This window comes from Xenopus laevis, chromosome 9_10L (genome assembly GCF_017654675.1).
Source record: "Xenopus laevis strain J_2021 chromosome 9_10L, Xenopus_laevis_v10.1, whole genome shotgun sequence".
NCBI lineage: Eukaryota > Metazoa > Chordata > Amphibia > Anura > Pipidae > Xenopus > Xenopus laevis.
This window is the reverse complement of record NC_054387.1, coordinates 92,061,951-92,200,361: the sequence shown is the minus strand read 5'-3', so window position 1 is coordinate 92,200,361 and position 138,411 is coordinate 92,061,951. Positions and strand designations below refer to the sequence as shown.

The window sequence follows — 138,411 nt, the reverse complement described above, 5'->3', positions numbered from 1 at the left end:
GTTTTTTCTTATTGCTTATTTCTTATTTCATATTCCAAAACTGCAGTTGCTAGGGCAGGTTACCCCAAGCAGCCCTATTTTGCATTTATTCTCTCCTTTCATGTTGGCTCAGGTTTTGGTAAATGAGACTGGAGTGTTTTTGTTGCTGTTACTCACACCAGGAATGCATGTAAGTGATGCAGACATAAGGCTGTTTTAGCTCGTTCCATTGTTGTCAATATGACAGTGTGAGTTGATCAGAATGTAACGATGGAGACCTGCTCTGAGGATTTGTTTTGAAATTTCTCCTAACTTGAAGCGAAACCACATTTCCCCCTGATAATTTAAAGCAGATCGAGCAAAAATGTGAAATTTAAAACTGACTCAACTATACGATTACAACAACAAGAAACTCTCCATTGTTGTCTAATGGAGTTTGATCATGGACGAATAAACATGGTCTCATCCAATAATTTGCTCTCATTGAAAGAGGTGGTTCACTCTTGAGTTATTTTTTAATGTGTTATAGAATGGCCAATTCTAAGCAACTTCCAAATTGGTCTTCATTATTTGTTTTTCATAGTTTTTTAATGATGTGCCTTTTTCTTCTGACTCCTTGCAGCTTTCAATAGGGGGTCACTGACCCCATTAAAAAAAAAACAAATGCTCTTTAAGGCTACACATTTATTGGTATTGCTGCTTTTTATAACTCATCTTTCTGTTAAGGCCTCTCCTATTCATATGCCAGTCTGTTATTCATATCAAAGCAGTGCATGGTTGCTAGGGTAATTTTGACCATAGCAACCCGATTGCAAACTGTAGAGCTGTTGAATAAAAAGCTAGTGGCAGGTGAGTTTTTTCTTACTACTTTAAGTTTAACTAGGAAAACGTTATCATGAACAACCAAAAGTTTTTTTTTAATCTGACTATTGTAACAAGACAGAGCAGAGCTGTACAACTTTATATGTGGTGGGATGAATATTTCTCATACTGAATGTTCAAGGCCAATGACCAGAGTGGGGCCATAAAAATTCCTTGAAGGGTCATGTCTGGCCTGCGGGCTTCCAATTAGACAGCCTTTATATAGAGAAATATACATTATGGGGCAGATTTATTATCATGCAAAAAATGGTGGAATAATTTGCCATACATCACCAGGCATTACTGGGAAAAACTGGCATAATTTTTAAACAAGCTTTTTCTGTAAGCAACTGCCGCCAGAAGATGTGAAGCAATGTAAAATAACGGGGGCACATCTGGCGTTCACATGAAGTAAAATAAAACAAACCTTGATAAATAATAATATAGCATAATAAATAGGCCCCTAAATGTGCAAGAATACCATCAACTTGGGACGCCCCATGTTGCTCAAGCATGCTAACACCAAATATGCAAAATTCCCTAACAGTAAGCTTTCCCAAGAAAACCTTTTTTCTTTTCTAAAGACAAATTCTGATGAATTCAAAATGGGCAAATATGTCTTTCTACTCCAAAATACGTTTGAGTACAAAAAAGTACAAAAAATCTTCTGAAAATTGACTTAAAACTACAAATTGATTGCATTATATCTCTTATATGACCTTACAAGCAAATATAAAACATCATAAATATGAGTTCCAGTGGTCTTTTGAACAGTTAAATGCCCCATGTGCATAGGCTTACCAAATAAATGTTGCATACAGAGATGCCAAAATGAAATGAGTATACTGTATACCAATGTTTAGCTACTGCAAAATCAACACGCTGCCTTCTTGTTATGGTTGGTAAAAGTAGTTGATCAAAACCATACATAAAACCATATATACAGTATATATACAGTATATATATATATATATATATATATATATATATATATATATATATATATATATATATATATATATATATATATATAAACCATATATACAGTGTGTATGTATATATATATATATATATATATATATATATATATATATATATATATATATATATATATATATATATAGAGATCATGCTAAATAAAAAGAAAAGTAGGTATGGTCTTTCTCCCCCCCCAAAGATAATATTCTCTTTTTTCGCTTAGTTAGGACTGACGTATGGACACTGCCTTGACGGGGCGCGTCAGCTTATACATACTTTGTACTAAAAGTGTCGTTGTTTACTAAATGTTACCTTTAAGTTGTGCAAAAATAAGTTTCCCCTGGGGGCTATATATTGGAGTGCTGGGGTTAAGTTGTGTAGTATGTATATCAAGCCACACCTACGTGCACCCAATAAAAAGGGATGAGCTGCATTCTCTCTCTCTCTCTCTCTCTCTCTCTCTCTCTCTCTCTCTCTCTCTCTCTCTCTCTCTCTCTCTCTCTCTCTCTCTCTCTCTCTCTCTCTATATATTGTTTTTTTTTTTATATATATATATATATATATATTATAACTGCAAATTCTGCTGAATTCAAAATGAGTAAATATGTCTTTCTACTCAACTTTCCACATACTTTCCTAAATTTAGCAGTTTTAATGTTGGCAGTGAGCTGAGTTGGTGGGGGGTTGTTGGTAAGTGATAATGGGGGAGCAGCAGAGGTTGGTGTCAGGCATCTTTGGGAACCAGCTCGTCTCCTAGATCCCTGAACTCTTGCTTTCAACTCCTCAATCAACTGCTGACATTGCCATGTGTACCAACATGTACAGCTGCGTCATACACATGCCACCCATGTCCTGCCCAGCTCCACCCAATCATTTGTCCACATGATCCACTATATGCTGAACCCTGGTATTTGGGAGAAAATATACACAATGTAGACACATCTGCTCATGCCTTACTTAGCCCTTGGGGCTGTAACTGGACTGGACAGATTACATTTAGAAATATATTAGTACATTGCCAGCAAATCTGCCATAATGGTGCCAGCTTCAACTAGCAAGTAAGAAGCCCGGTAGCAAACGTAAGCATAATTACAGAAAACTGCCTGATGTCTTTAGTTCTTTCTGTTTCAAGCTAAAGGCCAGTTCAGAAAATCTGGTCCCCTGAAAATGTGTGTGCTGCCAGGCACAGGATCAGTTGCCCAGTGCATATATAATGAGGCATATTTATTAAGACTGGAGACAAATGTCACCAGTGACATTGCTCGTAGCAACCAAACAGATCTTTGCTTTTGTTCTCTAACTTGTAGGTGACTGTTGAAACCTAATTGCTGATTGGTCGCTATGAGCAACATCACTGGTGACTTGTCTCCTATGTCAATATACTGGATACGCCCCAGAGTATAGTTTGGCACATGAATGCATATTTAGCGTTTCTATACCAAAATCCACTGATGAGCAGATTGGCTTTTCTGCAGTGGAATTTCTCTGCCAGAGGAGAGAACAACCCATCTGCCATTAGCCTTAATACCCTGCAATGCTTGACAAAGCATCCACCTAGTAGCCAGTTAGTTAGCCTTCCAAAAGAGTCCTAGGGTTATATTTAGCATGTACTGCTCAATGTTGCCCAAAACAGCAGATCTTTCAAAATTGTAGCTTCTTTGACTTTCCTGGCCACTTTTGCAGAGAGGACAGTCATAAAGAGATTGTGCAATTTTGGAGGTTCCATGATTACTGACACCCTAAAAACCAGCTGTTCATGCTGTCATGGGGGGCCCAAGTGTTGTGCTGGGCCCTAGAAGAAAAAACTGTATTGGTGTGATGGTGGCCCTTAATGGAAGCGCTTCCTCACCCAATGAAAGCAATGGCAAGTATAAGTGGTGAGAGGGTGGAGGGAGAGTGTAGATGAACGGTTTCCCACAGTTTAGTTGGCTTTAGGGAGTGGAGGGAAAGTGTAAATGGACAGTTTCCCACAGTCAAGGTGGCTTCTTTCAGAATATGCCATTTAGTGTTACAATAAATTCTATTTTTCCCTGTTAATTGCCTTCATAATATAAATGCTGAAAAATATTCACATTTAAACTAAATGTGTTAAACCTGGAGGGGCTTCACTGCTAAAAATAATATCTGAAGTGCAAAAAGTACAGTTAGTGAGTTTTAGTACGTCTCCATGCTTTTGGCCTATATCAGAGCTGAATACTGTGAGATCAAAGCAAATGTCATCATTTACAGAAAGGGTGTAATCATGTGCAGTGCCTAAAGTAAACAATGTAGACTGGAATGCCCTAAAAGCTTACAGCTAAGTGTTAAGTTGGAATATTTAAACTTTTTTCCCTCTGGTATCCGTGCCTTTAAGTACCTAAAAGCCCAGCAGTGCCGATATACTAAGTAGAAAAAGCCAAGTGCATTTGGATCTTCAAGCACAAAGAAGAAATTTGGTACCAGCTACCTCCGGGGTTTTTTTTGTTTGTGTTCCTTTCCCATGAGCAGTGAAGTGGTACCCTCAGTCACACACAAGCTCTTCAAATACCGAATTCTTGCAAAAGACTGGCACATCTAGAAAGACCTTTTGCTTTGTACGTTCAGCCATAATGCCCTGGAAAGTCGCCCCTAGATCCCCGCAACATCCTCAATCAGATTTTATGTTAATTGATGGAATATTTCTGGGGCAAAATCTTTTTGTAGCGCCGTGTGTGTGTGTCATTCCCTTTTCTAAAATTCAGTTGGAGAGTTTGCTTATTTGAAAAGGTACGTTTCCACTGCCCCCTTCCCTCTTGCAAGTTTCCCTCACAAACAGGCAATTGTCAGTGCCAATTAGTGCATTGTTAGCACACACAATGGCGTTACTGTAGCCAGTAGATGGTCTGCTTTTGTGATTCTCCAGTCGGCCGTGGGGGCAGTCAAGTTTCATTTAGGGCTGCATGTAACATGGACAGAAAATGCCATCAGAAAAGCCAGAAAGAGAAGAAGGAGAGAGGAGGAGGTAGTTGGGTGTTTGAGGAGGGCTAGGGGCAAGTGCATGAATGCTATTCAAGTGTTAGCCCAACTCAGTGAAAGGGCCAATGTGCAAGCCTTACATTGAAATCCCATCTTGTAAATACAAAGACAAGCTCAGCCTTAGGAGTAATTAGTGCTCTAACTGTGCTATGTCCACTGTGCCTGTAAAACCAATTGTCCCTGTGTTTACACTCCCTCCCACCAATGAAATAATGGGAAAAGGGACACTTCATCCCCAGCAGCCTCCAGCCTTCCATTCAGCATCTCTGGGAGGAGAGTGTAACCCTTTCAGTGCAAGCATTTGGGCACCAAGGACTTTCTGTTCTGTGCTACCCAAGTACCTGAATAGTTCCATCCATAACTGATTTATTTGAGGTTCCCTCACCTCCAAGATCACTTTCTAATTCCATTTCTTTTTTTCTAATAATTGTTATAATAAAGTTATATACCATTCCTATGCATTTTATTTTTCTACACTCCCAGTGCAAGAGAGAAATGGACCTGGATGTCCAGCCCTCTGAGTTTTTATTTTTAATTGTTGCTTTGAAGGCAATGCCATCTGATCAGGGAGTGGTGCTATGGCTGAGTACAGAAGGCATTTTAAACCATGTTTTAATTCTTTTTCAGTACTCTGTGTTATAAATCATATATATTCTTAGTATTTACATCAGTGCCAGGTCTTGGTTTCCTGGTACAAAGACTCCAAAGTTGGGAGCCCCCCTATCTCCTCCAACCCCCCCCCCCCCCCCCGTGCTCTGTCCCTGCCTTGCAACTTTTTATTTTTAATTTAAACAGCCAGGTCTCTTTGCCTCACAGGAGGCGCCTGATTCTCCTAGTAGATTAAGGGTCTCTGCTCCAACTTTGTAACTGGCAGGTGGAAGTTCAAAATGAAAAATGCTTTGCAGGCACGCACAGACAGTGTGCTCCCAGTTATCATGGAAGGAGCTGTTTATGTGTGCCAGCAAGGCATTTTTCATTTTGAACTCTCACCCAACACTCACGATGGGAGCGGGATGGGAGCACAGACGCTTATTAAATAGAAGAAACAAGTGCTCCTGCTCCATATGAGGCTTTGAGCTCACCCCCAATTAAAACAGCCAAGGCAGAAGCCTTGTCCGTCTATTTCTGATTTATTTAGGGATGTCTAGCCTACTGCACTCTTGTTAAAGACATGAGCTCATCCAGTTGCTCTTATGTAAAAAAGGTGCATCATTTAAACTTCCAAAAATACATATAAACGTGTTTATCTTATTACACAGGTATACCGCATTGGAACATGAACAAGAGAGGGCCTGAATAGAAGGATCAGTAATAACAAGTTGCAATAACAATGCATTTGTAGCCTTACAGAACATTTGTTTTTAGATAGGGGGTCAGAGACCACACACACATACACACACATTTGAAAACTGGAAAGAGAAAAGAAGAAGGCAAACAATTCAAAAACGATAAAAAAAGAAAAAATGGAGGTCAGTTGAAAAGTTGCTTAGAATTAGCAAAACATACTAAAAGTTAACTTAAAGGGGAACTATCGCGAAAATGAAAATTTAATATAAGATCCATAATACTGAAATAAGAAACTTTCTATATACAATCAATTAAACATTCTGCATCGTTTTTGAAATAATCAAGTTTATCTTCACTATTTCTATCTCAGCATCTGTTTCTCTTCATTCTGTCTTCTTGAAGCAGTTGGGTGTCAGACAGTCAGATCCAATATATCTTATAGGGGGGGCTCCCTTTCCTAGCAGATGTATTAGAGCTCACTCAAATAACTGATTCCAGTACAAACAAAATCTAACAAAATAATTGCCTTTTTGCACAAATCCTGCATGTAGAGAGACATGATGTCTGGAATAGTGAATATGATCTTGATTATTTCAGAAACAGTACAGAATTTTTAATTGATTGTATTTAGAAAGTTTCTTATTTCAGTATGAGGAAGCTTATATTAAATTTTCATTTTCACAATAGTTCCCTTTTGAAGTTGAACCACCCCTTTAAAATAACTGCTTCCAGTATCCTACACGTCTGATCTGAGCCAATTCAGTTCTGTTTGGACTCGTACAGACAACGGTTTCTCAGTATTTGATTCACTGCACAAGCAATGCAGGACATATACAATAAACAACAAGCACCAGTAATAACTTCAGGTATGTAGGAAGGTGCATAAGATGCAGGTAGGCTCAGCCTATTCTGCTTTTTGTGTCTGATGCATGCACTAGGACACACAATGCAGTTGGCTAAACTTAGTGCAAGGTGCATAGGAGATTATAGAGCAGGCCAGGCAAAAAAGGACATTTGCCCTAATCCCTTATGATCAGTGTTGCCACATGGGAGTCAAATATTGCTAAAAGTACAAAGGATATTGTGTATGTATATATGTGTATAAGTACCAGTGATATATACACTACCGCTTCCTTAAATTACAGTTGCTAGTGTCCCAGTAACAGCCTAATATTTCCTTGGAGATTTTGGGAGTTGTAGTTAAACAGCAGCTTGAGGGCTGTGAGTTAAACATCACTGGAATATGTCATTACCCCTCTCAGCCCTGGTAAGGTGTATGTATAGGCTGTGCAGCTGCTGGGACTTGAGGGAAACGCTTAATTGCACATGCCAATTTTTTTTCCGCTCAGTTTGACATACATGGACACGTAGGATTAATAACATGCAGTATCCACACCTCAAACACTCCGTCAGGAAGAGACTCCTACGTGTTTTCCAACAGGTACAAAGAGCACATTTTGCCACAAGTATAGACCTGCTTGTAATAAAATAATGCACTAATCTGCTTTAAGGTTTCCCTTACCTATAGACGAATTACTCAATTCCCTGATAAGTCTACATACGTGATGTTAGATTTACTGTAAGTAAAATAGATTTAATAATACATTTACATATCAGCATTGCTTAAATAGCTGACTAGAATGCAGTTGGGGGGCTAAGGTAAGCTTAAGTTTAAAGGAGAACTAAATTCTAATAATAAATATGGCTAAAATACTATATTTTATATACTTAACTTATTACACCAGCCTAAAGTTTCAGAATCTCAATAGCAGCAATGATCCAGGAGTTCAAACTTGTCACAGGGGGTCACCATCCTGGAAAGTGTCTGCTCAGTGGGGTCAGAGCAGCTGTTGAGAAGCAAAGCTTAGGGGTCATACAGAAAATGAGGTTGGCCTGTAATATAAACTGATGCTATAGGGCTGATTATTAAATTATGATTCTAGTTGCACTGGTTTCTGTGCTGCCATGTAATAATTATCTGTATTAACTACTAATCAGCCTTATATTGTGACATTTATATTCTATGTGTACTGTATATTGTGAGTCGGTCTCAAAGCTGAGTAAGTGACAGCAGCACAGAGCATGTGCAGTGAGTGAATCAGCAGAAAATAAGATGGGGAGCTACAGGGGCATCTTTGGAGGCACAGATATTTTGCCTTGGGCTGGTACAGAAGCACAAAACATAATGTACAAAATTTCTAGCTACTTCTTATATATATAAGCTGCTCAACTACATAAACTGCTCCATCAGACTGCAAGATGGTTGCATTCTATGCAACAGAGCATTTCCACTGCTCCAGAGTGTAACAGTGCAACCTTTCCACCACCCTAGTAGAAGCTTGGCATTGAATATGAAAATGCCCAGTGACAGTTGAGTACCTCTTTAAGAGACAGTGTAGCATTTTTTCCAATAAGGGGCAAAATGATCCTTTGTTTTTCCTTATGAGATAGAATGTCTGTGCCCTGCACCTCTATAAAAAATCTGGGTAAGGTGCAAAATGCAGCATCGGGGCACAAGCCAGCCCTGTCCTTGCCATCTGCCATAGGGCTGCCAGTAAAATTGGGGCCTAGTTGCAGCTTGCATCATCGGTTGCTCCATAATTACTTAAAGGTTAGTGGGAGGGGACTTCTACATGTCTCTGGTCCCTTATGAATACAGCCCTGTGCAGTGTCAGACTGGCCCAATGGGACACCATGAAACATCCCAGAGGGCCCTGAATAAGCCATCCCCAGCCACCACTGCTCCCTGCTCTACTACCATGTGTTCCACTGTGGAATGCACAGACATTTTTAGCTTTTTAAGAGCGATGTAAGTAGAGCGTAAGTGACGAGTGCCAGTTGCAGGGTGGTGGGTCCCTGGGTGGTGGGTCAGGTACCTGAGTACCCCATTGTGACTGTGGCCCAGAGTACAAAGACCTAATGAAGGTTAATGTTTGCACACGATCTTCCCATAAGTAAATGAGCCCTAGCAAGAAGCAGGAAATACATAACTCTGAACAAATACAAAAAGTGGGTATTATTCAAAGCTACACTGTAGCCATAGGGCATCATTTCAGTAGAATATATGGATGAACTATAACTGCCTCGTGTGATTACAAACTGAATCTCTGCTCCCACTAAAAAAAAAATCTACTTCGATAAAATAATAAACTGTCAGTAGTTTTTTTTTCTAAAGTGAACCTATGTATGCCCTTATGGGGCATTTTCCCTTTTTAACCTCACAAAATGTTAATTTTTTTTAAATGAAAGGGCAGAAATAATTTTTGAAAACAAGCACTGTCTGCTGGGCTTATGTTAAATATACCCTTTAAATCTGACTCAGGGGCCCTGATTGGCTCAACACAGAAGAATTAACTACATCTATAGCTCTAGGAATATTCATCATGAATTGATTGTACCTTTAAACATGCTTTGTTTGATTGAGTTTGCAATAGATCAAGTTTCCTCGTCATTGTTGAAGCCTGGTCCTGCTATACTTAGTCAGAACAGTTTGTCAGACAGGAGGGACCTCTGGGGTCAACAAGCCATTTACTGAGGTTCTGAGTGCATTCTTGTCTCTAGTGCAGAGAGACGCCACACCCAGAAAAAAATGCACGAAAACAGCATTACAGAGCCACTCCACTGCAATATCCTGCATTATTCTGTGTTTATTTAAAATGCCGATGCCAATTCACCCCTGATCTGTAAACAGCACAAAGCGAAGGCTTAATGCTACATTAATCTACTTCTTCCAAACAATGAGTGCATTAGGGAAGTAGGCCAGCCTGAAAAGAAAGGGGCCTTACACAAAGTCAGTGGAGTAGAAAGGTCATAGTAAAATGTAACCTATTAACCTTCTGAAGGAAAAAAAAGCTTCTTTTTCTTAACCGTTCCAGCAATTTGTAGTTCCCTTCCATTGTCACTGGATTCTTACCTGCAAATCTCCATTAATAATGATGGATTTTTAGAGCAGCCAGCAAAGCTGCTCAGACTCTGGCAGGAACTCCAGTGGAGTCCTTCTGCTCGCTCCTCTCAATAGTTCAATAGGCCTGACATCTGCCATATGCTTCTTCACAGCACACTTTGTGCACAGGCCTAACGGATTCCTTTCTGCAGAGCAATCATTTCTCTTTCACAAAATCCACTGCGAACAAAAAAAAAGTGTCATTTTTATATGATTTTTTTAAATTCATTCATTGAATGTAAATCTTTGCAGCCACTACCACTACCTAAATAATTCAGCATTTTCACAAATGAAATACATGTTCCCTGTGAGATTCTGAAAATCCCAATACAGTTATGATTTAAATATCTCCATGGAAAAATAACTTGAAACGTGTGTGTGAATTCATCTAATTTAATCCATCAAGCAAAAACTAGTGGCAATTGAATTTTTTTCTGTACGTGCATGTTTTAAATTAGTATAATCACTGCCTCTTACAGCCATTTATTTAGGCAAGTGTGTCCATATGTACACAACCAAAAGAGCCGCATGTTGCTTGCCATGGTCCATAATGTAATCTTACAAGAACATGGTCCTCGCCCAAAACTTGAACAGAGAAATCACTGCGACTGCTGAAAATGCTGAAATTTGACACATTTATACATAAACATGACAGAGCTCATGGGACTTTATACACAAAGCAGTCAGGACTCCTGAAGAAGTTTCCATTGCTGTACAAAAACATTTGTTTTTTTTTGATGCCTTCATTTAAGTTTATGGGGTTGATTTAACATGGTTCGAATTCCACTTTTTATGGCGATTTGCAAGTTTTTTCACACTAAAACTAAGAACTTCAAATTCGAGTTTCCAAAAACTCAAGTTTTCTCAGATTTATTAAGTGCAAAAAAAAAGTTGAAAAAAACATTTGGCATCTAAAATCTGCCGAGTTCATGTAGAAGTCAATGGGAGTTGTACTAGGCATAATGTCTGCAATTTTTTTAATCCAAGGTTTTTGAGTTTTTCGAATTTCAAAAAACTCTAAAATTCAGTTTTCAATCTCCTGCATACAAGTAGGGGCAGAGCCGATCAGTTATGTAGCTTTATGTTGGCAAGTGACTGACCTGTATGCAGTGATCATTAAAATGATTGTGTTCGGCAAAGGGCAAAAAAAAAAACAACACAAGGTGCCATGTTTTCTGGCTACAGTCTACTTACCCCTATTGTTCTGCACCTACTGCTGTAAATGTAAAAAGGCATCTGAAACGGAACATACTCAAAGTTGGATCAGTAGAGGCTCCTCTATACTTGTGTGTCACATGCAGAATCTGTATAGGTGGATTTTGCTGAATAAGGTGCTGAGTACAGGGTGCACCAACACAAAGGCGCAATGTCCTGCCAAGGAGTTGTTACTTTCAGGGCTTTCTTTATGCACCTGACTTGCAGCTATTTAAATGATCTTTATTGAGTTTTCCAATAAGCATAATAGATTTTAAATGATCTTTAACTAATGAATCGCTGTTTCCAGTGCTGTGAGCATCTCCATGTGCAAGGAATGATGCAATATGCACACACACACTGATGCAAGAGAAATGCAAACACAATTTGCTGCAATTTCTCAGTGCAGTTGCTTATATATTTCTGTGTTGGTAACCAATATGCAGGTTGCAATACATGCTGTTTTCTGGCCACCCTGGAATTCTGGGAAGAAATGCTGCATTCTGGGTAAAACTGTGTTTTGCATGTGTTTTTGTGCCTGGTATATTACGGTAAACATACAGTGGCAGATCCACTGGCAACAAACAAGCGGACCAGGGCCTAATTTTGTGGACCATGTGCAGACCGGGGTGTTCCTAATGTAATACTTTTACTTTATTAAGACATTCCGTTAGAATACATTGGAAACATTTAAACAAGAGGTTTTCAAACTGTGCTGCTGTCTCCACGAGGAGGGCTTTAAAAAGTGGGTAGGGGAGCCAGCCTGAGTCTCAATTAGGGTAAAATACTAATAAAATCGTTGTTTTCTGTTCTGGGTAATGGATACAGCGGCAACAATATGTTTGTATGTGTCCATATATATGTCGTTAGCTAATAGGGGACCCAAACCTGGGGAGCTTGAACCCAAACAGTCTAAAAACCTCTAATTTAGAATTTCATGATGCTCTACACCAGAACCTGCACATGAACAAAGTAGCAGTTGAAACAGTACGATGCTATATGTATTGAAATTTATTTCAGAACATCATGAGAATTGAGATCTAAATTGTTACTGGATACCTATATAAGTGAAATAATTTAATGGAATTCACCATTAGAGCTGTACATATCAGTTATAAAGCTCCCCTAGCTCTGGCAGGCAGGGGGACACAAGGTGCTGGAAAGAATTGTACTTAACACCTGCTTATGGGGTAGAGGACTTCCTTGTACCTTTGTGAGGTGAAGAACATGGCGTCTATAAAAATGCAGTTTCTGGGGCTGATTATTGTTTATTTTACTATTTTACAGACAAATCAGTTGTTAAATGAAAAGGTTTTCACATTGTGAAAATGTGTGGTCTTATGAATCAAGTAGTAAACAAACTGCGAGGGTCTCTTTCTTATTGATCAGTTAATCCCTTAAACATACAGAGAGCTGTTGCTACACGTTACAAGGCCTCTAAATAAGGTATTAAGCTGACAAAGCTTTCTATACAAGTGTTAGAGTAGTTGCAGCCAGACAGCCTTGGCAGGAAATTCCAAAAGAAGGAGAGAACAATGGAAATGTCTTGTGTCCCAATTGATGTCCAATATGTAGACAGTTTTCTATTACTGATATTTGTTTAAACTCCTTCAGAACTGATTTATGTGAGCAAACAGACACATCAACATCACTAAGAGTGACTATGTAGAGTGATGGCATATGCCAGCAGCTGGGCAGGGAAAAACCAAGAGCAATTGGCAGACTTAATACAAGTAACAGAAAGCAATTGGTCACTTGAGCTCACATCATATGGTGGTACATGTTAGACATCTGCAGACACAGGCCAACATACTGTATATGGGATGGGATGGGGCTGTAATTGATAGTTATTAGATTTGTACAAAAACAGCAATAGATACAATAGTTTCTAAAATTGCCCCCACTCTTATTTTTCCAAAAATGGTCAGGTGCTTCTCCTGCCTAACCCCAGTTGCAGCTGTGGAATACGGTGGTGCTTTATATTTTGCTTTGCAGAAGAATGCCTGTGCTAGTATTGTTTATGGTACATTGGACCACATTCAAATTGATGAAAAAATCACATATACTAACTCAATTCCAGATTTTCCCTTAGACCCTGAGGCAATTCAAACTTGTTTCACGGTTTTATCACTTGAAAACTGAAACTGAAAATGCAACTGAAAAAGTAGAAATGTATTTTCATTAATTAAATTTTCATTAATGTAGTTACATTTTTAGTCTTCTTGGATCTGAGAAAAATAGAGATTAAAAAGCATTATGCCCCTTACTGAGCTGGAAATCTGGGATCTATTATACAGAATGCTGGGGACCTGTGGTTTTCCAGGGATCTTTCAGTAATTTGAATCTTGATACCTTAAATCTACTAAAATATAATTTAAGCATTAAATAACCCCAATAGGATTGTTTTGCCCCCAATAAGGATTAATAATATGTTAGTTGTGATCAAGCATGTGACAGTGTTAATAGGTCCAGGGCCGCCATCAGAGGGGCACTGGGGGTACTCCTGTACCGAGCCCGGACCTAAAGGGGTGCCCAGCTGTGCTGCACTTTTCGAAAATAGCCGCCCTTGTAAACTTGTGAAGGGTGCCTGGCGCAACATTTTTTTTAACTTATAGGAGGGCCCTGGTAACCAATTATTTTTTTTAACTTGTATGGGGCCCTGACCACCAATTTTTTTTTTTAAAAAAAAACTTTTATGGGGGGGCCCTGGCACCACAGTTTTTTTTTAACTTTGACCATCAATTGCTTTTTATAACTTGTGTGGGGGGGGGGGTTTACTGTTTTTAGCGCTGATGTCTGTGTGGTCTTTTAACTGTGGTGTGGGTGGGATCCGGGGCTGGGGTGAGCTGGCCCCGAAAATGTTGTTGTTCGTGGCCTCATGATTTCTAATGGCGGCCTGGAATAGCCCACCCCGATCCAACATCACTGATCTGACAGTGACGCAATGTTGTAACTGGGGTTGCCACCTAGCCAGTAAAAATGATGGGTGATCCCAATGGTATTAACAGGGAAAAAAGATAAATATATAAGAAGGCCGGTATTTTTTCCCCAGAAAAGGTAGCAACCCTAGTTGTAACAAGGCACTGATTTGCTATGTACCTTGTGCAACATCCCACACATGCCAGTTTATCAGGACAGGACACAACATGAAGGTTAGGAGTGTGGGGAGTCTGCTGAAACTGTCCTATTAATCTCCTCAGATCTGGGATCTTGCCCCTTCCCTCCAAAATTCAGCCCAATGACATCAGCAGAGGGACAAGGGCTGCTGCTTCCTGAATACATACAATCATTACTCAGCTTTATAACTGTGCTGCATTTTACACTGTGTCCTGTGACGATGCCGGGTGTATTTCAGCAATGGTTTTACACACATCTTTGTAAATACGTCTAAGGGCAAGTTTAAAAAACGAAGACAACCAGTCAGGGGCCTGACTGACTTTTCGCACATAACTAATGTAATTCCTAGTTATAGGTGTTAGTAGGAAAGCCTGTGTCTGTGTGGGGATTTGTAAGAAGGTCCGAGACACACATTCTCCCCTCACACACAGATAGTCAATAAGAAAGCGAGTTCAGGGCTGGGACATGATTACAGAAGCCAAGAAAACAACATTATGGGCGTGGTTAGCAATCAGTGGGCAGGTACAGAGCTTCTGATTGGAGCATTAGGCCCAGGGGCAGGACATGACTGACCAATGGGCAAGGCGGAGGGGGAGTTGATTTGAGCACAGGTAGAGAGATTAGGAAAGTTCTTTGGGAAGTGCCCGGGGCGGCGGTGCGGTTTGGCTCGGTCTCCCAGTGACATTGGGCGCTAATACATTTCAGTCCGAGAAAGTTGTGCCGAGAGGAATAGCAGTGGGATTTCTAAGAACCACTAAGCAGTGGGAGCAGCCGGGTTACGCGCAGCAACTGAAGGACTAGGGGACTGACTGGGAAAGAACTTTTGACGCACTTGTCAGCGCTAAAGACGCGTATGCTGTTGCTGGGAGACTAAACGTGTTTCCTGCTCCCCGGGGCTCCTGATCTCGGAGTCCCGACATATGCCGCTTCCACTGGCCGCGCCGGAGCCAACACTCTCCCCTCACTGTGCAACGCGACCAAAGTGCGAGCGACATGTGCCCAGCGCTACTTCCCGCCCACTGACTGCACCGCGACAGCTTCTGACCGGACTACTCACATGGCGTGACCGGGACTACTTGTGCCACTGTCTGAGGTACTACATCATGGGCCATTCCTCACACTCCTCTCTGCTGCCTCCACTCACATCCCTCATACACTCCCACACTTGCTCCTTCCCTATCTACTTTACTTCAGCATCATCCTCATCATCATCATTATTATTATTATTCCTTATTGCAGCTAAGGTGGAGTTGCTCTTATAAATGAATAATGTGACAGAGGCAGCAATTAGACAGCAGTTGCTGAATGTTGCACATATTAATAGCCTATCCTTTATATTCGCCCCATTCTCATCAATAGACACTGTGTTTATTACTATTAACTCTGTTTTCGTTCCAGAAGGAGCCGAGTATGAAGTGGGCTGCGGTCACAATGCTGATGGTGGTGTTTGGCTGCAGGATGAGAAGAATAGTTGTACGGAACATGAGCTGTGCCCGTGTCTCTGGCCTGGATCTGCCGTATTGATGAGGGAACCTGCTGCCGGACTTCACATCATGGGCAGGCTCAAATCTGCCATCTTTGCACTGGTGTTTGTGATTCTACTTCTGGACTATTTTGCACCCTCACAAGCAGCGTCCAAAGCCATTGTGTGCCAAGAGATAACGGTGCCCATGTGCAAGGGCATTGGCTACAATCACACCTATATGCCCAACCAGTTTAATCACGACACTCAAGATGAAGCGGGAATGGAAGTGCACCAGTTTTGGCCCTTGGTTGTGATCCAGTGTTCTCTTGATTTGAAGTTTTTCCTGTGTAGCATGTATACACCTATCTGCCTGCCTGACTATGGGAAGCCTCTCCCTCCCTGCAGATCGGTGTGCGAGAGAGCTAAAGCGGGTTGTTCTCCTCTCATGAGAAAGTATGGGTTTGCTTGGCCAGAGAGAATGAACTGTGATCGATTGCCAGAGCACGGGGACCCTGATACACTCTGCATGGACTATAACTGGACTGAGACCACCACAACTCCACCACCCACGTATCCGCCTAAAGTAAAAACACCTACTAGCGACTGTGATGGTGTCTGCAAATGCAGGGAACCCTTTGTCTCCATAACCAGAGAATCCCACCCGCTCTACAACAGAATCAAAACTGGGCAGGTACCTAATTGTGCTATGCCATGTTTCCAGCCCTACTTCACGCAGGATGAAAAGACATTTGCAACTTTCTGGATTGGCCTGTGGTCCATTCTGTGTTTCATCTCAACCTTTACTACAGTGGCCACATTTCTGATTGACATGGAGCGCTTTAGATATCCAGAGCGTCCTATTATTTTTTTATCGGCTTGCTATATGTTTGTGTCCATTGGCTACATTGTCAGACTTATAGTGGGCCATGAACATGTGGCTTGCAACAAAGATCATATTCACTATGAGACCACAGGACCTGCTCTGTGCACAGTTGTCTTTTTACTTATCTACTTTTTCGGAATGGCCAGCTCCATCTGGTGGGTAATCTTAACGTTCACATGGTTTTTGGCTGCGGGCATGAAGTGGGGAAACGAGGCCATCGCTAGCTATTCTCAGTATTTTCATATGGCTGCTTGGTTGATACCCAGTGTCAAATCCATAGCTGTCCTCGCTTTAAGCTCAGTTGATGGAGACCCAGTGGCTGGTATCTGCTACGTTGGAAACCAAAACCTTGACAACCTACGAGGCTTTGTGCTGGCTCCTTTAGTGGTGTATCTTTTCACCGGCACCATGTTTCTCCTAGCTGGCTTTGTCTCTCTCTTCAGAATCAGGAGTGTTATAAAACAAGGTGGCACCAAAACAGACAAACTGGAAAAACTGATGATCAGGATTGGCATCTTTTCTGTACTTTATACTGTGCCAGCTACCATTGTCGTGGCTTGTTATATATATGAACAGCACTATAGAGAACATTGGGAAAAGGCCCACAACTGCTCCTGTCCTGGGGATAAACAGAGGTACAGGCCTGATTATGCAGTTTTTATGCTCAAATACTTTATGTGCCTAGTGGTTGGAATAACCTCCGGTGTATGGATATGGTCAGGAAAAACTCTGGAATCCTGGAAAAGGTTAACAAGTAGATGTTGTAGGAACAGCAAACCAATTAATGCCTCGGCATACAGTGAGGCCAGCAGAGCTCTAACAGCGAGGACGGGCTTGTCAAACTCCACTTTGCACCACAAGCAAGTGCCACCGTCCCACGTGTAAATTCACTCTAATCACTTTACAACTCAGATGCCATGAAAAAAAAATCCCTTGTGCTCTCAGAATCTTATTGTTTAGTTCTGCAAACACTGCTGTTCTCTGTGTGGTTTGACACATTCACATGTAGAACTGGGTAATGTATTAACATGTTTCTAGTAATGAAATCAATTATTTCTGTTAATCTCTGTCGGACAAGAGGCCTGCAGTCGATGCAGCTTTTCATAGTGGGGTCTAATGCATGGGAGGGAATATGGACAGCTCAACAATCCTGATAATATCTTGTTTATCAAGAGAACAGGTTAAACCCAACCCTAAATTGACCATTTACATTCAAAATGTAAATATTTAACATTTTAAATTCTGTTTCAGAATATATATATATGTTAGTGCCAGTTTGCTATGGCAATTTAATGTAGCAGGGTTTGTGGCTACTGTATGATTATTTATGGGGTGGGAAAACATTTTTTATGACATTAAATGTTTCAAAAATGTACACACCTTACCTTAATTCTATGCATTGCCACCATTGAGGAATAATCCCATATATCTTAATTTTTAATAGAGAAAATGTAAGGCATTCGCACTTCAATTTTTAATTATTTAGGAGGAGTTGGGAAAGAGGTTTCTCAATATTCTGCTGATTTCTAAAACAGTGGCCTGCATTTTCATCCTGGGATTAAATGGAGTTTGATTTCACAGAGATATATTAGTGCTTTTGGTAAGAATACTAAGTTATAGCGCTGGGAACGTCTGCAGAAGATTCAAGGGATGATGGGAGTTGTAGTTAACAAGCAAAATTGCAGGTTGCATAAGGCATCAGTATAAGTCAGAATCCTCCTTGTTTTCCCCTACAGCGTTATCCATAATAACAAACCGCACAAGCATCATTCAGCAGTTGTGAATGTAGTGCACTTGCAGATTGTGTGGCTGGTGTTTTAAGTAGCGTTACTGAATAAGGGCAAATGTTATTGTGAGAAAAATGGCAAATGTACAGGCAGTATGGTTTGGTTTATTTTGCTTTGTTTTATCAGCCCAGACTGATACGTTCTAGTTAGTTGTTGTGCTTAGACCCCTAGAGAAAAGGACTTTAATCTTCCCACTGCTGCACAAATGCAAAAAGCTGAGAATACACATGTTGTGTGTTCCTCTGTGGAAAAATCAGTGTAAAAAAGAAATGAAATGGAAAAATCCGTGTTGGATGGTTAGTGACATTCAATAGGATTTGTAAACTATAACTGTATCTGGTAATGCAAATACTCATCTCGGGTCCTGTTCCTGTATTTATTTTCCACTGCTCATGTATACTGAAGGGGAAGGCTCTTTTCTTTCACAAAGGAAACTTTTAATTTTGGTATTTTTCACACACACTGTTGTGTTTGGTTGGCCAGACTTGTAGTGAAAGAGTTAAGAGGTGGAACAATGAAGTCCATACCACCGTGCTGCACGGGGAAAACTTTCTTAAAATGGCACCTCGTATGCGTTCCCTAATTGCTCCTCATTTGGTCTCCTTACCGGGAACAATGACGACATTCTGCTTGAAAGAGAATTCACTGGAAGGGTCACTTAGTGTAACGTTAGAGAGAGCACAGATAATGTTCATATAAGAATAAGCCAACAAACATGTACTCTGTCGGGAGTATAATATAAGCTGGTAAATGTGGGGTTTTACTATCGTTCAGATGCATTGCTCACCTATAGAAGTGTAAATTCCACTTGTGTTATGAAATGGCACATGCTAATCCTTCCCAAATGAATGTAACTGGAAAGATCTTAGCTGCATATACAAACACCTCACACATTTATCTATTCATAAAAAGCAACATATTTGACGATTGGGTTAATGTCTATAGCAGCTTGTTCCGGCCAATGAATTCCGAGTACATGGATATATTAAATATACTAACTACTGATAGCCTTCAGCTGGCAGGCCACAAGTCCCAGCATCCCCAGCCATGCTTTATAACAAACTGATCTCCTTTCCATTTTTTTCTTTTAAATTAGGGGGAAAAAAATCTAATTTTATTTGATTTTGTTTTTCATTGCTGCTCTTGATTGCTTTGGGAGCCAGATAAGATTTCGTAAGCCCTTTACTCTGCTTCTGTTTGAGAATGGCAAACAAGCTTGCACTCATTGTGCAAGATTTATGACATTTTTATTTGACTGGCCGTTGAGTCATGCGCACGATGCAGTCACATCACACACCGCTTATTGCTTGGGACAAGAGGCCGGCATACGTGTAACATTGGAGGCTGCTGCGTGTTTGTGTGTACATATGTACATACATATGATCACGTGGATTTGCTATTTGTCCTATGCGAGAGTGAGTGGGGTCTCCCCTGTGCACCTGCTGTACTGGACGAGGCAACTGGAGTAGAAATCCTACTGTCTCTCTACTATATGAACCCAGAGCTAGTGCCATGATACTAAACTTGTACCAACACCAAGAAGCAGATTTATCAAAGGTCAAGGTGCATTTTCGAATGAGAAAAATTTGAATTTCAAAATATTTTTTGTGTACTTCGGGGATAGTCCAAATTCAATTAGAATTTTAAAAACTTGACTTCGACCATTTGCCATCTAAAACCTGCCAAATTGCTGTTTTAGCCAATCGGGGACCTCCTAGAACCTATTTGGAGTCAATTGGTGGACTTTGAAAAATCAAAGTTTTTTTTGGGAAAATCTTTGAATCGAATTTGATCGAATGCACTACTCCTTCGATTTGTACGATTCAAATTCAGCTGAATACAGACGTATTCGATCGAAAACAGACCTATTCGACCAAAGAAAAAACTTTGACTTGATTTTGGTTGGTCTTTTTGAATTCAAATTTCGACGTTCGACCCTTGATAAATATGCCCCCAAGTAACCTTTCCTCTTAAATGCAATCTGCTTGATAGTGAAATAGTCAGTATATATTCACAGAAAATATAGAAACTGAATAGCTTCTGTCAGAACCATGAACATCAAAATAGGGGGGGGGGTACATTTACCAGTTTTAAATGTTCTAAATATTAAATAAACCAAACTGTTGATTGTAAAATACTTTCAATACAGGTATGGGATCCGTTATCTGGCAACCCGTTATCCAGAATGCTCCAAATTATGGAAAGGCTGTCTCAAAATGGACTCCATTTTATCCAAATATTTAAAAATTATTTTATGTTTCTCTGTAATAATAAAACAGTAGCTTGTACGTGATCCAAACTAAGATATAATTAATCCTTATTGGAAGCAAAACCAGCCTATTGGGTTTATTTAATGTTTACATGATTTTCTAATAGACTTAAGGTATAAAGATCCCAATTATGGAAAGCCCTTCTGGATAACAGGTCCCATACCTGTACTCCTATATAAGGTAAATAGTTATTGCCTAGTTGCATTTCTAAATCTTTTAACCACATTGACAAAATGTTAAGCATATCCCTGATTTTAGGGCAGGAGGGTTACTGGGTCCTAAATCTGACCATCACTTGAAACAGAAATCTGTTTTTTTTTTTAACTTTTCTAGATGCCATAGCATGAAGCAATACCCCCATCTTCTTATTATATATATGTGTGTGTGTAGCCCCAGTTGTAGGTCTGCGCCCCAGGTCTCTTGAGAAGCCAAGCAAAACCTCGGTGAAATCTTAACTGAATTGTGAGTCAGCTTTGTCAACATTTCCTTTTTATGTCACTAAAGAATCCCAGCAATTCATTGCCATTATTTGAATATGATCAGAGAATATTTAGCGAATGTATTTTCCGTTGTAGATTGCTGATAAATGTTCCCAATGTCAGCAGACCTTGCAGTTCAGCAGGCAAGAAAACGTGTACCTAGAAGCCTGTAAACGTATCAGCCGCTCTAATAAAGAGCAACATGCTAGAGAACAGGGGAGAGGTGTCGTAACAAGCTTATACTGGTTATGTGAATTTAATTTTACTGCCTTGTTCTCATGTGAATGATTGAACAGGTGAGAGTTCAGTGTTGTGCATTGTATGCCAGTATAATAGAGTCTACGTTGTGTGTGTTTTACTCCCATCGCTGTGGAACCGGAGCTTTCTTAGGTTACTCCATTGCCTGGAAGATACAGTGCAGCTATAAATAAACAAAAATCTGCCTTCCCGATTTTCCTGTTTGCATTAAATCAAATCCGTAGAGTTGAGGCACCTTGAAACTGAAATGAAAAGAAAAGCTTGCTCCTGTGAGCAACACCTCAACCTCATGGATAAACACACACACTGGAGCACAGTTTAGGGGCAGATTTATTAAGGGTCAAAGTGAAAATTCTAATTTTTTTATTTGGTCAAAACTCTCCAATTCACATTGTGAATTATCCAAACTCGATTCGAGTTTTAATTAAAATTTCGAGATTTATCATACTCTGGCCCTTTAAGAACTCAAACTCTGCTATTCGCCACCTAAAACCTGCCAAATGACTGTATAAGTCAATGAGAGAAGTCCAGGGATCAATTTGGTGATGTTTGTAGCCTTCCTGGCATTCGAGTTTTTCTCTGAGAAATAAACTCGGATTGAGTTTTTTCATTTGAATCAAGTTTTTCTAATTCGAATTGAATTTGATTCGAGTTTTCAGGTCGATTTAATTCGTCCGAGCAGAGAAAATTAGATTTTAATGATAAATTTTGATTGGTCGAATTTGCGTGATTTATTTAAGGTCGTAGTGAAAATTCCAATTCAAATTCAAATTTTGAGCAACTTTTTGTGTACTTGGACTAGAGAATAGTCCAAATTCAATTTGAATTTGAAAACAATTAGAATTTTGAAATTTATCATGTGCTATCTCTTTAAAAATTTGACTTCGACTATTCGCCATCTAAAACCTGCCGAATTTTAGCCTATGGGGGGACCTCCTAGAACCTATTCGGAGTCAATTAGTGGACTTTGAAAAATCTAGTTTTATTTTGGGAAAAACATTTAATCGTACGATTTGAATGCGTTAATACTTAGATTCGATCGAAAACGCCAAAAAAAACTTTGATTTAATTTCGGTTGGTCTTTTTGAATTCAAATTTTGAAGTTTTTCAAAATCGAAATTCGACCCTTGATAAATCTGCCTCTAAGTGTAATTATTCTGGGGATGTCAAACTCATGCCCTCAGGCGTCCTGAACTATAACTACTTCTAATCCAAGCTGGATATTGCTGGGAGCTGCATTTAACTGCTGGAAAGCTGCTACTTTCATCCCTGCTCCAGTTTAACATATCTACATTTATAACAGATTAACACTTTTATTTCCATTCAAAGTGCTAATAATGGTCATTACTAAGCTTTGATGCATTCTGGACCCGGATACTCCGAAAATCCCTCATTGAGCACTATAGCAAGGATATGTCTGATTATTGCATCATAAAGCAATGATGACATCACCAGCTAGGGTGACCAATAATCCTGCTGCATTTGGAGAGGGGCTTCTTACAAGGAGCATCTTGTCATCCCTTTAATAATGTTGAAGAAGTATATTATTTATTACACCGACGAGCACTTAAAACAATTTTCCTCAGGCTGATGATATTCTGACCCGAAAACTATAACCACTTCACCGTCCGTCACTGCAAAGAGGCACTAAAGGGAAATACTACCTGAAAATATCTTGTATATATTTATCCTCCATTCTTTTCCTTGCAAATCTAACTCTTTGTATTATATTTTGTGTAAAGAAAAAAGTTGGAAATTTTATTAAAAAAAAAAAAATGTATGAAAGATTAGTTATTTATAAAGAAAGACAGGCGTTTATTTTTGTTTTATTGTTCCTAATGACTGTAGAAAAAGACAATAAACATTAAAACAAAACATTAATTCAGAAAGTTTCTGCTTCTTTTTTTTTTTTGTGTGTGTGTCAGGGCAGCTTTGTGTTATTGTCATTGTTCTCCAAACAGACAAATTAGCAGTGGTCCCCAGGGCAAATGAGTGAGACACACTGGCTTGTGACTTACTGGAATATTTCCTTAGAGATATTGCTGAGACACTGCTGAGGTGCCCAATGACTTTGCCACAATTCAGATATTGAGTCACAAATTCTCCACTGGAACTAAACAAGAATATGGCTACAAATGCCATTGTATATACTGAACTGGCCTAAAGCTTCAGCATCTCTATAGTAGTAATGATCCAGCCCTTTACATATGTCACAGGAGTTTCCCATCTTGGATTTTGTTAGGAGTGTCAGTGACACGCACATGCTCAGTGGGCTCTAAACGGCTGTTGAGAAGCTAAACTTAGGGGTCGTTGCAAATCAAAACAGGAAATGAGGTTTGTGTGTCATATAAGCTGCTGATTATTACATTCTCATGCTATTTGTGCAGGTTTCTGAGCTGCCATGTACCAATAAATATTTACTAATCAGCCTTATATTGTGACATTTATATTCAGGATCATTTATAAACACTGGGCAAAATTGCTTCTGGGCAGTAACCCATGGCAACCAATCAGATGATAGCTTTCAGTGTTCAACATTCAGCTGGCTGAAAAATGCTAATCACTGATTGGTTGCTATGGGTTACTGCCCAGGTACAAATATTGCCAGTGTTTATGACTCAGTATACTAGTATGTTGTAAGTTGGTCCCTTAGGGTAGGAATACATGGACGTTTTTGGCGCAATCTGACGCGCTGCTACAAAACGGGGCACAACTGTTGGATGCAGACGCAACGTCTACGTCCGACAGTCGCTTCGGATCAATGCTGCGACTTCATCCGACAATGCATTCACTTACCCTATTTCCGTCGCATGCGATTTGACGATGGAGTTTTGACAGATCGCGTTGGATTGTGCTGAAAACATTCGTGTAGTCCTACCCTAAGATCACTTAAGTGAGAGCAGCACAGAGCATGTGTAGTGGATCATCAGAAAGAAAGATGGAGAGTCATCTCTGGACACAGATCTTTACTGCTAAAGGCAGAGACACACATGGAGATTCAGGGAGATTTGTCGCCTGGGTCATATTGCCTATTCTCCGGGCGACAAATCTCTCTGAACTGCCTTTCTCGTCGGCTAGAATCTAAATCACTGGCGGGATGGCACTCGGAGGGATTCGTTTTCTGATGTCGCCCGAAGTTTCCTCGTGAGGCGACTTTGGAAAACAAAGCGATCCGAGTGCCCTCCCACTGGGGGAGATTAGTCGCCTGAAGAAGAGGTGATTTGTGGCCGGCGACTAAATCTTCCTGAATCTTCTCGTCTGTCTCTGCCCTAAAGGGCTGTGTGGTTACCCTGGGCTGGTATAAAAGCCTAAAACAACATGTACAACATTTCTGCACTACTTCTTTAGTTAGGCTTTGTTTTGCTTAACATACATTTTAGGCCAGGCCTAGACAATTGGGACCAATTCTGTTCCATTGTGGCTTCTCATTTGGGACTAGACAATCATTTGACAATTGGCCATTATTTCATTTACTTGTGATTGGCTTACTTTACTTATTCATTGTATTTCATTCAAACTTACAGTTTTACTCCACTACATGTAATAATCCTTCGACTCCACACATACAAAGTCCAGCTTTGGTGCCAGTCAGATGTGTGATTTGTCACTAATAGAAATCCTCAATACGGGGTCAGAAAAAAATGAAGCTGAATCAGCTGGTTGGTGCGTCATTTTCATTTCGTCCTGAACATTGTGTTCTTCACATTTGCTATTGATTCCTGCAGGTCCTGACCATTACCAGCTTGTGTGTAGCCTGTGCTGTGTAACTATTGTGTATGTCTTGTCACCATGACTTGTCTCTATTAGTCTTACACTAAACATGTAGGAGCAGTGGTAGCCAATGAGAGGCCAGTGGGATGGATCCAGCCATGAAAGTGTTTCTGTTGCACAAAGCCCCCAATCTGTGTCACATTATTTCAATATTTATGTAAAATGAAAATGCCCTTTTGTGTTTTTGAAATGTTTTAAATATATTCCACATAAATTAGGCTTTAAAGAGAAAACGGACAGTCCTGTATAGCTTAGAATCGATACCGTATTCTATTCATGAGACTAAAGAGTTGCTTTATTGTTTACGTAATATCAGCAGTAGGACAAGCATACAGCAGCCTCCCCATTCCCTGGTGTTTGCTTTGTCACAACACATTTGTATTTCAAGCAAGAGAACAATGTGACTGACACACAGATACAGAGGGACATGTGTACAAGTTAAATAAAGTGGCCCCACGGCAGGTGCAAATATAGTGGAACATTGAGGCATATACTGTAGGGTTTGGGCTACCACATGGTTTAAGCAGGGCATTTATTGGCCATCTAATACTACTTTTATATTACTGAACCCTGGAAAACAAAACAAGTAGCTGAGTAACAGATCAGACATTTTTGTGCCTTTATTTCTCCCCAGCATCATTGCATTATTGTTATGGTATAAACCCACTCCAGTACAGTGCAACAAACTGTCTGTATCTGGCTAGTGAGGGAAACCTATAACAAAGTCTATCTAGTCTCACTGCTGTTCTCATGAGAATAAGCTCCTTACAACACACAAGGACATTTGTCTTCTTTTCAGAAGTGACCACGTTGCAAGACTAAAGTGCAAGAACAGAGCTGCTACAGTAAATACCTCCGGTTCTCATAGGAAACGTACTATAAAAAGGTAAGAAGGTGCCCACTCAGCATCTATTCAAGGTGCTGATCCAGCAGGAGGCTGCCCAACAAAGTCTCCGATGTGCGTATAATCAGAAAATGCCCTACGCGTTTCGACCAGGAACCGATCTTCATCGGGGAACAGAAATCAAACAAATAAGTAAGTAAAGTCCTGCCTTAACATACTTATTTTTTAATTTCTGTGCCCCTGATGAAGACCAGTTCACAGTTGTAACGCGTAGGGCAAATGATTATGGTTTTGTAACTTTTTCTTTTTGTAAATGAACTTTTTCCTATGAAGAGTGTGTGAGCCAACTTTGCATTATTTCGATATTTGTAGACTTTGATGCTTGTGAGTGGAAAAAGACTACAAAAAGAATGGGCAGGTGTGTGACTCATGAGATGGAGCAAGGCGCCTACTGGAAGTTCTATTACTGCAACTGCCACAATCACAAACTCCTAACAGTCCACTCTACATTCACTCACCTGCACACCCTATGGCCTTCACTACAAGCCCCCTGGTACCTTCTCAAATATTCCAAATGAAATAAGCTCTGGGACACACAGTAAATGTGAGTGAAAGCATACAATGTTTTGTTGCATGTACTGCAATGGGTCGGGACACACCACTTTGTCAAGCAAACTCCTTGTACAGTCCTAATATACCAAAGACTGTAATTTAGGTTATACAGTGGCTAATACAATGTAATATGTAACAAAAAGAAAGAAAAAGAGATGGCCCATATATCTGCATCCATGGGATGGGAAGCTGCAGATATATGGGCCATCTCTTTTTCTTTCTTTTTGTTACATGTTAATCATTTGACCCTGCACACCATTCCCTGTGTTTGATGGGTGGTGCTCCCCAACCACCAACTCTCTAATAATACAATGTTATATATGTATTTATCACAGAATTCCATGCAATAGGTTCAATAAGAACTCCCTGGTGTAGTCTGTTATTCTTGTAACTTCTGACATCTCCAAAATTGGCATTTTCCTAAGCACCATCTTGTACAGTATAGGGCTCAGTGGAGATATTTGTTCCCATACATACCCCTTGCAGCAAGTGCTAATGTACCGCCCAGCCTGTTCTGATGAATTACACATAAGGCAACTCTCTGATTCCTGCCAGTTTAGATGTGGCGGCAGTTGCAGCAATATTCACTACTGATTTGGGCTAAGCAAATTGTGCTACTAATACTGCTACTTATGCCGCTACTAATACCGCTACTAATGCTGCTGCTTATGCTACTACTAATGCCGCTACTAATGCTGCTGCTTATGCTACTACTAATGCCGCTACTAATGCCGCTACTAATGCTGCTGCTTATGCTACTACTAATGCTACTACTAATGCTGCTGCTTATGCTACTACTAATGCTACTACTAATGCTGCTGCTTATGCGACTACTAATGCTACTACTAATGCTGCTGCTTATGCTACTACTAATGCTACTACTAATGCTGCTGCTTATGCTACTACTAATGCCGCTACTAATGCTGCTGCTTATGCTATTACTAATGCTACTACTAATGCTGCTGCTTATGCTACTACTAATGCTGCTACTAATGCCGCTACTAATGCTGCTGCTTATGCTACTACTATTGCTAGTACTAATGCTGCTGCTTATGCTACTACTAATGCCGCTACTAATGCTGCTGCTTATGCTACTACTAATGCTACTACTAATGCTGCTGCTTATGCTACTACTAATGCCGCTACTAATGCTGCTGCTTATGCTACTACTTATGCCGCTACCAATGCCGCTACTAATGCCGCAGGCCAGAAGAGACTCCAGTTTAACAGACCCTGCATGATGAAATAAAATGTCATTCTAAGCAAATTCCCAAAATGCATGAAGCCAACTGTACAGGTATGAGATCCGTTATCCACAAAGCTCCAAATTACTGAAAGGCCATCTCTCATGGACTCCATTATATCCAAATAATTTAAAAAAATTATTTCCTTTTTCTCTGTAATAATAATACAATAATAATAATAAGTCCTATAACTGTATAAGGAAGGGGGGTTTACCTTTCATTGCCATCTTGTAGTTCCCCAGTCTCTCATTTTGCTCTGTGCACAGACTGTAGTGTAAATACACATCATGCTCTCTGCATATAAGATACACTCACATGTCCAGCAGAAAGCAGTTTGGGTGTATAAACTTTCATTAGGCTGTGCTGTTAATCTGGGGCAATAAGGTCAGACAAGCTGTGTTTTATGGCTTCATAAACACAAAGAAATTAAATAAATTCGTCATCCAACGATGATATAATAGTTCTGGATTAGTGCAACATGCCTTTGTAAATCAGTATATCCAAACATATACATATACACTTGAAACCTTTGGAATCATCCAGAAATGTTCATACTAAAGTAGCAATAAATTGTTGATATACAACAGGGCTATCGGGCACTCAAAGGAATCCTCAGGAACAAAAAAACCCAAAAAACAATGTAAAAAAATATATTCATTAGTTGAAGTTAGTTAACTTCAACTAATAAATATCATCTTTTACTTTCTTTTTTTGTCCCTGTAGATTCCTTTGAGTGCCCGATAGCCCTTTTTTTCTTTTTGTGTATACTGGTTTGCCTCTCCCTGAAGCTGAGGGTCTTGATTTACTTGGTGAGCATTTTATATTTATATTTACACTGACATTCTGGAGCACCAAGAAATTGATCAGAATTTATAGTGAATACATTGGCAATGCCATAACATTCTTTCCTTTCATCAAACTTTACATTTGTCATAGAAACCTTCCTTTGAATGAAGTGAGGGTATGAGTGTGTCTGTTGGAGGAAGCCAAAACATCACTCCTATTCTGTACAATGGCTGCACTTGGAGACTTGGTTTTCTGCTGATCGTGGCAAGATTACTGGATAAATACTAATAATAAATGAATTGCCTGTATGGGTCACTTGGTGAAGGAGCAGAAGAAGTGAAATCAGAAAAGGAGAGAATATGGATATTAAAAGAGAACATGGAGGAATGTGAAGTGAAAAGATTGTTACTTTCTCAAGTAAAGAGGGAGAGCAATTAGGTAAAAGAGTGGGGGATACAGGAGTAATAGAACAGTGATCACTGATGTTGGCCCCGGCCAATGACTGGACCAGCCTTAATTTGCCCGGCATGTGGGTGGACGACTCATGTAAATAATCCACTTGCACAGTTTCATTATTTTGATATAAATTCGACATAATTCTAAAAAAATTTCGTGCACACTCGGTGCACGTGCTTGATCACAACAAAGGTGCTGGGAGCATGCGCACAAATGAGGCGCAAGTACACAGACGCAACGCACACACCGGCGGGGGCCCTAGGGCAGCAGCACCAGTGGTCCCGGCCCCCCAGTCCGATCCTGGCTGAATGGAAAAAAACGCAACGCAGTGGAGTGCAGGAAAAAATGTCCGTGTGTAAGAAACCTTAAGTTGATTAATTGCTCCCCTGACAACCTCCAAAGCGTCTTGAAACGATGTTGAATTGACTGTACCTGTATAATATCCAGCTGTGCTGAGCCTGAGCCATCAAAGCAGCTCCAAAACCTGATAAACCTTCCACTGTGCTTCATGCTTGGGATGAGATTTTGGCAAGCTTTCCCTAAAGTAGCATTTCAACAGAATTCAACATCTCATCCAGTCTGTGAATGTGTTTCAGGCATTTGAATTGGGCCGTTTAACACTTAAATAATAATAAATAAATCAACTGCAAACACAGGTGTCAATGTCTAAACATGTGTGACATCAGCACATATACCAATATCTACATGCTACGGCCCTGACTATTCATTGAGATGATTTCATTGAAACAACTGGATTTACCCTCTTGCAGATGGGCTTAATGCATATGTCCTGCATGTTGTGTCTCAGCTGCATTTACTAGCCCAGTGTCCTGCCTATTGTGTCTCCGCTGCATTTACTAGCCCAGTGTCCTGTACATTGTGTCTCTGCTGCATTTACTAGCTGCTGTGGGTAATGGCCCAATAGAACAGAATGGGCTTGGTTAACTCACATTCCCGGAAGTGAACTGCATAAAATAACACCTGTGTGAACAAGATAAGGGGAAAATATAAAGAGCACCTTTACACAAATATAGTTGATTTCTACAGGCTATCACTGTACAGGAATGGGATTTGTTATCCAGAAACCTGTTAATCAGAAAGCTCCAAATTACAGGAAGGCTGTCTCCCATAGACTCCATTTTATCCAGACAATCCAAATTTTTTAAATGATTTCCTTTTTCTCTGTAATAATAAAACCATAACTTGTACTTAAGACAAACTGATATATAATTAATGCTTTTTGCAGGTTAAACCAGCCTATTGGGTTTATGTAAGAATTAAATGATTTTCTAGTAGACTTAAGGCATGCTGATCCAAATTACAGAAAGCCCTAATCAGGGAAACGCTGGATCCTAAGCATTCTGGATAACAGGTTCCATACCTGTACTTTTTTTTTATCCAATAGGATGATCAGCCAATAGCCAAACCTATTTTAGAGGAATGCGCTGTGCTTTATAGTTGCATGTTACAGTGTTACTTCTCTATCAGAGAATTCCAAGAGAAATGATTGTGGGCGTGTTCTCACTTTTGACTTGTCAGGTAGGTCTAATTGGCTTGTTACTTTCAGGTAGAAACATGCCAGACTTATTGATGTACACGGAAGAGGCTGCTGTAAACCAACTACTTTTATATATTGACATTAGAATTTACATTAAGGGAACTTTTCCATGTTAGCCTAAAGCAAAGGCATCATAAGCCAATGTATTCAATGGGGCCTTAGGGTTATAATGTAATACAACACAGGTAATTGTGCTTCTATATTTGGCTTAATAAGTATGTGTAGTAGTAGTTCAAATATTTTATTCACATTTGTAGATGAACCAAACACGTTTCAACCCCCTAAAAAAAATAGTGTCTTCGTCAGGGGCACAGAAATATAAGAGAAAGTCCCTGGAGTGGACCCTCTGATCTCTAGGGAGTCTAAATGTGTTTGGTTCATCTACAAATCTAAATAAAATATTTGAGTTAGTTTTAGAGCTGATATTATTGACAAGATGGATACCAGCATTTCATTTGGGCAGTTTGATGCACATTTGAGCTGCAACCTGAGCAACAATTTGCAATAGACGTGCATTGCGTGTGCAGTTGGTTTTCATTTTTTGTTATTTGTGGTTTTTGAGTTATTTAGTGTTTTAATTCAGCAGCTCTCCAGTTTGCAATCTGGTTGCTAGGGTCCAAATGACCCTAGTAACCATGCATTGATTTGAATAAGAAACTGGAATATGCATAGGAGAGGTCTGAATAGAAAGAGGAGTAATAAAAAGCAGCAATAATATATGTGTAGCCTTACAGAACATTTGTTTTTAGATGGGGGTCAGTGACCACCATTGGAAAGCTGGAAATAGAAGGCAAATAATTCAAAAACTATAAAAAAGAAAAAATGAAGGCCAATTAAAAAGTTGCTTAGAATTAGCTATTCTATAACATATTAAAAGTTAACTTAAATGTGACTCATCCCTTTAACCGTTTTATGTGGCCCTGGAAGCCTTTTAGAAGAGTAATACATGCGGCTATGTGTGTTTAAACCCAAATTCTCTACTCCACTTTCCCCAGTCTCTGTCACCTCACTGTTCCCTTGTTCCGTACAAAGAGACGTGATCGTGACCATTAACTGTGCCATTGCTGGTTTTATAGCAAATGATCTTTTTTATGTGACATTTTTATGTTGCATGTTTTTAACCATACGGAAAAATCACACGAAGTACAAGATAACAGCTTTCACTGTGCAGTTTTCTTTTACAACAGTACAGGCAGGACCGCCATCAGAAATCACAGGGCCCCAAACAACAAAATTTCCTGGGCCCCCTGGGCTGCACCCACCACAAGCCCCACCTACAGGTCCGCCCCCGCCACACAGTAAAAAAAACAAAAAAAATATTGGTGGCTAGGGTTCCCACATGTTAATAAAAAATAAAGATATTGGTGGTCAGGGCCCCCCATAAAAAAACATTTGTGGCCAGGCCCCCCCATTAAAAAATATTGGTGGCTAGGACCCCGCATGAGAAAAAAAAAATTGGTGGCCAAAATTGGTGGTCAGGCCCCCCCCCCCACATTATCAGAAAATTGGTGGCCAGGGCCCCTTAATCATCCATGCCTTCCCGAAGTCAGCAGCTCTCAGAAAGATTGGGGGCCTGGCTAATCAAGTAAGTGTGGCATGGCCGGGCGCCCTTACGCTCGGGCCTCCTACACCTCTCCCCCTGATGGCTGCCCTGAGTACAGGTATTGCATCCATTATGCGGAAACCCATTTTCCAGAAAGCTCTGAATTATAGGAAGGCCATCTCCCATAAGAGTCCATTTTAATCAAATAATTCAAAATGTAAAAAAAATGATTTCCTTCTTCTCTGTAATAATAAACCTGTAACTTGTACTTGAACCAAACTAAGATATGATTAATCCTTATTGGAGGCAAAACAATCTTATTGGATTTATTTAGTATCTAAATGATTTTTAAGTAGACATGGTATTGAGATCCAGATAATGAAATGATCCCATATCCTGAATACCCCAAGTCCCAAGCATTCTGGATAACAGGCCCCATTCCTGTAACAGAGAAAACAATCATATTGGTCTATTTAATCTACTAAAAAATAAATTTAAACATTAAAGTATGGTGACCCAAATTAAGGAAAAAAACGTATGCAGAAAACCCCCAGGTCTTGAGCATTCTGGATAACAAATATGGGACTACTACTACTACTATTTTGCACTACTTTCAGGAACAGCCCATTATTATTTAATTATAAGAAACATGGAATTGCTAACCAATTGCTGGGTAAATATTTAATATTCTCCCTCCACCAGCCTGTGGACACATTGTGCATGTTTGCTGGGCTCCTATCCCTGCTTGGGAACAGAATAACAACCAGTGTGATGCTACAAATAAACACACACTCGTGTAATTAAAATAGAGTTTATTATCTTTTTCGTTTTAATAGAAACATGACAAAGCAAAAACCAAATGAATATTTTCGCATTAGTCTGTAAAACAGAACTGTGGTTTCATTTGCAGCTGAGAAACCTCGGAACCCAAAGTATCTTTGTCTCCTTGTTACAAACAAGGTAGAATGTAAAGCTACGCCGGCTACGAAACGTAAACCATACGTTATCCTTGTGTCATGTCTGTTCTGTTGCTTGGTTTTGGCCTTGGCAGGTTCGATTTTTTCCCCTTCTCTCTCTCACTAGAAAAAACCTTGAGGAAGAATATATGGGCACCTTTTCTACTGTATAACAAAATGGCTGCTTTTGGAAGGTCCAAGTGTCCCTGGTGAATCACTTTTGTAACTAAATAACCACATCAATCGGGCCAGTTCTTTCATGACTTGTCTGCGCCATTTTTGATGTGAATAAGAAATCTAAGAGAGTGTACCTTGCATTCGCCTGTGCATTGCTTCTTTCCTTAGCTCCACAGTATCTATTTCTCTCAATGGGAAAATCGTATTCACTAATATGGCTCCATTTGGTTAACATTCAGCTGTTCATGGGGTAAAAGATGTTTGGTTTTTTGTCTCCTCTTACATAATAAATCTCTAGGCATCTGAAGATAGAACAGTCATAGTTAGTACTAAAAGCTAGATTTGCTTGTGTGTGAAAGCAGATAATATTTGTAGTGTAACACGCTGCTGCTGCTGTTACTAAATAAAAAAGTCACACTGCTGTAAAAGACTACAGTGAGTTTCAGCATTAGGCTACAGCATCAAATCTATTATTTTCTAACCGATGCTAAAACCTTTTAAATGAAGGATTTCGTGGGGCATAAATGTATCTTTAACGTTTTTTTCTGTTACTTCTCCACAAACTATTAGGTTGGATTTCAATGATATTCAAACTTGAGTAGCGGCAATTATAAAACAGTCACCGTCAGGTGTCGCATGATATGGAAAGGATAAATTCATCTTTCAAATATGAGGCCTGTCTCCACCATGTCATTTAAAATGCGATCTGGTTTCCGATGCCACTGAATTTAGTAGTCGGAAAATGCTCTTCCGTTCTGTTACTATTTTGTATCTATTATTTCGGTACTTGGGCCCTCAGCACAACTATTCCCATGAACGGAGCATGTTGCATAAAACAGTCCATATTTAAATGTATGAATCAATAAAAAAAATCTTATTTCTTATAATACATGCAACTGGATTATTCCAGAATGAAATGCCGCCAACAGACTTGTAGAACCCCCACTGTTCTGAATAGGTTACATGGCTCTTGTACTCCCACAATCCTTTGCACACAAGATGAAACACTGCAATGTTGCCATTGGTGGTTGGAGTTTCAGTACATCCCTTGGCTACAGCTGCCACAAAGAATAATGGGCTCAGTCCACTCCGATGCAGGGGGAACAAACAAAAAAGCCACCCTGCGGTAAAGTTCACATTTAAGAGCCCTCAATCAGAACGTTCTTTTTGCAAATGTTGGTGCAATATAAAAGATGGGGAAACAATGAATTGAAATATCGGCAAGCTATTTCGATTATGTCATGGAATAATAACAGCACTGCCTGCATTAGAGTAAGAGTTCATTTTTAACATAATGCATTCAGTTCAGTCGAATTCTAAATGATTTGGCTCAATGGAAAACTTGAACAAAGGGCATCCCCAACATTCATAATGAATTGCTACACAATTGCAAGTTACAGTGTTCCGTTACAATATAAATAATAAAAGAATTTACTTTTGGTAATTACTAGACAATTGTGCCATCAGCAGCAATGGAGGCTTTAGCTGTTCCGTGGATAGAAGCCTCAGGCACTGTATGTGGAGCGAGGACAGTTAAAGTACAACATGAGGAGCAGCAGTGTCCCATACAGAGCTGATGGCTGTAGAGGCTACAAGTTGACCATCGTTGATGTGAACCATATTGAGCCACTAGAGAAAGAGAGAGAGAGAGAGAGAGAGAGAATACACTATACACAGAGAACAGTACAATCCTTTTTTTTACAATATCAGCAACACTTGCAAGGGTTTCAAATGGTTATGAGGTAGGGTCATTGTTCAACAAGGTATTTTCCACAACATTTTCATAGGAGGACGTGGAGATGGTGCTTCTCAAACAACTAATGGAAGGTAAACAGAAACGGTATGAGAAATTCTCCAGCAGCTTTTCCATCGTTACTGTTGTTAAGAGAGAGGCCAGCGTTTGGACGTTATCGCTCATGCACCCACAATAGCCGACAGACACTTTATAACAGGTGGACGGTATTTGATGAACACAGTATCAGTTTGGATAAAACTAGCTGGATTCTCAGGCCTGCCCTATAATAATGAAGAGAAGGCTTGTGTCTGCATGACGTGTTTGAGGTTACTCTTTATACACTGCTCCAGTGGCAGCGAACACGGAAGGTAAACATCACAGAATTCTAGAGCCACCTTTCTCCGAATAAAGATCTTGGGAGATGTTATGACACACACACATGTAGGCTACCGCCATACACTGGGAGGGGCTATTCCGTATATTTTGTTCCCCACACATAAAGCTACTAATTGCTGTATGGTCAAAATCCTCTAAATTATCGTTACTGTTGTTACTCTTGAAGCAGAACTAGTACCCAGGTGGTGACGGCTGCTGCTAAAGGTTATATTTCTGGCACCTGTAGATTTATTGGGGTTTCATTTTTCAAATTATTAGGACTCCTCTTGGCAACATAACACTTTTATTGATAGGGAAACTGCAGTGTTTCAATGTCGGGTCAATGTTTCAGGGTCTTTCAAGAATTTCAGTTTGCTCTTTTACAGTAATTTAAAGTGGTTCTGAAAAATCAATCTCCCGGCTGTAGCTAAAACGTTAAGTTAGGCAGATAGCTAGAAATGATATCTGCTTATACAGAGAATTAGGAGATAAAAAAAGGTATTCTATAATGCCGACACCTCTAGTAACACAGAGATGACAACTAGAGACTTTCAGAGCAGCAACTTTGCAAACAATACTAGAATCCATCTCAGCTTCCCATGCTATGTAGTGTGCAGAACACACAGGGCAGCAAAAATCATAATTCATCATATAGTGCCTTAACAGCCTTAAAATGCATATATTAATTGGGAGCACCAATAATGACAGAGATACAGGCTGTTCCCGGCCATATTTAAAATAGAAAATAAAAACACACATTCCATTACAAACAGACACCTTGTTCCATGAAGACTGAGGACAAGTGAATATTCCATGACTCCAGAACTTCTATAAAAACAAACTCAGCTGGTTTGGACTCAGAGGACTTGTTTCAACTTCATTTGCTCCAACATGGCTATGCCCTGCTAGGTAAGGTCAATGTTAACACTTTGGAGCATTTGCCGGAATAAAAAAAAAAAAAAAAATCAAATAGTAAAACAAGGGGAAAGATAAGAGAAGGCAATAAATTGTAACTATACTCACATGATTAGTGTTTTAAAGATTCTAAAATCGTATACTACATAATGTTAAAAAGTCTCAGTTCACAGCTATAGGCCTACACAGTAAGCAAACAAATGGTAGAGGGTGGTGGAAAGAAATCATTTCCCCACGCTGCTGATGCACCAGTGGTTACACATTTAATAAGAAGACTGTGCTGCTTAAAACAGACCCTCCTCAATGTTCTCATAGTGTGTGCTCCTTAATCCTGAGGAAGGCCTTACTACATTCGTGCTTCCATATATTGGGTGCCTGTTTCCTCCCACAGCCCTCGTTGCTGGAAGACAAAGTCACAGCCGGCTTGCAGTAGTGTGTAGAAGAGTGTGTGGGGAAATTGGTGGTTTGTGAATATCCACACGGCACACCATTTGGATCTTAGCTGCGCCTGGCTCCTGTTCATAGTGCCTCAGGAGATAATGGCATTAGAGCGCCGAATGCCCACTAGGTTATCGGCACTGATTGACCTCCTCATGGCAGCCTTGGATAGATCTTTGTATTTATCCTCACACAGTCTGGAGATAGCCTAGGAAAAATCGTGCAAACACACGTTAACCATGAAAGTACAAAAAAAAACATTTGTATGGACATTAAAGGGAGAAAGGTTTCCATTGTGACAAAATATACTCGTGCCAATAAAAAAAAGTAACGGACATAATTAATGTGGAAGGTAAATGAACCATAGATATTGATTGGCATGTTTGAAAATATAATTTGTTAATGCATAATAATAGTATATAGATAGGTATGCACACTCAAAAGAAGGCAAGTATGGTATATTTAAAATAAAGTTTTACTTGTTTATGCAAATAATACACACAAAGCCACAATAGTAGGCCTGTATAATACAATACATAAGCTTACATGGTATATACCTAACGTTTAAACATAGCCACAATTACATAACAGTAAACAGTAAGTATTACAATTATACAGCAAGGAGCAGATACACCTACCACCAGTATGAGAATGGCCCCAACGTTTCGGCGTAAGCCTTTGTCAAGGGGATTCCCTTGACAAAGGCTTACGCCGAAACGTTGGGGCCATTCTCATACTGGTGGTAGGTGTATCTGCTCCTTGCTGTATAATTGTAATACTTACTGTTTACTGTTATGTAATTGTGGCTATGTTTAAACGTTAGGTATATACCATGTAAGCTTATGTATTGTATTATACAGGCCTACTATTGTGGCTTTGTGTGTATTATTTGCATAAACAAGTAAAACTTTATTTTAAATATACCATACTTGCCTTCTTTTGAGTGTGCATACCTATCTATATATTGTTACGTTGTGGGGTACCCATTGTAGGGGTACCCTTTTGATGTTTGCACCTCTTGCACTGTTTACCTACAGCATTTGCTGAATTGGTGTGCCCTCCACCCATTACTAAATTCTGAATGCATAATAATAGGGCAGATATTGTAAACTGACAAAAGAGTAATTGCAGGAGCCGCATGTTCACTTCCTGCTGCTCTGATTGTTTGGGATGAAAACTAGAATGGAAGAAGAGAGGGGGCCGTACCTTGTATGGCCCCACAAACTAGTATCTGTTCATTTGATCCGTGGGCTGATCAGCTGGATACTGAACAGGTTTGCTCCATGTAAAGCCACCACCATACTGTCAAAGTTCCTGCCTGATCCTTGCACTAAAAATCATTGAGGATGTTGAGAAAGTACTTCTTGACCCCAAAACAGCAATCTGACCAGTCCATTAATTAGTCTTACTACCATGATGATTAAATGGAGAGATGACTTTATCATTAACTGGGGTTGTCCTGGGCCCACCTCCATGTGGCACAGGCACAGAATAACCACAATGGCAGCCATAGGGCAATGGCATAATTCAGTCTCCCAAAATTACCTGAAGTCGCCTCAAGAGGAAACTTCAAGAGATTTTAGAAGACTAAAGTGACAAATGGGCATTATTGCTGGGGGGGGGTTTAAAGGAAATTGGTTACCTGCAGAAGCAGAGATTTATCTCTGGCAATAATTCTCATCATGGAAACATGTAGCATGCTTTTGGAGAGTTGTGCTCCTTTCATTTTATCCTTTGACTTTTTTTGATAGCAAGTTTTTCTTTTCCTTTTGTTGTTTAAATATCTTTTTTATTTTTTGAGCACTGTAAAGTTGATGGCACACAGGTTGATTCCAAGCATTGTGCAGCTGGACAAAACACTTGGAACCACACCTTCAGTCACTACAATAGCAACTGTGCCCACCAGAATTTTTCTAGTGACCTGTGAGTTTAAGAGATGGCCTGGACCCACGTATGCACTCACAGGTCAGGTGTGGCAACTACCAGGGTTTTTTTTCAGCCACAAAACTAATGACATGTCCCTGTGTGACACTGCTCTAGAAAGTGATAACAGATCTGGTTCAATTGCTGCACATGAACGCATTTGAATTCCATAACACAAAGAAGGGGTCTGGAAATACACTTTGGTATTTAAAGCAACATTACATCACCAGTTATATACAGGTGTGCATATATTGTATAAATCACAGAACACCTGCACCAACTTTGCCTGCCATAACAAAAAACATTTATTAGAAACTAGCAGGACTGTGCACTTTTGCAAATATAGCAGGTTATGAATTCATGCAGTTTCTGGAAAAAAAGTGTTCTGATAAGGTGAGAGCGTTTGGTGGAGGCTTTTAAATGATCGCAGAGGTGGGAGAAACACTGGGCACATTACAAAACTGTTGGGTGGGGCGCCCAGCTATAACACTGCCCTGTACTGAAGGCATACATTTAGTATGTTGAGTTCACTAATTAGAGTATGTGAGACTATGGAGCATTCATATATGCACAATCAAAGCAACACACATAAATGGGGAAGCAACAGGCGGACAAACATAATCACTTATGTTCTTTGCTTTAAGATGCTGTCAGTTTACCTCTAGTTTCTGTGCCCTTTCCTTGCTGAGGGGTTCCAGCAGAAAACTAAGGTTGTTATCATCTGCTAGAGAACGAAGGTCAAAATAATATTTGGCATACACACTGGCGGGAACGTTAATGTTGAACTGCAGGAGCTCCAGGAAATGCCTCTCCATCTCATTCCTGAAATTATAAAAATATTTCAAAGTTAAGCAGATTGTTTTTTACAACAGTGCTGCGAAGGGGAAAATATGTCACTCACCAGTCCACAAACACAACCCATTTATTTTACAAACCAAGGAAATGACTCTGGAACAGTTCTGATAACTGTAGGCTTTTACAGTTTTTTTTTTTTTTCTATACCATCACACACACACATCGGACTTCTTACATTCAAGAGCCCCGTTTATATCCAGCACATAAGAAGGTAGGACTTGAGTTCTAAAGGTGGCCATACACGCACAGATATTTATTGTACAGAAGATCTTTCTTACGATAATCTGTGCATTTGAGGTGGGAGACAAGGCAACAGATATCAGTAAAAAGTCTTGGATATCGGTCTTCCCATCGATCAGTCAGTACTGAAAAATTTGAGTGCCCAAACATTGTAACATTAATGCTGAATCGTCAGATAGAGCTAAAGAATTCTTTTTGTTTTTACCTGCATATCTGATGATTCAGCTCTTACTGTTAAGCTGGCCATAGAAGCAAAGATCCGATCATACGAATCAGCGTACGATTGGACTTCCCCATCTCCCGACCTGCCACTAACCATTCCGATCAAATAAATTAGAAAAGAACAGATCAGCTGATGTTCTGCCCCTGACAGCAATCGTACGAAAGTTATGTCCGACCAAAGCTAGTGACAGTCTCCCACTGAAAATCGTACGATCGACAATACATGCAGAGATATTATCGGCAGCCGACAGAAATCTTTTAACCTGTCAGATCGACCAAACGACTGATCTCCGCCAGACGAATAATGTCGGGACTCTCTTCGGGCCGAAAATCGAATCCTCGATTTGTACGATCAGATCTTTGCGTCTATGGCTAACTTTAGTAGAGCGGACAAAATAAGCTTTCTTACGACCCAATGGTTATGGGGAAAGACCATAATTGTAGCATGTTTGGCCACCTTATTTAGTATTTAGCAGAAGAAATATGCATGTTTCCCAAATCTCACCCCAAATCATGAACTGCTTTGAATACACAAAGAGGGGCCAACCCACAGTCTGAGAGCCATTGCTATAAAGTGACAGTGTACTTATGTCAAGTGGTGCGTAGACTAGTCATTTTAGTTCATAATGAGTCATTTACTACTTTAAGTCCCCTATACAGGGGCAGATATAAACTGCTGACAAATTAAGTTACCGGCTTATTGGGCAGTGTATGTGGCCGATGGGCTTCCCAATTGATATCTCGCCGAAAGTCAGGCAGATGTCGATCGGGTTAAAAATCCCATTGGATCGCGTACCTCATCAGTTTGTTGATGCAGCCCTCGATCTGCCCACCCGTGTTTTTCTCGTTGTGATCCGATGGTTGGGCCCTAGGGACCACAATCAGATCAGCACGAAATCGCCCATGTCAAGGTGGGCATATCAGGGAGAGATCGGGTGTTGTTCTCATGTCAACCACTAGGTGGAATGGACATTTTTAGCAGTGCACAAAACAATTCTGAGCTAATTCTGATCTGTAGGTTATGGAAACCTACTTCAAGCTGCTTTTTGGAATGGTAAGGGTAAGGGTGGTGTGTCCTCTCACTGTATACAATATATTTGTGGCTAAAGTTCCCACTGTATAACATATTTAGGATGAGGGGATATTGTCCTTGACTCACTGTACATTATTTAGAAACATGTATGGCAGTACAAGCTCATTCAGAGAGTGTGAAGCTAATGGTGCATAGGGCAGTTCTTCGACAGTGCATTTTAATTGGTAGAGAACATCATTTCCCGCAAGAGACAAAAAGCCCCGTCTGCCATTATCCTTTTTTTTTTTTGCCTGTTCCTGCACTTGCTAAAATATGGTTACTCCTCTGGCATGGGCTAAAATTTTAGCAGAGTAGGGGCAGCAGCATAGAAACATGGAGGTGCCACCAGTTCAGGCAGCAGAGGTGTCAGAGAAAGAGCTAGTATGTAGTTATTTGCCCATTTTTCTGTTCATAGGCTGGCCAGACTTGCCTTGGTTTGCATTATATCCGGAAATGGGAGGCAGCAATTAAAAAAAAAATGGACTAAATCTTATTGAAGCACAGGTAACAAGGTTGAAAAGATTTGGGAATGTAAGAGAATGTCTGCCTCCTGTTTAAATATCAAAATGAATATTAAAAAAAATATATATAAAAATCTATTTTTGTTTAAAGGAACAGTAACACCAAAAGTGACACTGTTTTAAAGTAATAAAATATAATGCAGTGCTGCCCTGCACTGGTAAAACGGGTGTGTTTGCCTCAGAAAGATTACAACAGTTTATATAAACAAGCTGCTGTGTAGCCGTGGGGTCAGCCATTCAGTCTGATAAGGTGAAAAGGCACAGGTTACACAGAACATAACAGATAAACTGTGTAGAGTACAATAGGTTAAATTCATACACAGGAAGATAAATAGGGGTTAAACGGGGTTAAACACCACCGATGGCTCTGACTGAAAACCTCTCATATAAAATAGGACTATTGTTGCTATAAAATATTTATTAGTAGGTGCTGGATGAACAGATACAAACTTTAAACATTTTACAAAAGAAAAATTCCTTTTATGAGGTTACTGGTCCTTTAATGTGTATGTTTTCTTATTGTTCAGATCACGTATTTATAAAACCCCAAATCAATCCACAGCGCCGTACAATAAATGGGTGTATACATTAAACACAGATTTGCATACAAAAACCCCGACAACCAATATATGAGCTTTATCCATGTTTCTGAAAAATGAGTGACCCCACAACAGAGACTTTAGAATATACCGGGGTGCTGGCACAGAGGTGCACAACATTATACAAGTAGCTTACAGCCTTAACCCTGTAAATGCCAGTAAGCCTGAAAAAGACAGAATAGGATATTTGCTGAATGTTATTTGTGAAATAAAGAGGTTTAAAATACTAACCAGATGTATATTTTGCCATGGTTCTGCCTGTAAATGGTTAATTCCAACTAGTCTGCCCCTTACAGTCCTGCACCAATCACTTATTGCTTTAGGTTTTGTATGTGACTGACAGAGAGTCTTGCACATGCCCCCCATAGTGTAACATTAAAACTGCAATGTTTAATTCTGGTTATTAACACAGTAAATGTATCTCAAAATAAAACAAGACTCCTGTGCTTATATCCTTTTAGTACTTGAAGAAAAAAAGTTACTTTAAAGGAGAAGGAAAGGTTAAAACTAAGCAACCCTTATCAGAAAGGTCCACCTAAATATACCAGTAAACCCTCAAAGAAATGCTACTCTGAGTCCTCTGTCAAAAGATACACTGCATTTCTTTCCTTCTATTATGTACACATGGGCTTCTGTATCAGACTTCCTGCCTTCAGCTTAAACCTCATTGCCCTGGGCGTGAGCATGCTCAGTTTGCTCCTCTTCCCCCCCCTCCCCTCCCTTCTCTGCTATAATCTGAGCCCAGAGCTATGAGTCAGCAGGGATAGACTCAGGCAGGAAGTGATGTCACACCAAGCTTATACTGACACTGCTATTCTAAACAAACCGAGAGTTTCTCGAGCTGTTCACTCAGATATGGTAAAACATACTACAGAATAAATATAGCATTCTCGCTTGCACTATTGCAGTTAATCTATTGGCAATAAAATGCCTCTGTAGCTTTCCTTCTCCTTTAACACATTTTCCTGATTTTACATTTTTCCGGATTTTACATAATTTTTTCCTGGTCCCCTAAAAAACATAAAATGGGGGGTTCTACTGGAATGCATTTATCCAAAAAAAAGAGAAAAACTCCAACCATACCAAAAGGACAGAAGTACCCCAGTGCTCCATGGTCCCTGAGCTCCTAGGTCCTAAAGTGTTATGTGTCATATGATTGTTTGTGCAATAAATAATCGTTTCATATGTGAGTCTACTAATTGTATTCCTATATTGTTCAAGTGAAAAGATGTAACACTTTATAAAGCAGAGTATATGATATCCAATGTGCTTTAAAAAGCACAAGGTTGGGGGCAATTTCCAGCCTTATCTGGATGGGTAGGCACAAATGAATATCGATAGCAATCTCAAACTGGATATTATGATACATGGGAAAAGGAGCAAAAAGATCATATAGTGCAATCCTGTTTATTGCATTACAAATAATGAAGTATGAATCACAGCCCAACCGGCAAACCATTTATAAACTACAATGAACTTGCACCATATGCTCTTTTACCTGTTCCTGTTCTTTTGACTGAATAAAAGGAAATCTTTCCAGTAGGGTATGTTTGTATAATAAAAAAAGCAGTACAAATATGGTTTGATGATTTTTACACTATTTGGAAATGGAAAGATTTCATATATGTCAGTATGGAAAAGACGTGGACGTGGCCTCATCATAAAATAATTAGGACAGCACAAGAGATATGTGATGGAGATGTAAAGCACTTTATTATTGTAACCAATCTACCAGATACAATCCATTTGTTGTTTGGGAGCAGCTCTATTAGTGCAGCTGTGCAGACTCTCTCTCACAGGCAAGGAGACTGGCTATAGTACAACAGATGAAAGGAATAATACTTGCGCTTTATTATCTCCAATGAACCCGGCAACATTTTCACAAGATTGATAACAGGAAAGGTTTTATTATTATTACTGAAGTACAGACCTACCAACAAAAGAGTGGGGCACATCACCAAGGCAACAAATGGATCAGTGGAGAGCTGCGGCCATTATCTCAGTGAGAAAGGACTCTTGAAGCAATATAGACTCTGCTCATGATAAATAAATGCACAGTGTGCAAGAAGGAATTCCCCTGCCCCCTTTCACATATATATCCACATATATACAGCAGGCAGCTTAACAAAAGTTATATATATATATATATATATATATATATATATATATATATATATATATATATATATATATTTTTTTTTTTATTTATTTATTTTTGCCTTGGCCCGTTTAAGGATACAGAGATAGGTCACCAGCTTTTATAGCCATATACAGGCATGGGATCAATTATCCGTAAACCCGTTCTACAGAAGGCTCCATATTTTGGGAAGGCTGTCTCCGTAGACTCCATTTTATCCAAGTAATTCAAATAATTATGTCCTTTCTCTCTGTAATAATACAAAAGTGCCTTGTACTTGATCCAAACAAAGATAGAATAATCCTTATCAGAGGCAAAAAATCCTATTTGATTCATTTAATTTTTACATGATTTTATAGTAGACTTAGGGAATGAAAATCCAAATAACAGAAAGATCCCAGAAAACCCCAGTTCCCCAAACATCATGGATAACAGGTCCAACACCTGTACTTAATACACGTTTGCTTCATTCCCTGCACCTAAATCTCATCTCCTGTTGTCCATCTTTCCTGAACCCCCTAATGCAGCAACCCCCAACATCTTGTGCCATATAGGGGCTTTCCTCAGCTATCTGTGCCTCTTCACCATCTTTTGCCTGCCTGCACCCAAGTAAGCGACACAGTTTTTACACCAAGCACACACTGATGTTTATAAAACACTTTTTTGGGGGATCACAACAGAATACACACAAACATACATTTGAACATTTTCATTTGTATTTCCCCAAAATATATGGTTTTCTGATGGTAAGGAGCAATTTGTGCCCTGAAATCTGAAGTGTGCTTATCTGCTGATGTGCTTTAAAATGTAGTATTGTACTGCTGTGACAAAAGTTTACAAATAAGAAATACATTTGATTAAAATGACTGACATGCTGTCTGTACTTTTCTATCATAGACTATAAGAGTATAGAGCATAATTTCTAGGGCATGTGCACCTGTATTAAAAAAAAAAAAAGAAAGAAAGAAAAAAAGGGGGCAACGCTAATGCGTTACTATAATATATACATTTGAACAAGAAATAGCAGTCTGCTAAAATGAACAGGCAGTTCCAAGATGAGGGGCAAGCCTATAGAAATGTAAATCAGCGTGTGTTTAATAATCAGCTGACCAGAACACTAATGAATGCACTTTGCTGCTGCTTTTGTGCTTACTCTTCTAATACGTTTTAATTGCAGAGGGAACAAAATATTGTAATTGCACAATGATAACGTCTATTCATTTTGTTAGAGCAAAATTGTACCTATTTTCAATTGAAGGCTGATGCATTACAAGAGGGAAATAGTTCCACAAAATGAAATAACATGGATAGTAATTAAATGTAGGAAGGTCATGTAGGATATTTCCTATAATCCTGCTCAAATACTTCACGTAACATTTCATATTACTATAATATTGTTTATAAATGAATTAATTGCATAAATAACCCAATGTTGCTTATTTAGTGTTAACATGCTGTCCTTCTTCAGAGTCCTGACATTCCTACGTAACGTTGTTTTGAAACACCTGCTGTGTTTTAAAACAAACAATAGCAATTTGCACACAACTGCATTAATATCTCCTTTACGGACTATTGTACAAAATTCATGAAGGAAGCTATTGAGAATGTCATTTAGCATGATTCAGCTTTCTGGTACCATTATTTTGAGAAGAGAGAGAAAAAAAAAAAGAGAAACTGCTCACTTGTCCTTTACACTGGTTTACATTTGCTGTCTGAGGATGATCAATCTAGGGAGAAATCTTTATGTCTGCTGTAGATATTAGATTATATTCCTATGGGTAAGTACAGTTAGAAAAAAAAAACTTACATATCTTCAACAGTGATATCCTTCAAGATCTGGCAGTAATCAACATTCCACACAGCTTGATCATCCCAAACTTTCGAAGCAAGAAGAATGGCTCCCAAAACAATTCGCTTCCAGTTACTGGGGCAAATGTCAATTTCAGCGTAGGTTAGAAGCCTTTCCAGGTAAACCTGCGGAACAGAGATGCTAGATTTAATTCAGTACCTGCAAAATTTATATTAATCTAAATGGTTAGTTGCCGGTCAGAAGATTGGCACGGACGATTGTTCACCCAAGTATGTTGGGACAAGAATTAATGAGATCTGTGAATATTAACAGGTGAATGTCTTTCATACCAGTCACTACAAACATTGGATGGGTGTGGTTCCAAATGGCTTTAAACAGGGGTGTAAAACAGCATGTGTGCCATTAGTCTTATGTTGCAATTATTTGGAGTCAGCGGGAAGCTTATGTTTACTATATAGTCAGCAATCTCCATCAAAAACTACTTTAACACCCGTAAGGAGGATTATTAAAGATATACTGACACCAGAAAATATTTTTTTTTTATATATCATAACATTGTCTTTGAATGCTATTCATAATTTTGCCATAAAAGTATTTGCTTGATGCTTTTACATTACCTTTCTTACCCCCTATGAGGGGGCTGCCATATTTGTGCAGCAGTAGTCTGTTTGCAGTACAAACGCTAACAGACAGACTGAGATGGGACAGTCAGGTTTAGGATCTTCAAGCCTTGCCTTTTTTGCGATTACAACAAACTTGCATTAACTAAATTTACAGTGCATGTCTTGACACAATGTGACCCAAAGAGCTGGGTAAAACCTAATCTGTTTTATTCTTACCCAGCTGGCTTCAGTAATTGTTTTATGAAGGCAATACATAAGGGTAAAGTCTACTAACCAAGATTTACTGTGACACCAGAAATAATTATAGATAGTCTATGTAAACAATAAAAGAGCAACAAACAAAAAACTTACTAAAGTAACAATCGCACACTCGGCTGTCAGCTGTGCAGCACTGAAGAGAGTCCTCACAAATCGGTAGATGTGCTTATGATCTGGATCATGTTTACAATAGTCATCAGTCACCTCTTCACGCTGTAAATTAAAAAAAGATGCTAATTTGAACATTCTAAAAACTCCATGAGAAAGCCCGCTCACAGATCCTACCAACACATACGTAACTTCTAAATCTATTGCAGATAATCTAACTACAGTTCAATAACCCCTTAGTTTTCCCCTAAATTATGTAATAGGACTTCAGTCTATGAAGAATGGAAAATATCTGGAAACCATAAAGTAGGAACATACAGCATAGTAAGCGTTTACATTCTAAATACAACCCATATTCACCATCAGCGAGTGAATCTGCTTGGCCTTTTCCTCAGCATTTGAAGAACATGAAACAATGTTAATGAAAAGGAAATGAAGTATTTGCTAACCAGACCAAACAATAGCTAGGCGCTCCCCCCATTAAATGGCCGCAACTCATACAGACATGCGTTCATTTAGAACGTAATGACCCCAAAGAGCCAATAGTTCCAGCTAAATGGTTCTACCCAAAACTTATTATTGCTGTCTGGCAATGCTGGGGTCCTAAGTGCTATCTGCAAGGATTTTATATGTCTCTTCCCCCCCCCCCCCTATGCCTGTATTCGTTTCATTTGGGTACTTCCACACTCATAAAATATACAGGGACCTTAAACAGGTAGTTACCCTTTAAATTAAAATTTAGCATGATATAAACAGTAATATTCTACGGTAATTTGCATTTTGTCTTGTTTTTTGTTAAAAATCTTTCCTAGTTTGGACTTTTAGCAGCTAATATTTCCTCCCAAAAAACAACTAGTTAACATTTTAAATGGCAAGCTGAAAAAAGAAAAATATATAAAATACAATAAAAAAACATTTTAGACCAATAAAAATGTTGTTAAGAGCAGTGCATTGCAGAACACACTAAAGAGTGAGTTACCATTTAAAATGGATCTTGATAAATTCAGGTGTAGCGAAGTGTGTGTAAGTGATAGTTAACTTCAATTGTAAGCTTCGCTGGGGCAGGGACTGATGTGAATAATGGGTAACCTCTGTAAAAAGTTCTTTAGAATATTATGGTGCTATATTAAGGATAATAATATTTAGCTTTTTTTTTTAATTACATTACTTTTGTAATCTATTTAAAAAAAGCAATGGACTTGTTTGGACAGTACCTTACCCATAAATACAGCAATTAGGTCTCCCTTATCTGCCTTCTCCTACAATAAACACGTTCAGGCCACAATGCTACCTTAAGGGCGATGGCACAGATTTAAGATGCCCATAATCTCTCCATGTGCCAATGTTCTCAAAAGACAAGGCAATCTGCCCTTAGGTACTGTTGCTTATTTATGAAATAAAAAAAGTGATAAAATGCTGATAATTAGGCAAATGTCCATGGATTTCAGCACAAAATAAGCAGCAGATAGACATTAGCTGAGGTTTAGCAATTTGGGGCTCTATCAGCTAAGCAGATATTACAGAAGAGAAACACCTACATGGAGGTTAAAGCAATTGGGGCTACTTGGGAAGGGGTTGCACAAAGTGAACCATGTGGTGGTTTTGACTTTCCTTGGGAAAAAACAAAAAAAAAACAAACATGTTTTATACATTGTTGTGAGAGTCCATAGCCTTTGATACAACTCTAGAGGCTGGATAGCATATTAAAGATGATCTTAGTGTTCAGAAGGGCATTCCTTTTGCACTTTATATGCTTCCCAAAACTGCTGCTAAGTTTTAAACATTTTATGAGTTTGAACAGGCAAGTAGTGTGTATCAGTCCAAAAATCGAGTTGTATTATGATACAGATTTAAATAATTTCAGACTGCCATCTAATGGTCAAATTCTAAACTGCAACAATGGTCTGATATATGAATTTGGTTTCTAAACAATGGTAACAAATGGTTACCAATCTGTAAAAGTAGGCCAGTTTTTTTTCTCAAAGTGCTTTCAGCACTGTAAAAAAAAAATAAAAAAAAATTCCTGAATAGTTAAAATACCCTGTAACTTGCACTGCATTCTTTTTAAAAAAATTTTTTTCATTTTTGGGGGCTCAACTTAGTTGTGTGTTAAGAGCTCAGTGCTGTAAAGCTAGGCATGCTTTACCATCACTAGACAACATTAATAAAAAAGAGCTAAATGAGATATAATGCCCAAATATAAAGAACAAAATATATAAAAATTGCTTACCTGATAAACTGCCTGGTGCTCCTGTTCTCTTTAAACTTCACTGGCCCAGAATATTTTTGTTGTAGCTCATTCTCTGCAATCTACTACTTCTTTCTTCTTTTCTTTGGAGCCCAGGCAGGTGTGTGCTCAGTAGTTTAAGTACAGCTTTTCCACTGTACTGCACATGCACCTAGCTGGACCAAAAGAAAACCAGCAGAAGATCACGGAGAATGAGCTCCTACAGTGCAGTTTTAAGCAAACAGGAGCACAGCCCAGGGTATCAGTTAAGTGATTATACACCCCCCAGTGATCAAACCTTTCCTTGTTCTTTAACTACTATAGGTCCAACAAAGCTAGTATGTGCCTTTGTTGCAAATAAAAGAGTTAATTAGCTAGGAATCCCTTTTCGAAGTAATGCTACCTTGTATTTTGAATATTAATATTAACCATCTAAACACAAAAAATACATCTACATTAGTGATGTGCGGCTATATCGCTGTCAAGGAACAAATCTTTTTCTAAACTACAGGTTCAAAATTCTCAATTGGGATAAATCTGGAGTTTTCTAAGAAATAACAGCCAGCAGTCTCCAGTAGCTAAGGCAGTGTTAGATGAAGGCTTTTTGTGTTTGGTCATTATACTTCACCTGCAACTACTGTAGGAGTGCTTTCAGCCAACCCCCCCCCCCCCATAATTTTAAAGGGGACATAGAGCATAAGACAAAATCTCTCTAATCTTGTAGCCAGTTATGAAAACTACATGGTACTGGCTGCAAAGGGATTATAAAAACGGCCCCTTTATTGCCTGTGTTTCATGTAAGTGGTGGGTGTCTTTTTGCCAAAAGCACAGCTCTGGATTTACACAGGCAAAAATGGGCACATTTAGCATAACGTTAGCATGGTATAGAATGGGATATTCTTACATTTTTGATTAGTTTTAATTTTTTTAAATCATTTACCTTCCTTTTCTGCATCTTTCCAGCTTTTAAAATAGGGGTCACGGATGCCGCATCCTAAAAAAACGATTACTCGGTAAGGGTACATTTATTGTTTCTTTTGTAATACTTATTTTCTATTCAATTCTCCCCTATTCATCTTCCAGTTGCTCACTGAAATGACTGCCTGGCGGCTAGGGTAAATTGGACCCCAACAACTAGATAGTTGCCAAAATTCCAAACTGTTGTTGAGCAAAAATCTAACTAATTCAAAAACAATAGCCAAAATAAATAAATAAATAAATGAAGAGCAACTGCAAATTATCTCAGAATATCACCGTCTGCATCATACAATAAGATAATTTAAAGACGATCCCCCCTTTAACGAGAAGACACTTTATAAAAACAAAATGCAACACAGGCAGGGAAGTTCCAACGTATAAAAAAAATATAACCAGAGGTGTACAATATGATTGTAGGGTGTGATGAATTGGAACACCAACTGGAGCTGGGCCTTATCACCACAAAACCATGTTCAGTCTTATTCCATGACCAGCATGAAAACACTGACTGTGGCTAAATGCCTTACCATCGAAATTTGATTTGGGCCCCTTAATGTTAAGAGATCACAACTGAAATAATTAATTTGCCATTCATTTCTTTGTGCTGAAAAGAACATAATGCATTACTTGTTTATAAAAGTCCACACAGAGTGCAGTATGATTGCTTCCAAACATGCTACTAAAATAAGTGTGCACATTAATAAGGCTCCCTGTAGAGAAAAACCACCGAGAATGTAATGGCAATTCCAAATAAAACATTTATTTTACCTCAACGATAGATATAGAGATATAGATATATATATATATATATATATAGATATATATATAGATAGATATATATATATATAGATATATATATATATAGATATATATATATAGATAGATATATATAGATAGATATATATAGATAGATATATATATATATATAGATATATATATATATAGATATATATATATATAGATATATATATAGATATATATAGATAGATATATATATAGATAGATATATATATATATATAGATATATATATATATATAGATATATATAGATATATATATAGATATATATAGATATATATATAGATATATATAGATATATATATATATATATATATATAGATAGATATATATATATATATAGATATATATATATATAGATATATATATATATATATATATAGATAGATATATATATATATATATATATATAGATATATATATATATAGATATATATATAGATATTTATATATCTCTCTCAATTTATATGTGTATGAGTAAATAAATTATTGATGTAATTTCTGTCACATGAAAAGTGTGTATTATAATAAATAAAGTTCCCCTGTTGAAAATCTGAAGCTATTACAGGTCACATTGAAGTTCCATGACCTGCATAAAGTTTTTATACGGCCCTGGAACTTCTCGGTGACTTAAAATATCCTAATACTTCATTGCATATATATCTTTTAAGGGCATCCAGTCTATACTTACTGTTAAGGGATGCAACTTTTCATCGAATATGTCCAAGGATCTATCAGAATCTCTGCAAAATAAAAAGGAATTAGTTAACTAAATGGCTAAATTGTTTCAAGACATTTGTTAATTTCAACAAATATTCAAGATTTAGGGGCCTATTTATTAATCCTCAGTTTTTTTCTGGTCATGTTTTTAAAAGGCAAAAACTCATTTTTAGCTATATCTTATACCCCAAAGATGCTAAAAATCCGATCTGAAAATACTCCAGATCAAATCTGTCAAGGTTATGTAGAAGTCAATGGCAGATGTCCCTTTTACAATTTGAAGATGTTTCTTGACATTGTGTTCTGCGTTGGCTAATCCGAAAAAAGTCAGGGTTTTCGGCGACAACTTGAAAAAATTGTATGATTCAGGCTTCAAATTTGAAAAAGTCATACAATCCGAATTTTCATTCTTGTCAAGACTATTACTGTTTTTCAAGCTGATTATTTGATATTTAAGTTAAATTTCGTGGATGGGAGTTTGGTCGATTTTGTTTTAATAAAAAAATGAGAAATTCTAGTAAATACCCCCCCTTAAAGACACAAGGACACAGTCTGTAAACGTCTTTTTGATAGTTATTAATTTAATTGTAAAGCAGAAATATAATCAGTGGTGTTCTACAAGAAACTGCGGAGTAAAACAGACGTGACAGAAATAAAATCAATGAAATAATAATTATTTTAAATTAAGTCAAGTAGGTTACTTAGCTTATTGATTTTCTTAAATCACCTTATTATGTTTTTTGTCCACAGAGCCCCAGATAGCAGATGGGGAAATACTATTTGAACTATATTCACTAAAGCATTATTGTTTTCTGGTCTGAATAGTTTCTGGATAACTTACTATATTAGAAACATTTTAGATTTTACACAGCCCATCTATTTACCAAGTTTTTTTATACTAAACAATTCCTTTAAAATTAACAGTTTATTGTGTTACATTCAAAAAATATCCTGAAGAATATATTGTATGCATGTGAAATGTATGTATAATTTTGGCCACTGAAATTAAATTCTGGCCCACGTGTCATTAAAGCTTAGCTCAGAAATATATGATGTTCCACAGGAACATGTAACAAAATAATTCATACTAATATATGAATCAAAACCACTGTAAGTAATGATCCTTGATACTTTTAGAAATTACCTCTCGCTGGTTCTTTCAAGAGTAGGTGTCACTGTGGCCTTTACAAGTCTTCAAAAAATTACCTCTCGGGATCCACCAAAAAAGGTGGGGTATATATTAAGAATGCAATTATGCTAGAAGGCCTCTTGGGGCAATCGTACACTAGTTCTCACTAGTAGGCAATAAACATTGAAAAATACCCTTCTATAGACAATGGCAACTGCAAAGATATTCCTGTGCCATAGTTGGTAAGATGATTATCTTGCAAAGATGTGTAATCGAATTTTAGTCTATAGAGGGGTGTTTTGTCGCTCCGCTACGAGCAGAAAAATCGTGACAAAACACAAAATGAGCCAGAGCCCAATATATTGTCATGGGTTTCATTCAATATTGGAGTGGCATTGTCCCTGCCAAATAAAGTTGAGGGTATGGTGGGGATTAATAAATAAAAGGGGAAGAGAGGGGAAAGGCTGTTACATTATTAGGTAGCTACAACTGGTCTCATACCTGTTCTTAATATGGTAGTATATTGCTAAGGTAACACTGCAAAGAGAAAAAAAATGATAATTATTATGACATATACAAGTGTGTAAAACATGGAAAAAATATGTCACATTGCTGTGCATTCTATTTTTGCATATGGCCTAATTTTTGAAAAAGCACATCCATACTGATGCTAGAATACAAAAGAGCCCAACAAATGAATGTTTACAGTCTACAATGGTGGTTCCCAAACGGTGATGCCAATTGCCCTGGAGGGGCCTGTAGTAGCTGGGGGATGCTAGTTAGTGTGAGTTTCTCTTGCGCTTCACGCTGGGAGGGATTTTGGCTAATAGTAAAAATAATAGAAAAAATAAAACTACATTTAAATAAATTAAAATGTTGAAAATATAGGGGTGGGCTGGCGGTACCATAAATAATAAAAAACGGACTGGGAACAAATGATAGGCTAAAGAGAGAAGTGGTTAGCATAAGGTACACATTATTAGTATTTAGAACAATTGCTTCACTATATTCTTTTCTTCCTTTTGCCTTGCCCTGAGCGCATGTGATCTATAAGATTGGTCTTTGAAGTTCAGACAGGACTATTTACAGACTTTTATACTGTATTAAAGGTAATTCTTCATCCCTTTCAATAGACAGATACACACCCTATACCATAATGTTGTTTTTCTTGTAGTGCCGTTGTCAATCAAAATTTGCCACTGTATTGGGTTGAAAAGAAACGACTGAACTGTATGTCACAGTATGTAAAGTGCACATTGCGTACTCTGCATTTTTTTTTACTAATCACACTGCTCGTCTGACCACTCTATGCATGATCCAGAGTTAATACAGTTAGGCCCATAAATATTTGGACAGAGACAACTTTTTTCTAATTTTGGTTCTGTACATTACCACAATGAATTTTAAATGAAACAACTCAGATGCAGTTGAACTGCAGACTTTCAGCTTTAATTCAGTGGGTTGAACAAAAAAGCAGCAACTGAAAGCTACTGCAGTAAAGGCCTAGCAGAGCATTAAAAAAGAGGAAACCTAGAATCTGGTGGAGTTCAGGCTGTCATTGCCAGCAAAGGGTGTGCAACCAAGTATTAGAAATGAACATTTTATTTTCAGTTTTTTTAATATGTCCAATTACTTTTGAGCCCCTAAAATGAAGTGATTGTGTTAAAAAAGGCTTTAGTTCCTCGCATTTTTATGCAATCTTTTTGTTCAACACACGGAATTAAAGCTGAAAGTCTGCAGTTCAACTGCATCTGAGTTGTTTCATTTAAAATTCATTGTGGTAATGTACAGAAGCAAAATTAGAAAAAAGTTGTCTCTGTCCAAATATTTATGGGCCTAACTGTATATTCGTAGTTTAGCATTCAAATAAATGTTTGTGAACTGCCAGTTTTATTATATAACACACAAGAGCCCTGAATATCCTTATAATACACAAAAGCCATGAATATCTTGTAAATGATATCCTTAAAAACGGTGAGTTCTGATGTCATCAGCAATTTGTGTGTTATAATAAATAAAGTACCCCCAGTTGTAAAATATGAGGATATTAGAAGTTACCTCTGAGTTCCATTACCAGTATAAAAGCACTTGGCCTTTGGCATTGTGTTTTTATATGGTCATGCAACTCCTCAGTGACTTTATATTTTACAATAGGGGCTACTTTATTCACTATTTAATGCACAAATGCCATGCATAAATTATATCCTTATAATCGGTGAGTTCTGATGTCATTTCTGTCACATGACTCACTGAAACTTGTGTATTATAATAAATAAAGTACCCCCAGTTGCAAAATATGAAGGTATTAGAAGTTACCTCGGAGTTCCATGACCTGTATAAAAACACTCGCCCTTCTGTTTTTATATTGTCATGAAACTCCTTGGTAACTTTTATAAATAATATCCTTATATTTTACAAGAGGGGGTACTTTATTCACTATATAATACACAAAAGCCATGAATATCCCGTAAATTATATCCTTATAAACGGTGAGTTCTGATGTTATTTCTGTCACATGACTCATTGAAATTTGTGTATTATAATAAATAAAGTACCCCCAGTTGTAAAATATGAGGATATTAGAAGTTACCTCGGAGTTCCATGACCTGTACAAAAACACTCGGCCTTCGGCCTCGTGTTTTTATATGGTCATGAAACTCCTCGGTAACTTATAATATCCCTATATTTTACAAAAGTAGGTACTTTATTCACTATATATTTTATCTTAAGTTAAACCAAGCGTACTGGAGCGGATCTATAGGAGTACAAATTTACCTGATTTAAATCATAATGAGAGAAAATGCAGAGATTAGCAAAACTTTCAGTTCTCTTAAATTTTACACAAACAGTAAAAAGACTATATTCTGAAAATATATACTCACTTTGAATTTGATGCCAGCAACAATATTAAAAAATATGGGACAGGGCCAAAAAAAATAAATAAAAGAGTGGAAATATTGTATAATGCTAAAAAGAGCAAATCCCAGAATTAAAAAACACTGTGCGGGCAAATATTACAATTTAAGAATAATGTTACTCAACACAGTTCACTTAGAGGTGAAGCACCCCTTTAAAAGCAGTTTCAGTCTATTACTATCCCATTCTTTGACTTTCGAGGCTTCTAGTACCACTGAAATATTATATCAGTATTCGCCTCACCTTCAGCCAAGACTCTGCTTGTTCTGTGAACAACAGTTGTTAAAAGGGAAAGTAATATAAGCATGAAATGCAAACCTTGTTTCTTCTTTCTGTTTGTGAAAAGTATAGTAAAGCACAGGCAAACTATTTTTAATTGCAAATTTTGTTATATTCTCCTATCTAGACCACCTTTTCTATGCAAGTGATATATCTCTTTTAAATAAAAAGGTCTAAGCAATTATATTTTGAGGAAAAAAAGCAAGTGTATTATATAATAGATCAGCTAATCTTTTTCATCGATAGGCGGCTTGCTTTATATTTAAGAATGAAAGGCCCTCTTTTGTATACATTTTATGTACCACCTGCAAGTATTCAGTCACTTACCATTTAATTGTGCTTCTGAGATTAGGCTGACTGACTGTGCTGTCATCTAGAAATATTGTGGAGCAGGAGCTGTACTTCTTTGTAAGCTGCCCAGGAGATACCTATTGAAAAACAGGGAGAGAGGGAATCCATTAAACCTGACCCGGAGATATTTTAAATCCTGTTTGGTCCCAGATAAGCCTGGATACTACTACAGTAAACCCTCAATTTCACATACCTTGAAATTGTGGGGGTTATTTACTAAAATTAATTTCTCTCAATTTTTTTTATTAAAATAATGTCGGCCTAACTCCCATCAATAAATTTAACTGATTTATCAAATAATCAGCTTGAGAAAGTCAGTGCAGTCAACAAAACCAAACGAAAATTCAAATCACACTACTATTTCAGAATTGACGCCCGAATCATTATTTTTTTCCTGATTATCGTACGGAACCCAACTCAGATTACGATATCTTCAAATTGTAGAAGAACATCTGCCATTGACCTCTACGTGACCGTGACAGGCTTCTGCTGGAGTATTTTCAGATTCGGATTTTTAGCGGCTTTGGGGTTTAATAAATCTCTAAAAATAGAGTTTCCAACTTTAAAAACTCAACCAGAAAAAAAGTGAGGTTTAATAAATAGGCCCGTAAATTATCCCTAATTTTACATTGATTTCTGGTCCTCTACTATATTTATATATGTTCAACTCTGAATTTTGTAGGGGGAAGACTCAGTTATTTAGTCTATACATTTTGCAGTAGACATACAAGAAAAAACTAAAAAAACAAAACAATCATGAGATTCTTACATATCTATGCAATAAATCCCTTGTTCTTAAACTGTAATAATGGTACTTTGACTCCTGGTGGCACCAAAGTACACAAACCACTCAGAATTATAGTACAACTACATTGCATATTTGTGAAGAGTAGGTATTTGTACTTTGTAGAATGAAATTACGATGAAACACCAAAGATTCTTGTCTCAGAAAAAAACATTTTAGGGAGAAAAATTTTGATTTTTTTTTTTTAACTTAAATATTAAAAGACAAATAAAAAGGTAAAATTAAGCATCAAAGCTGGTTATAAACATCTTAGTATTGGCATGAATTGGGGGCATAGCATGATTATTACAATTTTCTAACAGGAGTGTTGGGAGGTAAGCCATCTACACTATAGGACAGACACAGCACAATAATAAAGTGGCATCACTTTAGGAGGAGAGTAAGGCACATAAAGTTTTTTGTTTCTTTAACTAGATGCTTTCACCTCAACCAGATAAAGAACCAAGGTAGCCGAGACCACCTGATATAGCTTTGCAGCTATTCTGCCATATCTAAGATGTTGCAGGACTGCTTCAATATTAACAAAGGCTTGATTTCACACAAGACATGCGCATTTTAAATATAAACATGCCTGTGATCCAATGGGATTAGTTTCCTCTCGAGAGCTATAAAATGCTATCAATGCAAAGTATTTTAAAAGAGCAAAGCTGCTGAGGTTATATACATGTATGGGATCAGTTATCTGGAAACCCGTTATCCAGAAAGCTCTGAATTACAGAAAGGCTGTCTCCCATAGACTACATTTTATTAAAATTTTTAAAAATGACTTTCTCTGTAATAATGAAACTGTACCTTGCACTTGATTCAAACAAACAACGATATAAATAATCCTTATTGGAAGCAAAACCAGCCTATTGGGTTTATTTAATATTTACATTACTTTCTAGCAGACAATGTATGAAGATCCAAATTACGAAAATATAATTTTTCTGGAAAACCCCAGGTCCCATCCCTCACGCTACATTGGCTTATCACTCAGAGCTAAACTGTAACTTCTGAAATGATTTCACTTCTGTTTCAGTTACTTATGATTGAGGGGTTTGAGACATCTTATGTTTACGTAAAAATATATTTTTTAAACAAATGGAATTCATGTTTATGCATTTAAAAATTCTTCTATGGTACAGGTATGGGATTTCTTATGGAGGAAAGCTCTGAATTTACTCTATTTTAAGCATATACCGGTAATTTAGATTACAATTATTTCAATTTTCTCTGCAATAATAAAACTGTTGCTTATAATTGTAGGTAATTAAACTGCCTGAATCTATATGTCTGTGGCAATATAGATTGTTTTTGTTTTTTAATTAGACTTAAGGTATGGTGATCCAAATTACAAAAACTCCAAACACCAGATAACCCAGGCTGGCCATTACTGTTTCACTAGCTGACAATGTGGACAGTTCTGCAATGCTTGGAGGCTATATATGTTCCAGTCAAAGTTTTTAACAAACTTTTTAAAAAAAATTGTAGAATTTCAACCAACAGAACATTAAATTTTAAAATGCAATTATATTTTTAAAATTGTATTCTTTCAAATGACACATATTTGTTACTTATTTTATTCCAAATGACCTTGAGAGGACTGCAGCAGATAAGGCACAGCTCAACGAGTGCAACATAAAACATGTTAAGAAGTACCTTTAATGGCGTCAACAAACGCACCAACTGTATCCATATCTGCAGAACCGCAATTGTAGCTGCATTTTTAAATTAACCATTGGAGCACTGACAAAACATCTGATTAGGGTTTAGTCTTTGCAATTATGAGGCAATATCAATATGAGTGATGTATATTACTCAGCTATTTAGTTTGTAAGCTCTTGTTCTCCATCTGTTCTATTAATGTACTGTTTTATCATAGTAATCTTCCAACTTCTGTTGTACCAAGGGACGGAATTTTTCTTACCTACGTGGTGGAGGGGTGGGGGCGATAATGGAAGCCAATGTTTATCACTCCCTCTTTTTAAACCACACCTACTTTAAAGCACATCCATGTTACCACCAGAACTTTTAAGACCATGTCCACATTAATGGTGGTAGCACACCAAAAACCAAATGGTTGGTGCTCACTGCAGGGATATCACTTATCACTCATATGTTAAATTTATTAAGTCAAATAAAGACATACCCTTAAAGGGATACTGTCATGGGAAAAAACATTTTTTTCAAAATGAATCAGTTAATAGTGCTGATCCAGCAGAATTCTGCACTGAAATCCATTTCTCAAAAGAGCAAACAGATTTTTTTTATATTCAATTTTGAAATCTGACATGGGGCTAGACATATTGTCAATTTCCCAGCTGCCCCAAGTCATGTGACTTGTGCTCTGATAAACTTCAATCACTATTTACTGCTGTACTGCAAGTTGGAGTGATATCACCTCCTCCCTTCCCCCCCCCCAGCAGCCAAACAAAAGAACAATGGGAAGGTAACCAGATAGCAGCTCCCTAACACAAGATAACAGCTGCCTGGTAGATCTAAGAACAACACTCAATATTAAAAACCCATGTCTCACTGAGACACATTCAGATACATTGAGAAGGAAAAACAGCAGCCTGACAAAAATCATTTCTCTCCTAAAGTGCAGGCACAAGTCACATGACCAGGAGCAGCTGGGAAATTGACAAAATGTCTAGCCCCATGTCAGATTTCAAAATTGAATATAAAACAAATCTGTTTGCTCTTTTGAGAAATGGATTTCAGTGCAGAATTCTACTGGAGTATCACTATTAACTGATGAGTTTTGAAAAAAACATGTTTTCCGATGACAGGATCCCTTTAGATCCATATGCTTCCTCCTCTATTGTGGATAACACAGCAACCCACAGCACATTATTAAACACTTCGGGGTCCCCCTAACAAGTATTTCCAAATGCTAACAAACCCCCATTAGACTCACATCCCCCAGACAGAGCATGGCGCACACACAGGGAGCATAGGGCAGGCAGAATAGAGCAGGAGATACGGTTAGGTTTCTAAATCACATTAAACTAAAACTGGGTCAAAGGGTTGGGAAGGTCCAGCTAGTGCACGCTGCACACAGATTCACTTCCCCCCTAATTTACATATGCAAATTAGGTTTTGGATTTGGGTATTTGGGCGAATTTGGCCAAATACTAAAATTGTGAATTTGGTGCATCTGTAGCAATAACCATGACTAGAATCTCTTCATTTAAATGCTAATATCTTCAATCTGTTAGATCCCTTATGATGCTTTACAAACTCCCACATTTTTGTTTTTAATTTTCAGATGTTTTACCAGAAGATTACTAATAACAGTGGAATGGAAGAATGAAGAGTAGTAGTGCCATTAAAGATGGGGGTGTAAAAAGAACAATTAACAATATATTGCAAAACTAAAATACAGCCTTACTTCTCATGGAGCCAGACAGAATTATTGATATCAAGATAAACAAGAGTGACAGATTTAATATTACCTGGTAGTCATTAACACTGATAAGGGATTGGGCTAGGTACACTTACATGATTTATGTGATTACTCTTCCTCTTTTCTCTCACTGTAAAAAGAACCCGTACAAGTATGGTTACTGCAATGCAAATAAGCAGTTTCACACAAAGTTCCATTGAACAAATTAGAAATACATTTATACTGACACATTTCCAACACATTCTCGATGTAAAACATGTCAGGATCACTTGAAAACACATTTTTAATTTGTCCTTCCCAAGCCTCTATGCTGGAAATACAGTGTGTATGGGTGGAGGGTCAAAGATAAAAAAAACAAAACAAATGAAAGGTCAGTATAACTTTGTTTTAAAACAAAGGCAAATAAATCAGATGAATATGAAGTGAAATGACACCCAATATGTAGGGGTGATTTTGCTATGTAACAAACTATACAAATGTGCAGAAAAGAAATGTTCTGTGCTTCCAGTAAGCAATAGTAGTAGTAGTAATATGAGTAGATTTGCAGCACTTCTGTCTAACTGTCACAAAAAGAAAAACTGCAAAAGTTGCATTGAACAAACAGCAGCTGGATTAGCAGCAGTCCTAAATAGGTTTATATAACGGCCAGATAAAGGATTGTAGTCTTTTATGCTGAAGCCTCTGGTCTCTGCTGGCTCCTGTGGCTGTGCATCGGCCTGGGTGCAGACACATGGAGCAGATTTCGCATTGAAAGTCTAAGTATGCATTGTTTGCAAGGAGATTAGAATTCTCAATCAACTGCCATAAATAAGCATTTTAAGGGCCAGGGCACACGCTGCTATTTTGGGAGATTAGTCGACCCAACGACAAATCGCTTCTTCTTCGGGTGACTCTCACCACACTGCCTTCCCACCGACTAGAATGTAAATCGCCAGCGGGATGGCAGCCGGATTGCTTCAGCTTTCTGAAGTTGCACGAAGTTTCCTTGTGAGGCAACTTCGGGCGACATTGGAAAACTAATCACTCCGAGTACCATCCCGTTGGCGATTTACAATCTAGCTGGCGGGAAGGCAGTTCGGGAGATTAGTCACCCGAAGTAGACGCGATTTGTCGCTGGTCGAGAAGTCTCCAAAAAATAGCAGCGTGTGCCCTTACCTTTAGATACATTTCTTTACAACATGAAAATAGACAAAGAGTGTTGCATAGACCATAAAAAAACCTTGAATTTCATCTTTCCCAGGTGTGACATACCCTGAAAGGACAACTACAGCAATGGTAACAGCAAAAGCAGAGTTTTGTGCTGTCCATAAAAATGAACAAAGATGAAGGAATAACTGTGTGTCAAGAAGCAGATATTCATTATGGATATCTAATGAAACAAAGGTTTTTCCATGTATGGGCTTCTGCATTGACAGCTACAGAAAAAAATACCTGAGAATTCTTGTTCTAGCCCAGTGATCCCCAACCAGTAGCTCGTGAGCAACATGTTGCTCTCCAACCCCTTGTATGTTGCTCTCAGGGTCCTCAAAGAAGGGGCTTATTTTTGAATTTCAAGCTTGAAATGAAGTTTTAATTGCATAAAAACGAATTATAGTCCCAAGTAGAGCCTCTTGTAGGCTGCCAGTCCACACAGGGCTACCATATAGCCAATCATAGCCATAATTTGGCACCCCAAGGGACTTTTTCATGCTTTTGTTGCTCCCCAACTCTTTTTACATTTGAATGTGGCTCACGGGTTAAAAAGGTTGGGGACCCCTGAATCTAGTCAATGTCATATTTAGAAAATGTCATATTTAGCAGTAGAAATGTTACCGCATTGCTGTTATCTTTGAACAGCGATAATCGTCCAGTCCTTGATAAAACAGTGCAAGACTGTACCTTCCCAGAGAGAAAAAAATTCCATGTTTAGCATAGGTTGGAATTCAACTAACAAATGATTTAACCCTCATGCCACCCAAGGTTTGCCCTTCATTTGCATTAAATGTTATAATTTTAAACACTGTGCTGTTTTATTCTAAAAGGTATTTCCTATTTACCAAAAATATATATACTTGTGTTTGTATATACAGATTACAAAAAAAGAGCAATCAATTCCACTCAGACATCAGTTTTATTGCATATATATATTTCAGATATCCAAATTGTAGGTGCTAAATGCAAGCCATGAAATAAAAGCACATATGAAAAAGTCTCCTGCCAGTTCTTGCTCTAAAAAGAGTATAAAGGGGAAAGGTACTGGGCAAGTCTGCCTTCAGAAGTAACTAGGGTTTTATTATTGTTGACTGTAGTAAAAGACATGGAAGGGGTTTGAAACACTGTTTACTGTGGCATGTTAGACAGTGAGAGAAGTAGATGTTACAATGAGTTAATATCAGCAGCCTTCCTAATCATGGGATACTGCCTGAAAAAAAAAAAAAAAAAAAAAAAAAAAAAAACTCAGGCAGGAGTGATGGTCTGGTCTTATAGATAAAAGCAGCAAGTAGAAGGACAGGCATGCAAATTATATGCACGAGCATCCCAGAACAGCAAATGACTCCATTTCCGACCTTACAATTCCTTCTGTAAACCTGCTGCACACTGCTACGTAGAAGAATGGGGCCGGCGACCCCTTCTTGATCTGAATGTAGAAGGACTTCGCAATGAGTCAATCGCTAACTTCAAAGGTAATTTATGAGCAAGCTACTGGACATGTTTAACACATAACAAATAGGTATTAATCTACATATTGTTATATGAAATTCAGTTGTCTAAAGGTGAACCACCCACCCTTTAATTTACAAAAAACTTTATATTAACATATACTGAAAAGGTTGCTAATTATGAAAACAAGCCATTGTTCATTATTTGGGTAAGTATTCCCTTTGATAAATATAGAATGTTAACCTAATATGAATTACTATGCTATTATATTTTCAGATGCAAAGGAAAGTTGCAAATGTACAAAAAGTTGCAGAGAGCAACTGGAGTTACATTTAAACAGGGAAAATCTGGGCAACAATGCCATCTTGAAATACATAAAGAAACTCACCATCAGTTTGGGATTTGCTAAGGAATATTGTGCTTGCTTGTGGATGGTCAGATGGGTTGCACTCATCGTTGAAATCTGTAAAGTTTCAAAGAGAAGAAACTTAATCTACAAATTGTACTTCACCAACAATCCTACCAAAATAGGATGACAGTAGCAGTATGACAGTTACAAAGGTAAAAAGGTTGATCAGTTTTTGCCACTTGCCCAAATAAAATCTAACTGCAAAAATATTTACACACATTAGTAAAGATATAACTATTACACGGAGATTAAAAAACCAACCACTTTTTGCCCAAGTAAAACCTGCCTTATTCTTGATGAGCCAAAAAAAAAAAAAACTCCCACGTGAAAGTCTCAAACTGGGTCAGCCCCATGATTAAATTTACACAAGGGTGGTTCTTGAAACGGTCTAGTTTCACACTGTACAAAGCACTTTTTGCACACTTCTGCCTTTGGAGTAACCTACTGGTAAATAAGGCACTAGAGAAGTTGCTAATGCACCCTGTGTGTTGTTACTCTGCTGCAATTGTGACCCAGTCACCAAACTTTCTGAACCTTGCTTAACGACTGCTATAGATAAACACGCTCTCCAATAACCCTTTTACATTCAATACATGATACAATACTTCTAGGTGGAAACAAATCTTCAGTAACTGCTACCGATTTATATCCCTGGTTAAATATAGTGCTTCTAGATTGCACCTATCAATGTCCGCTCAATATAGTGATGAGCTTCATGCTATAAATGCCTGCTCCAACATTAGAAGGATTGATTCATACAGCCAGCTCAGTTCAGGGTTCTGATGTGTCTGTTTCCTGATCTACAAATTCATATCAATTATAGTTTGCCAGTGTTCTTGCCAATATCTACTAAAGAACACTAGAAACTGGATAAACTGAATAAGGGAAACAAAGAAAGCCAAAACTTTGTCACCCTATCCAATCTATATGTAGCAAATTAAAAAATCACCTTTTGTATAAAAAAATACAGATCTTTTTCAGTTCTTACTGGAGGAATTGGACTTTATATTTTCATACCCGTAATTTCTGCACAGCAATAGCTTGTAAGTGCAAAATATCAAACATGAAAAGTAAAGTTAACGCATGGAAGAATTCATAAAAAATAATTCCCACGTGTGGTGGCTTAGCTACAAATTTGTAGAACTGAAAGAATGGGGGGAATAAACACGCCATTCCCCCAAGAAAAGTTACTCACACATTTCTAAATTCATTACCTGATGCCCAAATCAAATAAACTTCTATATTAAAGGTCGTTATATACATATACAGAAACTGCCTTCCTAAGAACCAGGGCTGTGGAGTGGGTACATAAATCCTTTGACACAGACTTCTAAGTTTATGGTATTCCATTCAGACTCTTCTGTTTTTAATATACTAATGTATTTTACATGTTGGTTGGAAGAACACAACATACAAGGCATTTCATCACTGCCAAAGATCAGAAATATGACGTCTATATGAAGATCGTGTCTGCTTTTGGGATCAAACCAAAGAACTACTGGCCGATGCACTACCCTATTGGCCATCCAAGTCTGTCACTGCCAACATATATGAGGATACGGTTCAAGTTTTGGTTTAAATCTATAACTAAGCCTATGTCATTGTGGCTTTATTGGGAGTCAAAGTTGGTACATTTTTTGCCAACTCCAGGTACCCAAAATTGCTTTTGATTCCAACAGAAAATCTCAAACACTTTCTATTCATTCCTAAGGGTTTTTTAAAATTGTGTTCATCAATGGAAAGTCACAGTTCACCACCTAATAGAATTCTAAAAATCCCATAGGAATGAATAGAAATTGTGCAAGTTTTTCTGTTGTGAGCCCTGACCTCACACTTTGATAAATCTGCCCGTAATGGTCTCAAAATTCCTAATTTACAATCATATTTACAATTCTGTGGGTAAATCTTCTGAAGCAACATCAGTAATGGGGCACTTGCTCACCTATGTGTTCCCGATTTTGGAAGTTTGACCCTAATCTTTTATCGGACTGCTTGTGACATTTTTTAAGAAAGCGAATTTACTCAAGGGCTAAGCAGTAATATAAACTGTACATTATTTAAAATGAAGGAGAACCCTCGGGCTTGTGGGTTTACAATTGTTGTGTTGTAGAAATTCAGTAGCAGACGGGTTCAGCCATGTATTTTGCACAATTTCTTAATTTAGAATTATCTTTCAGGTTTATTTTCATCATGGGTAAAAAAAATCCATGAAAGGGTGTTTCAGCTTGCTACAGCACGGAGCAAGCTCAGCATCTGCATTTCTGCTCTGTTGCAGAATCATTTAAAGTTTGCTTCTCAGCACTGAAGGACAAATGAATGCTGCTATATTGATAAAGCAGCAGCACTAGGGCAAGTCAAGTCACAAGGGCCCGCTCAGATTACCTCTTCTATAATGATGTCCTCTAATGGATTTGAATGTGATCTTGCTGCATTTTGTTAAACCACCAACAGCACATAATGTATAAAAAATAATCAATTTTATAAGCCATGCGCACTGTTAAGAATAAACATAACACACACTGCTTGCAAAGGCTATAATTAGGCAGTATAATGTCACTTCAACCACCTACCAGGGCCAGTTTTCACTCACTAAAGTGTTTTATCACTGGTACAAGAGCAAGTGTTGAAGTACTTGCACTCTGTTCCAGATTATATGTTTGGCTTTAAACTGCAATCTGTCTGGTGAGTAGGTGGGCTCACTTTATAACTGTAAAAGATAATTTCATTCATATGCGTTGAGCACTATATATGGTGAAGTCATAAATTGTTGTTGAACTGATAATTCTGGATAAACCAATACACAAGGGTGACTTTTAGAGTTTTTAGACACAATTACACTATTATGCTTGACTTTTTATATCTTATTGTTCTTATATTTCTATTGAGCCCAATGTGAGTGGTGAAGGTAAAGGTAGCTACAATCAATTACTTTTCACCCAAGAGCAAGTGGACCGCTTAAAGTGCTAATGACACTTGTTGTGTACAGTACTCCCTTGCTCCTTGCATTCTTGGCAAAACCTGCCTACATCTTCTGATTGAGACGCAAGGATATTTTAGAGAATGTTTCTGGGAAGGTGAAGGCAAATTTCTACTGTGTATTTTCAGAATTTATAAATAATCATTTATAACCATATACATGCCCCCTGGCAGGAATGGTCACAAGATTTGATAAATCCTTGCACTTTTTAATGTGCCATGCCTTTTACAACTCCTTGTGCTTCTCACATAAATTTATATTTAAGTGGTCAGTGCTAAATCACCTTATACATAGCCATTTTAGTAGATTTATTTATAGGACTGCACTGTAGACCCACAACAGTAGCTTAATTTCTCCTACCCACAATTGTTTCTCCACTCCTCTCTGAAATATCAAAGCCGAATAAAATAATGATATTTTTACTTTCCTCTTCTGCACATTTAGGACAGGAAATGACAAATACATTAAATACTATGTAATTAAAACAGTAGATATAAAGCTTTTGCAATAGAAGGCCTATTTGTTGAACTTATGTTGAACTCAGGTGTACGTCGCCTATGTAACATGGTGTTTAATCCTCAGTATAATCTTCTTGCAGTTGGCATTCAAAACAGACTTAAAAAAAACTCTGATAAAGTTTCAAAATCCTATGATAGTCATGTGAGCCTTAGGGGGGGGTGAAAAGAAAAAAAAAAAAAAAACATCACAACTTAAACCAAGTTAGCAGCCACTCATATCTAACACGCAATATACACAAATTTTTCAATGGCAGCCAAATGAATATGGCTTACATAGAAACGTTGCTTGTTGAAAGATGAGGCTGTGGTGGTCAAGGAGGACCTGCAGATACTACCCATAAAATGGAGATGCAACATATGTCATACCTCCCAACTGTCCAGTTTTTTGTGAAATGTTGACAGCTCAGCCAAGTTTCTTACTCAAATGTCCCGACTTTTTCTTTGATCTCCTGCACTGACACCAGAAAAACCATACAAAGTTTCTGAAACTTAATTAAAAAGAGAGGCTTTTTGGCAGAGAGCCCAGGGTATGCAGTGCCTGCAGTTAGATACATTTGTAACTATTTAAGATAAGCAAAGATACAATTGTAACTATTAAAGATAAGCAGGTCTCTTTGGAGTACTGAGACTTGCAGTATAAAGGGCAATTCACCTTCATTAGCAAAACTGTAATAATACATAAAACATTGCACTAAAACTGGCAGAAATGTTTTCAAACGGTCCATAACCAGCCAAAGTTTGTAAAATGGTTGTGGTTTTTAGGGGGTCTGGTTACAAAATGGGCATGGTCAAAAAAAAATGGCAGAACTTTTTTCATCATTTTTTAAATGATGGGAGGCATGCATGTGTTATTGAACTTCCCGCAACTCAATTTAATACTAATAATAAGAAGCCAGTCACAAAACCCAGTGCTATGTTGCAATGGTTTCACAACAAAGTCCCCGCATTGAAAAGCAATGTGGTTCTTACTCTAACGTTTGGGTGGCCAAATAGGGTTTAAACCCACTCATTTGGCAGCCAAATCTGCTTAAGTCTATATAACTTCTAAGTCTACATGCATTCTAAACAAGAAAATCACCATTATCACATTTTATTCATGCCATCCAACTGCTAATATCAGAGGGGTGTTTATTTTAGAAAAAAAAGAGAGTGAATCATCAACAAAAACTAAAAGGAGCAACTCATAGTACTAAACAGAGAATTGCACTTATCAAAAACCTTTTTATACACTTGCAACATGACAGGCATTCATCTGCAAAATGTAGGATTTTAGGCCAATAGGGCATGCAGCCCAATGCATTTCTGGTTGGCCAGAACTACTACGTTTCAAGAGAAGAAACAACTGGAATCGTTGTGCACCACTCGATTAATCAGATAACTAAGAAATCTTGTTTTTTTAAATTAAAAAAGGCCAAAAGCAGATTCAGGTCTGATCAGGCACTCTGCGCCTCTTTTCATTATAATTCTTCCTTTGAAAAGGTACACCATGGTTACTTTTGCTTTCCTCTGGATAAGGTATCCACTTCATGCAGCATCCCTTTTCTTAGTGAAATGGCTAAGCATAAGTGTGATAATCAGATAATTCTCTAAATACACATTCGATCAGAAGCTTCTATTTCAGATGTAAGTTCCCTTTAAAGGTATTACTACAATTCTGATATCGGATTGAGATTACATTTCAACTACACTGTAAATCAAATCAGGAAAAATAGCACTGAAAAATAAACTTCTGCATTCTCTCCGCTCAGTCTTTCATAAATCATCCCCATAAATGTCTGAATAATTAAAAGTCCCCACTTTCATTATGGAGGTGATGAAACACATTTAAAAATATATTTCCACATGGGCACATATACAAACACAATTTAAGACATCCATCATGTAGGGAAATGCGAAGCTGCACTCTACTCTCAGAGTGAACAAAAGTAAACTGCTAATCTCAATGAAATTTTAGTAAACCTCAGTATGCAGCACAACATAAGGGAAAGGCTGGACAGATTTCGGGGACAATGCAATGAGGTTATTTGATGAACCATAAGGTGCTTTGACTGCTTCTGTGTTCAGGTGGAAAACAACCATGGTGAAAACTCCTAAAATAGCCTGGAACTTCTTGCCATACCAAAGCAAGGCAAATGCTCTTCTTATGCACATGCTGACAGTTACTGTCATAAGTAGAATAACCGCTCCTATATGTGTGTATTATATATTTCTGCTTCTCCTTTATTTTGTGCATAACTGGCATGAGAATTGTGCTTTTAAGTAACTACTGAGGCAATATAATTTTCATATTCTTACATCTGTCCTATATTTTACACCTACCGTATATACTCGAGTATAAGCCGACCCGAGTATAAGCCGAGGTACCTAATTTTACCTACGAAAACTGGGAAAACTTATTGACTCTAGTATAAGCCTAGACTCAACTACAGCCGTCTCCCAGTAGCGCACATTCTGCCAAAGCGACCCCCCCAGCGATCAACCGGACTTCTTTGCAAAGTTGATGGTGAAAGAGAATTGCCAAACGGATTACTGTGTGCATTGTCCCACTGTCATGTGCAGAGGGTGCTGTTTGATATTGCCATCACTGTTAATCTTTCGTATAACCAACAGAGGGCGCTGTGTGATATTGCAATCACTGTTATTCTTTCATATAAGCAACAGAGGGTGCTGTGTGATATTGCAGTCACTGTTAATCTTTCATATAACCAACAGAGGGCATGCTGTTATTCTTTCATATAACCAACAGAGGCATTGTGGGATATTGCAGTCTCTCCCCAAGTGTACTGTTGGTATAGGAATGATTAAAAGTGACTGCAATATCAGCTACTCGGGTCGGGTACCGCTGACCCGAGCATAAGCCGAGGTAGACTTTTTCAGCACATTTTGGATGCTGAAAAACTCTGCTTATACTCTGGTATATACGGTAATTGTAATCCTGTCCCATCTGCTGGAGTGTATTCTAAATTAATAACCATATCGTGCATCAGGTAAATCAGGCAGATTAGCTTCTTTGCAACATTAGCATTATCTGGGCAATAACTATGGACCAGCATTGCAAATTATTCCCATTAACCTTTTCATTTTCCAGTGATGTTAGGCTTTCTGAGCCATATACTTCCATATACTTTTCTAGTTAAAGGGGTTGTTCACCTTTAAATTAACTTTTAGTATGACACAGAGAGCAGTATTTTGAGACAATATGCAGTTGGTTTTCATTTTTTAGTATTTGTAGTTTTTAACTTATTTAGCTTTTTATTTAGCAGCTCTCCAGTTTGCAATTTAAGCAGTCCGGTTGCTAGTGTTCTAATTTCCCTAGCACCCATGCATTGATTTGAACAAGATACTGGAATATGAATAGGAGACGCCTGAATAAAAAGATGAGTAATAAAACATAGCAATAACAATACATTTGTAGCCTTAAAGGAGAATTCAACCCGTAATAAAAACAACCCTCCCCCCTACCCTAGTTAGAGCCCCCCTGCCTCCCCCCCCAGGCAAATGCACCTAATTTTTTACTCACCCCTCTTACAACTTCCCATGCGCCGAAAGTCACGAAAATTTCCAAACAATTTTCGGAAATCTTGGTGACTTTCGGCATATGCGCAGTGGTTCGGGAACGGAAATTTACTCCAACTGTGAATGCGCCAAAAATGCCACCAATACACGAAGATTACCAGAGAAGAAGAAGATGGCTGCCGTGAACTAAGAGGCCAGAATCTGCACGGAGAGGTGAGTAAAAAAATTAGGGGCATTTGCCCGGGGGGGGGGGGGGGAGCAGTTAGGCTGGGGGGGGCAGTTAGGCTGGGTGGGTGTCTACCCAGGACAGGGGGAGGGATTTTTTTAAACTACGGGTTGAATTCTCCTTTAAAGAGCATTTGTTTTTAGATGGGTCAGTGACCCCCCATTTGAAAGCTGGAAAGGGTCAGAAGAAGAAGCAAAGAGGCAAATAACTATATATAAAAAAAATATAGAGGACCATTTGAAACGTTGCTTAGAATTAGCCATTCTATAACATATTAAAAGTTAACTTAAAGGTGAACCATCCCTTTAAGCAATAACAGGGCTGTATTGTGTGAACAATTTTCTTTAAATAGAATGACTTATTGTGGTGACCTCAATTTCCCCCTCTTACAGAGAATGAAACTGTTGCAGATATTCTCTGCTGTACAAGGCACCATTGTATTTTTTTTGTTAAACAGAGGACACAGATCCTAACCAAGCAACTGTTACTAATACCACTATAGTATTGACGTTATCTGTAGCATTTTATTAAAATATGTCAAACTAATAGATCCAATTGTGTGCAATAAAGGAATATCCACTCAACAAAGTAGCACTAAGGAATTTGTGAAATAGTGGGGAGAAGCAAATGGAGTGTGAAATATAATTAAATAATATATTAACAACACAATCATTTCAATAATCCAAAATGATTTACAATCAGACATTTGTACTGAAATACACAAATAAAAGGGCTATCATTGTGCATGTGCACTAGTGATGCGTAGGTTGGCCTGACCAATTACCCCCAGAGGAGTGAAGGCTGTAATCACCGCCAACACAGCTGCTTCCCGATCTCTCCACGCTGTCCAAACCCAACTAACAAATAATCACCATTTGCTTATATACTACAGCTTGCCGTTTTAAAGGGAAGGGCAACCCCAAAAAAAACCAAAAAATGTTTCTTTGCCTCATAAAAGTAATTCATAATTCTAAGTAACTTTGCAATATACATTACACATTTGTAAATGTATTGTCACTGAAAGCAATGGTCTCTCCCTTTCTGTTCTGTATCCTTTTGGCTCAGACTGTTGATTGATACAATGTAAGACAAGGCAGCTGATTAACAGACCTGTCTTTGCTGGGGAACTAAGACTTTTGCAACATTGTTTAAAAAGTAACAACCAGGCGCTAAGCAAATGCTGCTCTCAATAGCAACAGTCTACAAATAACTTTAAAAGCACTGACATTTGTATTTGGAAAGTTGCTTAGAATGATGTTAACTTTTATAAGGCAAAATTTTAGTTAAGGTTTGACTTGCCCTTTAATACATCTGCCCCAAATACCCAATATATTTTCTATTATATATGAGAGCAGCCAGCTAAAGATGTGTGTCGCACAAATAGGGCCACTGTCATTTTATAAAGTAACAAAACATTAGCAGAAAGTGAGCTTACATCTGTTATAGTATCTGATAATGTGGAGATTTCACAATACAGGTATAGGATCCATTATCCAGAAACCCATTATTCAGAAAGTTCTGAATTATGGGATAGTCATCTCCATTTTAATCGAATAATTCAAATTTTTAAACATGATTTCATTTTTCTCTGTAATAAATAAAATAGAATTAATCCTTATTGTGCTTAAATGATTTCTTAGCCAACTCAAAATGAAGATCTAAATTATGAAGAGACCCAAGATCTGGAAAACCCCGGGTCCTAAGCGTTCTGGATAACAGGTCCCATACCTGTACAAGGTTGATTAGAAATGAATTCTCATTACACGACAGATCTGAAACCAGCGAAATTAGCCTCAGAATTTAATAATCCTCCCTGTAACATCAGCTTTAATAACAGGAAAACCCAATTTTCTGCACGATTTGTGATAACCCCTAAGTTTAGCTCCTCGACAGCTGCTCAGAGCACACTGAGCATGTGAGGATTACTGAAACTCCTAACAAAATCCAAGATGGTAAGCTCCTGAGACAAAACTATAGGCATGGATCATTGCGGTTATACAGATGCTGAACTGTTAGGTTGGTGCATAAGCTTAGCATATAAAATACAGCATTTCTAGTCATATTTGTTTTAAGTGTTTCATTTTCTTAAGCAATGGATTATAGCCCAGGGCTCATGCAGTGTATCATCTAAGAAGAAGCAGAGCTATAGAGGCTACAGAGATCTTCCGTCCTAAAGGGATTTGGTGACCAATCAAGCAAACAATATGCCCTGAAACTTTTCATAGGTATTTATTCACAGGGTGTGCAGCACAAAGCAAATGCTGCCTCTGTAATTATGTATCTATAACTTTATTTATATGGATATGAAGGATATGCAGCACTGTACAATCTTACAATGCAGAAAAGGGGGGTCGTCAAGGGTTATAATAAACAAGTATAAATGTAAAGAGATTGCCATATTGCATGAGACAGTAGGAAAGAGGTCCCTTTCCTTAACCCTTTTCATAACCTACAGGTACAAATTGGAGGGCAAAACTGCAGAAGGTTTGACCATTGGCCCTTATGTGTAGCAGAAGACTAGACTATATTATGTGCATTTGAGGTAGAACCTGAGTTTTTCTTAAGGGGATTGAGAGAGGTTTCCGTAGGACTGAATTCAGGGATAGAATTCTACAGGTAAGGAGCAGCAAGATAAAAAGTTTTAAGACTGAAGTTGGCAGTGGGTGTAAACGGTGTAAAAAGATGGTGGCTCTGTGAGGAGTGGAGGCAACTGCTAGGAATGTAAAATGAGATAAGTGAAGGAATCTAGTGAGGAGCAAAAGAATGAAGGGGTTTGAAAGTTAGAAAAAGTAATTTGCACGCTACCCTTTGCTTAACAGGCAGTCATGCTAAAGATTTACTTGGGGTTGAGCAGGCTCCCTGAGCAGGAGGATCCTAGAAGTAAAGTTTAAGATTGCATATAAGAGAGGAGAGTCTGAGATGGGAGAACTGTTAGCAGGAGGTTGCAATATTCTAAACGGGATAGGATAGGGAACATGGATTAGCTGAAAGAAAGATGGCATATCTTGGCAATATTGCAAAGGAAAAAGCAGCAGGTTTTAAAAGTTGTATAAATATCATTAGAGAAGGAGCGAGACTGGTCAAAGAGAACACCCCAGGCAGCAAGCTGAATAATGGTTAATGGTCATGCCATCAATAGTAATGGTGAAAGGAGGAGAAGGGCTAGGTTTGGACAGTTGAAATGTTGAAAAGAATGTGTAACTAAGCATGTGTGAAGCTTACTTTACATGCCTGCTGTCCAGGATGGCTGCCCAAAGTAGGATAGGAAAAGTTATGGCATCATAAGGCAAGGTTTTCTGAAAAGGAATTCTAGCAATACATTGCAAAGGTTTATGAAGCATTGTAAGATAAGGGAAAATAAGATTGTGAACAAATTTATATTAGGGTTGACGTATCCTTTAAAAACCATGACAAGTCAAAATGCTGTGCTTTTACAGGAAAGGAAAATCTTTGAAAGGCACCTCCAGTGATCTCACTTGCTAATCTCCACCTTCTTCTTGCTGTGCCTCTACGGTGGCCCACCATCTTTGTAGACCTTGTAGAGTACTGACTGGCTGCCTTCAACACTGCACATACACACAAGAAAATGTAATTGCCCTTTGCGCTTAATCCCCGCTTAGTCCCCATCTACAGAGAAGAGGAGGCAACCAGGTAAAGCACAGCTTTACAGAACAGGAAACAGGCAATATTTTATTTATTTACAGGTCCGTGGGCCAGAGCCTAGGACAGCCAGTGCATGTGCATATGCATACTTATATCAAATATAGTATGCCTTTAAAGGGAATTTCAACTCTTTATTTTGCATAATAACTTTCATAACTATTTTTCTGATGTTATTTGGGCAGAAACACACAAGGAGTCTACAGATGACTTTGGAAAGCTGAATCAATCCGAACACCATTCAGCCGGTGATTTAAATTCTAGCCCATGGGAAGGCAGTTCGGGGAGGTTAGTCACCCGAAGAATCGATTTTTCGATGGGCGACTAATCTCCCGAAATAGCAGCGTGTGTCTCTGCCCTAACAAATTCTGCGTTCAGCTACTAAAAAGTAGCTGAAAGTTGTTTGAGGGGGTTCATATTTTGTATGGGTTTAGAGAGCTGGTCATACACAACTAGACTTCCTCAGGCAGTTTGGACAACCATTCTGACCAACCATCTTACCATGTATGTCAGCTTTTCTCTGGAGATGGGGAATTATACATTAAGTGCAAAGGGCAATTACATTTTCTAGTGTGTATGTGAAGTGTCTGTCTGTGGGGGTCTGTTTCAACAGAACATTCTGTGATCATATTGGATGGCAGTTGATCTAACCAAAGTAAAAATATAATCTGTCACTGCCTCACACATCAGCAGATGAAGTGAGCAGGAGACACAGAAACTCTTCAGCATTTTGCCATCACTGTAATATGGCCAGTTATAGGGTATCTGTCGGTTAAGATAGCTTGAAAAGTCAGCCAGTACATAAATAAATAATATGATGCAAAATGTCTCTTCTCAGAGAATTATTAGCTTTTTATTTTGGCACAAATAAATCGTTATAAATTGTTTCAGTGAAGTCCAAATGGACACCGTATACAAAGAGAAAAAAAAAAGGAACAAATAACTTGTGTAAAAGAATAGTTAAAGGAGAAGGAAATGCTAAAATTAAGTAAGCATTATCAGAAATGTCTATATAAATACACCAGTAAACCCTCAAAGTAATGCTGCTCTGAGTCACTTTTCTTTCTCTCTATTCTGTACACATGGGCTTCTGTATCAGACTTCCTGTTTTCAGCTAAAACATCCAGGGCAGGGCTTGAGCATGCTCAGTTTGCTCCTCTCCCCTCCCTGCTGTAATCTGAGCCTAGAGCTGCGAGTGAGCAGGGAGAGACTCAGGCAGGAAGCAATGTCACACCAAACTAATATGGCAGCTGCTATCCTAAACTAACCGAGAGCTTCTAGAGCTTTTTATTCAGGTATGGTAAAGCATTCTACAGAATAAATATAGTGTTATAACTTGCACTATTGTGTTTAATCTATTGGCAATAAACTGCTTCGGTAGCTTTTCTTCTCCTTTAATGCCACTATTTAAGTTACAAGAGCAGTAAGACAGCCCAGGGCTTTCAATGAATTGTTGCACAGACAGACACATGTACATAAATGTGTGTAAAGCAATTGTGTGTGCGTGTGTTTTGTGAACTTGAGTCAGAATGATTACATTGCAAGTTGTAGTTCGTGTAAGAGGGAATTGCAGTGAAATAGTAGGGTGGGCAGGACAGGCTGCATTATGCTCCCACTTGGAACGAGTCTCACCGCAAAACGTCAGCAAATGAATTTGATCTGCAGTGAATATGTGGGATCTACTCACCACTCGGGAAATCGCGGTCGCTAATGTGCTGTAAATGAGGTCCTGGGTCGGTTTCCTGCAGCTCAACTTGCGTCTGGTAGGGCTCCCCTCTCTCTGCTACTCTACGGTCCCGCCCCGCTTTCGGGCTGGCGTCCGGCGACACGCAACAGGTCACGGTGTTTCCCATGGTACCGAGCTCGGGAGCTGTGAAATAGCGATAACCTGCTGGGCGGCTTTCCTTTCACAACGGAGGCATGGAGGCGCACGGATATGACTCTGGAGGAAAGGGGAAAAGCCACTAGGATGGTCAGGATGTGCCCCGCATCCTCTGCTCGCTTCCTAAGGAGGCCGGTCCTACAGGAGCTTGAGGGAGGGCACGAACACGTGACGCAATCCACACGATTATACCAATCACAGTCGCGATGGATGTCTCCCTCTTCGCTTGATTGGGCTTTCCGCGGTCTAATCAAAACGAGCTGAACTCAGAGGGCGTGAAGAAGAATTCGGCAAAGCCGCAAATCAAAACCCTAGACGTGACGTATTGTCCGCAGTTGTACTGCGATTCCCAGCATGCTCTGGAACTCATTGGCTTCCTGAGAAGCATATACAGGAGTAGCGTGCGTTTCTCGTTGATCGTGATTATCAATAACCCGAGCCCCTAGAGTCGCGGTTTCCCTAGTTCAAGAGGTTTTGGTTTAAGTAGTTTTGCTGAACAACTTTATTATTACTGAGTAAGAAGGGCACGTTGTTCCATTTCCGGAACGATCCTTGGTTTTTCAAAACGAGGTAAGACCCGCAGAGAAGAAGGGACGAGACTGAAGTTTTTTTTTCTTTTACATTAAACTTTATTATAAACGCCTCATTTGTCCATAGGAACACAACTTAGAAATTGAGATGCCCTGTAATTCTGCTGTCACTTTGCGGTGTATGTTTCACGTTTCTCACATAGCTGCCAATTTTTCATTTCATTTCACGGCACTTATTTTAACTGCTTTGCCTCTTTAGTAAATGAAACGGAAAGTACTTAAAGGGGAAGCTTCACCTTTACGTTAACTTTTAGTATGTTATAGAATGACTAATTCTAAGCAACTTTTTCAGTTGTCTTATTTCTTTTTTATAGTTTTTTGAATTGTCTTCTGACTTTTTCCAGCATTAAAATGGGGGTCGCTGACCCCATCTAAAAAACAAATGCTACAAATGTATTGTTATTGCTACTTTTTATCACTCCTCTTTCTATTCAGACCTCTTCAATTCATATTCCAGTCTCTTATTCAAATGAGTGCATGGTTGGTAGGGTAATTTTGGACCCTATCAACCAGATTGCTGAAATGGCAAAATTAGAGAGAGAGCTGCTAAATAACTAAAAAACACAAGTAATAAAAAATGAAACCCAATTGCAAATAGTCTCAGAATATCACTCTCTCTACATCATACTCAAAGTTAATCTAAAGGTGAACAACCCATTTAAAGCAATGGCATAGAAGAAAAATGGTGCAGATTAGTGGACAATAACAACCGTATCTTACTTTTTCTTTGCATTTTGTTGCTCTCTAAGGTGGTCATAGATGTAACAATTACTATCTTTCTTGGAAAAGATCTTTCCAAGAAAGATCATTCGTTTCAATTAGGGATGCAACGAATCCAGGATTCGGTTCGGGATTCGGCAAAGATTCTGCCTTTTTCAGCAGGATTCCGCCGAATCCTTCTGCCCGACCAAACAGAATCCGAATTCTAATTAGCAAATGCAAATTAAGGGCGGGGAGGGGAATCGCGTGAATATTTGTCACAAAAAAAACAAGGAAGTCAAAAATGTTTTCCCTTCCCACCCCTAATTTGCATATGCAAATTAGGATTCGGTTCGGTATTCGGCCGAATCTTTCGCGAAGGATTCGGGGGTTCGGGCCGAATCCAAAATAGTTGGATTCGGTGCATCCGTAGTTTCAATACACATGTGTAGAGCTGATTTGTCAAATATACAGGTGGAAACAATAAAATTCTACCTGTATCTGATGAGTCAGCACTAAACAGTGGCCAATGTTCAGGTGCCTTCAAAGGCGCCCAATCAATTTTCCGTCCAGCCCAATATTGGTCGGCTCTTTTCCCACCATACACGCACCAAATATTGTACCAAAATTCGTTATGTATGATATCATCTGTGCGTCTATGGTCCTCTATCTTGCAATGTGGGAACTGACAGGAGTTAGGACCAAAGCAGCTGTGTCAGGATTTATGGCTTTAAGTCTTTTAAGGGTTGGGGGAGACGAGCAGATTTGGGGAGATTTAGTCGCATGGCGACAATCTCCCCGAACTGCCTTCCGTCTGCTTGAATGAAGAATCACCTGTGCTAATACACTTGCAGCGATTCGCTTTCCGAAGTCGCCCAAAGTTTCCTTCGAAGCACCACGAGTGCATTAGCACAGGCGATTCTTCATTCAAGCAGACTGCTACAGAATCCATCGGGGATCTAAACCACTTACACTGCACATAGGGTTTAACTATTTGATTGGTTTGTCTTATACAGGTCAAACGATTTCAAGTGACCCCAGTGGCATGGCACTGGTGCCTTATAGTGACAGCGGAGTTTAAAGTCTGAAGAGATTTCATGATTCCAGTGTAAGATTCAACTTTGTGAACCATAACATAGAGCTCAAGCAAGACTGGAAACAGCTGGGTGTTGCTGCAGTTGTCTGGGATGCGGTATTTATTCCTCTGAACTGTGTTAAATCTACTTTAGGCAGAAAGGGTTAATCATGTAATCTGAATATTCTCAAAATGTCACAAATCCATGCTGCACCCAGTTGGAAATAAATTGTGCCTTTATCATTAAGAGTTGCAGCACCAGGCATTAAAGGGATGGTTCACCTGTAACTCAACTTTTAGTATGTTATACAATAGCTAATTATAAGCAAATTTTATGAATTATTTATATACAGTAGGAATTATTTCTTTTTTTTTTTTCTAATTATTATTTGCCACCTTTCAAATGGGGGTCAATGACCCCATCTAAAAACAAATGCTCTGTGAGGCTACAATTGTATTGTTATTGCTACTTTGTTTTACTTATCTTTCTATTTAGCCTCCACTATTCATATTCCAGTTACTTATTCAAATCAATGCATGGTTGCATTGGACATAGCAATGCTTGTCGTTCAAATGGGAATTGTGGTTTATTTGTTCGGTTATAGCATCCCTTTGTATTTAAATCTTTTAAGAAAACATTACTTCTTTGTTTTGTTCTTTTATGTTGTCTTTATTGCAGGCCTTGGCATGTATCTGGAATAGAAGTACAATATTCTGGAATGGCTGTCACAGTCCCCCAACTTGAATATCATGGAAAATCTATGGGATGATTTGAAACAGGCTGTCCATGCTCGGCAGCCATCAAATTTAACTGAACTGGAGAGATTTTGTATGGACGAATGTTCAAAAATACCACCATCCAGATACTCATCAAAGGCTATAGGAGGCGTCTAGAGGCTGTTACATTTGCAAAAGGAGGTTCAACTGAGTATAGATGTAATATCTCTGTTGGGGTAATTTTGTTATGATGCATATTGCATATTTTGTGTTAATCCAATAAACTTTGTCACTGCTGAAATACTAAGGCATGTTATATATTAAAAGGAAGTTGGGTAGGTACACTAGGTACCAGGGGCAGCAAAAATGCTGCTCCTGGTACTTTAGCGAATTTCCGGGGGAGGGGGGGCAGCAGCAACTGCTGCTGCCTCAGGCGGCGGAGGGGCAGGATCGCCCCTGAGTCCCTAAGCTCAGTAAGTGACAGCAGCACAGAGCATGTGCAGTGAATCAGCAGAAAAGAAGATGGGGAGCTACTGGGGCATCTTTGGAGACACAGATCTTTACTGCTAAAGGGCTGTGTTGCCTTGGGCTGGTACAGAAACACAAAACATCACATACAACATTTTTAGCTACTTTTTAGTTAAGCTTTAGTTTTCCTTTAGTCCAGTATTTAAAACCTATTTTACAGGCATATTCATTTGTACAGCTCTGTTCTTTATAATCTGTTATTAAAGTAAAAAAAAAAATAGTCCATAGCCACCACCAACCAATATATATATCATACATATACAAAGATAATTAAGTGGTACAGAATGATCTAAATAACATTTGCATTATAGAAACCAACCATTTACAATCACACAAGTTAAATAATGGTTTACATAGATGTCTCTAAAGACACTGGGAATAATGATAGTTTTAACAATTAAAACATTTAAAACAAAAAGATTTTACATTTTTAAAACAGTAATCAGTTACATGTCTAACAGAGATAAAATAATTTTTACCTAATAACCACGAATCTTTGAACTCGCCCTGTTCAGAACGATTAGACAAAGACGATTGCGACAAAATATAAGAATCATGTGAAGAGTCCAGAAATGTTGCCACAATATCCACAACTTGTTAGTTAAACAAACAGATAAGCTGAACATTTATGCTGTGCGAGTTCTTACGATTCCGGTAAATGTGCTCCTCGTTAGCAGGTGGACACAGTGAAATATGTGTGCAATCAATTATGCCCACCACATTAGGAAAACCGGCGATTTCGTAAAATTTTTCTTTCACAGTTTGCAAACAAATGCTATGAAGATTTACAAAGATTTGTAAATTTGCATTATTGCCTACCTCATTTAAGCAGCGGCTGCAGGAGCTCTGGGAAACACCGCCAATCACAGCAACACAACTCTGAAAGTCGCCTTTCGCAAAAAAATTTAAGCAGACGAACAAGGCCAGGGATGGCATGGGATCTCTGAGTTGGCTTGCACAAATATGGTTTGAGTACATCATACAAAGATAGTATCTCCAGAGTGTTAAGCCTGAACCGATCTTTTATTTCAGTGTCCGTAAGGTCCACTAACGTCACAAAAGCATTTCATCTTTATGCATTGGTGCCTTTTAACTTGCCTTCCTTGATTACATGGCTTATCCACTTTTTCAATCCTTTTCTTTCGTAAATGAAAAAAAAAAAGAGGGAAGGAAATATGATTTCCATGATCTAAAATTAAAAAGAAAAAACTTTTTTTACAACGATGTAACATTCAAAGCAGAGGTGGGCCAGGCCAGCTACACACCCTAGCCAACCCATCCATCCTTATCACATTCATTGCTGCATGTACATACATGGTAGTGAATACATGTGCAATAGTAGCATTCATGTGAAAGCTTAGTGCATTGTCCCGTCTAGGGGTAGGCAGAACAGGTTCCTCCCCAGCACCCTCCTATAGTTGTGCTTTAGGCAGCTACTTCTTCTGCCTACAACTGCATCCAGCCATGATTCAAAGTGCATATAAATGCATACAAAAGTGTATTCAGTTTGGTCAATTTCCAATGGGATCCAACTGTAACTTATATCCTTATAAACAGTGCGTTCCTACATCAGTGTCCTACATCTAATTCCCAGGCTCAGCTCTTCCTTAACACGGAGTGCTCCTCCTGTGTCGCTGTCTCTCATCTATGACCTCAGTGTCAGGGCCTGCTCCACTTACCCCCGCCAGTAGCAATGCCAGTAAAACTCAGAGTTATGTGACCTGAATAAAAGCACTCTGACACAGCCTTGTTCTTTTATATGGTCACTCGGTGACTAACTGTAAGGATCAGACACAGAATTGAAGCAATCAGATGGGAGCCTGTATGGTGAGGAACCTGGGGTATACCCATAAATAGCAGAACCCAGTCTTAAAGTCATAATAAAGTAATACCAGATTTAATGAAAATAACAAAACAGATGCTTCATGAAGATATAAAGAAATATACTAGCCTGTGATGGAATGAATCTGCAGGCAAAAACAGAGTCCAGTAAACAGGCCAAGGTCAGGCAGCAAGCAAACAGCGTCCAGTGATCAAGCCAAGGGTCGGGTCAGGCAGCAGGCAACAGTGTCCAGAAACAGGCCAAAAGTCACAACCAGGAAATCCAAATAGAAAAGCTAGAATGGACAGGAGCACAAGGACAAAGTTGAGAATCAAGGAACAAGTAACGGTCTCAGGAACAAGAATCTCAAAGAATCAAAATGGCCAGATCAGAACTATGAACCAAAATGACCAAGCAAAAAGCAAAGGTCAGGGGCAGGTTTATAAAAGGTCTAGATTACAAACTGAGGAACACATGGGACTAATAAACTGGGTGGAGACAAGGCAGCAGACAGAAACAGTGAATACATACATAGGATTACTGGACAAGAGCAAGCATGAGATCCTACAGTGGCTAAACTGGAAAGTGCACAATTCCAGAAATACACACTATAGAGTTCTAATCCCGGGTGATCCTGACAGTAACTGGGACACCAAAATTTTCTTGACCCCCTAGGCCCCATTTACCCTGGCCTGAAGCTCTAACCACCCAAGCCCCACCCCAGATCTGGCCTGACCATCGATGCTTAGGGCCAGCCCCCCCCTACAAGTTTAAAAGAAATATTCAGGCCCTAGAGAATAATTAAAAAAAAAAAAAACATTGGTGGCAGGGGCCTATAGAGTATTAAAATAATACATTTTTGGTCAGGGGGTTTAATAAAATAAAAAAATACACTGATTGATGTTCAGTAGAACTGAACTTGACTTCAGAATTTGGGGACTATGGCAGATGTGGCACGGCTTTGACGCTGTCAATGGGGGCCCGGCTATTTTGAAAATTACAGATCAGCTGGACCCCCCTGTGCCCTCCCTCATGGTGGCCCTTGCGACTAATATCTTTATAAAAGTTAATAGTGGGTACATTATCCACTATACATATAAATAAAGCTAGTATTTCACAAAAAATAAAATAGCACAAGGATAACAACTGGACTGGGAACTGGCACTTATATGACAGTGTAACAAACTATAACCTACAGCACTTAATATCCCTCTGAATTGTGTCTGTAAATTACCCTCCCATTTAGACTGTAAGCCCTATGGGGTAGGGTCATCTAGCCTTTTGTTTCCTTGACACTGAGCACTTAATCTGCATTGAAATTATATTTTATATTTATGTGAATTGTAATTGTGTACAGGTGCTCAATTACTATCACAGACAGAGACCTTGCATTGGAATTTATTAGGGTGAATGTAAGAGATAACATTCCTAAAGACAGACTGCACAGAGTTTCCATCAAAGCACTGAACTGGGGCCAGTCTTTGGAACAATTTACCACTTTCATATTGGGAGCGGATATCATTTATTTGGAAGCTCACAGCATTCGTGATTCTGTTATCCTATCGACTCCGTGATCAGTGAGACCATGACTTTCTGGACACGATGAAGCAACATTTCGATATAGCAGATGTTTATTATGACAAAAATACTGATGTGCATATATTTAGAGCTCAACTTAAGCAAAAAAAAAAAACAAAAAAAAAAAACACATAGTAGAAGCCATGCATGTTGGTATGTTTGCTTTCCAGTGGTTTTTTTTTGTTTGTTTTTTAATCTTTTCTTCCAGTTTTCAGATGTAGCTGTTAGAACTACTTTTTTTTTTTTTTTTTTTTTTAAAGGGAAACATTTATCAAAAAGTCGAATTTCAAACTCATGCCAGTTTTTTTAAAACTCCCCAAAACTCCCATAAATTCGAAATTCGACCAATTGAAATTTATTATTAAAATCGAATTTTTAAAACTCTGATGAACTGAAATAACCCGAAAATTCAAATGGAATTCAAATCAAATTCGATCTCTGAACAGGCGAAGTGCTAAAAAGAAGCTAGATCTTTCTCAATCTTATGTCACTTACATCATATCTTGTGTGATGAAAATGCATTAAAGTTACAAAAACACTGGCGACTTTTCCTTTTTTTTTTTTTTGAAGCGGAATTGCCTGAAAAAGTCCTCACAAACTTTTTTTGGGGAACCGGTTTTCTCCAGACATTTCATAACATATGGCACATTAATTTTACAGTGGGCTCATGTGTAGGGCATTATATTAACTCTCTTGTCTTTATTAAGGTTCCCTGGACATTTTTAATAAAAAGTGGTCACTTCAAGCATTTGCACCAATATTTATAATAAAGACGTCCATACAACTTTAAATTACCCGCCATATGCAAATGACTTAAGCGCAAGATGACTAGGGAAGTTTCGCTAGGCACAAATGAGCACTGCCAAAGTAACACTAGTGAAATGTTGCCAGCGTTCGGTGCCCAGGGTGAAACTTCTCATATAAGTGAGTTAGCGTAGTGGTAGCGAATTTGCACCTGGCAAAGTGGTGCGATGTGTGCGAATCAGTCGCTGGAGACAATTCGCCCTTTAGTGAATCTGCCCCTATGATAGAGAGAGAACGAACTGGTGAGAGCAGGATCTGCTATTTGTGACCTAACTGTCTTGTAAGTCTGAAAAGAACTTATTTGTGCATTTATAGGTAAGGGACTGGGACACAAAACCCTTGTCCTGGCTAGTAAGGGAAAACCAATTGTGTATTCGTTTTTTTTTTATAAACTGGCCAAAGACCATTTATACTTAGTTGATCTGTCTGTGCCTCTGTTATGGAGTGTCTGGAAATGCATGCAAAGGACCAGTGAGACCACGGTCCAACCACCTGAAATCGCTACAATTTGTATATGATGTATTGTCATACATGTACAAAAGTATTCCTGGTTCTTTAATAAAAGAGTTTGATAAAAAAAAAATATTTATTAATAACCTATTCCTACAGAAATAAATACAACACTGAATCTACACAGAATATATAATGAGTACTTATATACGAAGTAAGTCTTTCTGATACGCCTCCTTCCATTGGGTCCTCACTAAAGGAACTCCAGAAACTCTCTAACTTAACCTATTCTGATAAACTACAGAATGACCATAGGTACATGTGCCGAGGTCTGGTTGGTCAGTGACTATTAAGTTAATCTTTGGGAGTTGGCATGGATTCCTCGGGCAGTCCATCCAAGAATCAGGACAAGGAAGGTGGGAAATGGAGTTTGAGGACAAAAGGACTGGATTTACAACTTCCCTTGGTGGGGGGCATTTAGCAACTGTGTGCTAAATAGATGTGTTTGAAGTTTGCATTTAAGATCTAAATCACATAACATTCTCAGATACACAATGTATATATACAATAGACACATATTGTATATAATATAGATGTAACACCAGTTTCCCTGAGGTAACAAGTCTCTTCCATTTCACATGAGCTGAATTGAATGAGGCCTTTTATTGTTTTAGTGGTAAAATTCTAAATAGAAAATTGCCATTTTTAATGGCTGTCCCCTGGTATCATATGATTCACAGTGCACACAAACAACCAAGGGCACACATACATGTTAGGTCACATGAGCCAATGAATGGACAAAGTTCTGTCTTTTACTTCCACAATTTGTCCTGGTACAGTTAAAGCTGCAGTATTTCTGGTTAGGTGATCTCTGATTGGACCATCACAAAGTGGTGGCTCAAGAGATGTAAAAGGGCGATATTTACTGATGGTAAATGGGGGTCACTAAAATCAACAAAGGCTCTGTAAGACTACACATTTATTGTTATTGCTAAATTGTAATACTCATCTTTCCATGGTGTGATATGAGTTTATCTATCACATTTTGTAATTTAATTGCTGTGGTGAATTTGCACAAATAAATGCCTAAAGTGAGTTACCGTGCATATGTGTTTATCTGTAGAATGTAATGATATATTGGAAATATATCCAGCAGGTTGGTTAGGGATGAATAGATTTTTGCAGGACTGGACATGAATAAATCCTGACACAGACAGAATATTGTATATTTAAAAGCATTTTATGTGACTGCACATAAAAGTTGTGTAATAACAAGCACAATCATGAAAAGCTGTTACAGTAAGAAAAAAAAAACATAAAAATGTGCTATACAAAGAAATTCCTAATGACTGGAAATGATATACAGGATTTCAATAACATTTTATCAAAATATTTACAGAATGCATAGAAAGAAAATGATTGAAGTGGAAACTACACGTGAAAAGTAAGTAGATGGCAATTTCTAAAGGTGATTTAACAAATATGTTGCACCAATAATATTTTGTAGTTTATAATAGAATAAAAATGCAAATTTTGCATGTGGAAGTAGCAAGCACCCACCGTATTTATTGAAGCACGTTCAGACTTCTGCAGAGCGCAAGGTTCTAGAAACCCCAGATGGTGTAGCCTACAGGTAATTCTTGCCACCAACTACAGTATGTCAAAGTATATGAGTCTACCATTAGAAAGAAGTTGAACAAATTAGCTCTGCTAAACAGGTGAAAACCTTTGAAGCCCAGGTTTTCCCCCTGACCTTGTTGTATGGTACTGTGGCCAAATTCGTCTAAGATAGCATTTCCCTATAAAAGCCTGATACCAAGTGGAAATGCTATGGTTTGGGCAGGGGTTCTCTAGCCACAAGGCAAGTTGAGAAACCTTTTGGACTCTCAAAATGTAAACGTAGGGGAGTGGCATAGCTTGGGCTGCTTGGGGCAGCATAGGAGCCTGGTTTGAAGCTGCTTTACTGCATCAATCAGCTCATCAGGGCTGCGGAAAGTGACCCTTGCAACATGACAACGACCCTAAATACCCCAATAAAACCCCCAGTAAATTGTGGATTTCTGCCAGCTGACGTCAGACACTGCTAGTTATTGCCAAATGAGACAGGCAAACAATGTTTCTGCCAAAGATTTGACATATCTGGTCATTTGTGGATGAATACAGTATTGCAAAGTCAATTTTTCAATTACATTACCATTATTTTCAATATACAGTTTGAATAAAGATCAAATATTGATCTGTCCATGTGTTAAATAAGAAAATGCTCACCATTGGAAGTACTGTACTTTGTTTTGTATGAAATAGATATATTATTATATGTTGGTTTCTCTATACATGTTCTTAGCCACTGTGAGTGGTTTATGTTCAACATCAGGGGTGTAACTACAGAGGAAGCAGACCCTGCGGCTGCAGGTGGGCCCAGGAGATATAGGGGACTGATGAGGTCCTATTTCATATACAATTTCAATATACATTGGTAAGACAAGTCAACCTCTAGACATTTTAGGGGCCTGAAAAGTAATTTGCTGTGGTATCCAGTAATATCTAGTTATGCAACTGTTCAACATTACCATATTGGCTTCCCTCTGCCTAAAACACAAACAGGGTTATGCAATAAAAGGCACTACGTTAGTCCATAAGCTGTAACTCATAGCACTCAATCAGCACGTTGCATTTACTGGTCACCTGTTTGAAAGCAAACATCCTATTGGTTGCTATGGGTTACTGCTCCCAGGCAAACTTAGTGCATTTATTACATATAGGATATAGTGTTCTATTATCTGTGTATAGCTATGCAAATCTCACCGCTTTACTGCCAATGCAGTTGTATCCTATAATGGTTTATCGCTTACATGCTCTAAACACAGTGGCTAAAACATAGACTGTTATAATGGAGATTTTCTTCTAGAAAAATATATGTAGGGTGTAATTTATATGAAAGATGAAATCTAGGTCCTTATTATCACTAAAGCTGTCCTTGTGACAACAATTAGATTGTGGAAGAGTCACCTGCAAGATGATGAGCATCAGCTCTGAGCCAGAGTTAGTAATTCAAACTGTAAATACTCTTCTGCAGCAACAAGTAATGGCTCATACACTTCTATAGAATCTTCTATATGGCAATGTAAAACCTGCTCAGCATGTAGTAAACGGATAATTCTCATTTCTTGGTTTACAATCTGAATTGTAATCCTGACCCATTTAAACACACGTTATAGAGTGCTAGACCTGTAGAATGGACTTTTAAAAGGGAACTATCACAGAAATTGAATTGTAAACTTAGCTTCAGCATACTGAAATAAGAAACTTTCTAAATACAATCAATTAAATATTCTTTACTGTTTCTGAAAAAATCAAGTTTATCTTCACTATTCTTTTCTCAGAATCTGTATCTCCTCATCCAGGAGTTGGGTGTCATTAGAATAATATATCTGATAGGGGGGCTCCATTTGCCTAGAAGATGTATTAGAGCTCACTATTAAAATCACCATAAATCCTGTCTCTCTACATGCAGAATTTGTGCAAAAGACAGTTATTTTGTTAGATTTTGTTTGTACTGGAATCAGTTATTTGATTGAGCTCTACTACAGGGGTCCCCAACCTGTTTTAACCCAGGAGCCACATTCAAGTGTAAAAAGAGCTGGGGAGCAACACAAGCATGGAAATACGTCCCTGGGGGGCCAAATAAGGGCCATTATTGGCTATTTCGTAACCCCTATGTGGACTGACAGCCTACAAGAGACTCTGTTTGGCAGTACACCAGGTTTTTACACAACCAAAACTTGCCTCCAAGCCCAGAATTAAAAAAAATAAGCACCTGCTTTGAGGCCACTGGGAGCAACATCTAAAGGGTTGGGGAGCAACATGTTGCTTATGAGCCACTGGTTGGGGATCACTGCTCTAATACATCTGGTAAGGAAAGGAAGCCCCCCCTATAAGATATATTGGATCATTCATCCGACACCGACCTCCTGAATAAAGACAGAATGAGGAGAAACAGATGTTGAGAGAGGAAAAGTGAATAAAAACTTGATTATTTCAGAAACGGTACAGAATTTTTAATTGATTGTATCTAGAAAGTTTCTTACTTCAGTATGAGGATGCTTATAATAAATTTTCATTTTCGCGATAGCTTTAACTTGAAGTCACAATGGATTAATAACCGCAACAGAAGCTCAAAGGAAATTTAAGGGACCAGAAATGCTTCAGCTTTCAGTCATCTTTCAAAAGTATTGACTTCATCATACTATGTATATGTTGATTCATTTAAACCTGAAAATAAATGAATGCATTTTTAGACTTCTAATACCAGGCTTTTGGTTCAACTAAGAGTCAGCAGCACAAGGGTTAACCAAGTACACTGAACTGACTGAAGATTAGGGTTGCACTCAGGCCTTCAAAAAGAACTGCTGAGTTGAAAGCCTACCTAGCAAGCTTTAAAAACTACTTTAAAATGAAAGTAAAACGTTAAAATGAACAAAAGCATAGGCTACTGCTTATACTTTTTATATGCTGCTTATTGAGTGCTTGCTCTCACACATACGGTTGGCAGAGGACCACTCTTAAGTTTGCACCAATTCATTTTTTCTGGGTTAATATCCCCTTTAAGGGCTCTTACACATGGCAGTTTTTAACTGCACTCCGCTTTCTTGCGTTCAGCCGCAGGGGAGCACAGGAGTAGACGCAGTTAATTATTTTGAAGGGGCTATACTCACACAGACGCATGTAAGCGCCAAACGTAGGTTGGGACGCATCATGTTGCATTTCACCTCCGTTTGGTGCTTACATGCGTTTGTGCGAGTACAGCCCCCTTCAAAATAATTAACTGTGTCTACTCCTGTGGCTGAACGCAAGAAATCGCAACACATGTAAAAACGGCCGTGTAAGAGCCCTTAAGTTTGTAATGTAAACAAGTGGCAGGAATTAAACTTCCAGTAGTATTGAGGGGGTTGATTTGCTTATACAGATATGGGATCCATTATCCAGAAACCAGTTATTGCTCCAAATTGAGGAATTGCTGTCTCCCATAGACTCCAATTTATCAAAATGTTTAAAAATGATTTCCTTTTTCTCTGTAATAATAAAGCAGTAGCTTGTACTTGATCCAAACTAAGATATAATTAATCCTTATTGGAAGCAAAACCAGCCTATTGGGTTTATTGAATCTTTATATGATTTTCTAATAGACTTAAGGTATGAAGATGCACATTCTCTGGAAATCCCCAGGTCCCGAGCATTCTGGGTATCAGGTCCCATACCTGTACAACTAATATTTCAAAACAGACATAGTAAAGCTATGATCAATTTCATATTATTGCCATAGTATTGCCTCCAGCTAAAAGTGCACAACGCAATGGATAACTGCTAACTCCAGTCCGCTGAGAAGCTGAAAACAATCACAAACAGAACCAATCATCTGAAAAGGATTAGAACAGATATTTTTTTGAGTGTTTTTGCCTTTTATTCTTTGTTTTAGTACAATTTCAAATCATTTTACAAATATAGGAAATTAATGTTGAGATAACCTGAAAAACAATGAAATATACTGTTCAAAAATAGAGTACCATATGTAAACTAGTTAAGTGATATATTTATATTGTTAATTATGTAGCAAGAAAGCAAGCTTTATTAATGCAGCGTAGAAAATATGCAGTTAAAAATTTAGAAGTCTAACATTGCTTCATCTATTTGCCATGTGATGTAATATGCTTATTATGCAATTTTATAGGTATGTTATGCATTATCTAACTGGAAAGCCCCAGGTCCAATGCATTTTAAAGGGGTGGCTCAGCTTGAAGTTCACTTTTAATATAGTATAGAATGGTCAATTATGAGCAAATTTTCAATTGGTCCAAGTTATTTTTGTTTTATAGTTTTTAATTTACATTCTTTTTCTAACGCGTTTCGCCTTTCATATGGGGGGTCACTTCCTTAAAAAACAATTGCTCTGTAAGGCTACAAATGTATCATTATTGCTACCTTTTATTACTCCTCTTTCTATTCAGGTCTCTCCTATTCAGATTCCAGTCTCTTAATCAAATCAATGCATGGTTGCTAGGGTAATTTGGACCCTAGCAACCAGACTGCTGAAGCTGCAGAATAAAAAGCTGAATAACTCAAAAACCACAAATAAAAAACGAAAACCAATTTGAAATTGTCCCAGAATATTACTTTCCTACTAAAAGTTAATTTAAGGATGAACAACCCATGGGCATTGCCATATTTTATAGCTTTTATTGTTTTTTGGTTTTTTTAATCTCACAAAACAATTTATGCTGCAGTAAAGCTGCACATATTCACTCCCAAAACTTTTATTTCTGCCCCCACCTATAAATAGGGATGCACCATACTTACCTTTCTATTCAGGGCCTTTTCTATTCATATTCCAGTCCCTTGTTCAATTCAGTGCATAGTTGCTAGGGTAATTTGAAACCTAGCAACGTGAGTGCAGAAACTGCAAACTGGAGAGCTGCTAAATAAAACAATAAAAGCATGAGAGATTTTAAAAAGGGTTTTGTCGTCTGGAAATATTCTCTATACAATTGATTTGGCTGAGCAACCCTGCGCTGATGATTTTTGCATTGGAGTGCACACACGATTAGGACTGTTTTTATATATATATATATATATATACACACACACACACACACACACACGAATATATTATTACAAATTGCAAAAATACACAATTTTTTGTTAGTAAATAGGTGAGAATTATTGCAGGGGGGCCCATGAGGTATAGGGGCCCCAAAAAGTCCTAATTCATATACAATTTCAATCAATATTGGTAAAAGAAAGTTCAGCCTCTAGACATTTTGGGAGCCTGAAAAAGAATTTGCTGTGGGGCCCATTAAATTCTATTTATGTTCTAGTTACGCCACTGGTTATTGGCGTTTTTAACTTGTATTATATAGTTCGGTCATGTCTGACTTTTTTTTTTAAAACAAACGCACAATGTGCAAAGCCAGAAAAGATTATACATACAGTTGTAGAAATATTCAAAGCTGAAATCAAGGTGCAGTGGAATTCATCAGTATATTGTTGCCTTTCTGCTCCCAGATACCACACACAGCTACTTGGATATTCACAAGAAAAACTAAAGTGGTTTAACATCTCTACTATGCAAAAATCTTTATCTACAAAGCATAACCATGTGCAGTGTTAAGTATAGGCTTCCATTATAATAATCCAGCTACACAGGGTTTATCATAAACGGATTACAGAATGAATGAAGATTGCAAGTAACATTAGTGTGGAGCTCTGATCTGTCCATTCATTGGCTGATGTAACCAAGCAAGTGGAGGACAGTGCCTTATAGAATTCAGAGGGACAAACATAATTCCATCTGCATCTTAAGAAGTGCAGCATACCCCATTTTTTGTAACATTAGATTAAAGAATAGAGCTTCTGTTGAACCTACATTAACTTGCGTTAATGAAGAATTAATTGTGAAAGTAAAGTCACATTTTATTTCCGGTTTGTAGGAGCATAATCAAAACAAATCAGCAGTTCACTGGGACGAACTCTGTATAACCAAATCCCTCCCTTTCCCCAGACGATACCTTTGTTAGGGTTTTAGATAAAGATCAGCTCATTTTACACAGGGCTTCTCTGTGTTCTTCATCTCAAACTCTAACAAAGGCTGGGGGAAGTGAGAAGCTTTTAACTGTGTTCCTACCAAGTACAATGGTGGCTTCAATTTCACGTTAAAGGGGGGGGTATACTGCCTCTTGTATATACTGTATATACACACACTTCATCTCATTGTACCATCTGAAATCATAAATTCTTCACTATCACCCTCTCAGCATTTGTCTCTCTCCTGATTTTAATGGACAGTTAGGTATAATACAGCCTTTGGGGTGCTCTTTTTGCCTATAAGATGTATTTGAGCTCACACTATTAAAATCACCAAAAATCTGGTTTCTCGTGCAGGATTTGCGCCCAAGTCAGTTATTTTGTTAGGTTTGTGCTGTAATTAGTTATTTGAATTAGTTCAAATCTGATAGGAAGGAACCTCCCCCCATGCCGCCCTTGCTCATTTGGCAAGGTCAACAAACAAATAGATCTTTCACCAATAAGCAGGTGGTGATATCTGGCTGCTTCATTTAGACAGAGATAGAGGCTGTTGGAGCTAGGAGCAGATTATGCAGTCCTCACTCAGACAGGATTTTTAAACCTGTCAAATCAATATCTGCATGATTTTAGTCCAGATATTGGTCAGGGAAGCATGTCAGAAGTCCCCATAATGTATGGAAGATGGCCTGGATAATGGATGTCTGGATAATGGGTTTATGGATAACATATGCTATACCTGGGTTTCTAAACTGTTAACATGATAACTTAAAGTAAAGTTTACAAATAGGTTTTCTGTTTGTTTCCTAATCATATACATAAAATGATGTGTTTTAAAATAAAATTTAGGTTTTAAAAGGGACTTCCATTTTTTTTAAAAAAATATCACAGACCTTCTACTCTGTACGTTGTCTTCAGGAAATAAAACAGGAGCTTCCATACGCCCTTTTTGGCACATTTAATAATGACCCTGACAAAAATCACCAGCATAGCTGCATTTAAACTCGCTAGTAAGATTTGTGTATACTGTCAGAATATAAATTGCTTATTCTAGAAAAACTGTAGAAAAGTGTTCAGCCAGAAGACAGTCTGTCCTTTCCTAAATGTTAACCCTTTAGGTAATTGCAATCTGTGCTGTCTGTATTTCAAATTGCTAAGCATAGTGGGTTACAACGTAACATGAAAACGATCTATGGGATTGGCACAAAGGTACTGCTGCTTTAATACTGTAGATTCTACATTCTGTGGCACATAAGGGATTATGTTGCTAAACATCTATCTGTTGTGAAGCAAAGCATATTGAACATTATTGCTGGTCTTTTTCAGAGTATTCTTTTACCTTCAGCTTCCGAGAGCAGATATAATTATACAGTTATTAAAACAAATTTAAAAATGTAAAATTATACAGGTTAAAACAATGTTAAAACAATGTTAGACAATTAGCAATGAGTGTCATTTTAAAATAAGTATTACAAACCCTGTTTCTTTAACTGTAATTATACAACTGGATTAAATGCAACATTATGTCCTGCATATCGCAGACATGTTTCCCCCATTTGCTTGTACTGCATAGTAGTTTACATTATAAGACATGTCCATGCTGAGCTACACTCATCATTCCTTACAAATTCACTCTTTAATACAAAGAAGGATGGAATAAGGTACTTAAACACAGATGTCATGTCAAAAGTTCACTTTCAGAAAGTACTCAAATAATACCCTGTTTTACCAGTTTCCAACTTCTAATAGTTAGATAAGAATATACAGTAACAGCACACTAACACATTTATCTTGCACGCACCCCCCCCCAAAAAAAAAAAAAAGATTTGATGCACACAGTACATCATAGTTTTAAAATACAAAATGTATTTCATTGTACATGATCATTCTATTAAACATAAAATATTATACATGACGGACAAATCCCAAACACAAAGAAGCATCAATTTAAAAAACAAAGCAGTGAGCAGGACCTGGAGAAAATGGATGTTGATACAGCTATTGGTTTCAGAGCAGATATTAAAAGACAATTCTGATAATAGCGAAGTACCACATTATATTACTTTTCTTCTTCACCATTTCATATATGAAGAATATACTTTTCTTTTTACACAATGGGATAACTGGGATAATTGTCTCCACAATGGGCTGCTGGTGACAGAGAGCCTACAGAGGTACAGTACATTTATAAATCATTTTATATTAATTATAGATCAATTCCAGAACTATAATTGGCAAAAAGATTTTGTAGACTTTTAGAAGGGTGCTTTTGACATGCATATTTCATATGCACACATTGAATTAGATACCATCTATAAAATACAAAAAAAAAAAAAAAAATTCAAATGCAACCTTTAACATTTCATTTGTGTAAAAGCTATATTTTAAGTACCTCAAGTGTGCTTGGAAAGGCTCTCCTATTGGAGTTCTGCAGAACTGCTGGAAACAGAAGGGCTACATGTATTGATCATCAATACATCCCTTGGCTAGCAGCTGATAGATGAAACAAGACTCAATACCATAAACCAGGGTAAAAGACTTGCAGTGGAGCAATTTGCTGCACCTTCTTAAGACATGAAAGGCTTAAAAAAAAAAAAAAAAAAAAGCATGTTTCTTTAATTTGTTTTGATCCTACGGACCAGTTCCTTACCAAATAGATCAATTTCCACGTAAACTAAATGTGTAATGCTGAAGACAAAACACTGGAGCAAAGAATGTGTGGACTCGGCCAGCTGAAGGATGTTCTTTTGCATATTATAGCCCCCAAACTACAGTATGAAGATGACTCTTGCGATGCAGCACTGAAAGGGTCCCGACAATCAAAGCCTTCCATTACTACAGACTTTTAGCCGACAGATGATGCAGGGTAAGAAATAAATGCATTAAAAAATATTTTCCTCTTCTTGACCATGTACACTGATGGTGTCATTTACTTCCTTGGTCTTGGAGACAGGAACCATTCACAGCGTAATAGCACACATGAATGAAATCCTGAAGTTGCAAACAGGCAGTTTAGCGCATAAGAGAAAATTGTAGAAAATAACATTTTACTGCCTGTCCTGCTGAAGTCAAACCAGTCTTTTTTTTATCAGAAAGGTGAAAAATAAAAATCTTAATACCCTCCTAATCAGATTTGTGGCAGTAAAGGTCTTTAAGTGCTTTCAGTTCCTCTATCAGAGTCTTGTTTTGGTTTTCAAGGACTGCTACTCTGTTCTCTAGGCATTTGACATACTCCTTCTTCTTTCTGCGACATTCCCGTGCTGCTTCCCTGCAGGTAAAAAAAAAATATTTGTTTACATGTCTATTATAGGATTCCCTTGCTATATGCCTCAAACATAAAGTAGTATTGTTCAGATGTTATACGTTTAGTCGGTATAAATTTGAAATTTAATATGAATGAATTCAGTGCAGTCAACGTCTTTTTTATTTACCAATGCACCAATAAGTTGCCTCATATACATGTTATATATACACGTTATGTTACACTATATCTGTGCACCATATTTAATATACTTTGAGGAAAGTCAACTCTCTTGTAGTCTCTATGCGGCCACGTGCTACTATACTGAATTATTATGGAGTAAAACTATCCATTTTTTTCACCCAATAGGATTGAAAAACAATACTATTCTCCAGAAGATATTTCCTTTTACATTTCCCCGCCAACCCAAAACTTGCAACCAAAGTGATGAGTCCTGTGTACATAAATATATCTTAAATAAAATGAATCCCATTGTGACTGACATACGAGAATCATCAATGAAATTCACTCTCAACTTGTTTATAAAGTGCAAGTACTAAGAAATCAACGGACAAAAATAAATTAGGCTTATTCATTCATATATAGTATTACTCAATAATAATTCAGTATATTAGCACTTGAACTTTAGATCACCATATAGAGACAAGAGGGTTGTTGTTTTTTTTTTATTTGTGAAAAGGAAAATCGGATAGATAAGTGGAAATCCCCAAAGGTTACAACTACAATAGAACCCTTATTTTACACACTTTGTATTGGTGTCGTTTTTTCACCGCAGTCCCATACACACAAGTGGCTCCCCCCCACCCGAGTTTTAAGGTTTCCCAGAATTTACATTGTTTTATTGTTCCCTGGGTAAGGGGTTCCACTGTCTATCAATTTGGCCAAGTCTGGGGATACCACTCACGTGAAGAAGGCTGGGTGCATGTAGCCTCGGTTTTTACCTTCCCTGTCACTTCCCCTTGCATCGGTTCTCTTTCAGCTGTCCAGTACCAGCAAATGAACAGTAGTACAGGTATGGGATCTGTTACTCGGAAACCCATTATCCAGAAAGCTCCAAATTACGGACTGACCATCTCCCATAGACTCCATTATAATGAAATAATCCAAAGTATTTGGTTTTTCTCTGGAATAATAAAACAGTATCTTGTATTTGATCCAAACTCAGATATAATTAATCCCGATTGGAAGCAAAACCAGCCTATTGGGTTTATTTAATGGTTAAATGATTTTCTAGTATGCTTATGGTATGAAGATCCAAATTACGGAAAGATCCATTATCCAGAAAACCTCAGGTCCCAAGCATTCTGGATAACAGGGCCCATACCTGTACATGTTTTTACTTTACTACAATGTATGTGAATCAGTTCTGGAAGGTCAGTAGAAAAATAGTCAAAATGACCATGTATGCCAATCCTTTTCACCAGTGAGCGCTTCCAAGGGTAAATCAGGCGAGCCCTAGTGTATTCTCCAGCACTGTTGCTGCCTGCTCACAACCTAGAAATCGCATAGGCTGCCAAATGCATGTGCTATTGGGATTGCATTACATTTCAGGGGAAAGGCAAATGCAGAAACTTTTACAAAGCGCACAAACAACATTTAAAAGATGACTAAACCTTGTAAAATCCCAAACCCCATCCCCTTCCCTCAATTGATACCTGCTTTATCCCTCCATAGTACTTTACTTGAAAAAGTGTCCCTGGCATAAGCGTTGGTATATTCATGCAGAGTAAAGCAGCGGCGGTATTGAGCACCATCTTCAGTATCTTTGATCCTCTTCTTTTCCTACGGCAATCTTCAGAGCTTTCCATCGAATACCAGGCTGGCCCCAACTGCTTGTGTGGGAAAAAACGTGTCACCGCTGCACTACTCTACATGAATATGCCAATAGTAAGGTACAGTGGAGGGAGAAAGCAGGGAAGGGGGTCAATGGAGGAAAGGGGGTATCAATTAACGTGATTTAGTTCTCCTTTAGCATGTGGGCCAGTACAAAACATTTAGGACAGGTATCCCGACTGTTTTTACCCGCGGGTAATATTCAGATGTAAAGAGAGAGTTGGGGAGAAATGCAAGTATGAAAAATGATCCTGTGTGGTGTAAAATAAGGGCTGTGACTGGCTTTTGGTAGCCCCTATGTGGATTGGCAGCTTACAGGAGGCTCTGTTTGTCACTAAACCTGGTTATGCAACCAAAACTTGTCTCCAAACCAGGAATTCAAAAATAAGCACCTTTGTGGTCACTGGGAGCAACATCCAAAGGTTTGGTGAGCAACATGGTGGTCACGAGCCACTGGTTCGGGTTTACGAGTTAAAGCAAATTATAACTTACTGTCTTCACAGAGAATCCTAAAACCAAATGTCCATTCAGCCCCCCAGCAATGCTCAGGACAAATATGGGCACATAGACGGAAAATTAGATGAGTACACTGGTGTGGCACAAAGGAAAACAGAATACTGGCACATACCATGGAAAAGAACATAAGTGTTGGATCAGCATACAGAGGGCATTTTAACCTAAAGGAGACGGACGTTACAAAGCATGTTGCTTTGTCATTCATGACATTTAGGTTTTGAAAGAAATTTTGCAAACTATAGGCTGAGAAAAAGGTTATGAAAGGGAGCAAAATATATAATTGGTTTACAAAAAAATAACTCATTATAAAACATATTAGGGAAGATCACACAGACTCAACACACACACATTTTCTTAGTGATATTTACTCTAATCTTTGTTCCCAATATAAATAATTATACATACCTGTTTTTCATAAGCCTCACTTCTCGTTTTCGTGCAGCCTCTTCAGCAGGCTGGGCAGGGAGTGCAGGAGATGAAGCCATTACCACTCCTGGGGCAATAGTGCTGGTAGGTGCTGTGCGGATTTGGTATGTCTGTACATCTCCTGAGGCAGCTGAGAAGCAATGCATTCCAAAATATATTATATGTATTTTAAGCACGCACGTTTTTATTTAGCATCAATGAAATCAGTACTTTCAACAGGGGACAATAGAAGTACAGGTATTGGATCCGTTATCCGGAAACCCGTTATCCAAAAAGCTCTGAATTACGGGATGGCCCCATAGACTTCATTTTATTCAATGAATCTATTTTTTTTAAATTGATTTCCTTTTTTGCCGTAATAAAACAGTAGCTTGTACTTGATCCCAACCAAGATATAATTAATCCTTATTGGAAGCAAAAACAGCCTATTGGGTTTATTTCATGTTTACATGATTTAAGGTATGAAGATCCAAATTACAATTTCCGTTATCTGGAAAACCCCAGGTTCTTAGCATTCTGGATAACGGGTCCCATACCTGTACTGTGATTTTTTTTGACAACCTGTCCTTAATGGGCAAATTAAGCTTAATCAATATATCAATTGCTTTACGTTTCAGTACACATGAACATCGGAAATTATGGTGTTACAGCTGTAACATGATTTATGTAGAGAAAAGTTGTAGAGGTCAAAAAATATACCTTGTTAAGTTGGAGGAGAAACATACGGAAAAAAAAAACTGTCTGGGATAAACACAGTTTCCTATTCTTACCTTGGACAACAACTTGATTGCTAGGAACAAGTATCTGCTGTCCATCTGTGGTCTGTGCATATTGTAAAATTGTGGTTCCTGGTTGAGTTGCTGTTGTATTAGCCATGGTCAATGTCTGAAGTCCTTGAACTCCATCCGTACCATTGTTAGCAAGTTGTATTGCTCCTCCTTGGGTAATAGCAACTATAAAAGAAAGAGAAAAAAAGAAAAATCACACACATTAAGATCCATTAAGATTTTTTAGCAAACACTACACCTGCTGCAGGGCTGGGAAGATATCCTACACATTTTATATCTTTATTGGTATGGACTCTTCCTTATAACAATAAAAAAATAAAACAATGGTCATTTCAACCCATATTTGGGTCTTTTGTGACTACATGTACTTCCTTGCCCAAAAAACAAAAAAAATTGTAGTCATCTAATGCGATATCTGATAAATCTTCAGATTTAATCAGTACACAAAAGGATGTATCATTATTTCTATGAATACAAATAAATGACACGTACTATACTGTCCACTGCTGGTTTGATAGATAGGAGTTGGAACAGTAACAGTTGTGATAGCAGGAGCCGAACTTTCTTCTTCTGATTTTTCTTCTTCAATTCTAGGTACTCCTGGAACATCTGAAGATAAGTCATTTAAAATTTTTCTGTGAAAAGAACGGTGCAAATATGTTAAATTTAACAAATAACTAACCAGATTAAAAAAGGGCAATAAAATAGCCTCTCACTAGTTTCTCACTGCTGTCAGGAACATAAAGGCAGAATGTATGTTTCTGAGCTACTCATAGATCAATGCCACACAATGTGATGCCTGGACCAGCAAGGGGTACCTTGGTAGACAAGAGATTAAAGGGAAACTTTACCTATAGTTTGTAATATAATGTCTGCTGAATAATTATGTTTAAAAGCTTTCTATACCAGCAACCACTTATTTATAGACTATACTCAATAATTGCAGCCAAGCTTAGCGGGTCTGTTTAACCAGCCTATACTCATACTGTGTTTTGTAAACTGGTTTTATAGTGCACTTTCAAGTTACTTTCTAGAAAATAGGCTTCCGAATATCATTTACCAAAAAGCCAGGTATGAAAATGGAACTATTTACCCAAGACCATAGTTTGTGTTTTAAACTATAGAATTTTTACATTGTTTTGTTGTCACTGTTGTATAGCACACAGATGTCGGATTACTTCTGCAATGTAACTCTGTTTAGGCTAGAGCGTAATCCCCTAGGTCCTAGGATATATAGAGTTCTAATTAGGGATGCACCGAATCCACTATTTGGGATTCGGACGAATCCCAGAATCCTTAGTGAAAGATTTAGCCGAATACGGAGCCGAATATGCAAATTAGGGGCAGGAAAGGAAAAAGTGGAAAAAACTCTTCTTTTGTGATGAAAAGTCACACGATTTCCCTACCTGCTCCTAATTTACATATGCAAATTAGGATTTGGTTTGACAGGCAAAAGGATTCGGCTGAATCCGAATCCTGCTGAAAAAGGCAGAATCGTGGCCGAACTCTGAACCGAATCCTGGATTCGGTGCATCTCTAGTTCTAATTAATTAATTTTGTTCATCATAATGCTTTCATGGTGGTGCATGTATAAATAACAAAAAACACTGCCATATGAAAACCACAAGACAAAATGGTAAAAGACAGGGCTCCAAATAATTCATTGAAACCAAACCATATTAAAACCTCATATCAAGCATGCAGATTTTAATTTTATAACCAAGTATTTGTTATATACCAACTTAGAAGTTACCTGTATGATGGTCTCCTGGACAAAATCTCTCTGCGTTTTTGAGAGTCAGTAACACTGTCTACTGATTCTTGAGAGTCTTCACTTTCAGCAATAGTGGAAATCTGTTCACGCAACAAATACTGCAGTTAATAAAGATTTGTGCTTCGGAAAAATACCAGATACATTTTTGTGCCTACTCTGAATTTGCTCAAATATAAAGGTTAATATACAGTTTCCCATTGGACTATTTCCTAGAATATATGTTGTTATTGTATAGCTTGCAGATACAATCTTGGGTGAGGCTTGAATGGAGCCCAAAAAAATCTTATAACTATGCAAGATGGATGGTACATTTGCAGCCAAGTGTGTTGGCTCTGGAAAATGTACTGTATTCCTTTAAACCACCTGCATCAGTGTTTTTGTTGTCCATACTGTATGAAGCCGATGTTTTTCCTAACTGTATACGCTAGATAGCTGCTTAGTTGCTAGGGTAACCTGGACCCTATTGATTAAATAAATGCTGATATTCCAAACTGTACATAAAATATTATTTAAAGGTTGAACTGTCTCATTAAACATATTGGCATTCATAAAATAAACACATTTGTTGCCTATTTTTTAAAACTACATACATGTGAAAAGTTCAATTAAGCTGGCCACAAACAGGCTTCAGTCAAAGTATGATGAGAAATGGGATACGGCTTTCCAGATAAAATATTACACACATTGCTTACTATTCATTATAGTTTAAGAAGAAACTTAAATTAACTTGCGGGGGGGGGCTGAAGGGAACTTCACAGTCATAGGCTTAATGTACATGTGTGCTGTGAGCCCACAGTGAGCCCAGTACATAGATAGAAAAGCTTGAATCCAGAAATAATTACGTGCTCTCAAAGCATCTGTCAGGCCTCTTTTCGCCCCAACAAGTTTAAACCAAACCGATAATCAGGTACATCTTTGTACTTCATACAGATTCACAAAAACAACATTTAGAGGCATATTTATCAAAATCCAAATTTTTATTTTTCTGAAAACTACTTTGACCAAATCCACAGGTTTTTTTCTCCTTATTTATCAATACACTTTTCCAGAGATTTTCTTTGCAGAAAAAAACCCCCCAGAAAACAAATTGTGAAAACTGAATTTTTCAGATTTTCAACCCGAAAGCTCCGTTTTTTTCCTGATTTTTGCCAGAAAACCATTAAATATTCAGATTATTGCACAAAACCCAGTGCAGATCAGGATATCTTTGGGACTTCTCCCATTGACTTATATGCAACCTCAGCAGGTCGGAGATAACGAATTTTCTGATTCTGAGCTTTTCTATCCTCGGGGTATAATAAATCCCTAAAAATGTGTGGTTTTTTTTTCCACTAAAATTTCGGATTTTATAGTAAAAAAAAAACCAAAAAAAACACAAATATTTCATAGAGCTATAATGATGTTCTCTATAGCATTTAAACTTGCCAAATGACTTACTTGCACTGTTTGTACTTGTGGAGACTGTATGACAGAAGGCTGTGCAGCTTGGATAACCCCATGTACTTGAACTGTCTGTCCGTTGGGGAGCTGCACTAATGTCACTGTAGGAGCAGATGAGGTTGCATGTGCAGCTGCCATGGATACCTATTTCATACAGACAAAAGCAAAAACAAAAAATTCTGCATTCAAAATATTTTAATAAAAGATCTGTCAGCTTCCACAAAGCAAACAAAAAGCAAGGCAAAATGGTAGCAGAATTAAGCAGACAGTAAAACTAAATATATGCGGCAAACAAAAAAATATAGCTGCATTTTATGATGAATCGGAATGTTTGAGCCGTAATAAGTTGTATGGCATCAATAAGAAAGCAATTAAGCACTCTATACCTGTGCTAATGTTGCAATCTGTGGTTGGGTCTGTATTGTCATCTGTTGGGCTTCTGCCTCTGTGACAGCGGCATCTCCACTCTGCTGTGTCTCTGCACCAGATTCCATGGTCATTTAGTTACCTGGAAATTGCAGCGAATAAACTCTATTACCCTTACCTGTAAATACCACTGAACTTGAAATGGACCACACTTACCCAGCCGTGTAATTTTCCCTAAATTCAGATATTGTAAGGCTAATTTACTTACATACACAATTGCTAAAATGAACCAGTGCAGTTGTTCAACGTCGCTATGTATAGTAGACTGTTTAAAACTACTTTGATCGGTATCTACACTGGTGCACCTATATTATTAAATCAGCCTTTAAAATGGCAACTACTGGGGGGGGGGGCATTGTTACAGCCCCGTCTGGCATATATGGCTTAAATTTTCTGCATTTGTTGCAGAAAAGTTTTCCATCTGGCAAAAATTTACTGGAGGATACACTGGGAAGATTTCTACAAACCTTTAGTTCATTGAGAATGCACAAAGTTTTACTTGAGTATATTTAAAATCCACCCAATTGTATACCGTATATAAAATTAGGAATAAAGACCAAAATGTTCAGCCTAATAATTGCTTTTATAGATATAGGAACGGGGTTGAATTTTTTTCCCCATGAATTAACCCTTTAAATGTAAAAACGTAAAGGGGTAGCTCACCTTTGAATTAACTTGTAGAAAGGAATAGGCTGACACAATATGCAATTTGACTTTATTTTTTGTATAGTTTAAATTATTTAGCTTTTTGTTTAAAGGCTTTCATTGGAATTTCAGCCGTTATCTAGTTGCTATGGTCCAATTTACCCTAGAAGCCAGGTTGATTGATATTGCTTTTCATCTTATTAATGTACAGTTTTTCCAAAATTTACATTTAAAGTTCAATGTCCCTGTTTCTGGTTGTTAGTCTGGCAGCTCAGTAATACAGGAGTGGAATCTGAACTGTTACGATACCCTACATCAGTTGATACATTTCTCAGCAGCATCAGCGGGATGTTACTGAAACTCAGGGTTTCTGCTCAGTAGGGCCAATGAAATGTATCAATTAATGCACCAATTTAAAACAATTTCCAGAATTGGTGACCCCCTCTCCCGAGCTACTTCAGAAAGACATAACAAGGTGAAAAATTCAAGTTTAAACTTCAATATTAGAAAAAGTCACAAATAGAAAATAATTTGAAAAGAGTCTTTATTTCTGGTGAATAATCTGAAAACAAGTATTCCAAGTGTTAGTATTTTAAAGGGGTTGTTCACCTTCTACCAAAAATATAAAATTAATGTCAGTGGAAAAGGTGCTATGAATAGGACATGGAATCAAATCAAATCAGTAAGGTGCCACACTCACACAGAATCACCTTTTGCAGCGTCGGGTGCACAGCTGTGTTCCTCTCTGCCCGAGGAAAAATTCAAATGAAAAGCAATAACTCCAGCAGCACTCCGATATGTGAATCAAAGGTTATTTATTCATGCCATTAGCAGAGCCTGCTCTGCTATGGCCGAACAATCAGATTACGATGAGAGCGCAATGGGCTCCGGCGAGACGGTCTGGACAAAATCAAACCTGTCCGATCGACCAAACGACCGATCTCCACTGGATGAAAAATGCCGGGACTCTCCACACATGGTCCGAAAATCGTACGAATCCTCAATTCGTATGATAGGATCTTTGCGTCTATGGCCAGCTTTAGTAATTCAGGTGCAGACTCTAAACTGTTACAATTTAGCAACATTAGTTGATACATTACTCAGCAGCATCTCTTGCATATTAGCAAATATTGTAGTATCCACTTTAACAGCTTCCTAACTCAGGGATTCTGCTTAACTGTGACAGAGAAAAGAAATGTATCAACTAAACGTTTCAATTTAGATCAGTTTAGAGGGTCGGTAACCCCCCTCCCAGAGCAGCTTAAGAAAGGTGAAAAATAAAACTTACACTTCAATATTAGAAAAAGGGTTCACACATAGCAAATAGAAAGTAATTGGAAAAAGTCTTTATTTCTGGTGAACTGTCTGAAACCAACTGAACGGAAAAGTGTTGGAAGGTGAACAACCCCTTTAAGTGCCAAACATGATTATCTCTCCCTCTCTCTCTATTGTCTGTTTTGCAACATATTATTGCTAAAGATGCTCTAAAGTGGAAGCTCTGTCTGTGGTGAGGTATAGTAAGGGGATCCCTGCTGCTAATGAGACCAACTGAAGGGTGTAAGGAGCACAATGTGGTTGCTGAGCATCACATGTCCTGTAACATTTCTTTACTTCAGGCGGAACTGCCCATACAAGCAATTGAGCACTGTATTTATGGAATATTTAATCACACAGTGATTTTAACTTTATTGCCAACAAGGAGCATTTCAGTCAATGGATTACATGCTCCATTAGCCTATTATGCTTGTATGGAAAACTGCTCCTTAAAATATAAATTGTAATGTAATAAAAGGCGCAAGGTCTAAATCAGGTCTAGTAACACATTATGTTTGCTTTGCAACATCTTAACAATAAAATCCAGCTGCTGATTTGTTGCTATTAGGTTGGTAAACCAGTTGATATTTTTATAAATTAACCCCAAAAGCAACAAAATCCTGTAGCAAAGCCATGGATTTTACCAAAGAAAAATGAAGATGGAAACAGCACATTAAAAGAAGATAGAAAGACTGAGCCAGAAGAGGCAAAATATAACAAAAAGAGGCAGCAATAGAAAAAGGGTTGAGATAACAGTTGGAGGGGTTAATAATTTCAGTCATAAACACATGACCATGGCATTATGGGTGAGTTGGTGAAAGGGATTCTGGGACTGGAAGGCAGCTGTCTGTGTGGTGCAGTATATAGTGAAAAACACATAAACTATGCCATTCTTTCACCCATAATTCAGTTTATTTTCCCAGAATCCCAGCATTACAGCTATTGCCAGCAAAGTAATGTGTTCCATATGCTATGCACTCTTGCACGATTATAAACATGTCAGTGTAACATTTTTGTAAAACACAAGAGTTGTAAGTTTAATGTATACACCAATTCATTATACAAGGAAGAAGGTTAAGAGACGGGGTTAAGACACAAGGTGTGGGTAATAGAGAGATGTGGAACTAAGCATTGCATTTAGATGCATGTAGTGTAGCTACACTGAAGCTATGCTAAGCTAAGTTAAATGAGGGTAAGCTCTAAAGAAATGTGTTGTAGAGATCTTTTGAAGGCAAACAAATTGGAAAAAAGTCAGACAATGTTGGAGAGAATACAGAGAAGGGGCACAGCTCTTGCAAAGGCTTCAACGCAAGTATACGAGGAGGCAAATGAGAGAGATGTTGAAGAGTAGGTCATTAGAGGAGCATAAACGGTTTGGTGAGTATCTGGAGAGGAGATCAGAGATGTTGGGTTGGGCATGAGGAGTTATGGAATGCTTTGAATGAGTATGCATTAAATACTGGAGAGGGGACAGTCTTTTTAAGGGAAAGGCCAATGATAAATGAGATAAGCCACCTAATCTCCTCATTTGTCATTGCCCTTATAGAGTTCATAAATAACTCAGACAGTAATCAATGACTGATATGACACGCATCTTGGGTGATAAAAGATTGTATTTTGGAAATATGAAAATCTGTTAATAGATCTTAAACAAAGTCAGTCTAAGCTGATCTCAGAATTAGAAGTGATCTGCTAGGAAAAGTGGGCAAAAATCCTTACAGCAAAAAGACTGTTCGCTGGATACAATGGGCATTTACAAGCCTTGATGTGTGCCAAAATTGCTGTTACTAAACACCGACTTAATAAGCCATCCAAACTTTGCTCATGCCGAAATTATTTATCAAAGGTGGAGTTGTGTTTTTCACAAAAAAAAAGGTTTTTAGAGGGTAGTTTCAGTAGAAACTCATGATAACAAAAAACCCTCAAATTATTAAAACCTTAAGCTGCAAAAAGCTTGAATCCAAAAATTCTCCAGCTAAAACTGGCCAGTCATGTAAAATTCAATGGCAGAGGTCCCTTGAATCAGTTGAAGATGTTTTTAGCCTTCATGATTTTAGGGTGTTTTTCATTGAAATGCACTCGAAAAATTAATCCAATTTAAGCCATTCTAATTTTTTTTGCTAATAACTCGATCAATTACAATTTTCCCTGGATTGCATTCATGTGTTTTTTCATAAATAAGCCCCTTAACGTTAAATAGTCTGTGCATTACATTCACAAATGCTTTAATATTTAACACAGATTCCTAAAGTAGTAGCTTACTACTTTTCACTTGCAAAGTTAAATAAATGTGTAATTTTGACTAGTCCGACATGACTTTCTAACCTGCCCAATTTTTACCCAGATATCAGTCACAGGCCAATAAGCTGCTGACTGGAGGGCGGGGTGAATGTAATTGCAGATTTTACCATCCTGTGTTGGGTAGCCTAATTCATTTCTAAAACTCGAGTTTAAGAAAAATGGTAGATAACTGTAAGCAAATAAGTCTGTACATTAGGTGTTCTATTTGTAAAGGTAAACTTTGCAGCTGTTCGGTAAATGGTGAGATATTTGAACACTATGACCACATACTAAGAAAGTGAAGAAAGCGTGGCAACTCTGGGTTACAATTATTATTATTATCAACATGTCTTTATATAGCACCAACATATTGCGTAGCACTGTAAAGTAAATGTGATTATACAACTAAATCACATTATGCATAGAACATATGGAGTTACATACGTTAAAATCAATACCGGTACAAAAGGTGAGGAAGGCCCTATGCAGAAAGAGCTCACACTCTAAAGGGAAGGGAGTAATACACAAGGTGTGGGAATGGGCAAGATCGAATTAAGTGGGTGAGAAATGTGGTATTGTATGTGGTGTTGAGTTCGGTAGTTAAGCAGAGTGAGGGTAGGCTTCTCGAAAGAAGTGCGTTTTAAGAGATTTCTTGAAAGCAGAAAGGTTGGGAGAGAGTCAGACAGACCGTGGGAGAGAGTTCCAGAGGAGGGTTGCAAAGTCTTCAATGCGAGCATGTGAGGAGGTAATGAGAGAAGAGTTGAGTAGCAGTTCAGTAGAGGAGCGTAGTAAGCGGTTGGGTAAGTATATAGAGATGAGTTCATTAATTTGAATTGGATTCTGATAGGTAGCGGAAGCCAGTGCAGGGATTTACAGAATGGTGTGGCAGAGGAGGAGTGGTTGCTGAGGTGTATGAGCCTCGCAGCAGTGTTCATTATGGACTGGAGAGGTGACAGTCTCTGGAGGGGAAGGCCAATTAAAAGAGACTTACAGTAGTCTAGACGTGATATGACGAGAGAGTGAATAAGAATTTTGGCAGCATCTTGGGTGATAAATGATCGTATTTTGGATATGTTCCTTAGGTGGAAGTGACATGATATAATAAGTGACTGGATATGAGGAGTGAATGACAGGGCAGAATCTAGGATAACCCCAAGGCACCAGGATACTTCCGGGATGTTACTGGTGTTAGTTGGAGGAAAGAGAACCATTTCAGTTTTAGAGAGGTTTAATTTAAGGTAGCATTGCGACATCCAGGTAGAGATAGTGGACAGGCAGGAGGAGACGCAAGTTAGGAGTTCTGGGTTGAGATCAGGAGATGAGAGATAGATCTGAGCAATGTTAGCATAGAGGTGGTAGTGGAAACCATACCAATGGTTATGTTGTCATACATCCAGCTAACCAACCTCCAACTACTGCTTTAAGGGCTCACTTGATCATGTTGCACCAAACAGAGTAATCTTGGTGTACTATTCTAAGGCCAGGAGAAAACCTGATCCACTGACTTCCATACCATGTCTGCAACTGAAAATGGAAAGCTTGTTTGACAACATCGGACTTAATCACATACTAAGTGTTAATGTACAGCACACCAATCTTCTCATTTAGACCATTTTTTTTAAATAATGGCCCTTGGTATATCTATTATAACATAAACTTGACAAGTGTTAGTGCTTTTATTTAATGAGCCCAGGACTGAAATGCAACCTTTTAGGGCTTAAGATGTAATAGCGATTAATACGTTAGAGCTTGTTGAATACTACACTATTAGCACACACTAGATATAGTACAGGTATGGGATCCGTTATCCGAAACTAGTTTTCCAGAAAGCTCCGAATTATGGAAAAGCCGCCTCCCATAGACTCCATTATAATCAAATAATCCAAATTTTTAAAAATGATTTCCATTTTCTCTGTAATAATAAAAAACAGTAGCTTGTACTTGATCCAAACTAAGATATAACTAATCCTTATTGGAAGCAAAACCAGCCCACTGTGTTTATTTAATATTTACATGATTTTCTAGTAGATAAGGTATAAGGGGTAAAGATCCAAATTACAGAAAGATCCATTATCTGTAAAAGCCCAGGTGCCGAGCATTCTGGATAACAGATCCCATACCTGAACACTATATCAGTTGAAAAGAAATTGTGGTCAGATACATAGTAAACAATGGATATTCAAATCAATTTGAAATTGACAGATAGGGGCAGATTTATCAAGGGTCGAATTTCGAAGTGGAAAATACTTCAAAATTCGACCATCGAATTGAATACTACGAAATTCGAAGTCGAATTCATAGGATTTTTTGCATCATACGATCGTATTCCGATAGTATGATCGAATCGATAGAAATATGCTCTGGAAGGTCCCCATAGGCTAACATAGCACTTCGGCAGGTTTAAGTTGGCAAAGTATTGAAGTCGAAGTTTTTTTTAAAGAGACAGTACTTCGATTAACGAACGGTGGAATAGTCGAACGATTTTACCTTGAATCGAAGGTCGAAGTCGTAGTAGCCTATTCGATGGTCGAAGTATCCAAAAATTACTTCGAAAATTCCCTCAATTTCACTTCGACCCTTGATAAATCTGCCCTTTGTATTACATTCATAGAAGCTATGAAAACGTGCAAAGAGGAAAAAATTACATAATCCCCTTTTACGTTTTGGCCTTGAGGAAAACACTGCAAAGGGGAAATAAAAAGATCAAAGGCTACATGAATGTGCCGGATTAATAATGATGCATGAGTTGACCAGAAACCTGTGGGACCTGTAGGTTTACCTGCGGACAGAGTGGGTTTGGGTGATCATTGGGGGCTGGGTGCAGAATTTTTCTCCACCAAAAGATTCCTTTCTCTTGGAACCAGAAGTAGTGTACGGCAGGTACAGAACAGGTGTGGGTCAGGTTTTATGGGTCAGAGATGGGTGCTGGTTGAGTTTTCCTGACCCACACTACTGCCAATGTCATGGAGCTCTGTCCAGACTCATCATACACAGAAAATAAAGATAAGCAGTTAAGCGTCTTAGGGCAAATGCAGGCTGTTTTGAACACTTCATCGGTCTGTTGAGAAGTCTAAATTTACAAGTACAGTTTTTAGAGCTAGAGACAATTGAAGCCAATGAATAGTGTGACCTGCAGAGAACAGTAAACATTCAACAAAACAGCCTGTGACTTTTGCCCTTAGGCCAATAGTATGAGGTGTCTGCAGGCCCTGTTCACAGGTCGGAAATATTGCAGATTGATACAACCCTAATCATCTTGTCTTTATTTTCAATAAAAATGTATAGGTAGACTTGAAGATGAGACAAACAAGAATAAATAATACTGGGTTCAGTAGTTACCAGCTGCTTAAGGCTTTATTTTTCAAATGTCTAAAGCTGCTCTGGGAGGGGGGTCACCAACCCTCTAAACCAGTGATCCCCAACCAGTAGCTTGTGAGCAACATGTTGCTCTCCAACCTCTTGGATGTTGCTCCCAGCGGTCTCAAAGCAGGTGATTATTTTTGAATTCCAAGCTTGGAGGCAAGTTTTGGTTGTATAAAAACCAGGTGTACTGACAAACAGAGTCTCATTGTAGGTTGACAATCCACATGGGGCGACCAAATGGCCAATCACAGCACTTATTTGGCACCCCAAGAACATTTTTCATGCTAGTGTTGCTCCCCAACTCCTTTTACTTCTGAATGTTGCTCACAGGTTCAAAAGGTTGGGATCCCTGCTCTAAATTGAGAAGTTTAGTTGATACATTTGCTAAGCAGAATCCGAGTTTCATTAAAGGCAGCTGTTAGAATGGATACACTAGTTGCTAATATGCAAGAGATGCTGCTGAGAAATGTATCAACTAATGTTGCAAAATTGCAACAGCTCAGAATCTGCACCTGAATTACTGAGCTACTGAACAGAGACAGGAACCTTAACATTTAAACCTAGATTTTGGAAAAACTGTAAAAAATGGAAAGCGATTGGAAAAATTCTTTAATTTCGGTGAACAATCTGAAAACAACTAAATTGAAAAAGCATTTTGGAAGTGAACAACCCCTTTAACCTTTACTAGTACAAAAAGATTTTCTTTTGAAAGCCCTGCTACAATGTTAGCTGGATAGCTATTTTATGATTACTATGTACTTTCATCTTCAAATGGAAATAATATATCTAATTGTAACCAATCAATCAAGAACTCAGTACCATTTCTGAGATAATAAATGGCAATGCATATGGGATATTGATGGCTCAAAAATGCCTTACAAACAAACTCTTATCAGCCAGTAGTGCTTCCTATAGAAGAATGTGCCTAAAGCAGATATGCAGAGATGCTATGGATGATATTCTTGGGGTGGATGTTTGTGGGTCACTATACCTGTGTTTTGGTAGGGCATTTACTATACAGTTCTGTGTAAAGCATTGACAGCAAGATGGGGATATCAGACTGCTGCTGTTTTCAGCCAATTACAGCCCTGATCAAAATGCCCCATGTGACATATCCCTAGGCAAAGGACCCACAAATGTAATCCTATTTTGCCTTTATGCAACACTTTCCAGGAAAATTACAGTCACAAACGTGGACTAGCGCCTAGGGCAATGGAGAAATCAGAAGCACAATATGGTGTTGGATTCTCCTCTTTTTTCCTCGTGGCCTTTCCCCGCAGCTTGTGATGAGGTTAAGTGCCTCAGGGAAGCCAGTTGTATCGGCGAAATGCGTCAGACGGAAGTGACGTCATCACTAGCTGCGGGAAAAGGCCACGAGGAGAATCCAACTTGCCTCCAAAATCACCACCCTTTACACTCCAGACCTGCATAAGGACTTGTGACTGCATGTGACAAACTTCATTGCAAGTGCAATTCATGTGAGTGCAAAACTTTTTTTAAAGAAATTTTTTTTTAATAAACAGAATTATAGTATGGAATTTTTAGGTACATTGTGAGGAGGATCCACAGCAGGGAAATATTATATGTGCTGTCCTCAGTTTGGGTCTTGTAAGTAGGCATTTCTGCTTAATTGGTGAAGGTTGCTGGAGTAAAGCGATGTCGCCAGGAGCAGTTCACTTTAAAAATTGTACGAATAGGAGCAATATCTACACACAGGGTGTTATTTAACCCAATTAGAATATACCACACCTTATTGTGCTACTGATCTCCGTTGCCCTAGGCGCTGGTCCAAGTTTGTGATGGTGACTTTCTATATACAGTGGAAGGATCGGCAGGAGGAGATAAACCTAAAGGACAAACTAACCTATCATTTTTTCCCTTGTTATTGTCTATTACCTTCCAGGAAAATCACTGACCTATATTCTATAGGACAGGTCATAATGAATTTCCAGATAACTGACCCCATTACCTCTGTGGTAAAAAAAAAAAAAAACCCTTAAAATTTAATTTGTTCCACACTATAAACAGGCCCCATGGAACATCACAGATTTGAGACAAGGAACGCATATTTGTAATGAAACGCATGACATTTCTACTGTCTCATGACCATAAAAGTCATTTGTTTTTAAGTGTTGTCAAATGTTTACATCAGTTAAGCCTATTACACCAGATGGAAATACACATAGAAAAGTTATTTACTAAGCTTTGTAATACCAACAAATGATGTCTCATTTTTTATTTAATATAATATAATATAAAGGCCACTACTACGAGCCCTAAACAGATTATCATACTGGGGAAGGGGAGGATTGTGTCACATACAGAACTAAACACAACCGTAATGCATATTTAGTTTTTTTTCCTTTTGTAATTAAAGTGAAAAACTGCAAGCCCTAGCATCAAAGGAAAGCAAGCAAGTTTTCTTCTAATGTACTAAGATGAAAACAACTTTTAATATCCCTCAGAGCTGAAGCGTATGATAATCCCTGGCCATTTACTTTACAATAGAAAATAAAAAAACACTGCGAATTTCTGGAAGAGACTGAAAGAAAAAAAATGCAGACAGGAGAACGTTTAAAGTGCTGGAACAAAAACATATCCCACCTATAAGGAAGTGACTGAATAAGTGAAACAGATATTTAAAAAAAAAAAAAAAAAAAAAAAAAAAAACACCTTTTTCACTTTATTGCATTTCAAGGGAAAAACAATACTCTTATGGGGGTACTCCTTAGATTCAGTCTACATGCACTGTACACATTACATATTCACACCCCTGCTAGCAGCCTCTGATTACGCTTACCATTAACTAAACATAAAACACATACTGCCCACTGGAATATTTCAGTTTCAAATGACAATCACAAAAAGGAAAATCTTGTTTGTATGCATCTAACCTAAATTAATATTTTATATGCGATATCTGGTTAATTTAAAAATAAAAGCATTAAATTTTGCTGTACAGTGCATTGCCCGCAAGGGGGGCTATACAAATAAAAATATACATACAAAAGCACACGGATGGGTACAATCCCCCATAGCAAAGTTACAGGGTGCCAGCAACCAAGTTTTTGCAAGTTTGTGCATAAATTTGTGCTTTGGGTATGCACATATTAAAACAACTGCCCCAACCTGACAAATTGAAACTAATGAATTTGGTGACTAAACGAATTTGTACAAATTATTGTTTTCTAGGCCCAGAGCCGGGGGGATTCATCAGCCCATTACTTGACAGGGTGTTGAGAGTACCACAACAGGTATGCTTAAATTAAAGATGCACCGAATCCAGGATTCGGCCGAATCCTTCTGACCGGCCGAACCGAATCCTCATTTGCATATGCAAATTAGGGGAGGGAAAATCTCGTGACTTTGTCATTAAACAAGGAAGTAAAAATGTTTCCCCCTTCCCACCCCTAATTTGCATATGCAAATTAGGATTCGTTCGGTATTCGGCTGAATCTTTCGAGCAGAATTCGGCCGATCCAAAATAGTGGATTCCCTCTCTTAAATGCTTCCCACCAATGACTTGGGTAATGGACAATGAATACTGGTGTAAGTCTAATCGCAGAGTAACTGTAGATTTGCAATAAGAAGACATTGACAATACTAAATAAAACAGAAATTTATAGATCTATTATAAAAAATTTTATTCTTGTCGTCAAGATGTTTTCATTCAATAAAGAGCAATAAGAGCATGAGGAAAACAGGGGATGCAGATTTTTTTTTTAAAAAATCAGGTATTGCAGTGTAACAAAAAAAAATAATGGACATCGGCGTGTCTGATGAAAAATGACAATCTCTGAAAATTGTACCGTCTTCATTACTTCTGGGAAAAAAAATGTCAAGATACAAACACAGACTGCCAGAGAGACATTGGAGCCAATTCTGTTTTTAAAGCTTCAAAAAATTCAACACGGGATTAAAAATGAGCCACTGGCAAAGGATCACAATAAATATGAAGCTTTAAAAGCAGGATTAGTGGAACCTCCCTCTGGTAATCTTGGTCAAAGAGCTCACAATCTACAGGCTTGATGCGGCAACCAATGGACATCTATGAAGGCATAGGTCAAGAAGGGGGTGTAAATTGGACATCTCTATGCAGACCACAACAGAAGCCCATGTAGATTATATTTACTGTATATGTAGGGGGGGGGCTGGGCTAAGAATATCCAGTACGAAAATAAACAGAGCTGCCCATTGGTACCAGCAGGAGCAGACAGTTGTGGATCCATTCCAATCAGATGTTTCAGGAATCCACTCAATATTCACAAATGAAGGGGCGCTCACTCAGCAAATAGACTTGCCTGCTCCCCCTGGTACCAACTGGAATGGAACGCGCCACTCGGGTGTCCAAGCAGCAGGCGGCCCTTGCGCTGTTAGTAAAGCTTCCGGCTGACAGGAGCTGCACTGGATCCCGGCTTAAAAAGAAAAAGCGCTAAAAAAAGTCACCTTCAACTTTTACATTTTTTTTTTAAATGCGCGAAAAAGAAAAACGCGTCCATCCCATCAGGAAAACTATGATTTAAAAAAAATGAAATCTATTTAACAAGGAATAAAAAGTAAAGTTGTACAGTCGTGTGGCTGCTCGCGACAGACAGACAGCCAGCCGGGGGTCTCCTCACTAGTGAGCCCCTGTACGTGTATCTCACAGCCCAGCTCCTGCCGCCATTATCCTTTGTTTGGCGGCTCTTTATTTCACCCCCTCCGCACGGGCTCCATCTTTACTATGGCGGGGTAAATATTGTGTATGAGCCAAGGGGGTAAAAAAAAAAAAAGGGGAAAATGACAGGCGGGAAAAAGTGTCAGACCCCGAAATCCCTCCCTGCAATCAGTGGCCGCCTGGATATGAGTGAGAACGGCCGGCGCTGAGGCCTGCTCCATCTCTTCTCCTCCATGCCTCTCCCTCTCCTCCTCCTTCCTCTTACCGGTTACACTGCCTCTCCTCCGTCACTGCTTTCGTTCGCGGCTGGGATCTCGCTGGGCTTTTTTTTTTATTCTCTTCCCCACCACGTAACACACCGCGTCAAACTACACCTCCGCCGCGTCACTGCTGCTCTTGCTCTCTCGTCTTCCTCTTGTGGTGGAGCTAGTTGTTTTTTTTTTTTTTTGTATTTTGTTCTTCAGGCCCGGGCGCGGCGTCAAGCTCTCTTCCGACTGGACACTGAGAAAGGCATAGACAGACTAGTCAGCCAATAGCAGAGAGCGGGGAGGAGCTAGCGCAGGGCGGAATCTGCGCATGCGCACATGTTGGGCCTAGTTACAGCCTTACTACTGCAGCAGTTGTACTACATCTCCCAATACCCTTTCCCGACACACTAAGCAGAAAACCTATTAATGTGGATGCGACTTTGCGGCGTAAACACTCAGCTAGTTGAGGTCGGTCGGTGAGTGTGGCCTCCCTGGCTACAGTTACCAGAAATAGGGGCTTAGTTACCCGTGCCTTTGTTTTGGCCGAATGCACAGACCACCCTGTGTTGTGATCAGATACAAATCAAACCAATTTATTCAAATTGCAATTCTCCTTTTTAAGCTGACCCACAGCAGTTTAGTATTTACGCGATGTTATGATCAGAAGTGTGCTGCTCTCAACCCAGAACCCTAAAATAACTTTAAAGTGGTGGTTCACCTTTCAGTTAACTTTTAGTAGGTTATCCAATGGCTGCTTCTAAGCAACTTTTCAATTGCCCTTTTTTGTTTTTGTTATAGTTTTTGAATTATTTTCCATCTTCTGACTCTTTCCAGCTTTTAAATGGGGGTCAGTGACCCCCATCTAAAAACAAATTCTCTGTAATAGTGATGGGAGAATCTGACCCGAAACAGCGAAAAATTAGTGAAACGCGTTGAAGTCAATGGGTGTCAAAATAATTTTGTCAGGAGCGGCAATTTTTATATGTGTGACAAATTTGTCCAAATGCATTAGTCAATGGGCGTCCGTATAATTTTGATGCGCAACAAATTTGATGCGCAGAACAATTTTGACGCACAACAATTTTTTTTTTTGGATGCTGCAGATTTTTTTCCAAATGCAGAAATTTGCAGTATCTGTGACTGCCAATTTTATGCGCCCATCATTACACTGTAAGGCTACACATTTCTTATTATTACTACATTTTATTATTCATCCTTCTATGTAGGCACTATCCTATTCAAATTCCAGTCTCTTATTCAAATCGGTGCAAGGCTGCTAGGGTAATTTGGACCTTAGCAATCGTATTGCTGAAATTGCAAACTGGAAAGTTGCTGAATTAAAAGCTACATACAGTAACTCAAATAACAGGGGCACAAGTAGCAAAGTGACCATGTTTCTCTGATAATTATTTTAAAATGTAAAAGGAGCAGTTGGGGGGGGGTTGTAAAGCAGAAAACCCCTAATCCACTTTTTACAGGCAATTTCTAAATTTTTCGATCTATAGATTTCTGTAGTTGCCAGTGTCTGTGTGAGCCATACATTGTACAAACCCATTGATACAAACCCAGAGCCCAAAATTGGTTAACCTATATTTGGTTCTAAAGGAAGTCACTGTGCTATAAGATCAATTATACGGACAGCGTTCAGTTATGCCAACTGGGTTAAGGGATCCTCCTAAGAGTTTCCTTGACAAAGACGTTCTTCCTGAAACATTTGGGCAATTCTCTCATTCAGAGTATCTGCTTTCATACTTGTAGGTTTATTGCTGGGTGGTATGTATCTTTACGGGCTTAATGAACATTGTCATTATGCACTGACTTTGATATAAATATATATATAGGGCCGCCATTAGAAATCACGGGGCCCCGTACAACCACATTTTTGGGGCCCGTCCTGGCGCCCAAGCCCCACCCAGATCCCGCCCACTTCACAGTTAAAAGACCACACAGACATCAGTGCTAAAAAAGTAACCCCCACCACACACAAGTTATAAAAAGCTATTGATGGTCAGGTCCCCCTTATAAGTTAAAAAATTGGGGCCCCAAAGAATATTTTCTAAAAAAACATTGGCGCCAGCCGCCAGGGCCCCCTTACAAATTAAAAAAGAATTGGGGCTATAAAAAATTTTTAAAAAAAAAACATTGGTGCCAGGGCACCCCTTAGAAGTTTAAAAAATTTGGGGCACCAAAAAATATTTTTTTTAAAAATATTGGTGGCAGGGCCCCCCTTACAAGTTAAAAAAAATTGGTGGCAGAGGACTATAGAATATTAAAATAATACATTGGTGGCCAGGGGATTTAAAAAAAAAAACCAGAAATTGGTGTTCAGTAGAATTGAACTCGTGGCTTCAGGACTTCAGCTTAGTCTTCTTTCGTCTTTTCACTGCTTCAGGACTTCAATTTCGGCTGGTTTCGTGACTTCGGGTCTTTTCGCCACTTCAGGACTTCAATTTTGGCTGTTTTCATGACTTCGGGTCTTTTCGCAGATTCGGGACTTCGGCTTCTCCACATTTCAGCTGTTCGGGACTTCAAAAAAGCTTTGGCACTCTCAAGGGGGGCCCTGCTCTTTCAAAAGTGTAGCACTGCCCCTCTTCATGCCCGGGACACTTGTCCCCCCTGTCCCCCCCTGATGGCAGCTCTATATATATATATATGTAATGTATGCTACATACTGTATATCTTTGATAAAGATTTTTTAATTGCAGTACCACCTGCTTTTTTTCTGCTTGATTAGTGTGCAACATCATTTTATTTTTATTTAAGGGATCCTCACGCACAGACAAAAAAGATCTTGGTGAAGCCAGAAGTTGCAGAGGAACTGATAACTGTTTTGAATGTAGAAAATAATGATATGGATGAAGACCCAGCAGTATCTTCTGCTTACACATTCAACCCAAACTTGCTTTCGCAGCAAACCCCTGCAGGCCATGGCAATGATTTGGATGAGCTCCTCACTAATTGATAGATACTATATGCAGATCTGACTGCCATAAGTAAATTAGGTGGGTTGGGAAAATACCTAACCTGTCTACACTTATGCAGATGCAGGTTAAAGTAATACATTATGAATCACATGAACGTGTGGGAGAGGACATGCTATTGCTGGGGTAAACAGTAATAACATGAAACCGTGGGCTTCCCATGTGCTGTGTATTGCCATTGAAACTCACATAACAACTGGCAAGCATTTTTTAACATTTTCACTTTAGGGAAATCAGTTTACTTGGGAAGTCTGTAACATATTTTTTTTTTTTGGGGGGGGGAGCTTTTGGTTCTGGGAATCAAAGCTTTCCAAATGTATACCACCCAACTAATGAAAACCCGTTCCCTCTACCCTCCATAGTTCCACCTCCCTGTCCCCCCCACACACAGGTGTTAATACCTGTAAATGCCCCTAAGTCTTTAATTACCCCTTGATGCAGAGTCAGCGCACCAGAGCTCACAGACGATCTTCACCGCTTCGGGAATCTTCAGGTCCGTTCGGCAATTTCCGTTGCTGTCGGCGCATGCGCAGTTGTTCGGGACTGGAAAATTGCTACAACTGTGCATGCGGCAATATGCCTCTTACTTACTGACTTAATAACCATGAAGCAGTGAAGATGGCGATCATTAACTCCGCTGCGCTCACTCAGCATCGAGGGGTAAATAAAGGGGCACTTACAGGTATAACACCTGTGCAGGGGGGGGGGGACTATGGAGGGTATGGGTTTGCATTAGTTGGGGGGTTTAGTTTAGTTCTCCTTTAAAAGACAAAATCATTTTTGGCTGATGATCAGGTTTGTACATGGACACAATTATTTTGTGATGTGATGATCAATGTTATTTTCAACAAATTATGGTAATCTTTTTAGGGGCTCTACGAAGGCCTTATATATTTTGAAACACAATCACTGGTCTAATGATAGACTCTTACATAAATAATATCCTTATTGTTTGGAGGGTTGATACTGATTAACTAGATTCCTTAATTTTCTTCTTTTGGGAGTTATGAGCTGGTTGTCCCAAAACCACACATGTTGGGCAGGTTCAGGCCAAGATGAGCCCTAGGTTTTTTCTGGGTTAGGCTGGTCATGGTCAGACTTTAAGCAGGGACATTCTCCAGTGTTGCAGTAATAGTGCTGACCCCTCCCCTCTGATGGCTGATCCCATCCATATGTGGGTCATCAAAGGGGGTAAGGTACTGATCATAAAGTAGAGGTGGACTTCGGTTGGGCAGTGTTGGGTATGGGTTAAGACATCGTCCCACCTTTTAATTCAATGGCAGATTTTCCCATAGAGCCAGATGCAATTCAATGTTGAAGAATTATGTCACTGTTTATGGCTTGAAAACTCTATTCATGTCTGTGGCTAATGTCACATCACAATGCTGATTCTGCAGATTAACACAGGCTTAGAATTAGCCCCTCCGCTGGCATCAGCCTTCTCCTGTGATTGCACTTGGAGCCAATGCGTTGGCCTGGGTGCATGCACACAGAGCAGATTTTTGCACTGAAACACGTGAGTATTAATGTTGGTGCAGAAATCCGCCCTGTGTGCCTGCACCAGGGCCAAAACAGTGGAATTTTTCTGCAGGCTGAGAATCAACCCTATGGGAAAAACTGGAACTCCATTAGGAGAACATTTTTTTCTCATCAAAACAAATCTCACCCATATGTTTTCAAGTGACAAACCATAAAATGTTTTCTCATTGATTTGAATCTGGACCAGTGAATCAAAAATGCACTAGTTAGAAAATTACTTGTTCCCTAAGTAAGATTGAATAAGTTTTAGAAGGTTGGATGAAAATAAAATATATAAAGGTACCTTCAAATGTGGACAGAACTTCACATAACATTGTGACTTTTCAATTAATAGCTGAGGGAGGAACCAACACAAAATAGTGTTCGGCTAGATTTCATTCCATGGGTATCTATGCCATTGAATATACAATGACATTGATACAGAATCTAAACAGAAATTAAAGTATCAGGGAACATCATTTAAATATCTTTGGGGCTGATACATCTTATGTACTATACAAACATTCTGCCATTGGTGTTTTTTTTAGTAGTAAAGAATAAGAAAGCCAAATTCACTACGGAAAAAAGGTTAACAAATTTTCTCAGTTTTCAAGGGACCTTATGATTACCACCTGCAATCTTTATGGAGGTACATAGGAGAGGGGTTGCTCTATCTGCTTGAGTATTATATTTGTTGAGAGAAGTGTCTTTTTTTTATGCAGGTGCACCATACAGTATGTGTAGTCAATAATAGGTGTGGTGAAGTGGGATAATGATGCACCCTCAAAATGAGATGCTAGGATCTTTTAGGGGAGACATAACTGCTTCAGGGTTATCTTTATAACATAAAAATAATCCAGTAGCCACTGTATTACAGAGCATGTACAGGCAATGCTTCGGGCCTATCTGGGCCCTTTATCAAGCGTAAAGTGTGTGACCAAAACTGCAAGGTCAAACAAGGATTTGAGCTGTATTAAAAATGGTACGTGGAGGAGAGCGTCATTCTTCCCCTTTACAAAGCACTGGTAAGGCTGAATCCAAAATAGTGGATTTGGTGCATCCCTTGTTATGAGGAAAGACTGGCCAATTTAGGGTTGTTTACAATGGAAAAAATGGGCTTAAAGGGAGATATGACAGTAATGTATATAGTGAAAAGTACCCCCTATTGTAAAATATAAGGATATTATAAGTCACCGAGGAGTTCCATGACCATATGAAAGCATGAGGACAAAGGCCGAGTAGTTTTATACAGATGATGGAACTCCGAGGCGACTTCTAATATCCTCATATTTTCCAACAGGGGGTACATTATTTATTATAATACACAATTTTTATTGAGTCGTGACAAAAATGACATCACCGTCATGACATCATTTATAAGGATATAATTTACAAGATATTCATGGCTTTTGTGTATTATAAACATATAAACCATACTATAACCTCTCTAATGCTTTATTTACCAGATCATTCCAGCAGACAAAGGGCATGTATTTGAATCAGAAGAAATTAGATTCCTTAATATTCTTAATCTTATTTTTTTTTACAGTGAGAGCTGTAAAATTGTGGAATCCTCCCCCTGATGTGAATCTCCACCATTTCCTGAGGTACTAACGCAAAAAATGCCTTGTGTCAGAAATGTGTTTTCTGACACTACACAAAACTAGGGAAACAATCTCAAATGCTCCAACTTCAGTGGTGGTTATCTAACATTCCCTAAATAAATGATACCACAAAATGATATGGTAGAAAAAAAAATATTAACCCTACATTACAGCCTCATATGCGTCAAAGTTTTTGTCGTATACAAAATTACCCAAATAGAAGCTATTATAATATCCAAACCCAATAATATCTAAAAGTATAGTAGTCGTAAATACAGCAATGGCTAAAAGATTCACTGCAGATATTAAACTTACATTCTAGATCCCCATGCACACCCTGTGCAATAAAATCGCCCACGTCAATAACATAAGTGATCACATAAGGGTGTTTAAAATACCTGATCAAAAGTCATGCAGTGCAAATTTAGTTTTCTGTTATGCTTGGCAGGCAAAGGGTACTCCTTTAAAAAAGCACTTGAACAAGCAGTGGTTTAATTTCTGCGGCCCCACAGCAGCAACACTTATGGTACATAATGTGGTTAGGTGCTTCAAGATTATTCCCTTTTACACAGGAATGCTGTATGAGTCTGGTTTTGAAAAAAAAACGTGGCATGTAAAGAACTGCCTACATTGCTGGAATCTTAAATAAGAAACAACATTTGATGCTATACAGTATGCACTGGCAAATTCCTTTCGGATGAAAAATGCCCTGGTTATATTTCAGCAGCTGGTCAGCCAGTTATTAGAAGAAGGGGAGGAACCTGTTGCTACATATGTGAATTACATAAAAGTGTAGAGAAAGACCAGGAAGTTCAGTTGAAACCATATATATTGTCTTACACTGACTCTTAAACCAGGGAAATGGCAAATAGCTACAAAAGAGCATTCGAGTCCTTGCATACAGTATGCAAATTTTTAGAATTTTAGAGAAATTAGCACTGGAAAAGTACTTTCCAATCTGTTCCTGTGCCAGCACCCTGCCTGTTTTATTACCAGGTTTCAAATGTTTTCCATGCTGGCTCCCAAGCTTGTAACAGTACCAGTTTTGCAGCCTCTCCCATTGCTTGCTTCACAATTTAAGCAACTCAGTCTGTTGAAACGCTGGTTCCTCAATCTGTTTCCGTTGCCTACAGGGCCGGATTTACATAGTGGGCGCCCCTAGGCCCACTTCCGTTCGTCACCCCTGTCCCCTCCAGGGGGACAGGAGCAATGGGGATTGGCGCACTGGAAATGAAAAACAATTATGTATCTTCAGCGCATCCCCAGTGTTTTTGAACCAATGTGGGTGTGGTTGGACAGCATGCCGCCCCCCCTAAAATCCTGCTGCCCTAGGCCCGGGCCTAGGTGGCCTTTCCACAAATCCGGGCCTGGTTGCCTAGGATCTTGCATAGTACCCAAGTTGTTTCAATAGTAGTTCCTCATTGTGGTGGTTGTCACCCTGTAGGGTATTCAGCCGAGGTTAGGGATGCCAAAGATGCATGAAATATAGAATGCACGTGTTGTGTTCATATGAACAATAACCCACTTGTCACGGCTTCAGTTAGACATAAGTGTTTGGAATCTGTGGCATCATGTTCAAGCATGTGATACTTTCTATACTCTTCACTTCTCTTCACACTTTCAAACTGTGTACAGCATTGCTGTACTTCCAGGAGGGTTTTTTCCCTTTAGTACCCTTTTGTAGAGATCAGGTCGTGAGTGCTCTTTTTGTACACAGTCTTATGATGTTTTCTATGTTATAACTAACACAATTTAATGCTTAATGGCTTTACTTGTAATAAACTGTATTTGCTGCATAGAGTATTTTGTGTACCTCAGCCCTCACCAACCCTATCCATTGACAAGTGACCTTTACTCCTACTTATGTCCCCACCCATTATAATCCTAGAATGAGGATCTTAATTAAAAAACATGATCCCCGCCTTAAAAAATTTCGAAGATCTGACAGAACAGTATAACCTTCCAGCACCCCAATACTATTCGTACATCCAGATAACTCACTTTCTCAAGTCTTATCCCACCAGTGCAACTTCCTTGCGTCATAAAACAAGGATGGAATACCTCTGTGACAAGGCCTGGAATAGCAAAGCACTAATTTCTGACTGCTATAAACAACAACTCCAGACTCCAGAAGACTTCAAATTTTCATACATGCAAAAGTGGGAAGAAGATATCCAAACTCAGCTTCCTCCCCATATATGGCAACACTCTATATTAGCTCCTAAAGGAGCAACTAATTGTACAAACCATATTGAAATGCACACCAAATTACTACATCGGTGGTACCTCACCCCACAAAGAATAGCAAACATCAACTCCCAATACTCCCCACTTTGTTGGAGACAATGCGGAGAAATCGGTACATTTTTCCACATGTGGTGGCAATGTGCATCAGTTAAACCGTTTTGGGAAGAAATATTTACACTACTGAAAGTTAGACTAAGCTATGATCTGCCCTGCCTTCCACAGATAGGACTCCTACAAATCTACCCGAAAGACTCAATACCTCTCAACAAAAAACTACTTTTTCATATTTTCAATACAGCAGCTACCTTAATAGCAAGAACGTGGAAACAACGAGGAACACCCAGATTACAACATCTACTTCAACAACTGGACTCTAGAGAACAAATGGAAAGACTGGCTGCAGGGTCTCCGGAGTTACAATTAAAATGTAGCCAAATTTGGGACCCCTGGCACCCCCAAGCTATATAAATACCACAACCCAATTAGTTAAGTTCCTTAAATCTAACAGGCAATTTGGGGATCAGGCACCGTATCTCTATGTATAAACCCTGTACCCCTTTCACCAGCCTTGCCATGTACAACATATGTTCTATATTCAGTTACTCGAATATGTTATTTGTTTTTCTCATATCTTTTGGTTCTGATAAACGTTTCACGTGTTGTTATGTACTACATGTTCATATGTGCCTCACAAATGTAAACCCGAGGCGCTTGTGTACTCTAAGCAATCTTTATTCATAATAAACATGCAAGTTTAAAAAAAAAAAACATGATCCCCATGCCTTCTTAGGCCTACCATCTAACATCCTTCTCCTCACTTAGTCCCATTGAGGGTATAGGAAGCGTGCACATTTTTTAATACAAGGTTCATATCCTTATGATTATCAACATTAGCGGTCATTTACTTTCTGCTCTGCAGTTGTGCTTTGCTGCAGTCAGTTGCGGAAAAAATCCCATTCATTAAAGATCCTTGGGTCAACATTTACTCTTTGTACTTCTGTATAGTTGCCATCAGTTGAACCTAGAGACACAGGCCACTATCATCAAATCCCAACCAGGAAGTGTTTCCATGATTTCCACAGCAGCCTGCATCAAATGCAGCAGAGAGGTTGTGACAAAAGAATCAGGTGCATGCGGCACACGCTGAAAATGACAATTAATTGTATTACATAATTTTTCCTTTTATTTGCACAAGTTGCGTCCTGCGTGGCTACATTCTATTGGTGAGTGGCAAGCAGGGGGAGGCATGTAGGCATCCCCTCCCTTGCCCCCTACCTTGTGTATCACTCAGACATGCTAGGTACAGATTGCCAGGAGGTGCAGCTCTGCCCTTACCGTCTACCACCTCACAGCCCATTGCCCAAGGAGATACTTTCAACTCTTATCATAATATCAACAATGAAGACAGCAGACCAAAATTTTGAAACAAGCAAAGTGCAAATCAATGGAAGGGAAGTGCTAATCTGTTAGCAATCCCCGGAATCTGCCCAGTACTATTGCATATCCACTGCATAGTAACACTAGTAATCAGCACATTTTTAAAAAAACACAATTCCTTGTCACTCATAATGGTAACGAGATGCTCAGCATGCCAAAAATGCCCAGAGTGGATAATTATCACCCTACTGACATGGGAGTCGACAATCAAAGCTCCCAAGCATTTTTTCTTTCCCTATTTTAAACACTAGAGGGCAGACGATGCATTTTATAAAGCCTGCCAACTTGTGTATTTTAGGAGCAAATGCAACAGCCAAAACAAATCAGTTAGCAGCCTAATATTAGGTGGCCATAGATGTTAGGATTTTTAAAAGATCTTTTCGTTATCGTAAGACTAAGCTTATCTTGAAACGATCGTTTAAATGTACAATTTGTCCATCAACTAAAAAGACCATTTCCAGCAACGAAAAATCATTAGATGCACGATCACTTGATTCCCACTAACCTCACGATAATTTGACGGATCGGTTGGATTGCACGGAAATCTGTCGTTCATCAAAGAAAAATCTTTGTGTCTATGGTTAATTTACTCAGCAGCAGAATTCATCCTTTCTCTAAATGGCTTGTTTACTAACATATGGGGGCCCATTTACTTAGCTTGAGTGAAGGAATAGAGGAAAAAAAACTTCGAATTTCGAATGTTTTTTTTGGCTACTTCGACCATCGAATGGGCTACTTCGACCTTCGACTGCTACTTCGACCTTCGACTGCGACTTCGACTTCGAAACGAACGATTCGAACTAAAAATCATTCAACTATTCGACCATTTGATAGTCGAAGTACTGTCTCTTTAAAAAAAAAAACTTCGACCTCCTAGTTCGCCACCTAAAAGCTACCAAAGTCAATGTTAGCCTATAGGGAAGGTCCCCATAGGCTTAGCAATCTTTTTTGGTCGAACAAAAATCTTTCGATCGATGGATTAAAATCCTTCGAATAGAACGATTCGAAGGATTTAATCGCTCGATCGAATGATTTTTCGTTTGACCGCTCGATCGAATGAATAGCGATAAATCCTTCAACTTCGATATTCGAAGTCGAAGGATTTAACTTCGACAGTGGAATATCGAGGGTTAATTAACCCTCGATATTCGACCTTAAGTAAATTTGCTCCTTAAAGTAGGTCTTGCAGCAGAGGAAAGTAATTCATTCAATGATACTGTACATTAAGGCCCACATCACACCGGCTGTTTTCTTCATCAGTGTATCTATGCCAGGGGGAGAAAACACTGTTCCGCTGTCTTCTGCCCTGGCCACTGGATTTTGAAGAAAGAAGAAGGGAGTTTAGTTATAAATTTTTCTGGCATCAGGGTGCACTGACATGGCAAAGGCCTGTTAGGGCAAAATTAAAGACATGCAAACATTATTTTAAATCCCCCAACATGACCTTCCAAGTGTTTTGAAATTGAAAAATCAGAATTAAACACTATTTTCCCTTAGAGTCTATAATGGGTAATGCCACAAACAGGTAGGAGAACTGGTGGATAGGTGTATGTAATAAATGGTAAAAAGTTTGCTACAGATCTCACCAGATCTTACTGGTCGCTTGTTTAAATTCAAACATCACTGCACCAAAAACTTTGTGCCTTTTATAATATATGACAGGCTAATGTCACACACAGTTTGCTTCCCTACCACTTCATGTGTGTTTGTATTGACAGTAGTGGAATCTGTATGTCACTGCGAACACATAATTAATTTTTGACAGAAATTAGGCATAAGGGTGGAACACTGAATTGTGCATTTTCTGTCTGAAATCTACCACACATGTGCAGTGACAGGTGGATCTGTATTCCTGTTAATGAATACACATGGGATAATACAGGGACCAAATCAGCATTTTAGCAACCAGCAACAGTGATATTAGTTATAAGGCAGAGAGACCTTCGCAAAAAAAACTGCTAGATAAACAGGAAAATCATCCCAAACAATAAATGCAGAAGGACAATTTTTTTTAAATTTTTCTACTGTGCTCTCTGGTGCTCTAATGAAAAGAATTCACTAAAGGAAACACTGTTTACAAGTACTCATTACCTTAATTATCAGTTTATCTCTCAGTTTTGTACCCTAATGGACTGCATTGTTGGTGCTTTATAAATAAAAATAATAATTATATTAGCCTGCAATTAAACATTAGAAGGGGGAAATATTTGTACTGTTCAGAGTTCCCTTTAACTTCTGTAGGTGTACTTAGCCACTGGATGAAGATCCACACAATGTTGTGACAGCAATGGTTTCACACATCTATGAAATAAAGGGATGTCCTGACAAAATGTGGAACCGGGCCCAAAAGGGAGCTTGGATCAAAAAAGTCCAATTGCTCTGGTCTGTTACTGTTAAGAGGCTAAAGATTGTTAAGTCTATGCTGCTTTTATCTTCAAGCAAGTGAAACAATGTCTCTGATATCTTGCATGAAATAGAGTGAGCAAATGGGTTGGTGGGTCTAAGCAACAAAAGTATGGGCACTCAAGCACTTGATGGATTCCACAAGGGTCACATAGTTAAAAGTTTTTTAAAAAAGTCTTTATTCAGAGCTACTTTAAAACATCTCCATGCCCTATGCATTTTATGCCCTACTTAATCATGGGCTAATGGTGGGTCAGAGCAACAATTTGATATATGTGCAAATTTTCCTTGATGCTTTTGTGTACAAGAGGCTGCATACATGCATACAGCTACTGTACCATGGTCAATTCACTTATCCCCTTTATTTAACCCACCCAAAATTGTGCATACAGAATATTATAAACCATCTCTTACACTTAAAGGGGTTGTTCACCTTCCAAGCACTTTTTTCAGTTCAGTTGTTTTCAAATTGTTCCCCAGAAAGTAAGACTTTTTTCAATTAATTTCCATTTTTCTTTTTTACTGTTTTTTTCCAAAACCTAAGTTTAAAGTTGAATGTTTTTGTCTCTGGTGTTTGAGTCTGGCAGATCAGTAATTCAGGCGCAGATTCTGAACTATTACAACTTTGCAACATTTAGTTAATACATTTCTCAGCAGCATCTCTGGAGTATTAGCAACTATTGTATCAATTTTAACAGCTGCCTGTAATGAAATTCAGGGATTCTGCTCAGCAGGGACAAAGATAAGAAATGTATCAACTAAATGTATCCAGGGCCGTGCCATGCGGGCCGGGCGCCCCAGGCAACCCAGCCAGCTGCGACGCCCCCTCCGCCACACATGCGCACTGACCGTACACATAGGACATCCGCGCGCATGCACACTGATCACACGCATAGTAGGTGCGCACTTACCGGCTCTGTCGACCTCTCCAGGTACGCTCTCCCCTCATGTACGCGCATGCGCACAAACAGGCACATGGAGTGGAGAAGAGCGGCACTTACTCAGCCGGACATGGGGTAGGTAGCAGTGAAAGGTACGTGCCTGACGCCCCTTAAGCTTTGCGCCCTAGGCACGTGCCTACTCTGCCTACCCCTAGTTCCGGCCCTGAATGTATCAATTTAGAACAGTTTAAAGGGTCGGTGACCCCCCTCCCAGAAATGCTTTAGAAGGGGAAAAAAGACACTTTACACTTCAATATTAGAAAAATGGTGACACATAGAAAATAAAAAGTAATTGGAAAAAGTCTTTATTTCTGGTGAAGTATTGGAAAACAACTAGTTGTTTGAGGGTAAACCACCCCTTTAATGCCTGCCACAGTGCTTTACCCCTCCAGCCAAAACTTGGTGTTTTTCCCGTAAAGACTGATTAAATCATTCTGAGTCATTCTCCATGAGTCATGTTATCCAAATGCCTCCTGATGCCTGTGTGTCCAGCAAATTCTATTTGTATGGTTTGAGTCATGCTGGTTGGGATGCTGTCCTATACAGACAATTACTAAACATTGTTTATTAGCTTTATTTTATGTGAAAATTGTTACTATTTTTAAAATAAATAGTTGCACAGAATATCATGTTGAGAACATTTTCTAAATTCCCCCCCCCATGTGTGTTCTTGCAATGGTAGTATGCACTGATAATTTGTTGGTTTTTAGAAGAACTAAGTATAGTATACCACACTAATGCCTCATTACTAGTATTTTTCTGTTTGGGGGCAATATTTCCAAATGAATGTACTATGTTTGCCAGGTAATCTTTGTCTGGCCTCGCTAGGGTTTGCCAGAGGCACAGTATTTTCCATTCAGCTGAATGTGAAGTCAGTGCAGGCATAGCAGCATTTTGACATTCGTGGCATATTCCTAAAATATATCAGTCTATTTACTCCTAATTAGCACTTGAATATTATGGTTCACCATTTAAAGGGCATGGAAACTTGAATAAAGAGTATTTACTACCTGTAAGGGCCCTTTACTTACCTTCCTTCCCAGATATAGTCCAGTAAGCCAACTAGAACATTCATATAATATAACAGAGCCCAAGCAGATAAATCTGCAAAGTGTGTTAATTTACACAACATGTTTTGGGTGTCAAGCCCTTTATCAAATGAAAGTTTAGCAAGTGAGAGTAAGCTTAAATAACCAAACAGGAACTAACATCACCATTACACTCCCCTCTGAATCCTCCCTTCCAATTGACAATTAAATACATATATAGATCATACTCAAGTAGGTTGTGATCTCTGTCCATAAAAGTCCAAAGTCCACAACAAGTAGTCCATCCAAAGAGGGGTGGGGGGTTCACATTCTTGCTTTGCTCCTAGTTAGACCATAATGCATGCACACACTAAACTCAGAGCTCCAAACATCACTGTAAATGAAAGTAGTTATACAGGGTCACTCGGCAGATATCGCTCATGCAAAAATCACCAGGGTGCCAGGCCAGGAGGAAGACATCACTGGAAAAAAATGGTGGGCACTAAAATTAAAGGAGAACTTAAGCCTAACTACAGAAGCAGGGTAGAAATGTTGACCATTAGGTTTTGGGCTTCTGTACCAGCCCAAGGCAACCACAACCCTTTAGCAGTAAAGATCGGTGTCTCCAAAGACGTCCCACTAGCTCCCCATCTTCTTGTCTGTTGATTCACTGCACATGCTCTGTGCTGCTGTCACTTACTGAGCTTAGAGGCTGACTGAAAATATACAGTACACATAGAATATAAATGTCAAGGCTGATTAGTAATTAATACAGAAAATTACTACATGGCAGCACAGAAACCAGTGCAACTAGCATCAGAATTTAATAATCAGTCCTGTAGCATCAGCTTATATTACAGGCCAACCTCATTTTCTGCTTGATAATTTGCGACGACCCCTAAGCTTATCTTTTCAACAGCTGCTCAGAGCCCACTGAGCATGTGAGTGTCACAGACACTTTACTAGATGGTGACCCCCTGTGACAAGTTTGAAGTCCTGGATCATTGCTGCTATTGAGAAGCTGAAACTTTAGGCTGGTGCAATAAGTTCAGTGTACAAAATATGTCATTTTTTAGCCAAATTATTTTTTAGGCTTTAGTTTTCCTTTGAGGAATGTCTAAATTTTGAAGCATCATAGAAGAAAAATTAAGGTGTTTTGGAGTAAATAGTGGTTTAGTTTGTGCTATGGTGGATAGTCATTTACTAAAGTTCTATCTTGGGGGCTTTTCTTGTCCTTTTAAGTCTAGCATATTTATTAAGCTGTGTATTGAGGTTTATGCTAAGCCCAACATTAAATTGCAGTGCAAATAGCAGTATTTTTTTTAAATGTTTTTGTAAATGTAAAATACGGTTACTATCTATATTCTACTATAACTATGGTTATTGGGAGGACAGCAAGCGATGAAGCTTTGGGCAGGACTGCTGGCACTTGAGTTATGAGGAGGACAACTTACCCTCAAGCTGTAGCAGGATTGCTGGCACTGGAGCTGTAGTTTGCTTGACTATTCAGGAACAGGCCACTACAGTGCTGACACAATAGCAGACATAGGCTGGAGAGCCAGGACAGTAGCTTTAGGTTAAACGAGTGGTTTAGAAACAAACAGAGACTGGGCAACTGAAGCTTAGTGGTAAATGCTGTGGGAATCCCATCTTTATCAGAAAATAGGCCTTCCCCCCCCCCCTCTTTCTCATCAGAGATATCACCCCAATACTCATTTTCAGATTGGCAATGAATTCCTTCCATGTAGAAGTGCAGCAGGCTGTCAGATCCACTTCATTTGAGACAGAGCAGAAGAATTAAGAAACAAAGCCAAAGATCTAATGTAAAAGATGCTTGCTTTCCACGTTAGAGCGGATCTACTTCTCTCTACTCACTTACAAAATGCAGAAATGATGGTGTTCAGGCAGCTTAAAAAAAACAAAACACTGTTATTAATGCCATGAATAGAAGAGTAACACAAGCAGCCTTGCGGTCGCAACACACATATCTGCATTTGTTTTGACTCATCAGGTGTAATAGTGGCGACAACTCCCTGCACACCTGCAATTTTGCTGGGGTTCTGGGAGGAATATGCAACATGGATTTTTTCGGGTATTACTACATATTTTACAGCACTTTTACACTTTCTCTGTTTTTTTAGAATAAATCATTGTACATAGCTTGGCAAATATGTCCTGAATGTACTGTTATTATTTATCTAAATATGGTCCTTTCATCTTATTAGATTATTTAAAGGTGATGTATGGAATAGCTTATGAATACAAGAGCATGCTCAGAGCATTTAACGGACACAAAATTGTGGCACAGTTTGACACTACTCACACATATAGTTTGCTCCCATACACTCTTCTTATTGCAGTATAGTACTACCGCGGCTGTTCAACCTGCTTTAATAGATCCTTTGGTATGTGTAAAGTAACGAGCGAAATGGACGCAAATGAACTCTGGTATTAACATCTGCCATGAGCTGCCAGTTATTCTAGACTTGCCTTAGAGGCTTGCTTATGCACACGCAACAGACTTGTGTGAAGTGAATTGGACACCAATGCTGTTACTGATGCTGTGCACATCAGCTTGCCAGAAGGGAAGTCATCCCCACTAAGAAGAATGCATATGCGACTTGCCAAAACGGATGCTAATTTGCATTTATATTAAAGATCTGCACAAAGTTTTGGTGCACAGTTTTTAGCAGGCATGCACATAAATGCTGGAATTCTAAGAACCTTGCACATTTTGCTTGCATTAGTAAAAAAAACTTTTTTGTTTGGTATAAACCTGAACCCAATATTTCCTATTATTTTTTATACACCACTGGGGAAAATTCTTCTTTTCAAAAAGTGTAAAAGAAAAACAAAACAATGGAGTGGTCCTAGCAAATTCTGAATGATGTGAGTTTATGCTGCACAATTGTTTGCGTAGTGCCACAAGCTAAGAGAGAAGACTGTATTGCTTCTATGTGATGTCAGTGCACTATTTTTATTATTGATAAGCTAGGGCAATATACCTTCTGAACAGGGTTCATTCTTATCATCTAAAAGAAAAGAAATGAGTTCTACTTCTTGCTGGAGGAGGGGATCATAAAATGACTATTAAAATATTCTCTGATTTGGATTCTGTAATTTAAAGATGGCTGTTCTGCAAGTACAAGAGCACATGGCTTGTCTTTTTCTTTTACTCCATTCTCCCTGTTCTTAAGAGAATGCTCTTATGGTCTCAACCACATGGGGGCAGCAAAAACTCATTTACAGCTCAGATTAAATGCATACACCAAGTTTCCTCGAAAGCATTCATCGAATATGCATATACCAATTTAAATGTGTATTTAATTCTATGATATAGCCTTGAAGCAAATGTGTTGGCTCAATTTAACCCCCAGTTCATGTGCAAATATTACTGTATGCCGAGAGATTGGCATAGAACATTAAGATGACTTTTTTTTTCTGCATTGCCTCGAACGGTAATCTTTAACAAAGACTGCACGTGGTCAGAAGTCCTGTCGGCCTAGTTTCATTCACTGCATAGGAAACATGCTGGAAATTTTCATTGGATGGAAAGTGCACCAAAAATTACCATATATATTTTTTTCATGACCCAGCACTCCAAAGTCACTCGCTCTGTGACGATGCTGCAGACATGTTGGGGAAAGATTTTATGCTCCTGTTCTATAAGTATAATTGGCTCCTTAGCTCAGTCCACTGATTACAGTTATTAATCATATTAATAAAGAATACAAAAATTTAGCCACGTTTATGTTAAAAGAGCATATAGAGGCATTTACTATAATAATGTGTATAGAAAAGGATGTTTGGAATGCAGAAGGCTTATATATATAGATGTGTATTCTAAATCTGTTTTGAAGGCAGTAACTGATAAAATAAATACCACAGGATATTGTATGATAAATCTTAATTCTTACTGATTTTGGGTCAAGGTGAGTTTCAGGGTGCAGCAGGGAGGGAATTTGTCCCCTTGGGTTAAAAAAACAAATGGCATATTATATTATATTATGAGAGATTGGAAAAAAAATCATGTTGGTGCAGAGTGCTTACAGAACCTTGGACTTAAATAATCAAATGCAGCCAAGCATTCACTTTATTCCTCATTCCAATTGGAGCAAAAGTCGTATGGTGGATAATTTCTCTACAGATATAGATATTACAGATATTATCATCACATTATATATATATATATATATATATATATATATATATATATATATATATATATATATATATACTGTATATAGTCCGAGAGGCATGAGTGCACACTGGGGTTTACTTAAAAATATAATTTTATTTTGTTACATTAATACAGGCCAACGTTTCGGTCCAAGCCTAGGACCTTTATCAAGACAGGTGGAGAGAGCTGAGGGCCTGACCTACTGGAGGAGAAGGGCGACACGTAAGTGTACAACTCCAGTGTCCAGTGGGATCGAGTCGCAAATGGGACTCAATGTATCTATTGGCGAGGAGGCACCCACGCTGGGTTGCTTCTTTACCTTTTTAATGAAGCACGAATTACACTAAGCGCTTAGGCGCTTGTCACTATGTACGATATTGTTATTGACTAGGATGTGCACAAGATATTTAAATAAGCTTGCACGAATACAACTAAGCAGTCCAATACTAATGTTGGGGCAGTCTGACACGTTATACGTAATTTGAGTCACTATCCCCACCTATGCATGACGTCATGGGCGGGTTTGGCGCCATTTGGGCCTTTAAATGGGGATTTTGTTTGTGTGATTTCACTTCCTGATGACAGCTTAAGTGAATAGCCGAAACGTCGAAATAAAACACCAGTTTGTTTTGCACCAAGAAGAAGACCTGTGAGTGCGTTTTTTTTGCTATATATATATGATCTCTTCATGTTTAACCAGCACCAAGGCAGTACACTTTGGGATTTGAGTGCATCAGTTTTGGACTTGGCATATATATATCCTGTAAATAATATCCTTATAAACGGTGCTAAGTTATAATTGGAGCTTCCCCCTGTTGCAAAATATGAGGATATTAGAAGTCACCTCAAAGTTCCATGACCTCTATAAAAGCACTGCTTTTATCTGGTCATGGGACTCCTCAGTAAATTATAATATCCTTATATTTTACAATAGGGGGTACTTTATTCACTATATAATCTGTTTGTGTAAATAAATGAAACTGACATGCATGGCCTGCCTGACAGCTGACCAATGTTGTACACCGTAGCGCCTATTTACAATCACTGCCAAAGTGCAGCTGTGCTAAAATATATGCAATCTCTTGTGTATTGAATCTATTTATTAAAGGCACTTGTGTCCAAACATGCTTCTTGTACTTACAGATAATTGTGCTAAACATCTTGCCTTGATAAATTGTACACAAATTCACCTAATAACAGAGGGGGAACCCTGCAGTTATGGTCACCCTGAACGAGGTAGTAAACCCAGGGTTTCCACTTGAAACAGTGTTAATAGTTGCAGCAAACTTGCCCCTAAAGAATCACATGCAAACCTCATATAAACATCAAGCACCAGAGATGACAATTTTGACTGCAACTGGCATCCAATTCATCAAATGCACATGCACTGCAGTTTGTAATTTAATGTACAATCGCAGTGGATGCAGTCTGGGGTTACACTGGATTAAACCCTGTGCTTAATCCCTGTTTAAGGTGTTAGGTACATTCAACATCAACTACGGTAATTATAAAAAGTAAATAAACAACTATAAAGTATGCACACTGTAGAGACACAATTATCAAGTAATAGGACTAAAGCAAAGACTTATCTATCACAAGTTGGTTTCTGCCATGAGGCAAGTGATCGCCACTGTCAGCACTTTTGTAAAGGCAGCAAACTGACACGCATGGAGTACTGAAGTAGGCCAAGGCCGGAACTAGTGGTAGGCAGAGCACCCTAGGCACGTGCCTACTCTGCCTACCACTAGTTCCGGCCTTGGCCTACGGTCAGTCCATTCATCTCTGCTCCATGAAGTTTCTGCACCTGCAGGCACTGCATCAGCCTGGGACAGGTGCATAGAAAGGATTTTGGTGTGGAAATTAATTTTTGCACCGAAATCTGCTCTGTGTCTGCACCCACTTCTACACCATGCCTGCAGATTGGGTCATATATAATTCCTATTTTAAGAACTTTGCAAATTGCCAGTGTACCAAGTTTAAATTGATAGTACCGAGCATCTGCCCGTAACATAGTGTTTCAATTATTACAGAGCAAAAGCAAACAGCCAAATGTAAAGTATTGCCCTGAATTAGAAGTAGAAATTGACAGAAGGAGAGAGTCATCCTCCTTCTTTACTTAATAAAATAGAAAAATCCAATAAGGGTAACTAAGGGAAGAGACACACGGTCAGATTCGGGGTGACTAATCTCCCTGAACTGCCTTCCCCTGCATTCCTGCCGGCTAGAATGTAAATTGCTTGCGGGATGCCACTCAGAGCGCTTCGTTTTTCGAAGTCGCCCTTGTGATCCAACATTGGGCGACTTCGGAAAACAAATCACTCCAAGTGCCATCCCGCTGGGGATTTTCATGTGTGTCTCTGCCCTAAACTGACAAAAGGAATGAAATGTCTCAGTTATAAGTAAATGATGGATAATCTTGGATTATGTAAAATGAAGAAGAGACACTTAAGGATGGGGGATATGATTACTTTGTTTTAATAAACTTTAATGCTGTATTTAACAGTAGGTTCTTCCAGTGAATACAAGCTCACACATACAGATTAGGTTGAACTTCATGGACGTGTGTTTATTTCAACCTAATTTACAATGTACGTATATATGTTACTAAGTTTGTTTTGTTTAAATAGGACTCTACAGAAAACTACAATGCTATGTCATGATCTTTCTGGGAAGTAGATAATTATAGCTGTACAAATAAATCTCCCTATACAGCCTAGAATTTGATTTCTCTGATGCTCTGTTGCATTATTTGCTTTTTTAAACGTCATCTAAGATTACATTTTTTTTATCCATTTCTTCTCTTGTCACGGACGATATTGCCTTCTGCATTGTTTTACATTTTGTTTTATTAAGTTTAAATCCAATATGCTTATTTATAACAGGACCAAGCAATGATCCTTGAGGAACATCACTTGTAACACCTGTAACTCTCACTCTCTACAACTCCAGTGACTACATAAGGGAGATGTAGCTCAACTAAAGCTGGGGGACTGCAGGGAAGAAACAATGTGGTGTACACATTATTATTCTAGCAACATCTATCTTGTAGATATTTCTTTATAATCAAGTAAAAAAGACACAACAGATAAATAAATAAAGATGTCTCCTTGATTCCCCTGCTGTGAAACAAAACAGAACCACTTCAATATAACTATCCTTTTGTGGAACTTCTTCTTTATGCCTTTCATCCTCTTTCCAGCTGAGACGAAAATATTGGTAACAATTACTGTGCACTTGTAAGGCTTTTGTTATTTTATTATAACCTTCTGCTCTTTCCATCTTTCCTGGAGTTATGCAGCATCTCAACCACTGGGTAAAAACATGCTAAATATCACGTAAAACACATGGAATTAACTGTTAATATGTTCTTAGATTTTTGGTACTTTATGTGTGGGATTTTTTTGTCCACGTTCTATTCAAAATGACAGGCTCAAAAACCATATTGTAAGATATGTATGGCGTTGTGCAAGTGATTATAATATTTTATGGGATATTAATTTACATTAGAGTATACATCCACATCTTGAATAGGCAATACTCAGTGCTCCAAACTCTTGTAGAACTTCTCTCATTTCCATCCAGTTGAACAGACGGCATGATAGGTGTTTAGTTTTAAACATCAATATTACCTTTCCTTTGTGTAAACATTGTCTTTCCAGATCAAGTTGTTAGCTTATTGTCCTGGGTGATCGGGCAAAGCTATGGACTGCCTAACTCATATATGACCTTGGATGGGCTGGTTAGAAGATGTTGGTAATAAGATGCAAAATTGGCTGCTCTATCTATTTATCTGTGGTTTTACAGTTAAATGCAATTGGTGTAGGAAGTACTTAGTTCTGACAGTTATTGGACCTGTGCAGAAGAATGCATGATATGCAAAATGGAGTCCTCACTCAGCTAAGTTTTTCAAGAGTGAGAACAAGTGGTACACAAAGTAATAAACAAATAAGGCTTTCAGTTGCAATTACTGTACATTACAATTACAAGAAACTAAAAGCATAGAACATTTTTAACTATATTTATTGGAGAGATGCATATATATTAATAAAGTACCAACATGTACCACAACACTTACAGTACAATAAATGGGTATACACATTATCAACATGCAGACTGCATATAAACAATGCAAATGGTATAGAAGGCCCTGCTCAGAAGATCTTATAATTTAATGTTGACCTACCTCCATGCCTGCCCCTCTGGGATAGATTGCCTGTCTAATGCAGGCAGGACTCTATTCAAGGGGCTGGCCACAGGTTTCTGCACTCTTAAAATGTGGGAAAGGGCCCTGCAGCTACTTGGCAAAGGCAGACTGCAGTGTGCAAAAAAATGGCTGATTGCACTTTGGAAATTACCCTTCATAATTTGCAGATTTCTGTTGTAGCTATATAATTTCCAAAGATGGGGAAATGTGGCAAAGGGTACACTCTTGCAGTCACATTTCAAGTATTTGTTTTATTGTTTATAAACAAAAGCGATGCTATTATTTTCTGCTTCCAGATACTTTTAACTCATTTGTGCTCTGATTTTAAACAGAGGTATAGCAACCTCAACTACAGTTCTAGGC

The 138,411-nt window shown here is 38.5% G+C and overlaps 3 protein-coding genes and 1 long non-coding RNA gene across 8 annotated transcripts; 2 read left to right on the top strand and 2 right to left on the bottom strand.

Annotated features, from left to right (window-relative positions):
* Positions 1-15,002: 15,002 nt before the first annotated feature.
* Positions 15,003-18,106, top strand: fzd5.L (frizzled class receptor 5 L homeolog). 2 transcript variants are annotated; one of them, XM_018236205.2, is made up of 2 exons: positions 15,003-15,446; positions 15,755-18,106. In XM_018236205.2, the coding sequence occupies exon 2, from the start codon at positions 15,877-15,879 to the stop codon at positions 17,584-17,586; it is 1,710 nt and encodes a 569-aa protein (XP_018091694.1). In that variant the 5' UTR covers positions 15,003-15,446; positions 15,755-15,876; the 3' UTR covers positions 17,587-18,106. The 2 variants fall into 2 exon arrangements, with proteins under 2 accessions (XP_018091694.1, XP_018091692.1); XM_018236203.2 differs by having other exon boundaries at positions 15,752-18,106.
* A 15,000-nt stretch (positions 18,107-33,106) lies between these two features.
* ccnyl1.L (cyclin Y like 1 L homeolog) lies at positions 33,107-76,874 on the bottom strand. 2 transcript variants are annotated; one of them, XM_018234246.2, is made up of 11 exons: positions 76,501-76,666; positions 63,896-63,970; positions 60,963-60,997; positions 56,648-56,748; positions 53,627-53,662; positions 51,968-52,019; positions 50,441-50,494; positions 47,259-47,378; positions 46,282-46,448; positions 39,488-39,650; positions 33,107-37,113 (listed from the first exon to the last, which is right to left on the bottom strand). In XM_018234246.2, the coding sequence occupies exons 1-11, from the start codon at positions 76,664-76,666 to the stop codon at positions 36,997-36,999; spliced, it is 1,086 nt and encodes a 361-aa protein (XP_018089735.1). In that variant the 3' UTR covers positions 33,107-36,996.
* Positions 76,875-77,090: 216 nt separating this feature from the next.
* On the top strand, positions 77,091-79,886 carry LOC108701863. 2 transcript variants are annotated; one of them, XR_005964263.1, is made up of 3 exons: positions 77,091-77,265; positions 79,001-79,176; positions 79,739-79,886. It is a non-coding gene; the product is annotated as an uncharacterized LOC108701863 (long non-coding RNA). The 2 variants fall into 2 exon arrangements; XR_005964262.1 differs by having other exon boundaries at positions 77,128-77,265; positions 79,001-79,092.
* A 625-nt stretch (positions 79,887-80,511) lies between these two features.
* creb1.L (cAMP responsive element binding protein 1 L homeolog) lies at positions 80,512-115,721 on the bottom strand. Of its 2 annotated transcripts, XM_018236201.2 has the most exons (9): positions 115,523-115,721; positions 102,959-103,080; positions 102,570-102,716; positions 101,112-101,212; positions 99,851-99,993; positions 99,341-99,523; positions 98,550-98,700; positions 91,313-95,801; positions 80,512-82,421 (listed from the first exon to the last, which is right to left on the bottom strand). In XM_018236201.2, the coding sequence occupies exons 2-8, from the start codon at positions 103,070-103,072 to the stop codon at positions 95,657-95,659; spliced, it is 984 nt and encodes a 327-aa protein (XP_018091690.1). In that variant the 5' UTR covers positions 103,073-103,080; positions 115,523-115,721; the 3' UTR covers positions 80,512-82,421; positions 91,313-95,656. The 2 variants fall into 2 exon arrangements, with proteins under 2 accessions (XP_018091690.1, XP_018091691.1); XM_018236202.2 differs by lacking the exons at positions 80,512-82,421; positions 102,959-103,080 and having other exon boundaries at positions 93,732-95,801; positions 115,523-115,719.
* Between the last annotated feature and the right edge of the window lie 22,690 nt (positions 115,722-138,411).

Coding starts and splice junctions, on each gene's coding strand:
- fzd5.L (XM_018236205.2), top strand. CDS start 15,877: ATGAGGGAACCTGCTGCCGGACTTCACATCATGGGCAGGCTCAAATCT.
- ccnyl1.L (XM_018234246.2), bottom strand. CDS start 76,666: ATGGGAAACACCGTGACCTGTTGCGTGTCGCCGGACGCCAGCCCGAAA. Junction 63,971..76,500: donor CGACCGCGATTTCCCGAGTG/GTGAGTAGATCC, acceptor GAAACTTTACAG/ATTTCAACGATGAGTGCAAC. Junction 37,114..39,487: donor AAAGGGCACAGAAACTAGAG/GTAAACTGACAG, acceptor GATTTTTCCTAG/GCTATCTCCAGACTGTGTGA.
- creb1.L (XM_018236201.2), bottom strand. CDS start 103,072: ATGACCATGGAATCTGGTGCAGAGACACAGCAGAGTGGAGATGCCGCT. Junction 101,213..102,569: donor CACAAGTACAAACAGTGCAA/GTAAGTCATTTG, acceptor TTGCGTGAACAG/ATTTCCACTATTGCTGAAAG. Junction 99,994..101,111: donor TCCAGGAGACCATCATACAG/GTAACTTCTAAG, acceptor TTCTTTTCACAG/AAAAATTTTAAATGACTTAT.